At 53.0% G+C, this 133,158-nt stretch overlaps 13 protein-coding genes across 21 annotated transcripts in view; 8 read left to right on the top strand and 5 right to left on the bottom strand.

Annotated features, from left to right (window-relative positions):
- MYLK2 (myosin light chain kinase 2) overlaps positions 1 to 168 on the top strand; it is an 8,192-nt gene extending 8,024 nt beyond the window's left edge. For both annotated transcript variants that reach the window (XR_001331594.2, XM_014254249.2), the window contains one exon: positions 1 to 168. This exon is cut by the window's left edge. The gene's annotated coding sequence lies outside the window, so the exon portion shown is untranslated.
- A 3,169-nt stretch (positions 169 to 3,337) lies between these two features.
- On the bottom strand, positions 3,338 to 4,785 carry FOXS1 (forkhead box S1). Its single transcript, XM_005524736.3, has one exon. The coding sequence runs from the start codon at positions 4,733 to 4,735 to the stop codon at positions 3,389 to 3,391; it is 1,347 nt and encodes a 448-aa protein (XP_005524793.1). The 5' UTR covers positions 4,736 to 4,785; the 3' UTR covers positions 3,338 to 3,388.
- Positions 4,786 to 5,568: 783 nt separating this feature from the next.
- On the bottom strand, positions 5,569 to 11,377 carry LOC102104399 (interferon regulatory factor 4-like). 2 transcript variants are annotated; one of them, XM_088064602.1, is made up of 9 exons: positions 9,253 to 11,377; positions 8,433 to 8,680; positions 7,831 to 8,020; positions 7,554 to 7,630; positions 7,234 to 7,336; positions 6,847 to 6,948; positions 6,370 to 6,765; positions 6,140 to 6,258; positions 5,569 to 6,035 (listed from the first exon to the last, which is right to left on the bottom strand). In XM_088064602.1, the coding sequence occupies exons 2-9, from the start codon at positions 8,604 to 8,606 to the stop codon at positions 5,895 to 5,897; spliced, it is 1,302 nt and encodes a 433-aa protein (XP_087920728.1). In that variant the 5' UTR covers positions 8,607 to 8,680; positions 9,253 to 11,377; the 3' UTR covers positions 5,569 to 5,894. The 2 variants fall into 2 exon arrangements, with proteins under 2 accessions (XP_087920728.1, XP_014109574.1); XM_014254099.2 differs by having other exon boundaries at positions 7,590 to 7,630; positions 8,433 to 11,377.
- A 113-nt stretch (positions 11,378 to 11,490) lies between these two features.
- DUSP15 (dual specificity phosphatase 15) lies at positions 11,491 to 18,621 on the bottom strand. Of its 2 annotated transcripts, none has more exons than XM_014254088.2 (8): positions 18,544 to 18,621; positions 17,898 to 18,308; positions 16,328 to 16,361; positions 14,396 to 14,478; positions 13,903 to 13,952; positions 13,204 to 13,278; positions 12,571 to 12,742; positions 11,491 to 12,399 (listed from the first exon to the last, which is right to left on the bottom strand). In XM_014254088.2, the coding sequence occupies exons 2-8, from the start codon at positions 17,916 to 17,918 to the stop codon at positions 12,187 to 12,189; spliced, it is 648 nt and encodes a 215-aa protein (XP_014109563.1). In that variant the 5' UTR covers positions 17,919 to 18,308; positions 18,544 to 18,621; the 3' UTR covers positions 11,491 to 12,186. The 2 variants fall into 2 exon arrangements, with proteins under 2 accessions (XP_014109563.1, XP_087920729.1); XM_088064603.1 differs by lacking the exon at positions 18,544 to 18,621 and adding an exon at positions 18,434 to 18,449.
- A 10,390-nt stretch (positions 18,622 to 29,011) lies between these two features.
- PDRG1 (p53 and DNA damage regulated 1) lies at positions 29,012 to 31,493 on the bottom strand. The gene is made up of 5 exons (XM_005524734.2): positions 31,320 to 31,493; positions 31,147 to 31,222; positions 30,619 to 30,693; positions 30,239 to 30,319; positions 29,012 to 29,912 (listed from the first exon to the last, which is right to left on the bottom strand). Exons 1-5 carry the CDS (start codon positions 31,401 to 31,403, stop codon positions 29,830 to 29,832), a joined length of 399 nt encoding a protein of 132 aa, XP_005524791.1. The 5' UTR covers positions 31,404 to 31,493; the 3' UTR covers positions 29,012 to 29,829.
- Positions 31,494 to 35,911: 4,418 nt separating this feature from the next.
- XKR7 (XK related 7) lies at positions 35,912 to 43,043 on the top strand. The gene is made up of 3 exons (XM_014254118.2): positions 35,912 to 36,336; positions 41,575 to 41,774; positions 41,850 to 43,043. The coding sequence occupies exons 1-3, from the start codon at positions 35,912 to 35,914 to the stop codon at positions 42,800 to 42,802; spliced, it is 1,578 nt and encodes a 525-aa protein (XP_014109593.2). The 3' UTR covers positions 42,803 to 43,043.
- Positions 43,044 to 46,640: 3,597 nt separating this feature from the next.
- CCM2L (CCM2 like scaffold protein) lies at positions 46,641 to 50,425 on the top strand. 4 transcript variants are annotated; one of them, XM_005524733.3, is made up of 10 exons: positions 46,641 to 46,722; positions 46,974 to 47,141; positions 47,434 to 47,517; positions 47,609 to 47,792; positions 48,137 to 48,588; positions 48,670 to 48,805; positions 48,929 to 48,992; positions 49,213 to 49,360; positions 49,543 to 49,681; positions 49,911 to 50,425. In XM_005524733.3, the coding sequence occupies exons 1-10, from the start codon at positions 46,693 to 46,695 to the stop codon at positions 50,186 to 50,188; spliced, it is 1,683 nt and encodes a 560-aa protein (XP_005524790.2). In that variant the 5' UTR covers positions 46,641 to 46,692; the 3' UTR covers positions 50,189 to 50,425. The 4 variants fall into 4 exon arrangements, with proteins under 4 accessions (XP_005524790.2, XP_087920666.1, XP_014109584.2 ...); XM_088064540.1 differs by having other exon boundaries at positions 49,543 to 49,685; positions 49,864 to 50,425; XM_014254109.2 differs by having other exon boundaries at positions 49,882 to 50,027.
- A 1,318-nt stretch (positions 50,426 to 51,743) lies between these two features.
- On the top strand, positions 51,744 to 61,252 carry HCK (HCK proto-oncogene, Src family tyrosine kinase). 3 transcript variants are annotated; one of them, XM_088064771.1, is made up of 14 exons: positions 51,744 to 51,851; positions 52,289 to 52,345; positions 53,247 to 53,376; positions 53,757 to 53,799; positions 54,062 to 54,161; positions 54,307 to 54,405; positions 54,546 to 54,649; positions 55,039 to 55,188; positions 55,479 to 55,631; positions 55,950 to 56,132; positions 56,585 to 56,661; positions 59,042 to 59,195; positions 59,411 to 59,542; positions 60,126 to 61,252. In XM_088064771.1, exons 3-14 carry the CDS (start codon positions 53,248 to 53,250, stop codon positions 60,326 to 60,328), a joined length of 1,527 nt encoding a protein of 508 aa, XP_087920897.1. In that variant the 5' UTR covers positions 51,744 to 51,851; positions 52,289 to 52,345; position 53,247; the 3' UTR covers positions 60,329 to 61,252. The 3 variants fall into 3 exon arrangements, with proteins under 3 accessions (XP_087920897.1, XP_005524789.2, XP_087920898.1); XM_005524732.3 differs by lacking the exon at positions 52,289 to 52,345 and having other exon boundaries at positions 51,753 to 51,851; XM_088064772.1 differs by lacking the exons at positions 51,744 to 51,851; positions 52,289 to 52,345 and adding an exon at positions 52,563 to 52,644.
- Positions 61,253 to 61,784: 532 nt separating this feature from the next.
- On the top strand, positions 61,785 to 77,683 carry TM9SF4 (transmembrane 9 superfamily member 4). The gene is made up of 18 exons (XM_005524731.3): positions 61,785 to 61,874; positions 67,066 to 67,179; positions 68,638 to 68,737; positions 69,093 to 69,261; positions 69,341 to 69,470; positions 69,856 to 69,979; positions 70,788 to 70,906; positions 71,019 to 71,130; positions 71,525 to 71,595; positions 72,013 to 72,145; positions 72,635 to 72,716; positions 72,808 to 72,883; positions 73,210 to 73,293; positions 73,476 to 73,651; positions 73,983 to 74,046; positions 74,602 to 74,721; positions 75,231 to 75,320; positions 75,648 to 77,683. Exons 1-18 carry the CDS (start codon positions 61,785 to 61,787, stop codon positions 75,795 to 75,797), a joined length of 2,004 nt encoding a protein of 667 aa, XP_005524788.2. The 3' UTR covers positions 75,798 to 77,683.
- On the bottom strand, positions 77,512 to 89,751 carry PLAGL2 (PLAG1 like zinc finger 2). Its single transcript, XM_005524730.3, has 4 exons — positions 89,689 to 89,751; positions 89,125 to 89,234; positions 87,329 to 87,724; positions 77,512 to 86,527 (listed from the first exon to the last, which is right to left on the bottom strand). The coding sequence occupies exons 3-4, from the start codon at positions 87,589 to 87,591 to the stop codon at positions 85,306 to 85,308; spliced, it is 1,485 nt and encodes a 494-aa protein (XP_005524787.1). The 5' UTR covers positions 87,592 to 87,724; positions 89,125 to 89,234; positions 89,689 to 89,751; the 3' UTR covers positions 77,512 to 85,305.
- POFUT1 (protein O-fucosyltransferase 1) lies at positions 89,730 to 96,230 on the top strand. The gene is made up of 7 exons (XM_014254081.2): positions 89,730 to 89,979; positions 90,204 to 90,325; positions 90,449 to 90,631; positions 91,186 to 91,298; positions 91,961 to 92,153; positions 92,661 to 92,903; positions 93,336 to 96,230. The coding sequence occupies exons 1-7, from the start codon at positions 89,820 to 89,822 to the stop codon at positions 93,522 to 93,524; spliced, it is 1,203 nt and encodes a 400-aa protein (XP_014109556.2). The 5' UTR covers positions 89,730 to 89,819; the 3' UTR covers positions 93,525 to 96,230.
- A 412-nt stretch (positions 96,231 to 96,642) lies between these two features.
- On the top strand, positions 96,643 to 108,529 carry KIF3B (kinesin family member 3B). Its single transcript, XM_005524728.3, has 9 exons — positions 96,643 to 96,697; positions 99,946 to 101,384; positions 101,951 to 102,052; positions 102,684 to 102,806; positions 102,920 to 103,038; positions 103,267 to 103,380; positions 103,838 to 103,943; positions 104,152 to 104,330; positions 104,945 to 108,529. Exons 2-9 carry the CDS (start codon positions 99,963 to 99,965, stop codon positions 105,039 to 105,041), a joined length of 2,262 nt encoding a protein of 753 aa, XP_005524785.1. The 5' UTR covers positions 96,643 to 96,697; positions 99,946 to 99,962; the 3' UTR covers positions 105,042 to 108,529.
- Positions 108,530 to 109,932: 1,403 nt separating this feature from the next.
- ASXL1 (ASXL transcriptional regulator 1) lies at positions 109,933 to 127,776 on the top strand. Its single transcript, XM_005524727.3, has 12 exons — positions 109,933 to 109,992; positions 114,609 to 114,691; positions 117,734 to 117,842; positions 118,918 to 119,038; positions 119,113 to 119,207; positions 119,539 to 119,632; positions 119,908 to 120,060; positions 120,479 to 120,642; positions 120,740 to 120,836; positions 121,272 to 121,377; positions 121,789 to 122,404; positions 123,081 to 127,776. Exons 1-12 carry the CDS (start codon positions 109,933 to 109,935, stop codon positions 125,955 to 125,957), a joined length of 4,575 nt encoding a protein of 1,524 aa, XP_005524784.2. The 3' UTR covers positions 125,958 to 127,776.
- The last annotated feature ends 5,382 nt before the right edge of the window (positions 127,777 to 133,158 follow it).

Below are 133,158 nucleotides of genomic sequence, written 5' to 3'. Positions count from 1 at the left end.
GACACAGGGAAACATTACCCCTCACCCCTACACCGGCTGCAGCAGGGGAAGGGGCTTCAGGCTTGTCCCCTCTGGGCAGGAGCCACGGCCCCATAATGGAACCCTCCACAGCGCTCGCCTTCTTGTAAATAAATGTACAGGTCTGCCCACAGACCACACCTGCCAGTCCAGGGGCTGGGAAGGTCCTGCTCCCACCTGTGGGGCCTGACAGTCGCAGGATGAGTGAGATGAGGATGGGAAGCAGAATCTCATCTCTGTGTTAGAGGGAATGGGTCCAGGCTGTGCTGAGGACAGGGACCACCTGGTACGTCCTGGGCAGGGCTGTGCAAGCATAGTGCCAGGGGTTTCTGGTCTACACACCCAACAGCTCTGAGCACCCCAGGGGAGTGGGGGAAGGGAAAGTGACTGGATGGATCAGCTGCCAGTCAGACAGACGTGTCCTCACATCTTCAGCATATGCCCATATCGGGTGGGATGTCCAGGCAAGGGCTGGTGGGTACTGGTGCCTCTTTGCCCAGGGGAGCTGTGGCTGGCCCTGAAGTGGTTAAGGGTGCCAGAGCCCGGCCTCCGGCTCCTGCCGCAGGCGTCCCTCCCAGCCGCTTCCTGCCGGCAGCCTTTGACCGGTTCCTGTCGGTGACCACCCCGCAGGCCTGGACGCCAGCGCAGCCCCATCTGGTTTGAGTTACGCTCCACGGCGGTGACGTCTCCTTCCTGTCTGGCCCCAGGAGCCGCGCATCGCCCCGGTCCCGGCTCTGGCCTCGGACGGCCACGGGGGCTGCAGGGCCCTGCTGTGGGGTGGCTGCGGGGCTTCCAGGTGGACCATCAGCCCCGGACATTCCTGGCACTCTGAGCTGCTGTAGGGGATCAGTTCCTGAACACAGCCCTGTGTGTGCATGTCTGTGGCAGAGAGATACACAGGCACCAGCCATCCCAGGGTGGGGCACCCCTACCCCACAGCCCAGTTTGGTTTCTCCATCCCTCTCCTTCTTATCCTGGGACCCTACAGAGACAGACACTAGGGCTGGATGAGTGAGGCCACAGGGCTGACACCCATGGAAGCAGCCGTGATCCCATCCTATATTCCCACTGCCATGAGCCCCTGAAGCTGCTTGGAGTGGACTGGTCCCACTGGGGTCGAATGCTCCTGGTCCATCACAGGCCATGACAGCCAGGTCCATCCCTTATGTGTGGGGTCCTCATCTCCCCCACAGATGCAGGATGCAGTCTGGATGTGCACACGTATATCCTCAGCATCCATCCCGAGCCTGGAGCAGCACACATTCCCCATGCACCTTGTTCCTGTGGCACCCACCCTGCCTGCAGAAACAAGGATGCCCGCAGGCGGTGCAGGGAGGGAAGGGGAGCGGGCAGACCTCCGGCACCGGCACCTGGCAGCACCGCCCGCAGCGGCAGCAGGTTCGCCCCGGGACCGCGTGCAGCAAGTCCTGGCCACGGCACGGCCCAGGATGGGAGCGGGCGAGCGGGCGGGGATCAGGCCACCCACAGCGAGCGGGGAGCGAGCCAGGGAGGAGGCAGAGCTGGGAGAACAGCGGGTCCATGACCGGCAGTCGGGGTGAGGGTGGGAAAGGGGAGCGCTGGGAGAGCGCATGGCTCTGATTGGCACTCCCGGGCAGTGCGGGCTGTGCAGGACAGGAGTGCCCATCCCTAGCGGCTGCTGCAGTTTGAGGGACAAACTGTGTGGGATGCGCCACACTGCTCCCAGCACAGGGACCCCATCCCGGGCACAGCACGGGGCCGGGGCCGTGTGTTCCCAGCCGGGGCGGGCGATGGGCCCGGCCACGCTGCGTGGGAACCAGACGGCCCCTGGGCACGGCTGCGGCGCTCGCTTCCTCCCTCGCCCCCGGGGACCGTGCGAAGGAGGGGGCTGAGGTCAGCCGCGCTCGCCGCCGGCCGCTCCGGAGACGCCAGCATGATGTAGGCGCTCAAATATTGTTTTCCACTGGGTAGGGGGAAAAAAAGGGAGAAAAGAGAGGCCCAGGGCTGAGTGGCGATCCCCGATGATGAAGGGCGGCCCCCCCTGCCCTACGCGGGGCTGGGACGCAGCCATGGCCCAGCAGCAGCCGTCTGGGGGCTGATAACAGAGGTATGACGTGGCCGCGGTGCTCCCGGTCCCGCAGTGACGGCAGTATTCCTCCGTGCCAGCGCGGCCCCACAGAGACCCCCGAGACTGGCCAAACTGGAGTCGCACTGGCCTTGGGGAGCTGGGGAGACTTTGACACAAATTTGGTCCCCGCATCAGCACGGAGAGCCCCTGCCAGCCTTGTGTCTATCCTGGGGCTGGCTGTGCCATGGGGGATGGGTGTTGCCGGTCCTTGGGAGCTCCCTCTCCCAGCCTGGGGTTGGCAGGATGGGGGGCACAAGCACAGCCCCCCACTCTGCCAGCATCACTCTAGCCCCACTCCAGTGCTCAGAGGTGCTGACTTGGGTGTCCCAGTGCTGTGTGGGAAGGGGCTGGTGGCCAGGTCCCATCCTGGGGCTGTGTGCCCACTCCAGTGTCCTCCAGCCTGGCCAGTTGGGGCATATCCCTGTGCCCAGCCCAGTGTCAACAGCGGTGACTCAGCTGGTGCCTCTTCACTGGCAGCCACCCTGCATGATTCAGGTCAGAGGAATCCACTTTCCTGGCTGTTCCCATCAGAGCTGCAGCCCCTGGCACAGCCCATCTTTGGGGCTGCCCTGGTCTCAGAGTCTGCAGGGACAAGTTGGAATCCCAAGCCAGGCACTGACACAGCCACAAGCAAGGACAGAGAGGGGAGAGAGCCCTGTCTACCCCCATAGCAGAGCCTGCACACTGTGCCACAACCCCTGGTGCCTCCCTGCCGTCTGTCTGGGGCAACACGGGTCCATTTGCAGGGCCACACACTGAGGCTGGTGCCATTTGTGCCATGTGTGCCATCCTGTACAAAACCAGGAACTTGGAGGGGTCCCAGGCCCAGGGAGGTGATAGTGGGGCTCCAGTGGGGGATAACTTCTGCTGCAGCACATCCCCTGATCCCTAGGGACAAAGTTCCCTCTCACTACCATGGGATGGCGCTTCAGGGGCTCCTGGCCCTACATTGTGACAGGACCTTGTCCCCGGCATCTTCCTGGGACACAGGACCTGGGTGTAGGTGTGCTGACCCAGGCCATGCCCGTCCCCACATGGCCTCACCATCCAGTCAGTGATCACTGATGGAGGGACTGGTGGGGATGGAGACTGTGCTAGGCGGGCTTGGGCACGTGTGTCCCCCAGCCAGCACCTGAGCTGGGGCTGAGGGTCCCCAGCTTGGCCCTGCCCACTGCCCACCTCGAATGGGGCACAGAGACCACGGAGGCAGCGTTGGGGAATGTGCTTTATTAGGTGCTGGGTTGTCTCAGGGTGGGGAGTCCCTCACTCAAAGAAGAACATGCCGGGTGTCCGGTAGAGGCAGGGGGGCAGCCCCAGGGGGTAGCCATTAGCCCCCTGCAGTGGAATCGTGGTCCCCGGCCCCCATGGCTCCTTCTGCTCACCTGCCCGTGGCCCCATGGCCCCGAAGGATGGCTGGCGGGGGGCAGTGGAGGCCGGGGGAGCTGTGGCCAGGAGATGCTCCAGCGCTGTGCTGCAGGGCCGCTCCTTCATGCAGAAGCTCAGCGCCTGCACCCGGCACTGGTAGCTGCTGCCCAGCGCCTCGGGGCCCGGCCGGCTGAAGGAGCCGAACACGGGCAGGTGGGGCTGCGTGTAGCCCTCTCCCTCCAGGAAGCAGGATGGGGGGGGCTTGCCCGTGCCGAGGAGGTTGCCAGGGAATGCAGGTGGCACCTGCCCGAATGGCTGACACGGCCCCAACCCAGGGGCAGCCAGCTCCTTGCCCTCCAGCTGCTCTGGGGGGGTGTCTGGGGTGGCCGGCGAGTCCTGCGGGGGGTCCCTGTGCTGGGTGGGCAGCAGGGCAGGCAGCAGGGCAGGGTGCTGGTGCTGGGCCGGGCGCTCGCTGGGCAGTGGGTACTGACCTGGCCGGGGCAGCTGCAGCGCCGCCGGGAGCCCCCCGAAGACAGTCTCCTTGGGCGGGCGGCTCTCGGGGGACGTGAAGAACGGCCCCTTGGACTGTGGCATGTCCGGCACGTACAGGCAGGGCTGCCTGGCCTTGGGTGGCTGCCGCCGGGCACAGGGCTCAGTACACCCCGGCACCCCGGCACCCTCGGACAGAGCGGCGGGGCTCGGCAGGCGTCCTGTGCCCGACGGCGAGGGGTAGCCCCCCTCTGCCTTCCCCTCCTCCGGCAGCGGGGCGGCGGGCAGCCCTCGCGCCTGCTGTCTGGGGGTCTTCCCTCGCCCCTCGTCTCCCTCAGTGCCTGGCGCATCCCGGACGCCCCTCTTCCTAGTGAAGCGCCGGCGGCGCCGCAAGAAGCTGCCGTTCTCAAACATGTTGTAGCAGTCGGGGTCGAGGGTCCAGTAGTTGCCCTTTCCCGGTTTCTTGTCATCACGGGGCACCTTGACGAAGCACTCGTTGAGGGAGAGATTGTGGCGGATGCTGTTCTGCCAGCCCTGCTTGTTCTCACGGTAGAAGGTGAAGCGGCCCATGATGTAGCGGTAGATGCCGCTGAGGGTGATGCGCTGCTCGGGCGCGCTCTGGATGGCCATGGTGATGAGGGCGATGTAGCTGTAGGGTGGCTTGGTGGCCTCAGCGCTGGGGAAAGCGCCGCCGGCCGGCTCAGGGGCCGGTGGGCTGCGCAGCGCCGCGTCGCCGACGGGGAGGTCCGGCTGCATTTTCCCGGCCGGCCCGCGCAGTTCCAGCTCTGCCGCTGATCCCGCTGTGCCGCACGGCCCCAGCACGGCCCGTTAAAACCCGGCCGGCGAGGGGGCGGCGGGCCCCTCCTCTGAGGGGCCGCCCAGGGCGGAGCGGGACTCTGCCGTCCAGCACTGGTCCCTGCGGACAGACGGACGGATGCGCCGCCAAGGCCTGCCGCCAGCAGCCAGTGGCCTCGGGGTTGGCACGACCGCGGCTTCCCCAGGGCAGAGGCGGGCACAGCCCCCGGCTCCCCCAGCCCCTTTTCCCACGGAAAGTTCCCACGACCTGGTTCTCATCCTGCCCTGCTCACGGTGTGGAGCGGGGCTCCGGCTGGGCCTGCAGTGAGGCTGAGTGAGGGATGTTGGTAAGACTGAAGGTGTCCCCTGCCCACCCCAGTGCCTCAGACCCTGCCCCCCAGCCCGGGCTTGTGCTGGATCCTGTGCCAGGTCTCTCTGTTGTGCCAGATCCCTGCATTGATCCCATAGCTCGGAGCACAGCACAGACCCCTGGAACCTCATTGAGAGTAAACTGAGGGACAGGTAGTGATTGCCTTTGGGACAGCCTTGTGTTGCCAGGTCAGCACAGCAGCCACAGGCACCTTGCTGCTGCTTTCACCCCTGCCAAGGGGCTTGGACAAGGGGCAGGACAGGTCTGGAACCAGTGCTGGGGCAGGGTTTGTCTCACGCTGTTTCCCTGTGGCTGGTTCTGAGCTGGCTTTGCCCACATGAGCCTCTGTCGGGACTCAGCTTCCCCAGACACCTGTGCTCTGCTCAGACCAGCACCAGCCCCCCACACCAAAGCCAGCCCCCAACACTGATACAAAAACATAACCTTTATTTCTAAGGTTCGCAATGGTGAGTCCTGGCAGAGCAAGGTGCAAGAATGGAGCCAGGTCTGCCCTGGCTTGCTGAAAAGGCACGCAATAAATCCCTCCTGGGGGACTTCTAGGGAATAAATACAGCAATCACAGGGGCAGCAGTACCTGCACACCCCAGCTAACATCTGTCCTTGTCTGGTCCCACACACTGAGCATCCTGAGCACTCTGCCTTGGGACATGCAGCTGGAGCGGGGCCATGGGGCTCAGAGCCTCCCACTCTGAGACTTTATGGCAACTGGGCTCTCCTCTCCCACCCAGTTCAGGGCTGGCAGAGCTGTTTGAGGACATGGAAGATATGGCTGGAGGTGCCAGGGGCACAGGGCTGTGGGGAATTGCAGAGCAGCATCGGCCTCAAGCGCTGGGCATGATGGAAGAGCTCCCGTGCGAACACCGGCTCCACCTGTGGAGGCACAGAACAATGGAGGATGGGCACAGGTCCGTGTCCCTGCATTGCAATGGTCCCTGTGCCTGGCTCAGGGGTTGCCAGCCCCAGTGGGTACTCACGTGTGCCATGATGAGCTTCTGGAAGGGGTGCCCAGCTCTGGTGGGGTATTCCTCCCCGAAGCACAGGTAGATCTGGTATTGAGGCATGAGTTGTCCATTGCTCAGGTACTCCCTCACCTCTGCAAGACACCAAACCTATCAGGGGACAGAGTCCTGACAGCCCCCATCAGCCACACCAGGGCAGCACCAGCCCCTCTTTTCGAGGGGAGTGGGGTCTCTCAGGGACTTACGCTGTATGTACTGCTGTGTGTCCAGCAGCTTATAAGTCTTCTCCCTCTCCAGCTTGTTGGGCCAGTTCTTGTGTGGGGCCAGCGGCCCATTCCAGTACACCCTGCCCTGGCACTGCCGCTTCATGAAGACCCCCTCAGGTGCTACCCACAGCAGCACCCCACGCTCCAGATGGGGCAAGAGCTGCTCCAGCACATCTGTCATGCAGGCCACGTGGCCATGGCCACTGAGCACCTGTGGTGGGGGGAACTTTATCTGCTCCATGCAGGAGGGGCCGTAGAGGTGCTCGCTGTCGGCCGGCACGGCGCTGGTGGTGATGCGGCAGCCCTCGGCCATGCGGGTGGTCACCTCCTTCACCAGCACATCGCAGTAGTACAGGCGGATGTGGAGCCAGCAGTCTGGGACAAAGTGAGGGTCAGTTCCTGGGCAATCTGGGCTGGTGGGCCCACCCAGAGCATTGCCTGCAGCGTGGCTCCTACCTGAATTGTTGACATCCTCCACAGGGAGGTAGGACTGGGGTCCAGGAAGAAGCTGGCCATGGGTCGGGTTCCAGCCATAGAAGACTCCCCTCACAAGGAACCCTGGACCAGGGCAGAGGTGAGGTGGTAAAAGGACATGGACAGTTACCCCAAGGGCTTCCAGGCACTCTCCTGGCCCAAGCGCCTGGGCCCACACTTCCCACTGTGTTTGCTCATTATTAGATCTCATTATATCCCCTAAGGCTTTGCTGGGGTAGGGTGGGAGTTCTCAGCTCCTGCCTCGATCCTCACAGGTGTTGCCTGCACGAGCAACAGGAGAACAGGATCCTGGCAGAAGCATGTGCTCCCTACCCCCTGCCCCATCCTACAGAGAGGGACCCTCCTCACCTCGCTCAGTTGGGTGGCCAGAGAGCCGGGGCTGTGGAGGCACGTGGACACTGTGCAGCATGTCCTTCTGGCTTTCCTCCTTTGGACTGCCTGCAGTGCTGCCCTGGGGGTAGGAGCAGCTTTGGTGAGGGCTGAGCTGGCAGCAGGGGATCTGAGCCAGCTCCTGCCTCTACCATGGACCCCATAAGCCAGCAGATCCCCTGCCTGGGTCTGGCAGTGCATGGCACAGGGGACCCTCTCTGATTCCCCTTGGGACAAATGCAGGCAGTGTGCAAGTGGGGGAGCAGCTGATGGGTGAAGGGGGGATTTGAGGGTCCCACCTTCTCCCCTGCCTGGATGGCACAGGGCAGGCTCACCTGCTGGTCCTCAGTGCCTGGGGACTGTGTGTCACTGTCCTCTGCAGAGAGCAAGAAAGAACAGATGAACCCCTGCAAACGGCAGGAACAGCCCCAGAGAAGACAGCTGGCTCTCTGGGACACCCAGAGAGGAAGAGGAGCAGGGAGGAAGGGTAATGTCTGTGGGGCACGGGGCTTGTACAGGCATGGTTCAGGTATCAATCCCACATCTGGCACAGGAGGAGGGACGGCAGGGACGTACCTGCATCACAGGCTCTGTCAGTCACGATCTGGTACACCTTGTAAGGCTCGGAGATGTCCAGCTGGCTCCGCTCGGGCACCTCCTGGAAGTCGGTGCTCTTGTTGAGGGCGCAGCGCAGCCGCGTCTTCCAGGTGGAGGGGTCGGCCTTGTCCGTCCCTTCGTGGTATTTCCCCTTGTAGATGGCCCAAGCCTGAGGGACAGAGGGTGCCCTGTGCTGTGGGGGCTGCCACAACCTGACCCCCGGCTCGGCTGTCCAGGGACCCAGCAGGGTATGAGTCCGCCGGGGTTTGGGGGCAGTGGGGAAGCAGGGCTCTGTGTCCTGGGGGACTGCGGGGTCGCAGGGGAGCACACGGAGGTGGGCGGTGTGTGCCGGGGTGTGCATGGAGCCAAAAGCCCTGGCGCTGCGCACAGAGTCCGGCAGTGGAGAGCCCCGGAGGTGCACATGGCTGCACAGAGCTGGGTGAGCGATTCCGGGGTGCGCCCGGAGCTGGGCAGTGGAGACCCTCGGGCAATGGGGAGCCCCGGGAGTGCACACGGAGCCCGGCGACCAGTCCCGGGGACTCTCCCAGGGCCGAGTGGGGACCGCGGGGAGCCCGGGATACCTTGAAGAGCGCAGCATCCTCCTGCTGCCGGTAATCCTGCTTGGCCGCGTGCTTCCAGGGGATGCGGAAGAGCGTTCGGTGCCGGTTCTCCCAGCGCAGCCCCGGGTACCGGCCGCTGTCGATCTGCGCGATCAGCCACTCCTTCAGCCGCATGGGCGCCCCCGGCTCCGCCATCGCGGCCCGGCGGCGAAACCGAAAGCGGCTCCGGCTTTCACTTTCCCTTTCCTGGCCCACGCCGCAGGTTCTGGCTGACCCAAAGCGCGGGGAGGGGGGGAGGGACGGATCTTAAAATTTTTCCACTGCTTCACTTTTCCCCACGCAGCAGCGTCAGACATCCGTGTTCAGGAAAAAGTGATGTCGTAACTGAAGGTTACAGCAATGGGAAGAGCTGGTGCCTCTCGGAGGGACCCCCAAAAAAGGCATCCCCGAGGTTTCAGACCTTCACAATGTGTGCACCCGTGTACACCAGTGGTGATTTTAAGCTCTTCCCGTTGTTCATTGGCTCCTGCGGAGGCTCTGGGTCATTGACCCCCACCCCGGGAAGTGCCCTTTGTTAGGCAAAGGGTGAGCGCCCGTTCCCGGCTCTTGCCTGAGGCTCTAGCCTTTCCCTGCGGTGGAGAATACAATGTGCAGCTCGCACTGGTGATTTGCATACCGAGATACCTGAGCTAGGTGCATTTCTCAACACAGGCACCCTGCACTCGCGGGAGAGGGGCAGGCAGATTGCATCCACGGGACAAGGCACCAGATGGCACACGGAACTCTCCTCCACCCCTCCCAAATGCTTCCCCTAAAACTGTCAGGTCTCCCACATGCTCACCGAAGGGGCCAAGGGACTCTACTCCCTGCTTTGGGGACCCATCCAGACACGTCCCAGCCTCAGGGATTGCGTCCTCCCGTGGGACCAGCTGCTCACTCCATGGGTGTGGGGAGCTGCAGGGAACTGCGGAAAGAGCACGGGGTTTCCAGGGTGGTGTGAACAGTCACATGTCCCCATCTTTCAAATCTCTCCTCTGCTCTAATGCTCACGTCTGCCTCGTTGGGCTCTGGATGCTGAGTCGAACGGGAAACTGGTGAGAAGGGCGGATGAGCTGTGCCAACGGCTGCCGGGACTGGGGTGGGACACATCCTGCACCAGGGCATGGGCTGGGCCACTCGGGGGTGACACTGGTGTTGGTGATTCGTTCATCACTGCTGCAGAGTTCCATGTCGCTGTGCAGAGAAACCCTGCTCCTCTGCCCGGCTGCTGCCCCCAAAGTCTCTTTTTGCAGTCTTCCAGGTCTCCTTTCCTGCTCTGAGTCAGAAAAAGTCACCTCTGGCCAAGAGGAGAAGCGAAGTTCCTGAGAGCTACTGGGGCTGCAAAGTCTCCAAATGAACAATCAGTGGCAGAGAGCCCAGTCCTGGGCTTTCCCAGAGGCTGTGAGGACAGGGCATGGACACGTGGCACAGAGGGCACATGGGGCTACACGGGGTGTACAAGTGAGCCCCACTGGCAGAGGTTTTATCTCCTTATTGAGCCTGTCTGGGACCCCTTTGTTGCAAAGTGAAGCCCAGGCACCACCTGTGCCCCCCATCAGGGTGAGCTGTGGGGCCACGTTCTGGGAAGAGGGCCTGGGAATTGACTGACATAGAATCCCCATCTCCCCTTTCTGCCTTGGGAAGCAGAGCCATGGCAAGGAGTCACTGCACAGCCTCCCAGTGGCTTGCACCGATTACATCCAAGGCCGGGAGATAATCGCAGCCGCCGGCTCGTTTGTCAGCCCCAGCCCGCCGGGATAAGTTTTATTGGTCGGCTTTTTATCGGCCGGCCGGGGATTTCATGTGGTGTGGCAGCCGCCTGGTGACGCAGGACTCGGGGGATCTAATTACCCCTAATCAGCGAGGACGCTCAGGAGCCAGATTCCCTGCTGTATTCTTCACCATGCTTCTCCCCTCCCAGGGAAGGTGAAGCTGCTTAACCCTTAAACTTTTCATGCCAAAATGAGTCAAACATTAACTCGTAGCTAACGCTGCCCTTGCCTGGGTTTTTCCAGGCTGTGTAAATCAGATCTGCCAAAATAAATACATTTTGCTGAGCTGGAGGAGCTGAGCTGGAGGGGCCAGGGCCCTGTGTGGTTTACAGTGGGAACAGGGGAATCCCTGGGTGTAAACACCTTGGCATAAGGTGTCCCAGTGTGGGAAGGTGCAGCTGTGCATGGTGCACACATCCATCCCAGATGCGTGGTCCTGGGCTGCAGGACTTCCACCCTGCTGCGTGCTGAGGAGGCCAAAGGGTGCTGCAGAGCCTGGCCTGGGGCGAGGGAGTGGGTAGAGGCACCTGGAAGGAACTGGAATGAGAGTGGGATCCCATGGCAGATGTGCAGGAGCAGTGAAGGGTGATGAACCCCTGGTTATTCACTTCACTCAGTATCTACCCAGAGAGAGTGGAGCTCCCAGTCTGCCTGGGTCACCCCAAGGCAGCACCCAGCCCAGCAGGCAGAAACTGGCAGCAGAAAGGAGCCCTGGTCTTGAAGCTTTGTCTCCTGGGGGATCCCTTCCCCCTAGGAGAGGGGGCAGGAATGAGGGGGACCCCAGAAAAATGCTCTAAGTCCCAACAGGGACAATGCTGCTTACCCAGCTGGGCATCCTCGGAATTTTTCCCACCTGGGACTCTGCCCCAGGAAAAGGTGCAAATGGGACAGGTCTGGGGCTTGTGATACTCAGCTGGTGCCAGGTTCTCAGTACTCCCAGCAGCTGGAGTCAGCGGACTCCTGGAACTGGTGCTCCTGGATCCAGCGAGTGGAGAGGCTACAGTGAGACAGGCTCCAGGTAAGTTCCCACCTGCTGCTCCCAACCTCTCCTGGAGCAGAGCTTGTCCCCAGAGAGCCCTGCCATGGCACTCACATTTCTGGCCTTCCTTGTCAGCTTCCCACAGGGCAGCAGGGTGAGCCCTGTCAAGGCATGCCAGTGTCCCCAGCTCACTCTCCAGAGTGGCCAGCAGCAGCTGCGGACTGGTCCCATGCTGGTCCCATGCCCCTTGGCATCCCTGGCCAACCCGGCCATCACAGGAGAGTCAGACCACAGAGAAGGGTATTTATTACTGGGGGACATAGAAACTCTTTAAGCAAAATGGCTTAAGGCTCTGCTCTAGTGAGGTCTGGCCAGGTTAAATGCTTGGTTCCCACCTGTTACAGATTGTGCCCTGGGATAGGTGGGAATGGGGTGCAATGGATTCCTAAAGCTACAGTGCTTGCTCAGAGCTTGTGCTTGGCCAGTCTGGAGCTGGACCCTTGCCTGGGAGCCTGTGTGGTGGCATTACCTGCTGGCACACTGGTGTGTCCCTGCTCCGCAGCCAACCTGGATGGTGGGAGCTTGTGCTGCTGGTGGGAAAACCGCTCTGAGGGGAGCACCGGCTCTCCCATGCACCCTGAGGCCATGCAGTGGGTACCCAAGTGCCAAAGCTGCTGCTGGCAACACCTGGATACTGGCCTGTGGCAGAAGAGACCCCCTGTGTGTTCTGCCCCAAACAGGAGCCTGCAGTGACCCAGGGCAGAGACCTGTGTCCCCAGCAGGGTGGATGTAAAGAAGATGAACCCAGCATGTGCTGCAAAGCCCAACAGCGTCCATGAAACCTGCCCAGACAGAGGGTGGCACATTCCCACCCCAGAAGAGAAGAAGGAGCTGGGCTTTGTGCAGGTTCCTGTCCCACTGTGTTGCATCTCTTTCATCTCTCCCAGGCTGTTGGGTGATGCTCACTGCTCTCCCTTGGCTTGGGTCACTTCAGACAAGCCGGGATGCAGGAGAACGTCCTCTTCACCCGCAGCAGGAAGGGACTTGTGCTCCTCATGTCTCTGGCTCTTGGGACCAGTCCTTGCACAGCTCCCTCTGTCCTGGATGTTCCTTCTCTCCCTGCTGGCAGCAAGGCCTTTATTTCTTCCTCGTCATTGAAAGGAGACATCCCATACCTCTGCTTCAGGTGCCTGCGGACCTGGGGAAGAAGTGAGAAGTAAAATACAGTGCTGGTTTACAAGGGCAGGTCCAAGTCTGCCAGCAAGGGGAGTGGGGAAGAAACTAAGTCCCCTCAGGACTCGTCCTTGCTCTGAGACCCATGACAGACTCAGCCACGGAGCAGGGCATGGGTGGCAGAGGCTTGTCCCACCTTGCGGGCTGCACTGCCGCTGAACTCAGACAGCTGCTGCCTGAAGCCGGGGTTGGGGTTGGCGACGGGCCGGATGGTTCGGATGGCATCCAGCACCTCCTGGCAGCTCAGCTCCGTGACAACCATGACGTAGGCAACGACCACCGTGGTACTGCGGGAGATGCCAGCAAGGCTGGCAAGGGAAAGTGCAGAAGGGCTGGTGTTAGTGGCGCACCTTGACCCCATATTTGCCTCTTCCTCCACCCTTGTGCCTCAGATATTTCAGTTCTTCTCTAAGGACTTGCTCTCCCGGAGGCCTGAGACCTTCCAAGGTCCTGGCCATCAGTGCCTATAAATACCCATTCCTCTACAGGGAACGGGAGCAGCAGCCACTGCCTGGCTGCCTGCCCCAAAACCCGCTCATCCCGCGCACTCAGCTGCAGCAAAAAGCTGCCCCAGTTCCAGGACTGCCTGGATCCCGCTGGGTTTGAGTCACAAGCCACAGCTGAGGGTGGATCCTGGGTGGGTCCATTGGCACAGAGCCCTCTGGCACAGGCTGGCTTTGATCAGGGGTTGCAGCTAAAGTGAGGGGCAGGGGGCTGTATCTGCTGAGCTGTGGGGACACAGCAGTGGGCATAGGGGAAGAAGCATTACCAGTGGACAAGACAGTTCCCTCCATGCAGACGACACTGATGGATAAAGCTGATGCATTCCTTGAAGTGCCTCTTGCTAGCAGGAAAAACAAACCAGACAGAATAAGAACTTCAGGGGTGGAACAGCATTTTTAGCTGCAGGCAGAACAGCCCTGGACGTTTGAGTTGTTTTAGGGGATCTGCCAGCCACTGCTAAGACCTGAGCAGCTCCGTGCTGTTTATTCCCAAGGAAAGGTGGATTTGCCAGCTCATTCTGTGCTGGGGACACAGAAGGGGACACTGTGCTGGGGATGCACGGGGCTGCCCTGTGACTTGTGTGACTCATGCTGGGCCAGTGGGACGCTGGCTGCTTGAATCTCCAACCACGCCTGTGCCCTTGGCTGGCTCCACACACCCTTTATGTGCTTTCCCCTCTCCAGACACTTCCCAGGGGGATGCTTGCTGTTCCTTTCCATGGCTGCTGCAGAGTGGCTGCCCCTCATCTCATCCCAGGGCTCGTACCCTCACAGCACTCGCTGAACTGGGATGCTGTCAGGGTCCAAGGGTGGTCCCCTGCACTGTGGCATCACATCTCCAGCCTGTGCATCACTGTGCTTTAGGAGCTAGAGGCAGCACATGGAAGGCTTGAGAAGCTGTGAGCCCTCACCTTTGGTCACCCTCTCACCTCCCTGCATGACCCCAGCCTCCCCAGGGTACTCACATGTTGGCTTCAGGGGTGTCAGGCAGGGGGATGCGGAGGTAGGTAATGTCCTGGAAGACAGAATAGAAGAGGAGAAGCTCAGGTACTGCAGCCAGGGTGTCATACATGGTCAGAGCAGGGCTGGCAGTGCCTTTGCTCCTCACCCACAGCTGCCTACAGGGTTTTGATTCCTCCACACAGCATCCCCCCTGTATGGGGATGGGGCCACACTCTCCCTGGGGTGAAGGGCAGGGCAAGGGGACACCAGCAACTCGTGGGAGGGGATGGAAAACAAGAGGAGTCTGGAGAGCTGGAAATTGTTTCCCGTCAGTGTTCAAGGCCGGGTTATAGTCACAAGACAGCCAGTTTCCCATGCCGGGGGGCCGCCCAGCTCCTCTGGGATCAGTGACCAGGGAGAGGTGTACGTGCTATGGAATGCTCAGAGCAGGAAAGAAGATGCAGCATGGAAGGAGCTTCAGGAGTTTACAGGGTGACATCTAGTGCAGGACCCTACCTTCAGCAAGGGCTGGGGGGATTCATGGATCGAAACAATGTGGGTGATCTTGTTCCGGCTTAGCTGCTCCAGGTCTTTGGCATCTGAAGGATAAAACTAGACATCAACATGTATTCATTTCCTACACTTCTATTCTCACAGTGCTCCCACCCTGCTTCTACAGCCAGCCAGCACACAGAGCCCTGCTCCAGCAGATCAACTGCATCCCACCCCCACATGCAGCAGTGCAGACATGGGCAAACATGGGAACCTGGAATGTCAGTCCCATGATTCTGAACCAGAGGCCTCTCCCTGATCCTTTCTCCTTGCTGCTCATGCTGGTTAAACCATTCACACCTGCACAGAAACACTCTAGGTGAGCAGGCAGTGTCCCTCCTGCCTGTACTTGTCCCTACTTTGGGAGGAGACGTGCCCTGCCCATACCTCCTTGAGCAGACACACACGTAGCACTGGGACTTGCTGCAGCCTAAGAGAACTGCTTTATCTTGTACACTATGGATGTGGACCTGCAGCAATATATATCAACTCTGATTTTCTGTAGAAAACACCTGAGTAGTGACTTGCTTCTTTCTGGTCTGTTCTCTATGCAACTGCATGGACAGAAATGGGGTGTCCTTGGCTGTTTGGGGCAATGCTTCAGCATTCTGGATGTGATCCTGGCCTCTGGTCCAGCACAGCAGTTGTTCACAGGGAGGGGAGCGTGCTCGTCTTGCTGAGCAGCTTCCGAGTGTCTCCCTTTCATGCCACAACCAGCAGATGCAGCAAGCGTGGGGGGGAGGGGTAACATTTCCCCATCTCATTCTTTTGGGTTTCTAAACTTTCACGTGGTATAAAACCTTGGCTCAGGAATCCAGCCTGGGATGTGCTAACGACATGATGTGAATTTTAATAGGAGCGAGTCTCAAGGGAGATGCTCTGCAGGGAAGCTGTGGTCTGTGTGGGGAGGGAGATGGGGACCCTTGTGGGGACTCACACACCTTCCCATCTACCTCGGCAGGCAAATGGTGACACTGGAATCAAGGCTTACCAGGGCTGGAAAAGCTTCCAGTTGGAGGAAATGTCTCTGTGAGCTTAATATTGCAGGCCTAGAATCTTGTCACGCTGGATTGCCTGGCAGAGTGATGAGGAGTGTTTGGATGGCATCAGGCCTAGGCCCCACAGCAGAGGCTGTTCACAGGAATCCCCGTCATGAACCTGGCAGCTGGGTGCCCTTGTCCCCCTGCTCCCAGCAAGCCACAGCCCCCCCAGCCCAACCTGAAGTGCTCCATGGGGCACAGGGAGAACAAGGGATGCCACTCCAGTGACATTTCCTTAGCAATTCACACCAGTGGTTTTAAACTTCCACAGTGCTTACAGAAGGAATCAAGCTGGCAAAGGAACCATCAGGGAGGCAGGAGTACTCATAAATGCTGGTTTGTCATGGCCGATGCCAACCCTTGGTCATTAACTGTCCCCTGACAATGAAAACTCCTTAAAATAGTGACTTGGTGTGACAAGGTGTGACAAGACTCTGCCTTTGGGATATTCCCTCCTGAGGGTGGGCAGCCCCTCTGGCCTCTTCTATAGCTGCAAAACTGGGGAGCATTACCCTGTCCTGCTCCCTTGCACCCATGTGGCACCACCAGCTCCTCTGCTCCTGGCACAGAATCCACATTTCCTCCTTGGCTCCTTTCCCCAATGTATCCCAAGAGCTCAAGGCAGCTGTTAAATAAGGAAACCATGCAAAGGCAGGGGTCCCTGCCTTGCCTTTCTCACAGTGTCTTCACTCCCACTACTGCCAACCCCAATTGGGTGACAGAGCAGAGCAGGCACAGGCAGGGTAGTGGGTGCAGGCAGGGTGTCAGGCAGCATTTGCAGGCAGGGAGACACCAGCTCAAGCAAGCCCCACTCCCCAGCTGGAGAACATATCTGCAGCAGCTGAGTTCCACTTACCAACGAAGTTCCCAAGGTAGAGGCCAGGAAGGATCTGTGGGACACAAGGAGAAGTGGCAGTGTGAACAGTGACCTCATACTGTGGTACCCACTGTGCTGGGACCCACGCTGGGAAGCAGTGACCTTGGCTGGAAAGGCCAAAGCTCTGGCATTGACATGACCATTTCCAGCCCTGGGGCAGGAATGGTGCTGGGGCAGCTCGACCTGTGCATTTCCAGGGCTGCCACTGCCCTGGCATGCAGGATGTGGGGCTGGATATAGCCCTGGCACCTGCAACTATCTGGCACTGCACTTTCACAGGCATGTTTGGTTTTTTTTTTTGCTCCTCTTGTTTATCATCAATTAGTCCTCCGTTGGGGTTTATTACCTGAGCTCAACAAGTTGCATACACCTTTGTACAGCCTTGGACTCTACCTGTGACCTGTGGAAGCCCTGCTGCTTGAGGGATGGGAAAGCAACAGGCACAGAGAAGCTTGTAGGGGATGTGGCTGTCCCCCTCCCACCTTGAGCTCCACTCCCCTCACTCTGCACTGCAGGAAGCCCATTTCTCACAGCCCAGGCACAGATTGCTCTGGACACCATGCTTTCAGCTCATTTCCCCTGGGAAATTCCACTTCTCATGATGAAAAAATAATTACTTGACAAGGCCTCTGTTAACAGCACTGCAGATGCAGAAGCAGGACACCTTGTAAACCTTGTCAACCAGAGCTATTTTATATTCTCCCTCACTCACAGCCTGGGCAGTGAGTTAAATCCTGTATCCAGCCGGTTCTCTGCCAGCTTCTCCCTGCAGCAATATTTGGTGTCCAGGGCAGGCGGAGGTGATTTTCACTAGCACAGCTGGACTCACACTAGTCTCACTGCTCACATTTGGAAAGGTTTCTCTCGACTTAAAGCTTAAAGAAGGTTTTTTTTTTTAAGCGATTCCTGCGATTTCAGATCAATTTCCTATCGACGGGGTGCCTTTAATTCACAGCTGCAGCACTGAGAGGAGCGGGAGAGCGCCAGTTAGTAAGGGCAGCTCCCAAGGGCAGGACACTGAACCATGAATAAACAGCATATGCCTGTCCCCAGCACCCTGCTGACCCGCTCCTCAGAGGAGAAAACGGGGCAGCACCTAAGTAAAATAGTGCCCATCCCCTCTGCCCCATGATGCCGAGCCCCACGCACAGCCCAGCCACGCTGAGCAGGGGGTGCGGGACCACCAGGCTCGGGGTCATACAGGGCTCCCAGCATGCGCTTGGTGCTGGTTCCTTGGGATTAAAGGTGTTGGGAAAAGTTCCCCCCTTCCTTGAAGGAACTCGCTGTGACCGCTGCCCTCCACCCCCCCGGGCAGCTGTCAGCTGTCCCAGCGCAGCGTCCCTGCCTGTTTCACCTCCGGTGTTGCTCTGCCGGCAGATAAACAAACAAATAAAGAGCTGAGCCCTGTGCCGGACCCGGTGCCGGCAGGTGAAACACCACTTGGCACGGCAGAGGCAGCCGCCAAGTAAAGGTCTCCCATCTCCGGCACCGTACGAGCCGCCCGGGCATGGCCGAGCTGCAGAGCAGCCGCCCCAGCGCTCCCCGTTACCTGGCTCATGCCGTTCCCCATGGCCGACGGCGGGCGCCGGGGGTGGGGACGGGGCGCGAGTGTCCTTGTCCCCAATGCTGCCGTCCTCCCCGTCCCCGGGCGCAGCTGCCGTCCCCGCTGCCTGCTCGGGTTCCCGTCATGAAGAGCTCGGCTCCCCCAGGATCGCTGCTCGTTCCCAGCGCGGCAAGGCCGGGCCGGTGGCTGTGCCGGGGCAGAGGGGGCCGCGGCCGCCGTTCTCCGCGGCTCCTGCCGAGGCCCTTCCCCGGCTGCTCCGGCGCTGCCGCGCACCGGCTGCTGCCTGGCCGGGAGCAGACAAAGGAGGAGAAACTCCCCCCCTGCACCGTGGCGTGGGAGCACGGGGCCGCGCTGGCTGCTGCCTGTCGCCGCTGCCCGCGGCCGCACAAGGCTGCACTGTTGGGAGAAGAACAAAACCTTTGTCCTGCTCCATCAAGGAAGGTCTGTGCGGCCACGCGGCGAAGCGCCCGGCAGCACGCCCACCCCTGCCCACGCCATGCCCACCCCTGCATGCACCGTACCTATCCCTGCCCTGCCCGCAGCGTGTCCACCCCCGCTCGCACTGTGCCCACCCCTGCCTGCACCACACCTCCCCCTTGCCCGCTCCAAGCCCACTCCTGCCCGAGCCCACCTGCAGCCAGGTGCCGCAGGATCCCTGCCCTGCACGGGGGGCTGCAGGAGTGTCCTGCGGACTTCGCAGGGCCGCAGGATGGGCAGTGCCAGCGACGAACAGGGCTGAGGGGCTCCCCACCACTGCCTGTGGCCGCCAGCCCGCAGGGAGGGTCAGGCCGGGGGTCCCGGAGGGGCCGGGACAGGGCGGGGGGATCAGGCCGGGGGTCCCGGAGGGGCCGGGACAGGGCGGGGGGATCAGGCCGGGGGTCCCGGAGGGGCCGGGACGGGGGGGGGGGATCAGGCCGGGGGTCCCGGAGGGGCCGGGACAGGGCGGGGGGATCAGGCCCGGGCTGGGGGGGGCAGTGTGGGGGTGCGGGTGCCGAGAGCGCCCCCTAGCGCGCAGCCGCGCGGTTGCCATGGGGACGGGCGCGGGCTCCGGCGCCCTCACAGGCGGGCGGGGGTCGGGGGTCGCGGCCCGGCTCAGAGCGGGGCCCGGAGCGGTCCCGGTGGGCTCCCGGCGGGTTCCCGGCTCTGTATCCCAGATCCTGCACATCCCCGGGGCAGCTTGTTAAGCTCCATGCGATCCTTGTGCAGGTGACGGCAAGGATAGCGTCCCCCTCCCCAAGCCTTCCACCGTGTATGGGGAGTATGGATGGTATCTATGGGCATGTTTAGACGCTACAGATTTAGTAGAATTAATTAGGTTGGAAAAAACTTCTGAGATTATGGAGTCCAACCTATGACTGAGCACCACCTTGTCAACCAGACCAGGGCACTGGGTGCCACTCCAGTCTTTCCTTAAACACCTCCAGGGATGGTGATTCCACCACCTCCCTGGGCAGCCCATTCCACTGTATAAACACCTACAGCCCTGTCCTCTCCTGGGCAATGTCTTCTGCAGCACAGCACCTGAGCAGGATGTGATCCCACTGGGAGCAAGTGTGGCATTTGGGCAGCCTGGTCTAGTGGAAGGTGTCCCGGCCCATGGAAGGGGGTGGAATGGGATGAGCTTTTAAGGTCCCTGCCAACCCAAACCAGTCTGTGACTCTATGGAGGGAGGTTGAGGGTGGTTTGTGACACCGGGTTGATCAGCGGAGTTCAGGAGTGCTGTGGCTGAGCTGCTGCAGGGTCGTTGTGAGCATCTGCCTGCCCTGGAGAGAGGGGTGCTGGCTGCACAGGAAAGCTACAGCAGGAATGGTGGAACATGGATTGTAAGACTTGCTCTGTTCTAGTTCCCAGTGTTCATGCAGAGAGACAGAAAATTGAAATTGATCCTCTTTGTCCACAAAGAAAAAGCAGTTCTCAGTGGTATCCATATTTATTTATTTTTCCTCTCAGAATATGTGGTGCAGTTGATCCCCAGAAGCTTCTCAAGGGCAATTAAAGCAAGTCACACTGTGGGAGCATTTGTTGTGCTGAATCTCATAATTCTCTTTCTACCCAGCTGAGTCAGAACAGCAGCTTAGCAAAGGATCTGAAGAGGTTTCGGAAACAGTTAGAAAGGGAAGCGGGAAAGCCTGAGGCAAGAAAATGTGCCTTTATTCTGAAGACCCTCAAAATGCCTTCAGAGTGCTATTTGTTTGTGGAAGAATTTTACAAGAACCTTGGCATCACTTGGGTTATGAAACTGGTAAGTGTGTGGAAAGTGAGAGATGAACGGATGCCTTCGTTCTTCAGAGGGAAAGGAAAATATGCAGGAAACCCACAGGAAGAATTGGGCAGAGCAAGGTAACATGGAGAAGCCGTGCTCCTGGCCAGGTTCCTGATCAACGTGTACCACCAAAACACTGCTTCTTGTGTAAGAGTTTATTTCAGCAGCCAAAAGTCAGCTCAGTTTATTTGTAGAGCAAAAGTTAACTCAGTGGTGAAGGTATAAAGTGCAGAGTTCTGTATGGAGGAACAGACTGTGCTCCCAGGGGTTCTGGCTGTTTGGTTCTGGCTGAGTTGGTGCTCTGAAATCTTTCAGTTCAGCTGCAGGTGCACAAGAGGGTGGAGGTGTGTGCAGGACAGGTGGGTTATTTGGCTTCTGGTTAATGAGCATTAGGGCAGCCCCCAGAGATGGAGCTGTGAAAACATCTGTTTGGATTTAGAGAAATCCCATTGTGTTAGATGTCAGGTCTGGTGTAAACTTACTGGGTGGAATTCTATCCTAAGAATGTGAAATGATTATGGGAAACTCCATGACCACAGAAGCCCAGAATGGTTTGGGTTGGAGGGGATCTTAATGTTCATCTCATTCTATCCCCCTGCCATGGGCAGAGACAACTTCCACTAGACCAGGTTGCTCAAAGTCCAGTCCAGTCTGGCCTTGAACACTTTCAGGAGGGGATATCCATTACCAGTCTGGAGTACAAGCTGAGGTGGATTTGATTGGCATGAACTTCTCTCTGCCCTGTATGGAGAGAAGGGCAGCCTTATGCCCTGAGTCATGTTTTTCCCCCCCAAACCTGGAGCTGTGCTGAACACCGCCACTTCAACTTCAGCCAGTGATCTGGGGATTAAGAAAAAATTGTGTTTCCTTTAGAAATTTTGACAATACCATATGACACCGAGAAATGCCTTGCCTCTGCCAGAGGATTCAAGCCATTTAACATCCTAAGTGTTGTGCTGTGATGCATAATTAAAAACACACCCCTGCGAGTGAGCAGTCCCTCTGTTTTGTGCAGCAGGTCTGTTGAGGAGGCTGGGACAGGAGGATTTGTCTTACCCTTGTGAGAAGTGACTGGGAGGTAATTATGCAAACTAACTCGTGAATTACAACCAGGAGGATAGCAGCTAGTGATTATCTAACTCTACAAATGGGAAGTGTTAATTGGCAACAAAACCCTTATATTAAGCTGATTTTATGCCCCACAACCTCAATTAACATGGTAAATAACCAGAACACAGTAAATAAGGATATACAAAAAGCCTGTGATTATTGAAATTGTACCAACAACATAAATAGATTGTGGCTGACCTCAAAACTTGAAAGCAAGTGAAAATAAACTCCATGTTACTCCTTCTGTTGGTCTGTGTTTTGGAGCAGCCCCATGTTGTGACGTCCCAGGTTGCCCACTCGCACACTCAGAGGCAGGAGTAGGTCAGGATGTGCCCAGTGCCACATCCTGGGGCTGGAGGAAGCTGGACCTGGGGAGCAGTGTGGGAGCTGTGCTCCTTGGGTGCCTTATCTGGGCCACTCCTCACCCTCTTTTATGCAATGTGCAGCCTAGGCAGTCTTCAGGATTTTTCTGCACATTTGCCATAGCTCCCCAATATCTTTTTTGTCTTTCCTGTTTAATTAAGTTCTTCTGTAACATACACAAATTTAAAAGGGACTTAAAATTCCCAACAACATATGTTGCGTTACATATATTTCTGGAAGCGTGTGACAGAGTTTGTTTATTTGGTGCTATGGGAGTTCCCCATAGGCTGCCTGCTCTGCCTTTCCTCCAGGAATTCTCCAAACACAAATATGAGGGGGTTTTTGTTGAATCTCTCTGCCCCCATAACCTTAAATAAACATGCTTGCACACGAGCAGCTGATGAATCAGGTTATGCAGGTCTCCTGCACTGAAATTCTGGAAAAGTGCAGGAAATGCTAACGTTAAAGCCACTAAGTCTGCTCTTCCATCTGTAGTTGGCAAGTCACAAGGTGGGAGAATGTTCCTGAAAACTGAAATGTATAATTGATTGAAGAAGGTGAGAATGACAGTCTTTTCTTTGGGAATATCCAACAGGCATTTTGTTCTTTTGCTCTTTTTTCATCCTCTCCTTCTGCCAGTGCTTGGTCTGTTCTCCCGTGCTGCCCTCCTGCCATATCCTTCACCATTCTCCAGGGTAACAATAGAGGTTTTTACAATGGACTTTCCCAAATGCTTGGATACTTGCTTTGAGAACTGATTTTTTACACTTTGTGTGCATATTTATATATAAACTTCCAATCTCAGGTATATCTAACACTAGGCAGCAACTAGGTTATATTATCACATATATATAAAATATACACATGTTTTATAATATATTTATACTATACATTCTTTGGGTGGTCCTTCACAGGGCCAGGAGTTGAACTTATATCCTTGTAGGTCCCTTTCAACTCAAGATTTTCTAAGATTCCAGCAGGGTAGGAAAAGGACTGTGCAGTTCTACTGCTTGGAATTAGATGCATCAGATGAACCTTGTCACTTCCAACTCCTGCAAACACCTACAGGACTCGGCTGGCCCATCGCTGCTGCTGTCACCCTGTCTCTCTCCAGTCCTTTTTCATTGGAAAACTGGTGTCACCAGATCACTGGAAATGTCAGTGTGACAAATCAGCTCGGAACAAAGCTGAAATGTCACTCCTGGTTTTACTGTTAGTGGTTGAATTTTGGCAGCCTTTCTTCTTCCTTGGGTTCACAGGATGTAAGGACAGGGTGATTCACGGGAGAGAATTATTTGATTTTCAATGTGTCACACTTGCTGCTGCATTGAGTTTGATAGCTTTCATTTGATTAGCACATCTTCCCAAAAGGTATGCCACCTCAATTTGGTGGTTTAGGAGACAGAAAAATCCATCAGATCTCTCTGTGAAAGTTCAGCAGAGTTCACATTCACTCTAAATGATCAGAAGCCTTTCCAGAGTGCGGGTGCAGCAGGCTGCCTTGGGGGGGAGGGTGCACCAAGGTTTGGAGACATTGTGACGTGAAGATCTTGTACCAAACCTCCTGCCATGGGCAGGGACATCTTCCACTACAGCAGGTTGCTCCAAACCCCATCCAGCCCAGCTTTGAGCACTTCCACACATGGGTGTTACCACCTACCTTTGAGTGGTAACTGAGGTTCTTGTTAATAGATCCCTTGGGGTGAATGAGAGTGAAACGACACTGAATGACCAATGTACGTATATGAAGCAGGCTTCATATTTAAAAGAAAAGGAAGCATACAGCTGTTTTGATTATTTTCTATTAAAAATATAAAAATAAAACAAAGTGAAAACACAAGACAAAGAAAGAAAGAACAATGAAAGATAGGGGAGAGGAATAATATCACCACCCATGGATCCAGTGATGAGATCTGATCATTGCAGTTTCAGTGTCTGTGGTTGGCATGATGGTTACAGTCTGCATCCATTAGGACCCCTCACACAACAAAGACTTCAATGGGTTTTATGGGTTCAGTCTTAAGGGAAATGCCTTGATACCTCCCTTAGGGGGGTTTTACACTGTCACATGCAGCTGTGCTTTATCGGGAGTGACAAAATTGGCATGACAAAAAAACATTAGGCCATGTCTGCAGGATCTGCTTCTTATCGGCCTTTGCAGGGCGAAACCAATTTATCTAAGCAAACTTTGGTTTATCTCAATGGGGCATTCACAGCTTTTCTGGGCAACTTGTGCCAGTGTCTCACCTTAAGATACACCACTAGCTCAGGGAAGTTGTTCTTTCCTTTTTCATTACTTGTTGATTACTTCTGATTTTTACTATTTTTGGTCAGATAGCATCATACGATGTTGGATTTCAGCTCAAGTGGCTGAAAATTGGGAAAATAGGGACAGAGAGGGAAAATAATTAATTGTCACTGGGGCACAGAGGACTGTCAGAGTGAGAATTGCATATTTGCTTGTTCAGTCTCTGTTTGTCTTGGACTTTTATCTCTATTTCAGCCCAGATGTTTCTCTCACAAATGTGGCAGCACAAAGCCTGCAGCTGACTGATCCTGGCCAGGGAGGGGGACATGCTGCCTGCAGGCTATTCCTGGCTGCTTCTGTGGGATCTCTGGCAGATGCAGGTGATCTGACCTCACCCTGCCAGCTGCCATGTGTGCTGCAGCCACTTAACTGTGCTGCCTCTTCTCTTGACACACAGCCAGGTGATTTCCTTGGTGGCAGCTTTAGGTATGAGGATGGGTCAGCTTTCTGCTTTGTGCATCTATAGGGTGGATCTTTTTTACTTGAAACTCAATAATGTTCTGGTTAGAGCACTCCTGAGAGGTAGATGTAGCTTAGCCCTTCGCTTCTGAGATCTTAGAGGGACAGCAAGGCTGGCATTGCTGCACACAGCTGTCACTGTTAAGCTGCTTCTCTCAAGAGGTGGCAGCTGAGAGAGAGAGAGAGGGAGGAAGGAAGGAAGGGAGGAAAAAAAAATAGGTTGTCAGATTCCTCATGAATTTGAGAACGGTGCTTGAGCATAATGGAGCGTGGTGTTGAACATCTCATTTTATGGGCTGCTCCCTTCTATAAATCTTTCTTGTCAGAAGGGAAAGGAGCGTTTTTGCAGTACCCTGACAGCAGAGAGGAGGTCAATTGCTGGTGGGCAACTTCTGATGGAGACCTGGGGACTGTTTTCTCCTGTAGGTGTATAGCAGTTAAGCCTGGAGAGCTTAAGTGCTGAGTGTGGTTGGTGGCCCTTCTGGTCTCTGGCCTTTTACTCAGAATTCTTGCTAGGCTGTGGAGATGACTGAAAACAAATCACATGGACTAAATGTGTGGTCATCTGTTGGGAATGACTTTGTGTAATTGTTTGGATGTCTCAGGGCTGCAGGTTGGTGATCGAGAAACTTGGACCGTGCTTGACTCCCAAGTGTGGGGCAGGGCCAGTGGAGGTTCTCGTTGTGGATATGGACGAGCACTTTCATCCAGAAAGAGGTTCATTCAGAAGGGGATTAGCAGTGACAAATGCTACTTTGAGCTCCTGGACTGTGACATCCTAACCCATCAGGATCTGAAACCCTAAATGTGTTATTAAGCAGACAAGGGATTACAGTGTCAGGTTGGCTGCTGGCTCTGGGACACGGGGGTCTCGTGATGCTTCCACACTTTGCAGGGGTTTGCATGCTGAGTGAGCTGGCGTGGTGCTGTGAGTGAGTTGTACAGCTGTGAGAACTGGTTACATGAAGGAAGCTGCCACCTGGACAGATATAGCTGCTTTTAATCAATCAGACTTCATCTGGGTACAGCACCATATAACTGTCAGATCTCTAGCCCTGTGTTGTGAAACCCTGCCAACTTGGCTATTTCTGGAAGATGTTCCCCTCCAAGTACCAGCAAATCACAAGTATCAGAGCACTTGCCAGAGATGGAGGGTCATCTCTCCTGCTTGTGTCCCACAGCAGTGTCCCATCAGCACTGACAAACCTCCCCCCCAGAGTGGTTTGGCTGCCAGCAATGAACATCAGCAGGTCCATGGTGCACTGACTGAGATGTAGGCCGGGAACTGAGGGTACTTAACAACAAAAAGCCCCTTTAAAACAGAATTTGACTCCGTTGGTTCTGTTTCTTTTTTAACACAGGTTTTCTCTCTGGTTAAGTGAAAAATATTTACCATTAAATTCAGCTGAAATTCTCAGAAATTTATCTGCTACATTTGCAACCCAAGTATTGCAACAGCAAGAACCTGAGAACACAACTGATTTGTCATTACAAGAGTTGAGAGAAACAGAAACAGCAAATAGCACTACAAAAATGACAAGCAAAAATACAATTATTATTCCTTCAGGCTTAGTCATGTAAAGAGCAAGCAGAACCATAGGTAAGGCAATTTCCTTTAGATGTGACTTATGTTTATGGTGCTCTCCTATGAAATACCTCTAATTTAACTCTTCCTTCTAACAAGACATGGTCACTGGTATTACTTGTTACAGCACTGTGTCCTGTCAGCTTCAGCCCAATATTTCACATGGTGCCACTGGGGACAGTTTTATTTCAAATGAACAAAGAAATTCAGCTCAGTTCTGGTCTGGGATAGCTCTAATGTGCACAGTCTACTCTGTTCACAGCCTCAAACAAAATTACTGCTAAGGCAGCCTGCAGATAAAGGGCTGGAGTAACTTCAGTTAGTCAGGAAAGAAATGAATTGGAATGCAACTCCTCGATGTCATCACAATGCTGCTGGGCTCTCAGATATCTGAACACTCTGCTGGGAACCTGTTCTCTGCAGACACCCACATTTGCAATTAAAAAGGGTTAATGCTCATTCTGTGAATCTTCCTCAGCACTTACTGCTTCAGCATGACTTTATTTTTCATTTTTCTTTCTGGAAGCCAAAGGGATTTTTTTTTTCTTTAGTATCATCAAGAACAGGAATAGAAACTTTGCAATAAGCTCAGAATGTTCTTTGGCTCAGCACATGGGAAAGAGATTTAGGGTTGGATTTCCTATTGCTTCACACTCCTGCCTGCTACCAGGGTAATGATTTTGTGGGCAGGCATTTTTCTTAATGAGCCATTGGCAAAACTGCCTGTTTCTCCCAAATTTACTGTTATATCTCCTCAGCTGGGTCTGGAGGTAAATACTTCACCTTCCTGTACTGCCAGCTGCCAGGGAGATTCTGAACTCAAGTTCATCTTCTGAAAGACTCAGCATTGTGAACAGGGAGAGCAGGGGGGTGAAGATGTTTATCACTTTCTGAGGGGTTTTATTACAGTGTTTGGGATGGATGGTCTGGTTTCATGATTTTCCTGGCAACTGATCATAATCCTCTAAACTTTATAGTGATTAAATGATGAATATCCAGAAGCAGTGCAAAGTAAGGAAGCATGTTGCCCCTTTAGAGAGGGAAAACAAGGCAGCATGGGTCTGCCAAGGGATAGAAGCCCCTGTTGGAGCCAGGACTTGCACAAGAGCTCTCTGTCAGAGGTCCTTGTGCACTGTGCCTCCCACTTGTGCTGCTGCTGGAGCGCTCTGTTCCCAGCAGCTGGTCTTGCAGCATTTTGTCATTGACTACACAACTGTGTTAACCCCAGATATTAATAGCAAAGAGATGTCCCTTGCTTTCAGCTGTGTCCCTGGTTGTCTGGGAATTGATTCCTGCATGCAGCTGGGGAACTGTCATTGCTCAGGTACTTAAGCTCACGAGTTTGATGCCATAGGCTGACAGGGAAGGAGCAGCATGTTGGAGGCTTTGACCTGGTCTGGAATGACAGGCCTGTCAGCAGAGGGGGTGATCTGGGTGATCATGAGAATGTCATGGCAAACACCCATTTAGCTGCAGAATTCATCCAGTGCTGGGAGGTGTCCTACTTGGTCATGAAGCTGTTGGCACAGGAGGGGAACGCATATCTTCATTAGGGAACAAGAATGGGTATGTGAGCTCTTAATGAATTAGGAGACCAAAAGGACCAGAAGTTTTCAAAAACTGACTCTGTGGTGACTGTTTATTGGACACCTTCCTGAAGTTGTGTATTTTACTGATGGGAAGCAGTATTTGGATTCTCCATACGTGGAGAAGCTGACACACATTTGCCATGCACACCTCAGTTTGTCTACCATCATCTCTGGCTGTGGATTCTAACTAACAACACATGAGTAGAGCTTCATCTGAAAGTGAAATATCACCTCACCTCTACAGGCAGGAGGAAGGTGCTGTGTAACTGGCCTGGTAATGTTTTCATTGTGGCTGATGTGTCCTAGGAAGAAACAAGTGAAGCAGCTTCTCAGGAAGCACAGCAGAAAGTGTGGTGCTGATCCCAAGCTTGGGCTGGGAGACACCCTCATGGATGAAGTTTGCTCTCCCCTTGTGTTGGGCAGCAGCAGCAGCTCCCATTTCTCTCTGGACACCACTGGCTCAGCACAAGGCACTGGCTCCCTTGCTTCTGAGAGTTTCCCAGCTTGGAAGCTGCAGTGGGCTGGAATAAGGTATTTTAGCTGACACAGGGATGCCTGGCTGCTCAGCTGGCCCTCTGCACTGCAGAGCTTAGTTCTGTTCCATGTAAGAAAACAAAGGGGCTAAACACATTCTGCACAGCAAAACAAAGCTTTTAGGGCAGGCAGGCACCTGATCCTCCTCCTGCTACTACTATGGAAACATGTCAGAGCAAAAAACCTGTTGCCATGAGACTGTAAAAATAACCCTGCCATCACATTTCAGAGACACGGACTGGCTGCACCACATGGGTTATGTAAGAGCAGCTCCAACACTGGGATATGGCACTGTGAGCTGCCTCTTGCTCCCAGGAGACAGGCAAGCTTCTGAAAAAGCTGCAGGCAAGACAGTTCAGGTAGTAAGTTTGTTATTTTTAGTCTGTGTATCTGAAATGTTAAGCCTGAAGTGGACAGAGACACATTTAGGGTTTGTAGTATCAGCAGCAGAATTTTAAAAGTTAGACCAAGGGTAGTTGGGTTTTTTGGTTTAAAGAAATCACACCTTGTTTTTAGGGGGTCAGATACAGGGTATTTTTTGGAACTCTGTGTAATTTGAAGCATGCTTAGAACTGGCCAGGACAGGAGAAGGCCTTGCTAAGTTGCAAGGTGGGCAGGGAGCCAGGGAAATGGTGGTGCTGTCTTTAACATTGTCATGGCTGGGAAAAAGGAAAGAGAGCAAGGGACCAGGCCCAGCTCTGTTGCTCATGCAAGATTTGGCAGAACAGGTGAGCAACCTCAGGGCTGGAGAAAGGACAACAGCCATGTTTACAGTTCTGAAACTCTATCCAGAAATATCTCCACAGAAGTTCAAAAAAGTAAGGGCTTGGCTGGACCCAGACACTTCCCTGTAAGCAGAAAAAAATCAAACTCACTGTAGTCATGTACTAATTATCACTATTTTTAAAAAATCTTATGCTCTTGACCAAGTTAAGCCCTTAGGGGAGCACATTCAGAGGAGGGAGTGCAGAAAACAGCAAATTTTAAAACCTTTGCAGAAACTACTACTGGTTTCATCAATTGTCCTTTTACAAGACAAACTCAGTGAGTGTTCCTGCTCAGGCCTCCTCAGGCTGCTTTTTTTAAATATACCCAAGTTTTATCCCTTCATCCAGTCCTGAAAGCCTAATTTCTGCTGTCTTTTGCCTTCCAACAGTGGAACATGTTTTCCAAGCAAGACTGAAAGGATGCTGCCTCCTCCTGCTCCTCCCTACACATCCTTAGAGATTCCTGACATGCCTCAGATGTACAGCTTGGCTTTGTTTGAATGCCATGGGCGTGCACAACTCCTCTTCTGTGCTTCAGGCATGTGGAGGATTCCCAATCCCTCCTACTCCTGTTCCCAACGTGACAAAGGAGCAGCTCTGAAGCCAGAAGCGTTCACATAAGTCCCCAACAAGGAACATACACATGGAGTCAGGAAATGTCCCACTGCTCTGATTTTAATGATCCCACCTCCACCCCAGCCGTGGGCCTTTGCCCAGTGCTGCATCCAGCACGGCTCTGCCACCCGAGTTCCAGCAAGGAAAAGGGGTTTGTGATCCAAACAAACTGCAGTGTTGTAGCTGAGCAGCCAAATGATTCCCAGGGCCCTCACCTGGGTGGGCTCTGGACACAGCAGTGTCCTGCAAATTCCAAGGACTGTGGCTATAGAAACATGAACCCACAGTGACAGCCAAACATGCTGTGACAATGGCATGGACACCTCAGCCCTCCAGGATGCGGTTGATGAGTTTCATTTCCTCGGCAGACATAGGATTCAGGTTAAACCCCTTCAGCTCAGGTTTGCCTGAGAAAACACAGTGAAAAAAATCAGGGTTTTATCACAAAATAAGTGAAGCAGGTCACGGTAAACTCGAGAGGGGCTGTGGGGAGGGCAGGGACAGTCCTGGAAGCTGAAGTGGGGTCACCCTAGCACAGTGTCAGAGAGGGTTTAGGGTGCTGCTGGGTGACAGCTCCACACAGAGATGGACAATGCTGCTGGGACACGGAGGGAACTGTAAAACCAGTGGAAAAGAGGCTGCAGGAACACATGGAACTAAGGAGTTTCTGGACCCTCCTGATACATGAGTCTGCTCCCAGGCACTGAGCAGCTTCCAGAGTGGGAGCGTTTACCTTGAGCTTCATAGAGCTGGTTGACCTTCACCCGGAGCTCTTTCCGGAGGTTGTTTATCTCCTCATCCAGCTCTTCCTGGTCTGGGAAAAGAGGCGGGAGTGAGGAGGACTGCAGTGGGCTCTGGGATGAAGGCTCAGTTTCCCATGGGACACAGCACAGGCACAAGGAGGTCCCACCCCACCTCCACCACCCCCGGGGCTGAGCAGCTTCTGCATGTGCTTCCCAGGGCACAGCATGGGCCAGAATCAGCCTCTCGAGAGGTTTTGGGCACATCAAAGCCCATCCCTGGACAGAACTCCGTTAATTGAGCCAACACCTTATTAATGATGGTGCTTATTAAAACGCTTATAACTACACGGAGCCCTCGGGGTGACCTCACCCTGCCGCAGGATCTCCCGGGTCTTTGCCTTCGGCAGCTCGATGAACATGTTCCCGAAACAAACCATGGCCTTACCTGCTGGGAAGAAGGGAAGGGAAGGGAAGGGAAGGGAAGGGAAGGGAAGGGAAGGGAAGGGAAGGGAAGGGAAGGGAAGGGAAGGGAAGGGAAGGGAAGGGAAGGGAAGGGAAGGGAAGGGAAGGGAAGGGAAGGGAAGGGAAGGGAAGGGAAGGGAAGGGAAGGGAAGGGAAGGGAAGGGAAGGGAAGGGAAGGGAAGGGAAGGGAAGGGAAGGGAAGGGAAGGGAAGGGAAGGAAGGGAAGGGAAGGGAAGGGAAGGGAAGGGAAGGGAAGGGAAGGGAAGGAAGGGAAGGGAAGGGAAGGGAAGGGAAGGGAAGGGAAGGGAAGGGAAGGGAAGGGAAGGGAAGGGAAGGGAAGGGAAGGGAAGGGAAGGGAAGGGAAGGGGCTGTCAGCGGAGCCGCTCCCCGACCCGCGGCCACGAGCTCCCGGTGGGCACAGCCAGCCCGGCCTCACCGTCGGGCTCCGGGTCCTTATGCAGCGCCCGCAGGGCCTCGCGGTTGCGGTTCCGCTTCACGTCAAGGTCCACGATCTACAACGGGAGCGAGAGAGGCAGGAGCGGCCGGGGCTCGGGGCTACCGGCGGCGGGAAGAGCGGGGCGGGGGAGGCCCGGCGGAGCTGGGTCGTACCTGCTGCCGTGCCGCCAGCACGTCCTCAGCCAGCTCCTCCACTTCGGCCAGGTAGCGCAGCACGAAGGCCGGGTCCCGGGCCATGGCGGGGCCGAGCGGCGTCGGGACCGCGGCCTCCACCGGGGCCGGTCCGGGTCCGCCGCCGTCCGGCCCCGGGCCGCAGCCGCAGCCGCGCGGGCGGGTCCCGCGGCGGGAGGGCCCGGGGCCAGCGCGCCCTCTCGCGGCCACCGCCGGGAGCGCTGCCCGGTTTGGGACCGAGCGGGGCTGCGAACACGCGTGGGTCGCGACAGGGGCCGCGAGTGGCCGTGGGCCGGGAGGGAGGTGCCCGCCGGCCCGGCGCCAGCCAGGGATCTCGTCCGTGATGTGGACTAACGGTGCCGGGGTTGGCTCCGGGCTGCCTCTGTGCCCACGGAACTCGCCGCCCGGCAAAAGGATGGAGGGGTCATTGAGGCCATGTGGCGCTGAGCCCCAGAGTGCGGGTCCTGGCCCCGCAGTCGGTCCCAAACCCACCCGGAGGGACGGGGGGCCGAGAGCCCTGCCTTGCCTGGTCCCCTTGTGTGTGAATTATTTATAACTTTTCACAGCCCCCTCGCCCCCAGCACCACCGTCTGTCTCCTCTTCCTCGCTGCTTCCCAGCACGGTACCGCTGTTGGCAGCTGGGCCCTTGGAGCATCAGGTGGCCTCTCTGTCATCCCAGAACGCAGTAAAGGGCACTCAAAGCACGGGGCAATGAGCTCGGGTTTCCTTTCGTGCAGCTGGTGGCTCATCTGTAGCTCAGCGTCCAGGGCCTGCCATCCCCAGGGGCTGGAGCCAATTGTGGTCCGGGCATCTTGACTCACCCTCAGGCAGCCCTGGTGCCCCCCAGTCTGTGTCAGGCAGGGGCTGGTCCAGGGAATGCTGTGGCAGGGCACCATGTCCATCTGCTGCCCTGAATGACCTTGCCTGCAAAAAGGGAAATATGTTATCCCTCAAAATGCTTTTTACCCCTTTCTTTCTGCCCCGCCCAGTCATGAGCAAGAGGAGCTGGAAAAATGGGGTGTGGGAGATGCAGGGAGACCCAGCACTGATGATGAGGACTGGCAGATCCTCACCGTGTGCACTCTGCAATGGGAAAGGGGCCCCAGGAGCCCACCCAGGACTGGTGGGTAACAGGGGACACGAGTTCTCACGTCCCATGTCCCTACTCTGGACAGAGCCCTGAAACAGCATCTCAAGTTTCTGAATGCAGCTCTGTCCCCAGCTGTCCATCTCTGCCACCCTGGCTGTGCTGCTTACATGGTGATGGTGGGGGGAACTCTATCTGCTTTAGATCAGGGCTTTGAAGGGAGGGAGCCCAAATAAGCTGCCTGAAGCAGCAAACAGGGGCTGGGGAGAGGAGCAGCCCCAGCACTTGGGGGCCCTGGCACATGCACTTCATGAAACTCATTTGACAAAGAGCTCCCCAAAGGTGGTGACCCCAGTGCTGTGGCCCCTCTGGGCTGCCAGAGTAGAGGACCACAGGGGCCAGGGATGGAGGGAGCGAGGCAGCGGCTGGCTGGTGGTCACCACACTTCTGTGGGCAAATAATCCCTTAAGAGAGATTACCCAGATCGGAAGATTACTGGCCCTAATCCCATAAGGTCATTTGTTTCAGTTAACTGAGATCTCACTCTGTGGCAGCATGGAATGAAGTATGCCAGCTTCAGGGGAGCAGTGGGAGTGTGTGCTGGGGCACACACAGGTACTCCAGGCTGGGAATGATCCACACTCAGGTTAGATTCCTTCCTGACATCAACCAGAAAATGTACTGGGATTGAGGCTGGATGCCAATGCTGTGAAATGCTCATTTGTCGGTGGGAACAGCTGGCTGGAGATCTGAAAAAGCAGGAAGGAGGGAGGGCTTCCAGAGTCTGGGCAGGAGGGATGGGGATGGGGATGGGGATGGGGATGGGGATGGGGATGGGGATGAGGATGGGGATGGGGATGGGGATGGGGACGGGGATGGGGATGGGGATGGGGATGGGGATGGGGATGGGGATGGGGATGGAATGAAATGTGGCATGGGAACAGGGATGGGAGCAGGCTGACTGTGTCCTGGCAGCCGTGGAAGGAAGCAGTGACTCTGGGGTTGCCAATGACAGTGCAATGAAGGCAGGATTTTGCCAGGAATGTTGGGCTGCATGGAAGGGCGGGAGTTGCTCTCCCTGGGAGGGTGGGGCCCATATCAGCACAGGCGTGGGGGAAGCTGCAGCTGAGGGATCACAAAGCCATGGGCATCTGGAACACATTCTCAGGGCAGTGAGAAGTGGCTGGTGCTGCACTCTATGGCCTCTCCCCAGCCAAGCTCTGAGCCAGCCACAAATCATCATGGATTTCTCCTCCTGGAGCCAGTGCCAGGGGCAGACATTCTGCTTGGAAGCTGGACTCAGACTGGAACTAGAGGTCCATTTGGACCAGTTCCCTTGGGAACCGGGCAGTCAGAGGGAGCGGCCATCCGTCCGCTGCTGGGAGCTGCTTTGCTTTGCTGTGTGTTTTGTGGAAAGAGCAGGTTTGGTTTCATCATGTTCCTTTTTCTTCCTTGCAGCCCTTTTCTGCATGCAGCCAGAAACCCTCCCTGCCTGCTGGCAGCTGCACAGGAAGCTTTGGGGATGTTTATAAGGCTTTTTTCTCTCTTCTCCTTTCATGTGGCTGCTGGGGCCTGTTGTTAAGATAAATCAGACTTCAAACCACGGTCTCCATGTTCCCAGGCTGTGGATCTTTAACTGCTGCTTCAGTGGGGGTGTTTCAGGGTCAGGGGAGAAAGGTGAATCTATCTCTCCTGGATTTCCCAGTCCCCTCTCCCTGGCACTGTGCCCACCATCATGGCAACGTAGTCCCTGCTCCATCACCCAGCCAAGACAGAGTCCCCAGGGACCAAGCCCAAAGAGGTCTGGAGTGGCCAGGTGTTGACAGGGGCTCTGGCCAGCGGACTCCATCCTTGGAAGGGGCCCTGCCCTGCCTGGCTGTTGATGAAAGGCTGCTTTCTTCAGGCTTTGGGCTGGTGGGAGCATCCTCACCCCCAGGCAAGCATTTGTGGAGGGGATCTGTCAGGAGCATCTCAAGGTGAGGTGTTTCATTATCGATGCTAATAGATGCAGCACGGGGAGAGCCTCGCCGAGGGCCCGGCCACTCCCTTGTGCTGAGTAACCTCTGCATCCCCTGAACTGCGTCCCAGGAATCCAGGCTTACCCCACCCCGGTTTGTGCTGATCCCTCTGGCTACTCTGCAAGGCAGAATTTGGAAGTTAGCTGTGTTTCCCGGGATCAAACACGCTCCCCCTCTCTTTGTGCCAGAGTGTGCTGACCATGGGCCAGGCTCCAGGCAGGCTGAGCTCTGCACGCAGATGCACCAGGCTGAGCCTCGGGGGCTGAGCCGCAGAGCCAGAGCCCGGCCCCGTGGGCTGGGGGCTGGGGCTGCCTCCAGGAGACAGCTGCCTGTATGCAGTCACCCTCCCTGGAGACCCGCCACAAAGGAGAGAAAGCCCTTTCCTCGCAGCCCTTTCCCTCCCAGCAGTGCCAGGGATGCCGGCACAGTGCTGCTCCTCGTGTGAGCACGTCCCGGGGGTACAGCCCCTCGCTCTGCCAGACGCGTCGTGTCCAAACACCCACGGCAACAAGCGGAGGAGAGGTGGTGGGGCAGAGCCGAGGAGCAGGGCAGCTCCTGCGCACTCAGACTCCCGCGGCCTTGGTACTTCACTTTCAGGGACATTCCCAAGGCTGGGGAGTAACATATGTAACTCTTGCACGAGTTTCATTTCAGGAGTAACAAAAGCCTGCTACCGAACCCCATCTTTGGTCTTTTCAAAGAGAATACACCTTCTTTGAGCAGTCTGGTCTACTGGAAGATGTCCCAGCCCGTGGCAAGGGGTTGGCACAGATTGATCTTTGAGGTCCCTCCTGACCCAAACCATTCTATGATGATTCTATGACTCCCTCCAAAGGAGGGCTGGTCCAACCCAGCCAGTCCCTGCTGGGACCCTCTCTGGCTACGTCAGGCAGGATTTTGGTGGTCTGTGGTCCTGTCTCAGCCCAAGGGGAGAAGAGGCACCCACAGCTCCACGCACCCGGACCTGGGCCCAAGCCTGGACCCACAGGCACGGTCTTGCCTGGGCTGAGCCTCGGGGCTGGGGCGCCGCGGGTCTACCCAGGAGCTTCCCGGGAAGCTCCAGTACTCGTTGGGCTGGGAAGGAGTGGTCGGACAGCGCGGACAAGGCGGTTCCGCCGGGACGGGGTGGGGAGCACGGCACGGTGCTCGGCGGGTCCGGGCGGTCCTCGCCGGCGGGGACCCGGGGGGTGGGGGCCGGTCGGGGGAGGGGCCGGTTGCCCTTCCCAGAGCGGGGCGGTGCCCAGCGACACCGAGCGCTCCCCCGGGACCCCGCGGCGCCGGCGGGGGGGCGGCTGCCCCTTCGGGCGGGGGAGCGGCGGGACCCGCCGGGGGCTCCCGGCGCCGGGCGCGGCGGAGCCGGTGTCGGCGGGCGCGGGGAGAGGCCGGCAGGGGCGGGCGCTGCCGGGGCGGGCTCCATCCCTCCGGAAGTCTCTCCCGCTCCCTCCTTTCTCCTCCTTTCCCCCGACAACATGGCCGCGAAGTCGGACGGCGGCGGCGGCGGCCCGGCCGTGCTGCTGGAGAGCCCCGAGGGCGGCGGCGGGCGGCGGGAGGCGGGCGCGGAGCCCCCGGCGCGGCGGTACCGGCTGCGGGACGGCTGCTGGGTGTTCTGCGCGCTCCTCGTCTGCTTCGCGGACGGTGCCTCGGACCTGTGGCTGGCGGCCCATTACTACGTGCGGGGGCAGCGGTGGTGGTTCGGGCTGACGCTGCTGTTCGTGCTGCTGCCCTCGCTCGTGGTGCAGATGCTCAGCCTCAGGTGGTTCGTCTACGACTTCGCCGCCAGCACCAAGGACAGCGGCGGCGGCACCAAGGACAGCGGCCCCCGCGGCTGCTGCCGCCTCTGCGTCTGGCTGCTGCAGGGCCTGATCCACCTGCTGCAGCTGGGGCAGGTCTGGAGGTACGGGGGTACCTGGGGCGTGGGGGTGCCTTTGGGGTGCGGGTACAGCGGGGATGGGGCGGCTGCAGGGCCTGATTCACCTGCTGCAGCTGGTGCAGGTCTGGCTGTATGGGAAGGTCTGGGTGTACAGGGGCATGGGGATATCGGGGTGATAGGGGTGCTGGGGGGATGAGGATGCTTCTGGGCTTGACACACCTGCTGCAGCTGGGACAGGTCTGGTGGTACGAGGGTACCTGGGGGTGAGGGTACAGGGGGCTGGGATGGGGTTGCTGCAGGGCCTGATCAACCTGCTGCAGCTCAGGCAGGTCTGGGGTGCCGGGGGAGGGGGGGACATGGGGGTCATGGAGCCAGGCGGGGCCTGGAGGGAGCGGCACAGTGCAGCAGGGACATGGGTGGGGATAACGGCATGGAGACTTCAGGAGGGATTGGCAGGGCATGGGGGAAGTGGGTGGGGATGGAGAGGTGAAGCAGGGGCCCAGGCAGCTGGGGGAGGCACAAGACTCAATCTCTCTGCAGCCCCAGAAAGATGGGTGGTGAGAAGAGTCCCCAGCCGTGGGTACCGGGGGGTGCGGGTAGGAGCTGTGGGTGCAGGTAGGATCTGTGGGTGTGGGTGTGGGTGTGGGTGAGGAGCCACAGCCCAGCTCGGTGCCACAGCCCTACCATCCCTGCTGCCAGGTGGTGCTGGGCCTGTTTGGAACCTGTCTGGACATGGCAGTGTAGTCCTGGGGGTGTGAAGTGATTATGCTGGGCCCTGAACACCTCGAGGCTCCTGTCCTGATCTCGCTGTATTTGTGGGGTGGTGGGCAAGGAGGTGCTGGTGGTTCCCAGCCTGTCCAGGCTCTGCTGCTGCCCTCTCCCAGTCCTGGGGACAGGCTGGTGGTGTGGGCTGGGCAAGCAGCAGACAGACGGGCTGGGGCTGCTCAAGGCCCTTCACCCGCCTCTCTGCAGACCCCCCCAGAGGCACAAGGTGGTGTTTTCTTGGCACCTTCCTCTGCTGTGCCGCGGACCCAGCCCTGCACCCTCCCAGCTCCAACCCCACGTGTTGGGAAAGAGCCGGGCGCTGGCACCGAGCGGCTCTCGAGGAGCTGGTGCCGGGAGGGCAGACAAAGGCAAATTCCCGGAACAATGTGTGGAGCCGGCAGCACTCCCGGCTCGGGTTTCCATCCTGTTTCCCCTCCTGAGTGCTCTAGTAGAGGCTCTTTGCTCATTCCCTGTTGGTGTCTGCATGTTCATTCCTCTGCTGCTCCTTCTGGGATGCTCTGGGGTGTTTAACTTTGTTTGACAGTGCAGTGTGTGCCGTGCTCAGCACACCTGCCAGCACACCTGTCCTCCCCGATCTCCCTGACAACGGGACCACTCTCAGGGTACTCTGTCTGCAGGATGGGTGCAAAACCTGCTTCGGTGTGCGAGGGGAGCTGGTGGGGGAGAGGACTGGAGCTCTCTGGTTCTGCCTGCAGCTGGCATGAGCCCGACACACCTGATCCTGACCCAAGCTGGAGCTGAGCTGCAGCCGGGGGCTTTGCTCCTGGCGTGTCAGTCCTGCTCTTGGATCGGCTGCGCCATGGAGACTCCTAAGCCAATTAAAGCGGTAACTCTCAGCACTCATCCTCCAGGACATGTTGGTCTCAAGCAGCAGCTGAGGCTCTTTCTAATCTCTGGATTTGGGATTAGTTCGGGTGACCAGTTAAATGCAGTTTGTTAAACCCATTAGTGGGGTTGGATCCGGTGCAGGAGGATGTGGCAGTTAGAGAAATGTTGGATAAAAGCTGCAGGTGAAAGAAAGGATTTTCCCTGGTCAGAGCACTGTGTCCCTTGCCAAACATCTTCCCCTTCCTAATTTACCTGACTCCTCCCTCACCTCACCTCTACCAACCTCACTGCACAGCCCTGAGCCCCAGTCCCAAAAATGAAAGCTGCTTCCTACCTGCAAAAGCAGCTCTGAGCACTGGCTCTGTGGTTATCCCTAATTAAAGCTGTTAAAGTTAGTTGTTGTGGGTATGTTCATGGTGCACACGCACAGACTCCATCACAGATGGTCTCTGGAGATGCTGCCAGTGCCGTGACCATGTGCCCATGTAAGCAGCAGCAGCATGGGCCTGTCCCCAGCTGGTCCCACATGACCACTTGTGGTGTGCTTGTGGGCCCTGCTTGGATGGTTTTGCACCTCAGGATTGGTCATCCACTCAAAAAGTCCCCAACTTCTTCACCAAAGCAGCTCTGCAGGGCAGGGGTGCTGCTCATGGCAGTGTGCCTCCTGCCCAGAAGTGTGTCAGTGTCCCCTGCCACCTCCACGGGCTGGCAGCTGGCCAGGGTGTGCTTCAGGTCCCATTGGGCTGGGGACAACCCTATTCGTGTCTGTGTCTGTGTTAGACCAGGGTCACACATGGTTTGGCTGCCTGGTCCCTCTTTTCCTGAAAGCCCCAATCAGCCTGTGAACCCCCATCCTCTGCTGACCTGGGGAGCCAGTGCCACCCCTCAATCCAGGTGCCAGTCTGGTAGCAATCCAGGAGGGCAAGGACATCCTGGCTGGGCTCATGAGGTGTGGCAGAGCTGGGACCTCTGCTCCCTAGAGCTTTGCTCTCTCTGTGTGGGAGCAGGAGCCCTCCCAGCCCTGGGAGCACCCAGCTTTGGGGTATCAGCTTGTCCTGCTGCAGGAGCCAGTGCTGGCATTCCCCACCTGGCCCTGGTGCAAAGGACAAGGGGTTTTTAGGGCCAGACAAAGCCTTTCCCTGAGCACAGGTGCCCTCAGGTACTCCCATCTGCCCCAAAGATGCCCAGGGCATCTTGTGGTGTGGGGCTGGTGGTGCACAGTGAGTGCAGTGACATGGGCACATGTGCAGCTCTCCCTGATGACCTGGCTTGGTAGGATGTGTAAGAGATTAAAACGGCTGTAACAGAGAAGCAATTTTCTCCTTGTTTAAATACAGGATTAAGGGATGAGATCCCAAATTATCTTCTAGGAAAATCACACTTTCTACTGCTCACTCTGGGATCAAAGGGTCTCTCATCCTTTTCCATCTAAGGATGATGATTAGTGAATTTGTATGTAACCAGTGTTGGGCTTTTCTCCTTGTTCATTTTTTCCAGCACCTGAAAACTGGACTCAGTAGTTGAGAGCTGGGGGACAACAGTGACACTGGTGACAAATCCAGATGTAGTGGGGCTCTGACAAAACCAGTGCCCACCCAAGCCACCACCTTCCTACTGCAGGGTTTTTGTTGGATCACTCTTTGCAATACAAAGGAGGGAGCAATTAGCCCTGAGAGCTCTCACTGTCGGTTTCTGCCTCATCATCAGTTTTTTTGAAAATTAAATGATTTTTTTTCAAGTGATTGATTCTGTGTTTCCCGTGCAGCTGCCGCGGCGCAGGGCTGGGGAGCGCCCGCCGTGCTGGCAGTGCTGGGATCGCTCACTGGGCTGAAACACCACGGGATGATCAAATGCAGAACAAATAAGAATCAACATTTCATTCGGGAGAGTTGATGGGAGATGAATTCTCGTTTTAATGAGACCTATGGAGCTGGCGGACAGAGGGATAATTGTGCCCTTGCTGAAAGCTGGGGAAGCCACGCGTCACTTGTTGAGCAGTGCAGGACCCAGGGCTCTGTAGTGTGTGTGCAGCGGCTGCTCTGTGCCACGGACAATGGGATTGCTGATGAGCCCAATTATCAAGACTAATTAAAGGGACAGGATGAGGTCACCAGCTCCCAAGTCTGGTTCATGCATGGGCACCCTGGGGCAGCAGTGACACCCTACAGCAGCCAGGGCTCTACATTGTTTCCCTTGTTGTTTCCCCCTATGCTGTGCCTTCCAGCCCTGGGATGCCCACTGATTTGTTCCCCACCAGAGAGGAGGGTCCTTCACTGGATCCTTCTGAGGGGCAGTGGCTGTGGTGGTGCCACAATGGCAGCACTGGCCTGGCTGCTGTGAGCGGGTGGCACTGGGATGCAGATCTGCGCCAGGAGACAGGAGCCAGGTGGCCACAGCCTCTCCCCACCCCAAGCAGTGAGGCACAGGCTGCAGCAAAGGCTAAAATTAGGTGCTGCCCCGGAGGTGGAGGTTAAAACGTCACTTTGACACCAGCACAGAGAAGCCGGTGAGGCTGGGAGTGGGGCTGGCAGGGCAGAGCAGATGGCAGCAGGGTGTCCTGAGGGCTCGGTGGCCCCAGCTGATGGCCCGCACTTTGCTTTCCAGGCTGTGCAGCCCCGGGGGTGGGAGCACTCTGCTGTCCCTGCAGCGGGAGCAGGGCTGGCTCCTGCCTCCTCCTGCTGACGGATGAGCTGAAAGTGCTGTGATCAGGCTTTCTCCCATGCTCTGGGCTGATGGAGTTGTCTGGCAGCACATTCTGGAGCTGATGGAGAAGCCGTTGCTCTGCCAGAGGATTTTATTCACTGGGAGGAATCTGTGGCCTGACGTCCTCCTACTGCACCTGTTTTCCTCCTCATCCGGCTCCCTTCTCCTCCTTGCCAGCAGAGCCCTGGCCATGGTGCAGGCAGGGCTGCCCGGGGAAGCCCTGCCTGGCCAGCCCTGTGTCCCCTCCTGTGGTGCCAGATCTGGCCCGCTGCCGTGGGGAGGGTCCCTGGTGGCGGTGACTCAGCCAGGCGTGCGTCGGTGCCACGCACACCTCCACTGACCCCCAGCCGATGACCAGATGGCCGAGGCCAGCGTGTGGCTGCACCCACAGCCCTGCCAAGAGCCCAGGCAACACCGGCATGAGCACCGGGAGCTTCCTGCGGGCAGCACGGCACAACCAGCTGGTTCCTCCGTGCTGGCCGGGGCAGGAGGAAGCAGGTTGGGCTCTGCGCCAGCTGGGACCAAAATATCCCTTTTGAGAAGCAGCCGGATGTGGTGCTGGGTTGGGGCAGCCTGAATCCATGGGTGGCTGGAAAGCGGAGCTGTGGATAGGATCCCCAGTTTGGGAAGTCATTAATCCTGGATTAATCCTGGTTAAGGATTGGGGTGATGTGATGTATGGCTGGGTGGGCAGTGGGGTGATGGCCTGGGGCTCTGGGGTGCTGAGCTGGTTTTGCACAATCCACCCCTTCCCAAATTGCAGCCCTGGCCTGGGACAGGGATACATTTGTTGTTGCTGCTGCCCTGCAGCTCCTGGCACCCCTGGCCTAAGGGGCTTTCCATGGTCCCAAATCAGCAGGAACGGGTTGGCAGTGGTCACAGGGCATTCCTGGTGTAGGCAGAGTGGGGTGAGCTCACCTGGCACCCTTCCCCTGCCTCTCACAGGTACCTCCGCACGCTGTACCTGGGGCTGCAGAGCCGGTGGCAGGCCGAGCACCGCCGCCGCCACTTCTACTGGCGGATGATGTTCGAGAGCGCGGACATCAGCATGCTGCGGCTGCTGGAGGCCTTCCTCAAGAGCGCGCCCCAGCTCGTGCTGCAGCTCAGCATCATGGTGCAACAGAACAGCATCGAGCCATTGCAGGGTAAGGGACAGCGCTTGCAGGGTGGGGGGAGGGAGGTCCCTGACTTCTGCTGACTCTCATGGCTGCTCCCCGCAGGACTCTCAGCCTCGGCCTCGCTGGTCTCGCTGGCCTGGATGATTGCGTCCTACCAGAAGGTGCTGCGGGACTCGCGGGAGGACAAGATGCCCATGTCCTACAAGGGCGCCGTGGTGCAGATCCTCTGGCACCTCTTCACCATCGCTGCTCGTGCCATTGCCTTTGCCCTCTTCGCCTCCGTGTTCCAGCTCTACTTCGGCATCTTCATTGTCACCCACTGGTGCATCATGACCTTCTGGATCATCCAGGGCGAGACGGATTTCTGCATGTCCAAGTGGGAGGAGATCATCTACAACATGGTGGTGGGCATCATCTACATCTTCTGCTGGTTTAACGTCAAGGAGGGACGGAGCCGCTACCGCATGTGCATCTACTACATCATCACGCTGTCAGAGAACGCCGCCCTCACCATCCTCTGGTTCCTGTACTACGACCGCAAGATCACCTCCGACTTCAACGCCTTAATCCTCGTCTGCGTGGTTAGCTCCAGCTTCGCCCTCGGCATCTTCTTCATGTTCATCTACTACTGCCTCTTGCACCCCAACGGCCCCATCTTCAGCCACCGCTCCGTGGGCTGCATCTTCCGGCAGGAGCCACCCCCAGTGCCGGGGTCCCCCGTGGAAGCCGTCACCAGCCCCCCGCGCTCGCTGCCGCGGACTACAGGGGGGGAGCGGGACGGGGCGCCCGGGGAGCGGGACAGCTGCGTGCCCGTCTTCCAGGTGAGACCCTGTGCCCCGCCGGCGCCGGCAGCCCGCGCCCCGCGGACAGAGGGGCCCGTCATCCGCATTGACCTGCCCAGGAAGAAGTACCCGGCCTGGGATGCCCACTTCATTGACCGGCGCCTGCGGAAGACCATCCTGGCGCTGGAGTACGCGTCGCCCACCACCCCCCGCCTGCAGTACCGCACCCCCGGCGCCCCGCAGGAGGTGCTGGAATACGAGACCACCGTGTAGGTTGCGGGGCGTGAGGCTGCGGCGGGAGCCCCGGTGCCACCCAGGCCACCCTGTGTCTCCGCAGCTGTTTGCCTTCCTTTGGGTTTGCCGGCGCTGCCGTGTCGCCATGCCAGGCATCCCGTGGGCGGTGGCCGGGGAGGTCTCTTGGTGCTATCCCCTCCCCGCGCTGCATTCCCGCAGCCCAGACCCGTCTCACCCGACGGCGGCCGCCCCCACGCCCTCCAGGGCTCGTCCTTGCCAAAATACCTCACCTGTGCCTGAGCCCAGGCGGTGGGTGCTGTGGTCCATATCAGTGGTGCAGGATGGGGACCGGGGACGCCCTGGGATGGGGATTGGCAGCTGCCAGAGGCACGGTGGGGCACGCTGGGGCACAGTGGGCAGCACACGGGAACACAGGTGCCTGTGCCACGGCAGAGCCGTGGGGATGGAACACGGCTGCACTGGGGTGTGCATGGGGCCTGTGACCCCCAGGGAGCTGGGGCAGGGACAGCCGGGGTCCATCCAGTCCCCCCCTATGTCTCCCACTTTCCCCACCCTCTGCCACACCAACCCTAAGTGAGCCCCTTCATATCCATCCTCAGCCCCCCCTGCCTCAGGGTTGAGCCATGTCCCCAACCCTATGGGGTCTCCAATATCCTGTGGGGTGCAGACCCCAGCCTGGGGGGGCCCCTCGTGGTTGGGCACGAACCTTGCACCCCTGGTTCTGGGCTGGGTCCCCAGCTGCGGCCAGGAGGGCTGCACCCCATCCTTCCCCCCATCCCCACAGGAACTGCTTCATCTCATTGGGTTTGTTTTCACCTGAATGGTGACATTTTGTGTGACATTTTCTACCTCCGCTGGGGCTGGGGGTGGCAGGGCCTGGCTGGCACCACTGAGGGGTGTGTGCGGGGCCGCCGGCGTTCCCCGGATTCCCCAAAGTGGGATTCACCCCCGGCCATTCTCCTCTCCTGGGCTGGCATCCCTTCCCACCCGGGAGCATTTCCATTCACTCCTTCATCAGCATCACCCTCCTCCAGCTCCCCAGTATAAACCTGAGCTGGGACCCTGCCTCCCCTGTGTTCCTCCTCCCCTCCCCTGCCTGCCCACAGTCCCTGCCCCTGTCTGCTCCTGCCTCCCCAGAGGAGTGGGGCTGCCTGGGCTCTGGGTTTGAATGTGTCCCTGGTCCTGCCCAGACTCAGCCCCCACCGAGGGGCTGTGCTGAATGTACCCTGTGCCCCCCAGGCCGGGACTGTTCTGGGGGGGTTGTGTGCATGTTTGTGTGTGTGTGTGTGTGTGTGTGTGTGTGAGTGTGCAGGGGCTGGCAGGGGTTTGCAGGGCAGGGGAGCTGCTGGACCCCCCAGCCTTGTGCTGCCCCAGCCCCTTGCCCCCCGCACCCACGGCCCCTGTGCCTTCCCTGCATCCCCTGTGCCCTCGCCATGGCTCCACCGGGTTCCGGCTTCTGGCTGCCGTGAGCCACAGTGCCAATCCCTGTCCGGGCAGCACTGAGAGCCCCTCTGTGCCATGGGGTGCCCTATGAGGCTCTAGAGGATGGGAGGAGTGGGATGGGAAAGCTGCACCTGGGAACGATTGGATATGGGGTCCCTGCGTGTGTGTGCCCGGCCCTGTGACACGGCTGGGGTGGGTGGGTGTGCGGTGGCATCACGTTGCTTTTGTTTCCCATTTCTCGGTAGCTGGGGTGACAGCAGGTTGGGCTGGCCATCGCTGGGTTCACTGGTGCTAGCTGGTGCTAACTGGAAGCCTTGGAAACCCTTTAGGAGGAGGGTGCAGAGCATGGCCGGGGCTGGGCAGTGGGCTGGGCCCCTGCCACCTGCACCCCTCCTTCACTGCCGTCAGGGCAGCCCCCGGTGGTGTGTGCTGGTCGTGCTGGGGCAGCCCCCGGTGGTGTGTGCTGGTCGTGCTGGGGCAGCCCCCGGTGGTGTGTGCTGGTCGTGCTGGGGCAGCCCCGGCATGGGGCGGCTCTGGGGCGGGGTCTCTTTTCCTCAGGGAAGGTGGGGGGCAGCAGCCAGGGGTGGCAGGCTGGCCCGGGGGCTCACCGCTGCAGGCATCAAGCAGTGTCACCGCAGCCCCCGAACGGTGCCCAGGTGGTGGCAGCTCCTCCCTGGGTCGGGCTCACAGAGAATCTGGGGATAGGACACATGGGGACTGTGTGCCAGCACGGGGCGGCTCCTCTGGGCTCCCCCTGCCCCTGCCCCTGTCCACCCCAGGGCAGAGATGCCATCTGGGCATGCCTTTCATGCCGGGGTTCGTGCGGGGACCCCAGGGCCACGCTGGTGGGTCAGAGGGACACTTTTCTATGCACTCAAGCCACGGTACCCTCAGCCCTGGGCTGCTCTGGGCAGAGGAGTCTGGCCACGTGTGGGGTTCAGGGGGAGCCCTCAGTCTCCTGCCCCAGGCCACCCCCCTGCCCTCCACCCAGCCTGCGCCACAGCAGCAGCCAAACCCAGCACCCTGTCCCCCCATAGCGGGGTGACAGCGCCTGCCCACTGGGATGACAAAGGGGCACGACCGGGGGTCAGGATGGGCACAGCTCCAGGGGTGCTCGCGCTCCCACTGGGGATGGCGGGGTTCTGGTCCCTGGGGGTGTCACCCAGGGGTGGCAGCAGGGCTGCTCCAGCTTCAGGGAGTGAGGGAAGTTTGTTCTGGCAGGGGCTGCCGCGGGGTCTCAGCCACATCCCTGAACCCCCCAGCGCTGGGACCCGGCGGCTGCTGTCACGTACTGTAAATACTCTGTGTGCCACCTTCTTCTCTGGGACCCTCGGCGCGGGCGGGGGCGAGCGGGAGGCCGGGGTCCGTCCCGAGACTTTTTTGTATACCACAAACTTTTTGTATATTTTTAATTTTGCTGCAACATGAGATATTAAATTCATTTCAATAAGCCCTGCCTGTGGGATCCTGTCCTTGTCGGCAACTCCAGCTCACAGCCGAGGCTCCAAAGCAGGGCAGGACGATGCCTCTCTGTCCCGGACTACTCGGGGACATCATTAACAGAGCAGGATGGCTGTAGCAGCGCTGCCTGCCGGGTGTCGGTGGCCCTGGCCGGTGCCAGTGGCCCTGGCGTGGTGGCCGGCAGGGAACGGGTGCACAGGCAGGATGCAGCATCTCGGGGAGGAAGCTGCCGGACATGGCCACTGCCGGCCCAACCTCCTCCGTGCCGGAGGCCCCGATCCCCGGCCAACTTCCAGACCCACGATGGGTTTGGATCCCATAGGCAGCTGTGGGGTGCTGGATGCAGCTGTGTGGGCTCCTGCCCGTGCTGTTCCCGGTGCCTGGGCTCCGTGTAAGTAGGACAGGATGTGGGCAGAGAGGGCTGGGAGCCCCCAGGGCTGCCCCATGAAGATGGGGCTGATGTGGGGTCATAGGGAAGCAGAACCAGCCCCAGGTCCAGGAAAGAGTCCTGCAGTGAGGGGCAGGGTCTGCTGCATAGCAAAGTCCCACAGAAACTGCGCCTGCTCTGCTCCCAGCACCTGCTCCAGTTCCATCTCTGCCCAATTCGATTCCAGTCTGCCCTAGTCCCAGACCCAGTCTCGATATGTGTCAACCCCAGCCCCAGTCCCAGCACCAGCACCAGTCCAGATCCCTGCTCTAGTCCCATCTCAGCCCACTTCAGCCTCTGCTTCTGCCCAAGTAACAGCTCAGCCCCTATCCCAGTCCCAGTCCTGTCCCAGTCCTGTCCCAGTCGTAGTCGCAGTCGCAGTCGCAGTCGCAGTCCCAGTCCCAGTCCCAGTCCCAGTCTCAGTGCCAGCCCAGCTGAGCCCGGCCCAGCCTAGTCCCAGCACCCCGCAGGAGAGGCAGGAACTCACATCCCAGCTATCCTGGTGGAGTTTCCGACACAGGAAAGCGCCGCGGCGCCGAGCGGGGCAGTGGGGGCGGCCGCAGCACCGCGTCCTGCCATGGACAGCGAGGCCAAGAAGGGGAAGAAGGTGCGTGGGGCTGGGGCTGGTGTCCGGGGGACTGGCGGGAGAGTGGGAGCGGGCGACATGCACAGGTTTGAGAGGCTCCGCACCCCTCCCACGGCACAGTGGGGAGAAGTGGAGCCACCCAAATAGTGCGAACAGCCGGCAGAGAGGTGCTCAGCTGTTGCCCCCCACCCCCAGGTGCTGGGTGCCACGGACCCCGTGTGTGGGGCCAGGGTTGGGTGCCCGGTGCTGACCCGTGCCCGTTCCCCTGCCAGGGTTTCGTGTCGCCCATCAAGCGGCTGGTTTTCCCGAAGGCTGCGCGGAGGGCAGCGCTCCGCAGCAGCGTCTATCGGCGCCCGCTGCACTCCGTGCCCCTCTATCCCCCCGACTACCTGATCGACCCCCAGATCCTGCTGCACGACTACGTGGAGAAGGAGGTGAAGGTAAAGGGATCCCCAAAAGTGCCTGGGGTCGCTGCTTGCTTAGGATGGGGATATGAGGCCACCACACCATGCTGAGAGCCACACACAGAGTGGCCAGAAGTGTTCTGGTCCCCTCCCTACCCAGGCAAACACCCAGGGAGGAGAAGGGTGCGCTGGCCGTGCAGAGAGGACCCCCCTAATTGCAGGGTCTCCCTGAACCCTAGGGAGATGTGTCCTGACCTTGGGGGCATGGGTGGGGGGGAGGGTGCATGCCCCAACATCCCCAAGCTGCCCTGGGTTTTTTCCTATCCAGTTTTTAGGTCATCTGACATGGGTGACATCCTCCCTGAACCCCTCCAGCCGGGATGAGGTGCTGCAGCTGCTGGACACGGCCAGGGTAAGAGAGGTCCCCACTTCCCGGAGGGTGGGCACTGGGTATCCCACACTGCCGGGTGGCCCACGCAACTCCCTGCACTCTGTCCATGCAGCAGCTGAAGGAGTTGCCGCTGCAGACGACGCCAGAGCAGGACAGCATCCTCAGCCTCTCGGCGCGCTGCCTCCTGCTCACCTGGCGCGACAACGAGGAGTTGATCCTGCGAATCCCCACACACGAGATCGCGGCGGCCTCATACTTGCGCGACGATGCCCTGCACCTCCTCATCCTCAAAACCGGTGCGGGGGTTCGGCCGGGGGCCACCAGCCGAGGCACAGCCGGCCCCGAGTGGCCGCGGTCCCCTCGGCACGGGGGGCTGGAGCTCGGCGGGTGATGGGTGTCAGAGTCTATCAGGGCAAAATCCCGCCTTGTCTGTGTCTTGCTGTGTCCCATCCTCTCCCACACACACACCCCGGAGAGCTGTCCCCAACCCACTGGGGCTCCCACATCCTCACCCCACACCACATCTCTCTGCATCCCACTGGGCTGGTGGGACAGGGAGGCCTGGGCAGGGGCTGGGGACCAGGCAGGGTGGGCAGCGCAGCCCCCCGCCCTGATGCCCTGTCTGTCCCCGCCTCCCCAGGCCTGGGAGTGGACCCGGTCCCCGCCGGGGCGCACCCCGAGGCGGCCCCGGCCGGCTTGCCGGAGGCGTTTCCCGCAGAGAAGCGTGCGGGGGGCTCGTGGCCGGAGGGCCGGCTCGGGGGCCCGATGGAGCGGCGGCACACGATCTGCAGCCTGGACTGGCGGGCGGCCCGGGGCGGGCAGGAGGGCCGGCAGGGCGGCAGCCTGGAGCGGCGGCGGGGCGGCAGCTGGGAACGGAGGCAGCGCGGGCGACCCTCGGGCAGCTGGGAGCGGCGGCAGCCGTGCGGCGGCAGCAGGGAGCGGCGGCGGGCCGGCACCGCCGGCGGCAGCTGGGAGCGCGGCACCGGCTTCGGTAGCTGGGAGCGGCGGCACGCCGGCAGCAACCCCCTGGACCCTCAGGAGCCCTGCCCTGACGCTTATTCCAACCTCATTATCCTCGCCGTGCCAAACAGGGTGAGCCGTCCCGGCGTGTGCCACCCGCCGCCCGCTCGCCCCCCCACTGGCACTCACTGCCCTCCTCCCTTCCCGCTGCAGGATGCCGGTGAGGAATCCTGTGCCCTCATCTGCCAGGTGTTCCAGATCATCTACGGCGACCAGAGCATCGAGTGCGTGGACCGTGCCGGGTACCACTACACCTCCACACCCACACGGCCCTGGCTCTCCAGCAGGAGTGAGTGGCTGGGGACAGGAGTGGGAACAGCAAGTCGGGTGTCATGGGCCTGACGGATGGGGGTGCGTGGACACATCGTGGGGGGTTTGTCTCTGCTAAGAGGTCTCAGCTCTCCCTCCCCAGGCGAGAGCTGCCGCACAGATGGGACATATGGCTACGATGCTGATTACAGCTGCTGCAGCTCCTTGTGAGTCTGGCTCCCCCAGGGTGCCCTTGGACTGGGGTGGGTCCCACTGGACTGGTGTGGGATTCCCCTGCCCCTGGGTGGGTGTCCCTGCCCTTGGGTGGGTGCCAGTTCCCACTGCAGTGATGGCCTAGCCCTACCTGATGGTGGGTGCTGTGCAGTGGGTGGGGGGCAGCTGGGCACAGGAGGGGTATGGGACCCTCTGACCTGAGTCCTCCCACAGCAATGGCTCCCACGAGACCTTTGAGGCTTATTACAGTGGCACCTCCTCACCGTCCTTCCACCGCTCCCACCACAGCCTGGCCACCGCTTGCAGTGGCAGTGACCAGAGCGGCGCAGGGCTGGAGCAGCTGCAGGACTACATGGTGACGGTGAGGGCACAGGGTTGGGCACGGGGACAAGCAGCAGGCCAGCAGTTCCAGCAGCTGAGGCAGGGACAGCAGGCAGGTCTGGGCTCCCTGTGCCAGAGAGCAGCAGTGGAACACAGGGTGGGGGGCTGGGGGCTGCGTGCTGTTGGTGTCCCCAAGCTCAACCTGTCCCCGTGTCACCACAGCTGCGCAACAAGCTGTCACCGCAGGAGATCCAGCAGTTTGCCATCCTGCTCCGCGAGTACCGGCTGGGCACACCGGTGCAGGAATACTGCACCGAGCTCCTGCGCCTCTACGGGGACCGCAGGAAGTTCCTCCTCCTGGGTGAGTGTCTGCAGCCACCCTGTGTCACCATGTCACCCTGGGGATGTCTATGTATCCCTTGGGGACATGGTGCTGGTGCTGGGTGTGCTTCAGGAGATGTCAGGGGATGCCCCCATTGCTTACTGGGGCCAGGATGGGACAAACCTCTTGCCAGCAGCCAGTGGGGCTGGCGTTACATCCAGTGCTGCCTGCCTGGGCAGCCTTCCCAGGCTTACAGTGCCTATGACAGGAATGAGGCCCTTCATCCCTGACCAAGACATCGGGTACTTTGAGACCTTCCTGGAGAGCATCGGGATCCGGGAGGGCGGGATCCTCACTGACAGCTTTGGCCGCATCAAGCGCAGCATGAGCAACACGTCGGCCTCGGCCGTGCGCAGCTACGACAGCTGGTCCCTGCGCTCCGAGTCCGAGTCCTTCAACCGCATGATCACAGACATCACCCACGACATTGAGGCGCTGGCACGGGATGAGGAAGAGGAGGAGGAGGAAGAGGACAACTACCTGTGAGCCAGTGCTAAAACCCAGCTGTCTCCTCCCTTCTTGCTGATGTGGTGCTGCACCTCCAGGACCAGACTCAGTAGGTGCCCAGCTCTGCCTCAGAACCAGAGAGAGTGAATTTGTCACCATGGGAGGGGACAGGCCTCTGCACTACCCTGTCAGCTCTTTGTCAAGGCTGTTGGAATCACAGGCAGGGAGACACATGTGCTGTAATTTCTGCAGATTTCAATTAAATGCTGAAGCTGAGAGCAGAGAAGGTTCTTCCATGGAAAAGGGCCCTGTCAGAGTGCAGGGGTTGCTGTGGTGTGGGGGTGAGCCGGGGCAGGGGGATGCTGGGCTGGGCACATGCCCACTCCAGTGTCACTTGGAGGTCACCACCAGTGGCAGGTCTGCTCCTCCCAGTGGAGGGGGTCAGGAAGAGTGTGCTGGGAGAGGAAACGGCTGGTGGCCGCAGCTCGCCCGCTGCTGCCTTCGGTGCCTGTGCGAAACTGCTCCGGCCGCGGGCTGCGGGTGTTTCACAAAAGGAAGTTCCTGCCCCGGGACCCGGCTTCCTGCAGTCCCGCCCTGCACCCCTCCAGCGCCGAGGGACAGGGACAGGTCCCTGCCGCCCCATGGACCTCAGCTGGTGTTCCCTGATGTTCCCTGGCCTCTGTATCCCATAGACACTCGTCCTTGGCTGATGGGCAACATTCCCTGGCCTAATGTCCCTTAGTGGGGGCTACGGGACGGCACTGCAGCCCCAGAGTGGTGTGTGGGCAGCAGACTCTGGGGCTAGCAGAGCAACAAAAATAATTTACATATGGTGAGACACTCTCGCACCCAGGCTGCTTCGTCTGAACCCGAGCAACCCATGGTCAGGGTAGCACAGAGCCGCGGGTCCCTTGCTGATGCTGCCTCCTTCCGAATTCAGAGGTTGTCCGGGCAATCCAGAAGAAAGCCTGGAACACTGCAGGGCCGGGTAGGGCGCTGAGAGGAGCACGGGAGTACCTGGGCCAGCAAGGACACCACAAAGCCCAGGGATACCTGGACCTCTCTGAGCTGTGCTTCACAAAGCCAGTCCCATGCACCCCACTGTTTCCTGGACCCTCTCATGTCCCGCACCCCACCACAGATGCTCAGGACTTTCTTTTCTCCTTCCTGGGGAGAGAGACCCAGGCTGACACTGTGTCCTGTGCTCCCCCCGTGCCTGCCCCCGCCTTCCATGGCCCTGCACCAGGCGAGGAAACATTCTGGGGGCTGCTCTGGGGTGCGGGACCCCAACCCGTCCGGTGTCCCGGGGGCAGCACATGGACAGACGGGCTCTGGCACCTGTCGGGGGTCCCTAAGGGCAGTGGGGTCACGCAGGGCTGGCATGTCCTTGCGCATGTGGCTCGTGGGGTGGTGGTCTCCACTCCCAGCCAGGCACAGGAGGCACCGGCTGCACCCACCCCGTCGGATCGGGGGCGTGGCCGTACCGGGAGGGGCGTGGCCGTACCGGGAGGGGCGTGGCCGTACCGGGAGGGGCGTGGCCGTACCGGGAGGGGCGTGGCCGTACCGGGAGGGGCGTCGCCGTACCGGGCAGGCGGCGGGAGAGCAGCCGGGCAGAGCGGAGTGGCCGGAGGCAGCTTGGGCTCCGCGACGGGGACTGGGAGCGGGACCGGCAGCGGGGACGTGCCCCTGGGCGGCAGCGAGGGTGAGAGCTCCGGGATCGGAACCGTGCGCCGAGCCCCGAGGGCGGCCAGGACGCCCCACAGGCAGTCCCGGGCAGCCCGGTGGGTCCGACCCCGCGCCGGACCGGCCGCGCTCAGAGCGGCGGACCCTGGGTGGCCGGGATTAGGAGATGGCCGGAGGTCTCGAGGGTCCAGGTTGGGCACAGTGTAGCCCCAGCGAGGGGGTCCCTGCCGGTGGCTTTGCAGGGGCTGTCGGGGAGCGAAGCAAGGGCAGGGGGCTGCGGACAGCCTTGCTCCGGGAACGAAGGGCACCCTCATCCAAACTGGTCCTCATGACTGGGGACACCGCAAGAGCCCTGGGACCTGGCTCTCCAGGGTGGGACGCATCAGGAATGCCAGCTATGCCACAGGGGCCAGTGGGAATGACCCTTGGACCGCCCGGGATGTTTGTGCTTTGTAGGGCTGGATGCGCTGAGCCGGTTTGGGACGGGACCAGCAAATACCTGCAGTGCTGATGGTGTGAGCCACGTCTGGCTGGGCACCGCGTGGGTTTGCCGGGATGGATCTGGCACAGTCCCCAACCTGTGCCCAGGGTGTCCCCAGTGGGGGTGATGAGCTGTTGTGGCTGCCACTGCTGCTCCTGCTCTGCCCTCGGGAGCAAGGCTGATCCAGGCTTTGACAAGCAGGGAAAGACAAGGAGTGACCACGGGGTGTTGTGGAGGTGACAGCTCAAGAGCTGTGCTGTGCACATCGAGGGCTCAGCCCTGAGCTTCCTCATTCACTGTCACCACCAGCATCTTCTTTCTCTGCACCCAGGTCTCGGACAAGGGAAGTACATTTGCAAGGGGTTTACCACTCTTGCTGCTTCTTGCAGCTTTTTTCCTGCTGGGGCTTCTTGGGGTGCTGGCGAAAGTTGAGCATTTGTCTTTGCCCTGGACTGGGTGTTTGGGGCAGCTCCCAGCCAGCAGAGAGCAGGGGAGCACAGTGTGGAGTGGTGACCTGTGGTGATGGGGGAGCCATGGGCACCAGGGGTGCTGCATGGGGACCCCCAAGCTGCAGCAAAGCTCACCATGATCAGGGCCCCTCTGCAGAAAATGCCAAGTGTGACTCTGCTGCCATGGTGCCCAGTGCCTGCACCCTGTCCTGCATCCCAGAAGGGCTGGGAAGCTGCTGCTGTTGTCTCCCCAAACTTCACCTCCTATGACATCTCCAGCTCCCTTTTCCTCTGGTGTGTCACTGGGCACCCCAGCACCCTGAAGCTGTGGGAGGAGCAAAGCTTTCTGTGTCACGGCAGAGTACCTGGGTGGGCACTGGGGCCCCAGGCTGGGTGGGAGCTGATGGGAACAAGGCTGGACTGGGGTTGGAGTGGGGCTTTCACCTCTGTCGCAATGGCCTCACTTCCCCTTCCTTGGCTGCAGCATGGGTTGTGTGAGGTCAAAGGAAGCTGGTGTCCAAGAAAAGATAACAAAAACTGATCCTGACCCTGATCCTGGCCCCACCATCCAGCAGGGCCACTATGTGAGGGACCCTACAGCCACCAACAAGAGGGTGAGTGATGAGGGATTTCAGGGCTGAGCTGTCACAGGGGGCTCAGCCCCTCTCCCCAGCAGTGCTACTAGCACTGAGTGGAGCCAGCTGAGGGCACTGGCAGTGTCCATGCACTGGGGTGGGAGCCCAGGCCACACTGATAAAAAGCACAGAGTGGACCTGCTGGGAATCCAGGAATTATGGAGAAAGAGAAAGAGAAAGGAAGATGTTGGGAGGGGGTGGAGATGCTGGTGCTAGGTGGGTTGTTGTGTCAGGTGGTGCTGGTCCTGCCCCTTGGGTGCCCTCCTGCTCCTGTCATTGCTGTTGGGGCCAAGACCCTCCATGGGAAGCGGGTCTCTGCCAGCTGTGACGTCACTCTGTGGTTTTGTTGCACTTTCCAGAACAACAATGTCCCCAGCATGGCTGTGCCCCTGCCCGAGGATGGTGAGTACAAGGGGTTTGTAAGTGACTGCAGGGGGTTGGAGTGTGGGGGCAGTGTGGCTGGTTCCTCTCTGACCTAGGGGCGAACACTGCCAGTGCTGGCAGGATGGGAGCTCTGGGCTCCCCTGAAGGGTCAGACATGAAACAATGAAGGAGGAGGTGCTGGGGGGTCCTGGCCAATGTCCTGGCCAGTGCTCGTGGCAGGAGTGGCTGGGCACCCCATCCCAGCATGGAGAGGGGTGCTCAGGGAGCTCCCTCACTGCAGGTTTGGGGGACAGCGTGGTGCTGGCGCTCTACGACTACGAGGCGATGAATGCTGGGGACCTCAGCTTCCAGAAGGGGGAGAGGATGAAGGTCCTGGAGAAGTAAGTGCTGCTGGCAGACCCCTGCCAGGGTCTCCTGATGGCTTCTGTGGCCCCGTTGTGAGTTTTTTCTCAAATTTGCCCTGGAGGAGCTGCTGGTGCCCAGGTCCAGGTGCCAGGAGCCAACCAATTGCCACTTGTGTGACAGGTCAGGGGAATGGTGGCAAGCACAATCACTGGTGACAGGATGTGAAGGCTTCATCCCCAGCAACTATGTTGCCCAAGTCAACTCGCTGGAGACAGAGGAGTGAGTCCATCCCTGTGTGCCAGATCCTGGCTCCATGCTGTCCCACACTTCCCCACTGCCACTGTCCCGCTCCTGCTTCATGTCCTGTCCCCAGCCCTGCCCCACACCATCATTCCTTGGTTCCTTTGGTTCTGCTGCAGGTGGTTTTTCAAAGACATCAGCCGCAAAGATGCGGAGCGGCAGCTCCTTGGCCCTGGGAACATGATTGGGTCCTTCATGATAAGGGACAGCGAGACAACAAAAGGTGTGGAGGGGTGTCCATAGCACAGTGGTGGGGAACAGCTGCCCAAAGGGCTTCCCTCATCCACCTTTGCCTGGAAGAGGAGCTCCCTCCCCAGCCCTGGGGATCTGTTGTGCTGCAGGGAGGGACTGATGGGCCAATGCTCTTGCTGGAAGTGCCCCTACGATAGCTTGTGGTGCCACATGTCTGAACCCCATGGCAGGGATAGGGGGATGTGTCCCTTTGAGGCTGCTTTGGGTGTTTGGCATGCAGGTGCAGCTGGCCTGGGGCTGAAGGGGTGGTGGCAGCACAGTGGGATGGGTGCTGGCTGAGCATGCCAGCAGCCCCAGGATGGCCAGGTGCAGCAGGAATGTGCTCCTGGGGCAGGTGCCAGCTCACCCCTCCCTGCCCAGGCTCTTACTCGCTCTCGGTGCGGGACGGGGACGAGCTGCAGGGTGGGGCAGTGAAGCATTACAAGATCCGGACTCTAGACAGCGGTGGCTTCTACATCTCCCCGCGAAACAACTTCAACACGCTGCAGGAGCTGGTCCAGCACTACAAGGGTGAGCCCTGGGGTGCTCGGTCCTCCTTCCCAAATGGGACTTTGTCCCTACGCCAAGCAGCTGGGGGTGTGCAGAGGCTGGGGAACTCCTGCCCATCACCCCTGGGCTCCTGCTGTGGCTCTGCCTGCAATGTGCAGTGACTTCCAGACCTTCCCCTATTGCCATGGCCTGCTGGCTGTCACAGCTGTGGTGCTGGTGTCCCTGAACTCCCACAGTGGCCAGAACTCCCTCTTGAAGCACAGTGTGGCCGGTGAGACAGGCTGGCTGATGGCCCTGGGTGCTCCCCGCAGGTCAGAGCGACGGGCTGTGCCAGAAACTCACCCACCCCTGCCGTGTACCCAAACCACAGAAGCCCTGGGAGAAGGATGCCTGGGAGATCCCTCGGGAGTCACTGAGTCTGGAGAGGAAGCTGGGAGCCGGGCAGTTTGGAGAAGTGTGGATGGGTAAGAGTGAGGGGCAGCTGGCTGGGAGGATGATGAAGGTGATGGTGAAGGAGGAAGGGTGAGGGATATGAGAGAAGATAAAGGGATGGTGGTGTGGAAAAGACAGGGAGGGAGTGACCTGAGGGAGAGAAGCAGGGGGTCATGGAGGTGACTCTGCCTTAATGCAGGGGGTGGTTGAGGCTGGGCATGTGGGGACAGCCCTGGGCTGTGTGTGGTCTCCAGCCTTCCCACAGCAGCTCTGTCTGCAGGACTGGGACTTTGGCTCTAAAGCCCAGTGCTCCCAGGGCAGTGTGGGAATGATTTGTTGTGCCACCCCAGCTACCTACAACAAGCACACCAAGGTGGCAGTGAAGACGATGAAGCCGGGCAGCATGTCCGTGGAAGCCTTCCTGGAGGAGGCAAACCTGATGAAGATGCTGCAGCATGACAAGCTGGTGAAGCTGTATGCAGTGGTCACCAGGGAGGAGCCCATCTTCATCATCACCGAATTCATGGAGAAAGGTGCAGTCCGCATCCCTGAGTGATGTCTGTGGGCCAGGCTGGGTAGCAGCCCTCAGGTTCCCTGGGATGGTGCAGGATCAATCCCTTCCACATCCCCAGGCTCAGCTGTGGGCTCTGCACCAGCTCCCAGGACTTGGGGAGCAGTTCTGGCTCCTGCCAGAGCATGTCAGTTCTCTGGGGGAGGGTGCTGGGAGGGGAGATGTGGTGACAGCACTGGGAGAGGGAGGATGCCTAAGAGGAGACAGATGAGTACAAGCACTCTACAAGGCAGGAGGGAGCCTGCAGAGGTGCTCCCACCTTGGCCCGATCCATGGGAGCAGGATGGAGGATCAAGTGTGTTTCCAGAGTTCCCTTGTCCTGATTGGCTCCTTGGAACCCTGTGCCACCTTAAGGGGTGGGTGCAGGCTCCAGCTAAACCATCAGCCCTAGAAACCACCTTTCCCTGCCTGCAGGGAGCTTGCTGGATTTCCTGAAGAGCAATGAGGGGAACAAGCTGCCGCTCCCAAAGCTGATTGACTTCTCTGCCCAGGTGAGGAAGGAGCAGACCTTCTCTAGCTCCAAGTTCCCCTTGTGCCCCTGAAAAGGGTGAGTGAGGAGCCTGGGAACTTACCTGGGGCTTGTGCAGGGCCACCCAGAAGCTTGGTCTGAACAGTGCTGGGGGTGCAGTGAGGTTTTCCTGCGGGCAGCTACTGCCTGTCCACCATCCCCATCCCGCTGACCTCACAGGACCAGAGAGCGTGTGAAAGGAGAAGCGGCAGCTTCCCCTTCACCACACTGATATCTGCAGCACTCAGCCAGCCCACCTGCACCTGAGCAGCGCACAGCAGAGCTGCACAGATCCTGGAGAGGACTGGCTATTGACTTCTATGTCTGCCATGGCTCCTGTAACCCTTGGAGCCCATGAGGCCACTGTGCTTTGTAGAGATAGGGGGGATGAGGCTGGGGCTAGTTTCCACAGCTCACATTTGCACAGTCCCTTCTCTGGGACTTGCTGTTGCTGGCTGGTGTGGCCCAACCAAGCCCAGGGCAATGTTACAATTTCTATAATTGATAATTATTGATACTGGTAACTATAATTTCTAATTTGCTGCTGCTGTGACAGTTACCTGCAAACCTTACCTGCAAACTTGGCCAAAGCCCCACAAACCCAGCATGGCCACACACCCATCCCACCCCATCCCCAGCACTGCTTCAGGACAGTGCCATGGTGATGTGAAGCCCTGTGGGTTTAACAGGAATCCTGCAGCATGATCCTGTGTGCTCCCAATGCCTGAGAGGCTGAGCCAGGCATGGTTCCCAGTCTCCTGGAGGGGAGTATAGTGGGCTGTGCTGCCCCAGGGGAATGCCTACAGGAGGGCTGTGGTTCAATAAAGTCACCAGAGGGCTATCATGGGCAGGGGAAGGCAGCTGGAGACACAGGAGGACTCTGTGATAATTATTTCAGGGATATTTTCAGGAGCTGATTTTGAGTACAGCAGAATGGGCTGTTAAACACCTCACTCCATGTGCAACCATTTGCACAACCACTGAGTCCCTGCTGCTTCTTCAGTGCCCCTGGGTGAGGACTGAACCCAGGGACCCTTTGTGCTCAGCTCAAATATTTCATAGAGGCACCTGAGCAGTAGGAAAGCCAGGATGAGAACCCAGACCCTGTGGGCTTAGACCAGGTCGCTGGCTGCTGGAGCTGGCTGTGCTGGGGTCTGTGGATCAGCTGTGCACTCCTGCACACCATCTGTTATCAGCAAGCTGGCTTGTGCCAACCCCAGCTTGGCCCACAGCTCCAAGGGGCTGCTCGGAGAAGCTCTGGGGAGCAAAGGCTGAAGGGCTGTCACGGGCAGGCAGCAGCCTGGCACTTGTGCTGGGGCTGACTCACTGCAGGCAGAAATGCATCTCTGTCATGGAAATGATCCTTCCGCCTCTTGCGCTGCCTGATTACTTCTGTATTTAGTGGGGAGAGCTCTGTGAGAGCTGAACTTCACCTGGGCCAGCTTGTTGTGGGTGTGATAAGGATGGGAGGATCTCCCCTCTGGCTGCTCCAGCCCTTTCTTGTTCTGGATTCTGGTCACATCCAGGCATGGGGTAACAGTTTGGTTACTGTTTGGTGGGTTTGGTTGTGCACACACCAGGTCACGTCCACCTGACCAGGGCTGAGACCTGCACACACAGAACTGAGTGCAGAGAATTCAGAAGATAGAGTGATGAGGAGGGATTGTCAGGGGCCATCACAGCCATCCTGTCTGCAGGCAGAGGTGACTCTTCAGAAACTAGTCTGGAACAACTCAGGCATCTTCCCCTATGCTTTTCTGCCCTGGCTAAGGAAGCTCTGGAATGCTGACCTTCACTGTGGCAATTAGAGTCATTGTGGGTGTATTTGGAGACTGGTCTCACACCTTCCCTGAGGAGAGAATTATTTGCTCCTCCTCCACATCCTCATGGCTGTGGATGAAGCAGTTACACCTTGTCCTGCAAACACTCACAGACACTCTCTGGTGATCACATGAGCTCCTCAGCTGTCAGTTCTCACAGCTTTTCTCACACAGCAGTTTAAAGGTGTCGTGTTGAGCTGGTCTCCCAAACCCCAACCTCTTCTGGAAGGGATTCCCTGCTCAGAGAGCAGTTTCCATGCAGGAAAGTCACAGAATGATTTGGGTTGGAAGAAACCTTAAAGCATATCTCATTCCAAGTCCCTGCCACAGACAGGGACACTTTCCACTAGACCAGGTTGCTCCAAGCCCTATTCAGCCTGTCCTTGAACACTTCCAGGGATGGGACATCGATCTCCTGCTGTGGCTCAGGCTCCTTTCACCCTTTTCTTTGTGCTGGCCAGAAGCAGTTTACTTCTTTGGTGCTAAGGGGGTGTGTGTTATTTCAAGCAGCCTGTTTGCATTTGCCTTGTTCCCCTGTGGCAGATTGCAGAAGGAATGGCTTTTATTGAGAAGAGGAACTACATCCACAGAGACCTGAGAGCTGCCAACATCCTGGTGTCTGCAGTGCTGGTGTGCAAGATTGCAGACTTTGGGCTGGCCAGGGTCATCGAGGACACTGAGTACACAGCCCGGGAAGGTGCTGAGGGTGAAAGGCTGGGGGGTTCCTTTAGATCCACTTGCCACCATGGTGGTCCTGACCCCGGGAGGGATGTGCTGGGTGCACAGGCAGAAGGAAGCTCCTCTCATTTGCATCACTTCCTCTTCTGTTTGTTCCTCTTTCCCCATATTTCACCACCCCTTTCTCAGCAGTTGGGGTTGAACTCATGTTTCCCATTGGATCTCATTGTCCAGGTGCCAAGTTTCCCATTAAATGGACTGCACCAGAAGCCATCAACTATGGATCTTTCACTATAAAATCTGATGTCTGGTCCTTTGGGATCCTCCTGACTGAGATCATTACCTATGGACGCATCCCCTACCCAGGTAAGGAGGTGAAATGCCTCCTCTGATCTGGTTCCAAATAACACATTCCACCTTCTGGGCCCCATGCATGTGACCTGAGCTTCTCCAGCTCCATGGGAAAACCCTGTAAATCCTTATCATTAAGGGCCTTCCTGTATTTTATACTAATAATTATTTTGGTACCTTTTTTCAGTGGGAAATTGCCCTGTAAATGCTACCACAAATGGACCATGAAGGATCTGGGGTGGCACAAAGGGCTGTTCTGAGGAGCAGCTCTGCCCCCACACTGACCTCTTTTAATTGGAAGCAATGGCTCATCACAGACTTAGCACATGGAGATTTTTAATTTATATAAAGTGATTATAAACCCTGTGTGTGACCTGCGGCACAAAACTCCATCCTACAATAACCCAGCATCTCCTTTGTCCACATGTTTCCCTGACCAGGAACAGCAGTTCCCCCTTCCCAGCCCCTCTAACCACTTTTTCCTTCCTGGACACATTGGCCAAAAAGGAGGGAAGTTTGGGGTTTGGGGATTTTGTGACTTTTAAAGAAACCCATGATAAACCAGGTGATGTTCACCTGTCCCACCCTGTTTTCCCAGGGATGTCGAGCTTGGAGGTGATCAGGGCACTGGAGCGTGGATACCGGATGCCCCGCACGGATAACTGCCCTGAGGAGCTCTACGACATCATGATGAGGTGCTGGAAGATCAGACCTGAGGATCGTCCCACTTTTGAGTACATACAAAGTGTTTTGGAGGATTTCTTTACTGCGACAGAGAGCCAGTACCAGCAGCAGCCGTAGTGCGGGATGCTTGGGACAGACACTGCCAGCTGTTCCCTGTCTCACCTGTGCCCTGCTTCCAGCCTGGTTCAGGAACCACAGCTTTCCTGGAGTGGCTGGGCTGGAGGAAGTGCAGGAGGAAGCACATGATGGAGGGAGAAGAGACATGGCCATACCTTGTGCCTTTCCCAGGGGCCTGATTGTCCGTGGGGCAGTGGCTCCAGGAAGTGCTGGTTGGACAATGGATGCCCAGACCCCAGGAGGATAGACAGGGATGGGGCCAGGCCTGCTTTTGCTGCGAGGAAAAACCCAGATCAGTATTTTTTTAACCCTTCTGAGATCTTATCATATTGTTCTGCAGAAGGAGGTGCTTTAGCGTGGTGGCCTTGGTGAAATGCAGTGTGCTTCCTTTGTGATTGATCCCAGGGGATTCCCAGGGGGCACACTGCAATGCAGCCCATGGGCTCCTCACCAGCACAGGATCCTTGGGGTTAGGATGTCAAGTGTCACAGACATGTGTCCTCCTCTTTCCCTGCTGGGTTTCCTTCCCCAGTATTTTCATGGCACAGAGTGCAGGTTTCGAGAGGCTGTGCCACAGAGGCAGATGGACATAGACAGCGCTTTTCCAGACCATTCCTGCATGGATCCCCCTCCACTTGCTTTGGGAGGAACCTCTGGAGCCCAAAGCCACGGCAAAAGGAGCCCTCTCCCCCATGGCAAAGATCACAGGCAGGATTTGTTGACTGCTGGAGCATTCGGAGTGTCAGCAAGAGCCAGGTGCTCCCTGCACACTCAATGTTATTGTTTATTTTAGTATTTCATGAGGTTATTTGGGGAAAAGAAGTAAACAGTATTTTTTTAAGACTGTTGTGTACCTCTTACAGCACGGAGATTGGGGCCTGTGATAATATTTTTGATACCAAGAGGCAAACGCCGTCGCTTCTGCTTTGGGATCTTTTTTTGTAATCAATAAAGTATTTATCAACCTTTCGTCTCCTGGCCATTTCTGCTGCTCCACAGCCCGGGCAGGGGAGACGAAGATGGGGCAAAGTTGGGTCCCGCAGCGCCCCTCTGAGGGGGACTCCAGAGCCGGGCAGACCCGCAGCGCCCTCTGAGCAGGTCCCGGGCCGCGGGTGGGACCGCAGGGACCGAGAAGAACCGGGAGGAACCGGGAGGTTCGGAACGCTCCGGGTACCTCCCGGCCCTCCTGCCTCGGCGCCCTCACCAAACATGGCGGCCGCAGCGTCGTGCCCGCTCTCCATGCAAAGGCCGCTGCCCTCAGCAAAAATGGCGGTACGGGCCGCCCCTTCGCCGGCCGGCTTCGCGGGGCCGGAAACCCGCTGGGGACCGGAGCGGAGACCCCCGCCCTACCCCTCCCGGCAGAAGGGCTGGGCTGATCCGGGGCTAAGCTGGGCCCGGCCCCGGCAGCGCGGAGCGCGGCCGCCCGGCGCGGTCCCGCCCGGCCGGCGCGGTCGCCATGGCGATCGGCCCCGCAGCCAACCGCGCGCCGCTTCCGGTGACGTCAGCGCCGACACGTGGATCCAAGATGGCGGCGTCGGGGGCGATGGTGGGTGGGGCGGGGCCCGGCCCGGCCCCGCGTCCCGCCCGCTGTCCCGCGGCTCGGCCCGGCCGCGGCCCCTGCGCGGGGCTCGGTGCGGGGGCTCCACTCGGGCCTGCACCGCTCTGGGAGGGATGCCGGCCTGGCCCCTGGCGGAGGAGGCTCCCCCGTCCCGCCCGGGGCCTTGCAGCTGCCCCGCGTCTCCCGGCGGTGTCACCTATGGCGGGCAGAGCTCGGGCCGCCGCTCGGTGCCCAGGGGTCCAGCGGAGCCCAGCGCGTTCCTGTCCCGCCTGCCTCGCGCTCCCTCGGCAGCAAAGTTGGCTCCCTTTCTGCGGTTCACGGCGTTGTCTGGGCAGGAGGCGCCGGGCGGGGGGTTCGGAGAGGTGTGGGTTGTAGGAAGCACCGACATTTCCTTTTGCCTTCCGAGGTGTCAGCCTGGGCCCGGTGCTGGTGCTGAGCACGGAGGCTGTTGGTCTGTGTGTGGTTTTCACAAATGTTTGGTGGTGGTTGTCGCGTCCGGGTTGGAGCAGCTGCTTCACCTTCCCGCATCCCAGGATCCTGTTATTCCCATTGAATTGTTCCTTGAATCCTCGGAGAACTGAAGGTGTTCCTGGTGAGCATCAGTGCTACCTCGCAGAGGAGAAAATAGGCAGCTGAGACATTTGTTATCTGCCTTGAGGTCTTGTAGGAGTAAAACGGATTTCCTCCTTGCTTTCATAGCAGGGTATTTTTATGGCAATGCATTGCAGGAATAGCGGTATGGGTAAAGGATGTGTGCTGATACAAAGGTCGCTGCTGACTGGGCTATGAGGTGACTCACAGAGAGACTGGGAAGGGATTGGGAGAGCCGAGGTTTTCCTTTAATTTGCTTTAAGCGTCTTCATGTTCTGCTGGCTTTCCCCCAGGCAGGGAGGAAGGAGTGCTCAGCTGACTTTGAGAGCTGGGGATGGTCCTACTGGGAATTTCCTCGTGGCTCTGTTGTGCGAAGGGCAGAGAGCCGGCAGCTCTCCTGGTGTCAGAGGAGCTCTGAAGTCAATGTGAATGCAGCACTTGTCTCCTGAAGAGCTCTCGGTGGCTCCTCCAGTGCAGGGTGAGCAGGGCAGGGGTGTAATAAAGATGAGCTTATCCAGACAGTTGTCAGGATCATCCAAGGAGGCAGCCCTTGGAAAAGGGGATGAATGTAAGGGTGCCATTAGCACTGTACTGCCAATGTGCCTGAGGGCAGAATGAAGGCTACATGTGTCAGAGAGCTTGTTGGTTTTTTCCCCTCCCACAGAGTAGTGGGTTAGGGCTTTCCTCCCTTTCTGTCACCATATTAAAAAGGTTTCAGTAAGGAAATGGAATAGGAGAGCTCTGTGAATCCATTTGGACAAATGACTCTTTACAGGTTGTTTTCCCTGTTTTTCTTCAAAGCTGTCTTTGAAAATTAACAGCTCTTGATTATGGCTCTTTGATGTCCCTGTTGCCCTTCTCTGCCAAAAAGAGATGAGACAGTTAATGATATCCATCACTGTCACTTCCTGCTTCCTTTTTGTCTCTTTGAACAAATACTGTGTTCTGTTCTTCAGTTCCTGTGTGGACTGAGAAACTTTTAAGACCGAAACCAGCCCTGCTACAGCACCAGCTCAGTTTAGATGCTTGAAATTGCTGCTGCTTGAGGATTTCTTCAAGTTGTTTGCAGTAACCTGGACAGAGATGTCCTGGGTGCACATGGCCAGGCCATGGACCCTCTGGAACACGTTTGAGCTGTTGCAGAATGCCCCAGGGAGCAGCTGCTGTTTCCCCTTTCCCTTAAATAAATGCTGGAGGTCAGACTCTGGCAGTGGTAGCTGGAGGGACCACGAGCCCTAGGGAGGGAGAAGTGTGGTAATAACTGGATGTTTCAGGGTCTCTTCATGCTGGGCCAGACTGGGATTTGGAGAACAAGTCCTCTGTTTTGGTTGCATGGTTTGTGAACCTTCTGTGAATTCACAGAAAACGGCGACGTTGTTATAAGTGGGATAACCCTGGGGTTGTCTGCAGACCCCAAAACTAGTGATAATTATCCAAAAGGCCCTTCTTAGAGAAGGTTTATGTGTGAACTTTTGAACTTAGGGACAGGAACGGATGATTGTGCTCCTGCAGTTACTTCTTTTATTTAGATCATATTCTCCTAAGAAAGGGTGTCTCTGCATGTCTGCATATAGGAAAATAATCAGGCTTAGGCAATCTGAACTATTTTTGCCTACTTGCAGCTGGGTTTTTCTCAGTCTAGAGTTGTGCATATTTGTTGTGCTACTTGTTGCACCATTACATGATTTCCTGACACCTCAGATGCAAGATTGTAATTTGAGGGGGTTTTGTGCATGTTTTTGAAACGTAAATATTTGGAAAAGGCTGTGAAGCTGTGTGTCCTGTTTGCTGGAAGCCTGGGCCTTGCCAGGGCTCTGTGACTGAACCAGAACAGAGCTCCCTCCTGGAAGTTCTAACCTGGCGTGGGAGGGAACTCAGCTTGCAGGCATCCCCCGTGTGAGATGATCACCTGGCCAGGCTATGAGTTACAGAGATGTTTTGGGTGGTGTCCATGTTGCAGTTTCTAAGCTGCTGCCTTCATCTGGAGATGAAGCACGTTTGTCAGTATAAGAGCAAAGGTCCTGATGAGAAAAGCCCCTGGCCTCAGCTTCCCTGTGCTCTGCCAGCTCAAGAACCTGGGCTGGGCATTTCCTTTATGTTTTGCTTCCAAACTTTCCTCCACCTGTTGCATAGCAGCTTCCCCATCTCTTGCTACCAACTGTTCTTTCCTGGCAAGGCTTTACAGAGTCACCCTCTTGTCTTTCCTGTTGCCTGGTGCTGCCTGAGTCATCTTCATCTGTATGCAAAGACAGCCTGGTTTCTGCCAAAACTGTAATCAAAAATTTCATCTTCTGCATGCTCGTGTGTCTCCTGAGTGTCTGCCAAAGTTCTGTCCTGGTCTTGTCACCTCCCAGCCTGCTGGGGCAAGGGTGGCAGTGGTGTGGTTTTGGGTTTTCAGTGGCATTGTGTAGGTCTGTCACTTCAGTGACAAATGTTGCTGGCTGCTCTGAAGTGCAGTGTGGGACAAGAATCCAGATTCTTTCCAGTGCTTCCCCTGTCCAGGAGACCTTTTCCTACTCTGCAGAGAGCCACTGAGCACTCCCTTTAAAGACTGGAAAGGCAAAATTTGGTGTAGCACAGAAAATAAGCCCCATGTTGCCTCAAGGCAGATCACTATTGAATGTCAGGCAGTTTTAAAAGGAGCATTTCCAAGCTGGGGCTTTATGCCTGCTCCAAGTGTATTTGGCTGTGCTTAGAATAGATCTGAAAATCCCCTTTGTAAGCAAAAAAATCACACAATCACAGAGTGGTTTGGGTTGGCAGGGTCCTTAAAGCTCATCTCGTTCCACCCCACTGCTATGGGCAGGGACACCTTCCACTATCCCAGGCTGCTCCAAACTCCATCCAGCCTGGTCTTGAGCAATTCCAGGGATGGGGCAACTGCATCTTCTCTCAACAGCCTGTGCCAATGCCTCACCATCCTCACAGGGAAGAATTTCTTCCAAATATACAATCTAACCCTACTCTGTCATTTTAAAGCTGATCCCCCTTGTCCTGTACTCCATGGTCTTGCAAATAGTCTCTCTCAATTTTTCTTGTAGGCTCCCTTCAGGTACTGGAAGGCCACGTGTATCTGATGATTCAGTATTGCTATTTTCTGTAGGTGCCTAGCATTTGCATCTTAAATACATTTTAGATTTTCAACCCCTTGAGAGCTCTACCCTTTTTTTTTTTCATCCTGCTCAATTCCACTAATCTTGGATGCTCTGGTTTGCCCTCACAGGTGTCTGGGCCAAACACAGATTTTATTTTTATTTTATTTTTATTTTATTTTTATTTTATTTTATTTTATTTTATTTTATTTTAATTTATTTTAATTTAATTTATTTTATTTTATTTTATTTTATTTTATTTTAATTTATTTTATTTTATTTTTTTTTATTTTAATTTAATTTAATTTATTTTAATTTAATTTATTTTATTTTATTTTATTTTATTTTATTTTAATTTATTTTATTTTAATTTATTTTATTTTAATTTATTTTATTTTAATTTAATTTATTATTTTTTCTCCCCCAACCTGAGGAGGGATCCCCATGATAGAGCTGCTGTGTTCCCTGTGGTGCTGTCAGTCAGACTGACTGATGCTGCTGAGGACACACAGGAACAGTGGGGATTTGGTTTCTTACTTCGGCAGCATTAGCTCAAGAGTTGTCCCAAACCATGTTTTGTGTGGTTTTCCAGTAGGGCCATACACACAGGGAGTTCAGGAGAAGGGGCTGAAGCTAGTAGTGCTGTGAGATTATATCAGATCTGATGTCCTAATCCAGGCAAGCTGCTGCTGGCTAATACTCTAAAGCTTGATTTTCATTGCACAGCCTTCCTGCTTGTGCTTGAGCTGGGTTACCTGAGGTAACAGGAGGGGCTGAGGAGCAGCAAGGTGTGTTAAATAAAGGGTTTGCTGTGTCTGTGTTAGGGTCTGGGTTCTCCTGGAGAGATTCTCCTGGAGTTGATTGAACCTTGCAGCCTGACTTTTCACCCTGCTCCCTATAAAAGGGGTGAAGAAGTTTTTGCCATGTTACTGAGCTGTGTTGTGGCCTGGAGGGGTGAGGAAAGCAGAGTGGAGCAGGAGAGAGTGGTGATGGGACCATCCCTGTGGGTGCAGTTACTGGTGTCACACCTGACTCCACAGTAACTACTCTTCTGCAGGTAGTGGCTGTGAGCATCCATCTGTATTCAGCTCAGGGTAAGTGCTGCTGTGCAGAGCTGACACACATCCACTGCCAGGGCTACAGCCCTCTTCTCTGCTAATCCATGGAATTTTCTAACACAGGGAGCTCAGTGGGGGCAAGCAGAAAAGCTTGCTTAATGCCCCATGGTGCAGATAAAAATGGCATTTTTCTTGTGGTTGAGCAAAGCCAAAGTTTTCCTAATTGCAGATGGAGAGGCAGAGACACACTGAGTGGAAAGTGACTTGGTGAGGGTCACAAGCAGAACAGCTTTTGTGAATTTAATTGAATTTAATTTCTGTTTAATCACCTGGCTGCACAGCCTTTCTAATGTCTGGGATGAACATTTCTAGTGTTGTTGCCCATCTCTAATGTTCCATTGTTTCTGTTGTATTTTACGTTCCTTCTCCTTTTTGCAGGAAAGGCTGAGATATGTGCTGGGCCTGCTGTTGTTGCTACACAGCACAGACTCATTCTATGTACCTGGGGTGGCTCCCATCAACTTCCACCGCAATGATCCTGTAGAAATAAAGGTAGGATAAACTCAGTGCTGTTAGTCTGTTTGGTTTGGGTTTTTTTTGTCTTTTGGGTTTTTTCTTTTTTACACCATAGCAGCTAAGAGGGGCTGGAAACTTAAATTTGGGGATCCTGTTGTTGCTAAAATTTTGCATTCAGATATTTCCTGTTTCACAAGATTTGGGTCCCAACATGATTCCTGTTCTTGCTTCTGATCTCTTCTACCAAATTCCTTCAGCAGTTGCACCAAAGTCCTCAAGATGTTACTCTGTTTGGGAAAAAGGTCCCTTTCTCACTGTGGCTTTGAAGTGAATTTAATTTCTCCAGTATTATGCTGACTCTGAGTGTTTACACAGAGTGTTCCTTTGGGTGGAAGGTGAATAAGGTCTGAATCAGATCTCAATACCCAGTTTGCTCATGTTGTGCCTTCAGGGAAATCCATGAAAAGCTCTTCCCAAGTGGAGGTGTTTGTCTTTGAACCTTGCAGATCTTTGAGACCAGCCTTGCTGAGAGCTGTTCCTGTGCAGTGTTGCTGGTACTCAGTGACAGAGCTGCTGCACCTATCCACAAGGAAGCCAGGCTTTATCTTCAGACATCAGTGATTTATAGCCCATTTAATTTATTTTTCTAAAGCTGTGGCCTCTGTCTCAGCAAATCCAGCACCCTTGGGGCTGCTGAGGTTAGCTGCTCCCATGTGAAGCAGGGCAGAATTTTCTCTTTGGCCACAGACTGCCAGACTTAAGCTATTTTTAAGCAAATGAGACTTGTCTGTGGCTACAGTAAGCTTCCCAGAAGAAGAAGGTTTTGGAATGGCTGTTCTCAAAGGGATTTCAGGAGCCAAATGCTTCCTCAAGTGCTTAGGCAAGTCAGTGTGTTTGCCAGCACTCTTCCAATAAACAAGCTTGGCTGTGTTACAAAACACTTCATTTTTCCAGAGCAACTGTGGTCTTGGCTGTTGTGGTATGTGTCTGCACTTCCCTTGTACCCTGTGATTTGTGGAAACTCTCCAGGAATGTTTGTAATTGGTCACCTTGTCTTCCCAGACTGATGGCTCTCTGGCTTTTCTTGCAGAGATTAAAATTGCTGAACTCTTCATAGCACTGGAGGCCAGACCTCTAGGTCCAGTGGGATATGAATTTTTGTTTGAGGAAATCTTGTATGAAATGTGACTCTTGAATCTCTTTTGAGCTCTTTGTTGTTTCTTAGGACTCCATTGAGACATAAATTTGTGAAACCATCATGTTTTGTTCTTTGAGTGTTTCTCTGTGAATGAATTGCTACTGGAAGTCTCTCAGGAACATCTGCCTCTGTTACTATTTTTAATAGTAGTAGTAATAGTAGTAGTACCACCTCCTGGAAGTGAGTTTTATGGAAGGTGTCTTGAAGTAAGCATCAGCTGCAGGATGATGATGCTGAGAGGACAAGAAATTATCTGGAGTTATTTCCTGGGGATAATCCTTCCATTCTTCCTGCAGGCTGTGAAGCTGACGAGCTCTCGGACCCAGCTGCCATATGAGTACTACTCACTGCCCTTCTGCCAGCCCAGCAAGATCACGTACAAGGCTGAGAACCTTGGTGTGTACCTGTGTGTGGGGTGTTTACAGGGGTAAAAGCAATTGCAAGTGTCACTTCTGTTGAGCTGAGAGAATCTGCTTCTCCTGATTCACAGTGTGCTGGCTGTCTGCAAAGGGCAGTGTCCATGTGTTGGACAGAGGAAGTGCTTGTCCTGAAGGAGAGCATGTAACCTGCTTCATAAGCAGGGCTGGATACTTCCAACACATTGGCTACACTGACTTGCAATCTTATCCTTGCACCTGGGGTAGCAAAGGAGATCTGCTGTGGTCCCTCCAGCTGCACAGTGCCTGGCAGCAGGATCAGCAGCAGGAAGCCTGGCAGTCTCCAACCCTGCCTGTGTTTTCCTGTTTTCCAGGTGAGGTTCTTCGAGGGGACCGAATTGTAAATACACCTTTCCAGGTTTCCATGAATGTGGAGAAGAAATGTGAAGTTCTGTGCAACTTTCCCAACAAGCCAGTCACTCTGACAGTGGAGCAGAGCAAGCTCATCGCTGAGCGCATCAGGGAGGATTACTACGTCCACCTGTGAGTCACCTCGAGCACGGGTTTGTGTTGGGGGAATTTGGTGCTGTGCACAAATTTGATCTGAAATCTGTGTTTTCAGCATTGCTGATAACCTCCCTGTGGCAACGCGGCTGGAGTTTTATTCCAATCGTGAGGAAGAGGAGAAGAAGAAGGAGAAGGATGTGCAGTTTGAGCATGGATATAGGCTTGGCTTTATGGACGGTAACAAGGTAGAGAACTGAGGTGCTGTGTGAGGGTGCCTGGAGGAGATCTGGGTGTCTGTTAGAGGTCTGCCAGAGGGTGCCAGAATTGGGAATGCAACCAAAGGGTTTAGTAATGGAAATATGAGAGAGGTCTCTTTTGGGCAGAAGAGGGTGGTGCTGGAAAGGTGGGAAAGCCAGGAGTCCTTGCTTTTATTCACTGTGTAACTTTGGTCAGGCTGATGCAGTGGTTTCCCCTCAGCAGAGCAAAAGCACTGCCCCCAAGACAGGCTGATCTCTGGTGTTGGAGCCTTTCATTTTCCCTCACTGAAGCTGTTTTCTGCAGTTGTTGCTTTTCAGCTTTGCCTCTTCCTCCCATGGAGTGCTGACGTTTTATTTTATGTCACTCTTTCAGTTCTACCTGCACAACCACCTCTCCTTCATCCTTTACTACCACAGAGAGGATGTGGAAGAGAGCCAGGAGCACACCTACAGGGTGGTGCGCTTTGAGGTGATTCCCCAAAGCATTAAACTAGAAGGTAAGAGACTCTTGAGGAGGGGAGCAGGGGGGAAGAATCTCCTGTATGGACAAAAGTCAGATGCCACTGATGTATCATGGTGCCAATTGTTGCTTCACAGGGCACAGAAATTAGTCTAAAAGAATAAGAAACTGTTTTGTTTTTAAAGAAGTACCAAATATACAGACATATCCATGAATTGCAATCCATGGAAAATCAATTTCTGTAAAAAGATCTGAGTTTGAGGTTTTGGGGTTGAATTTTTTTGCACTGTGTCATCTGGTATGAGGCATGTCTGGCATTCTAGCTCTTGCTGTGGCACAGATCTCCCTGACTGGGACACTCTGTGCTGGTTCACAGACACACAGGATGTTTGGAACTGTTCTGGGGGATTGAAATTTAACAATAATAGTTAGGGGAAAACACTCCTACCTCAGTGGGAAAGGGTGTCTAGAGGGGCAGTTGTTCATGGTGTGGATCACCCCATGCAGCTCCCCTCTGGCAGAGCAGGCAGGGCTGCAGAGGTCTTGTTTCTCACCATATCATGTGGAGTAGAGGATTTGTTCATGCTCCAGATCCTTGGCTTCAGAACCTCTGGCTTTTATCCTTCCAGTTAAGGAGAGCCCTGTGCATAGCTTTTCCTGAAAGTTTGTTAATGGTGCTCCACTGCTGGTCAGGAGAATAGTTTTGCAAACTGCAGAGCAGGTGAGCAAGGAAAGAGTGCTTCCCCACCTGGAATTACTGCAGCCCAATGCCCTCAGGGTGATGCTCCATGGGAAAGGTGGTGTCTGAGGGAAGGGCTCACTGTGTGCCATGCTTTCCCTTACAGACTTGAAGGCTGATGAGAAGAGCATGTGCACCCTGCCTGAAGCCACAGGCTCTGCCCCTCAGGAAATAGATCCTACCAAAGAGAACCAGTTGCTCTTCACCTACTCTGTGCACTGGGAGGTGAGGAAGTACTGGGGAGCTGGTTGGCAGTGATGCTCCAAGTGTCTGTCAGTGGAGTTGTGGAAGACATTGGGAATGTGCTGGTGTGAGAAAAACTCTCCTGTTCTTTCAGGAAAGTGACATTAAGTGGGCTTCCCGCTGGGACACCTACCTGACCATGAGTGACGTGCAGATCCACTGGTTTTCTATCATTAACTCGGTTGTGGTTGTCTTTTTCCTTTCAGGTGAGTGCATGTGTGGGGAGAGGAAGGCTTTACCATTATCTGCAAGGAATTTTCTTTAAGCCTTAGCTGCAGGTGGCTTGAGTAGGATGTGGCCACATCTGAACCTGGTCAGAAGGAGCAGGAAACCAATTTAAAGCCTCCCAGTTCAAGCAGTGTCTTGTGGGGTCAGGCAGTTACCAGTGGGTATAAAAACCCACAAGAAAGCCACAATTCCCCACTTCTGCTGGAATACTGCCTTCCCTGCTCCTTGGGGTTTTGTTTCTGTCTTTGCTGATGACTCAATAACTCCTCTCCCAGCCAGAACAGTGTGTTGGTGGGAGCCATGTAGTTGCACAGCATGAGAGCAGCACAGCCATGTGGGAGCCTCTGAGCTGAACTCTGTGCTTGTTTTCAGGGATTCTCAGCATGATCATCATCCGGACTCTGCGGAAGGACATTGCCAACTACAACAAAGAAGATGACATTGTGTGTGTTTGTTCCTTGGGGTGGGATTAGAGGGAGGGAATCACAGGCCAGGAGGGATCCAGTGTGCAGATTTGGGTGTATTGTCTCTTCCCTTGCCCCTGATTTCATTTGAACCCTTGCCATTGTAGGGGGGCCAGTTGTGTTGTGCTGTCACACACCTTCTTCTGCCTGAACAATCACATGCCAGTTCAGGTATCTTCAGACTTAAGCAATGACTGCAGACACCCCTGTAAATGTATGCCCTGGCACCAGCAATTCAGGTCTCAGCCCAACAGGAAAGAAGTTTCCTGGCTAGAGTGGAGAAATTCAGTAGAAAAACTGGATCCAGGGAAGTTAACCTCTTAGGCTGGCTGTGGTAGGACCTTATTTCCACTGGGACATCACATCTAAATAGCCTTTTTTCTGTTGTTGCTATAGGAAGATACCATGGAGGAATCTGGTTGGAAACTTGTGCATGGAGATGTCTTCAGGCCTCCACAGTACCCTATGATCCTCAGCTCTCTCCTGGGTTCTGGAATTCAGCTCTTCTGTATGATCCTGATTGTCATCTGTAAGTGGCACATGTTGCTGTAATATGAATGATGCTTGAGGATGTTTGACTTCACCCTGTGCTCACCTTATCTGGAGTGAGGCCCCGTGAAGCTGCTTCCTGTTGCCATCAGCCTGGGCTCAGCACTGCAGAGTTGCTGGATGACATTGTCCAGCTGAAGGCAGCTTTGTGTGATTGTATTTCCTTTGCCAAGCTGTGAGCCCTGGCTGATAGTGGGCTGGAAGAGTTGCACAGGTGTGCCTTGCCTGCTGAGCTGCACCTGCTCCCACCCCTGGGGAAGCTGAGGCTGAAGCATGGTCTGTAGCTGAGATCAAAGCTGTGCTTTCCTCTCTGCCCGGTGTTGGAGGCTGTGGATGTGTGATGCTGTGAAGGAAATCAGGCCTGTGCAGAGATTGCAGGCAGCTGTGGGCTGCAGATGGGACAGGCCCCTGTCCTCCAGCTGCTGCAGCACATGTCCCTCAGAGCTGCTGTTCCTGTTTCCCTCTGCAGTTGTTGCTATGCTGGGGATGCTGTCGCCTTCGAGCCGGGGCGCGCTGATGACAACTGCCTGCTTCCTCTTCATGTTCATGGGGTAGGTGCCTCCATGGCTTCCCCCCTGTGCTGTCCTGCCTCTCCCCAGCAACAACAGCTCATTTTTGTTGTCTTGGCTTGTTTCTGTCCAGGGTTTTTGGTGGATTCTTTGCTGGCCGCTTATACCGGACTCTGAAAGGCCATCGATGGAAGAAGGGAGCTTTTTGTGTGAGTCTTGAATGTTCTGTGCTGTTTATCCAGGTTTGCTGATGGCAAGATCTGTGGATAAGCTTCACACATTTGTGGTAGCTGGACAGAGTCTGGCTGTGCTGCACTTTTGCAGTGGATTCAGTCCAGAATAGGCACCACCAGAGCACGTACTAGAGCAAAGAGGATTGTTCAAGATCCTCCCCACAGCTCAGCTCTGTGTCCTTGTCTTTTAGCAAAAGAGACACTTCTTCCACGTGTGCCTTGTAGCAGGAATGGACTCATTCCATAGGAACATCTGGCTGATGAGTCAGGTGCTCTCTCTTACACTGTGGCTCCTCTTGCAGACAGCAACGTTGTACCCAGGCGTCGTCTTCGGCATCTGCTTTGTCCTCAACTGCTTCATCTGGGGGAAACACTCCTCTGGTGCGGTAGGTGCCACCCTCAGCCTGGGGCCTGCTGGGTGGGAGAGGGTCACTGGGTTGATAGGGACTCACTTGGCTTCCCAGACCTTTCCAAGTGGGTGACTGGAGGGTTGGCTTGGCCGATGACATCAGTCCCTAGGGTAGGAGAGCTGTCAGCCTCACTTCTGTGGCTCTTGGTGTGATTCCAGGTGCCTTTCCCTACCATGGTGGCCTTGCTCTGCATGTGGTTTGGGATCTCCTTGCCCTTGGTCTACCTGGGTTACTACTTTGGATTTCGCAAGCAGCCCTATGACAATCCTGTACGGACAAATCAGATTCCCAGGCAGATCCCGGAGCAGAGGTGGTATATGAACAAATTTGTGGGGTGAGTGATGAGTGTCTGGGAAATACGGTGAGTTAAGCCCCCTCCCCTCGGTCCCCTTGGGTTGCTGAGTGTCACCTGCTGCTGCTCTCTGGACATGGACAGATGGCAGATCGGGTTTCTTGAGACAACATCAATAGTTTGGATGTTATATGAGGGGTACTTGTAGCCATGGTACATGCTCAACAGTGGGAGCAGCTGTGACATTGCCTCTGAAATTTAGTAACCTGGAAATGTAGAGCCTTTGCTTGGAGTGTTCTGTGTGGTTACAAGGAATGTTTAATGTCCAGACAGTTTTATTGTGCTGCTTATGGTTTTTGTTTCTGCTCTCTAGGATCCTCATGGCTGGTATTCTGCCTTTTGGAGCCATGTTCATCGAACTGTTCTTCATTTTTAGTGTAAGCATTTAACCCACTTTCCTCCTCAGTAGGATTCCTTTCATGCCAAAGCTTTTGAAAGGGAGGGCACTTCCACTGGAGCAGTCTCCTGTTCCTGTATTCTCTGAAAGGGGTAATTGGTTTCTTCCAGGCCATTCAGTAGTTTCCAGAGCGAGCTATGGGGCTCTCCTGGTGGTTTGAACAATTGTGGTAAAGAAAAAATTTACTGTAACATTACATCAAGGAAGGGTCTTGGTCTTGAGACAGTCACTGTTGTGCTGCTGCCCATTTTTCGCCTTGTATGGATGGGGAAAAATTTGCTTCCCCAGAACTAGCAATTCCATTGCTTGGGAGATGCAGGTGAATGAACAAGCTACCTCAGAGCTGTCCATGTGCACCTTTTTGCAACCTGAATCTTTTGAAGTGACATTGTGAAACGCATTAAATCTGTGGTTTCATCTAGGTGAGGCTGAGGGGCTCCTCATTTTCCCCTGGCTGGCTGCCAGAAGTTAGTCCCACGTTCAGTGATTGATCAGAGTAACATGGAAACAAATTCCTGCTGTGTGTTTATTTCAGGCAATCTGGGAGAACCAGTTCTATTACCTTTTTGGCTTCCTCTTCCTGGTGTTTATAATTCTGGTGGTATCCTGCTCCCAGATCAGCATTGTCATGGTGTATTTCCAGCTCTGTGCTGAGGTGAGATTTCCATGTTTGTAATTTGGGTAGCTGAGGGTACTTGCTCCTGGAAAAACACAGATCGCATTATTGCTGCTCAGCAAAGATTAGTGTGGCCCAGCTTCACAGCTGTGATTGTTCCAAATGTCTCTTCACTTTAAAGGGAATTAAAGCTCCTTGATTATTTGTTAGGCTGGGAACTGTGGTTTCATACCAGGAATTTTGCTGGACACAGGGTGTTTTGAGCTGTTCCCAAACTGTTCCATTCCATCCACATACAAAACAAAATGCAGGGCCAAAGGTGAGCCATGTCCTTGGGCAGCAGGTGCTTTGAGCCTGACTGTCAGCATCACATCTCTTGATTTGGAAACACTTTTGTGACAAAAAAAGCCCCCCAGTCCCAAATTGTGGATTTCCTTTGAAGGAAGATGGGTGGTGTTCTCCTTGCCCTGGAATGGTCACAGCTTCCCTGAGGCAGTGCCTGGAGAAAAGAAGGTCCAGGGGGATAATGAGGCTCTTTATCCTGTCAGGATTACCGCTGGTGGTGGAGGACCTTCCTGGTGTCCGGAGGATCTGCCTTCTACGTACTGATCTATGCTGTCTTCTACTTTGTGAACAAGGTATTCCTCCTGGGTGAAAGTGCCATGTTTTTGGGGGTGACTGTGGGATTTGGGAAAGGAAATGGTGGGCCTGCTGAGTCCTAGTCTGCCCATGACAGCCCAAGGCAGTGCTGACAGCCCTTCCAAACAGGAGAGAGGGGTGTGCCCCAGGACTTGTGCAGAACAACATTCCCTGACCTCACCCGCACCTCAAAGGGAATCTCCCTTCAGCTGGACAAAAATGAAAGTTTTCCTCCTTTTGCCAGAGCTCCCCTCGCAGAGGGCAGTGGTTGGTTTGTTGCCTCTGTGCTTTATTTTGCTGATTTTTTTCATCCTCTTCTGTTTCAGCTGGATATTGTTGAGTTCATTCCCTCCTTACTGTACTTTGGCTACACTGCCCTCATGGTCCTGTCCTTCTGGCTCCTGACGGGCACCATTGGTTTCTACGCAGCCTACATGTTTGTGCGGAAGATCTACGCTGCCGTGAAAATAGACTGAAGCTGGAATCCCCCCAGCAGGAATCAGACACCTCTGAACATGTGTCCTCCCGGGAGGGACAGGGACGTCTTCTCCCAGCTCTTTTTAAGGAAACAAAAATCCAGTGGGAGAGTCACAAGAGAAATAATTAACTCCTCGATTTGGAATGTAACTTTGGCACAGTGTACATGGATTCTGGGCTACTTCTGTGGGGAAAAGGGGTCTGTAGATACCTTACATTTTAACTTTATTATCCTGTTCCATAACTGAGGGAGTTTTTTAGCAGAGAAATATCCCTCTGTATAAGTAAACCCCCTTTTTGCTAATCCATCCTTTTTTTTATGTTGATGATGAACGGATTTGAGACAGCAGTGGAAACACTTGTGAAAACGTTTTCTTCCAGCCCCTGGGGTGCTCTAGGATTCAGGGAGACTCTTCAGACAAGTATCAGACTGGGTTTTTCTCCTGCCTTCGTGTCTGCATGGAAGAGGGAGCTTGACTATGGCAGAATAACCAGAGCCTAAAGGCTCACCCAGCGGGAGTCCGGCGCACTCCGATCACCGAAGTCCCGGCTTCGGCTTGTTTACAATTTGCTGGAGGTGCCATTCAGAGCCTGGGAAGTGCAATTTCACCTGAGAGAGCTTGAGCAACCTTTGGCATCGCTCCTCCCTCCCTCCAGCCTCGGACAGCACAGGCCACTGTGGGAGGGTGGGATTGCCTCTCCAGAAGGCAGGAAAAAACGTCCTGGTGGAAGTGATGTGGTTGTGCTGGAATACAGGACTGGAAGGATGCGTGAGGTAACTACAAGAGTTTGCTCTGTCAATAGCTCTGCTCTGGATGAGTGAGGAATCAGGGCAGGCTCCTTCCTGGGAATGCCACTGGGATCCTGCAGAGATGGCTGTGGTGCCGTGGTGTTAGTGCCAAGTGATGTGAGGCAGTGTTGGGCCTGAGCTGCCCGAGGGCTGTGCAGACCATGCTGAAGGGGCTGGCACAGGCAGGTGGCCCCGTGAGCTGTCCCATGGCTGGGAGCGGGGCTCTCTTGCTGGCCCTGTGCTCTGGCTGCCCTTGCTGCTCTCTGCTCCTCCTCTGAAATTCTCTACCTCCAGGGAACAGGAAAAGTGTACACCCCATAGCTGTATTTTGTTCTTCTCCACAAAAAACAGTCCAAGCTCTCCTGGATAGCTGACATGGGCTCTTCTTTCCCCATGGCTTGATGCCTGAATCAGCCTGTGGGAAGCTCTTTTCAAAAGAGGTTAAAGTTGGGTTGTGGGTTGGTTGTTTGTTTTTTTTTTTTTTATTTTGGTCACTTCAGTGATGTTTATCAGTGAAAAGGTTCCATGTTGCAGTGAAGGCTCCCTTCATCCCCAGATTCACTAGATTCAGCCAGGACTACAGAGGAGAGGTTTTTTTAGTGAGTTCTGTGAATTTTTTTCTTCTTGGAGTAAGGTCTTCCAATGATCAGCTGCCACAGGTCACATCATTCCAACCCAAAAGTGTCCAAAGCCCTCTTTGCTCCCAGAGAGGGCTTTGGGGCCTTTTTAAACCCCAACTGCCATAAGTTTCCACCAGGTCCATGCAAGAGCCTGTGTCCCTTCCTATTGGCCCTGCCTGTCATGCCAGAATCTAATCAGCCAGGAATCATGGATGGAAAAAGGGAGGAGGGGATGTGTGAGCCAGCTGTGCTGTGGAGTCCTGTGTCAGTTCTGATTTGAGGTCCCTCTGAGATTTTCGTTGATTATTTTTTTTCTTTTTTTTTTTTTCCTTCTGCCCCTGCCCCAGTGGAGAGGCTCAGCCAGCATTGATTCCTCTCCCTTCCCTGAAGTGTTTTCTCTGTATTCTTTGTAATTTTTAATTAATGTATGTATTCTTTGTGTCCTATTGTAAATAAATCTGCCATTGTCCTGTCATCCTGCTCTCTTGGGTTCTCCTAAACTACTTCTGGAGAATTTCTTTTTGTAGCACTTGGCCTGTTCGACACCCATGTGGTCTGTGATGTATGGCTTCAGCCAGAAGCAGAGCTTGGAATACTCTGGTTTTCTTTGTTACATTTTCCTCCTGGCAAACTAAGTTTCTCCCACTGTGGCATGCCCCAAATGCTGACATATATTGTATGAGGCATTCGGATCGGCTGATGCTGTGCTGCTGGGTAAGATCACTTGAGCAACTTGTGTCTTGTGTGAGACATGTTTGATGTTTGGCAGTGATGGGCAGAGCAGCAGAACTGTTGGATGGCAGTGCTGGGCAGTGCTTTCGAGCAGCGGAGTGGGAGAGGACAGCTTGGAAGGAAGCTGTCATTCCTTCCTTTGAGTGAGAGTTTGAGGAGTGCTGCTGCTGCAGAAGCTGAACCCCCAGCTTTGGCTTCCAGTTCCATTTGCTTCCCAGAGCTTGTGTGTTTCTGCTGGGGGGTGTGTGGCAGGAGATCAATGAGCCTCTGCTGGAATGCTGGGTGAGGGAGGCAGAGTAAATTCCCTTTTCCTGAGATGGTCTGCCCAGCAGAGCAATGGATGTGATTCCCCCGGTTACAGAGCCCAGTGTTGGGGGCTGCTGAGTGCCTGTGAGCAAGACCAGAGCTGGCAAATACTTGAATCAAAACTCAGAAATCATCATAATAATCCCTTCTCCCTTTAAAAAGGCAAAGGAAGCTTCAGCTCCACCACCAGGACAATCTATGCTGAACTTACTTCTCATTTGTGGCTGAACTTATTTCTCATTTTTGGCAGATGAATGCATTCATGTTCTGTCACAGTCCTCAGCACCAGGGGAAAGCTGCTGAGGAAAGGGCACATTTTAATAGTGGCTGAATTAGAAATGAAAACTAGAACTGAAAACTAGATCATTCTCAGACAAGCACCTATTACTGATCATGGCTGTCAGCTTTTAATCCCTGTTCTGAAGGAGAATCCCAAGAGGGCCCTGTGTGCTTTGCCCTGTTTCATCTTCAAATGCTGCTGGTGCCTGCAGCCAGTTGTAGCTTAAGCTGAGGTTTGGTCCTGGTTTTCCTGCCTGTGGGAAGCAGAGCATGTCAGAGTTATTTGTGAGGGGGAGTGGGCTGGACTTGTCTGAAGTGCTGCTACATGGGCTGGAAATTTTAGTGAAACCAAGCGACCAGAACTTTCTGTCTAATAAACATCATTCTCCTTGACAGGGGATAATGGTGTCTGCTGTGGCTGCCTCCCCAGTGGGGTGCTGGGTTTTTTCTTGTGGGTTTAATTCTTTGCTTGGAAGAAATTTAAAAACCTCTGTGGCTTAATGTAGGGAACTGTGTCTTTGACCTGCCTTATGAGTCTGTCTTGTCTTAATCCAACCAAAACCCAAACTCCCCTCTATGAAGACACCTGGGATAGATCATCCAAATGCTTTTAATAAACAACTTCATTATAAAAGATGCTTTCAATTTGAACTTCGTTTTGCAAAAGCTAATTTTAGTGATGAACCATACATTTCCTAATGGCACTTAATTACAATTTAAAAACCTTGTTTACAGCCCCCAAAATACTCCATTAAAAGAGGTTATTCACTCTATGTAAAAGTGCTAGAAAGTTTGTTTTTAGAAAACCAGTAGAGCTTTAACAATGGGAAGTTGCTGGCTTTGGCAGCTGTAGCTGCAGGGAGGGAGGTTGGGCACGAGGCCTGTCCAGAACCAGCACAAGAAGGGACAGTGTGAATGGCAGCCCTGGGGAGGGGCACTGTGGCTTTCCCATCCCCTCCCACGGCTAATCCCAAACCCTTCACTTTCCAAAGGGATGTTTACAGGCTCCTGTGGGCGATGGCAGAGCTTGTGCTGGGAGAGGGTTCTTGGCATGACTTGCGGCTGCAAAGGCCACTCAGTAGCTTTTCTTCCAGCAGCAGTTTTGGAGCTTGGCTGCTCCTAGGGGTTCTACAGGTTCTTTTTTGTCCTTCTTGTAGCCACCCCGGGTCTCAAGAGTACATCAGCAGACAGCTCTGTGTTCTACAATATCCTCTTTTAAGGAAAACACTCATTCAAATGTTACAAAACAGTCTTTCTAAAAGTTGCCCTAGATATCAGGACTCATTAGAATGGGAAAGCTCTACAAAGCATCAAGGCTGAGGCACTCAGTAGGTGAGAAGAACTCAAACTCCAGAGAGGCTTCTAGCAGGATTTCTGGGATGTGTTGCAGCGTGCAGGCTTCTGCACCCTCGTGTTGCACCCTGAAGTGGGTTGTGCTGCTGAGGGCTGTGAGCAAAGCTCGTGTGTTAGCTTCAAGCATAAGACACTGACTACAGAGGGAGAAGGGCTGCAGGCAGGTCCCTGGCCTGTTCACCTGGACACTCAGCCAGCCTGGCCTGTCCCAGGTGTTGGAGGCTGTCCCTGTCCACTCAGCACATTCCATGCTAGAGCTGGTTATCCCCTTGCACAGTAGTTCAAAACAAAGACACAAAAGTGAGGGATGGTTGGTTTGTAACAAGACATTTCAATGTTGAGGATTCTTCCCCCAGCTGAAAAGCTGACCTATTTATAGTAATAAAAAAAATAATTCCAAATTCCCTGGTTATCTTTTGCAATGCTTTTAACTTTCCTTGTCACTATGATCTGATACAGAGAAGCTCCCTGTGTCCTGTATGCTCTATTTTCATGCTGGTATTTAGACACTGGGGGAAAGGACCTCACAAACTTGGCTTCAGCCACAAGCACAGACTGAGGAAGGTGCTTCAGGCTCCTGCAGCCCACCTGTGCACATGGAAATAAAATATATTTTGAACAAGAAAGCCAAGCTCATCTCCTGGTGTGGATTTGTGAGAAGCAGAATGTGATCTGTTTTCTGGTCTCATTTCTGAACACCAGTTCCGTTTTTGCTCAACCTGTTTGCATGCCAGTCTGAAGTGTTAAGTGATGTTTGGCCTGTGGGAAGATGTAGAACTGGCTCCAGGTAGAGATTGCAAACTGTACCCCGGGAGAAAACTCCTCACCTGCAGCCACAAGAGTAGCTGAAACGTGTAGGATTCCCAGGGGATCCCAATTATCCACTAGAAGGAAGCAAGTCCATCACTGGGAATAGCCAGAGGTGAGCCTGATGTGAGTGTGCATGGATCGTGCAGCAGGGACAACAGAACCTGAGAGGTGGTGGGGAATAGGAATAGTGGTCCTGTAAGGCAGCTGGATCAGTGGTAATAGCATCTTCCTGGCAGCTTCCAGCTGCTTTCCAAGAGAGGCTCAGTACGGCTGTGGCATGTTATGGTACACAGGCATGGAAAGGGTGAGAGGTGCCAGAACTGGGGATTGGGGTGAAAACAATCTGGGCTTCCCAGATCCAGCAGACCAGACTAACCAAAACCACCTTCTCCCTACCACACAGGATGGGATTCAGAGCTTCAGGTGGCAGCTCCCATCTCTAGGAACTGGGAAAAAGACAAGAAATAAGTTATGGAAAAGACAAAAATTTTGGATGAGGATGGAAACCTGAAGTGGTTCTGTTCGAGCCATTCATCTACTTGACTGTTCAGAGGCAGAATAGCTCTAGGGCTTGGGCAGGCAATTAACTAAAAATAGTCACCAGAGGGAGAATTCGGTCAGCCTGACTAACTGGGATTAGAGGATAAGCAAGAAGGTAGTGTGATGGGAAGCACCTCTTTGAAGATTTATTTCTGGAAATTTTAATTGCAGACAGCAGAAAATGCACTGTGGGGTTGTTCTATTCAGAGTGCAAAAGTTGTGCAATGGTAGAGAAAGGAAAAGGGGATTTTTTCAGTGAACTGCAGGAAATCTTCCCAGCAGCTGCTGTTCACTTGTCAGCAAGGAAGGAATTAAAGAACAAAGAGCTGAGCTCAACAAAAGTACTGAAATCATCAATCTACCTGAGGTGAATAAAGGATTCCAGTTGAAGTGACACCATTTTTCAACACAGGCTAAAGTGCAGCAATGTTGTGAGACAGAGAACGGGGCCTGTCACAACACAGTGTGTGGGTATTCTGTCATGTGAAATTCAGTGGAAGCAAATGCAAGATAACGTTGTTCCTTCCTACAAATGGATTTTGAGAGAGCTGTAATCCCAAGGGGAAAAAGATCTTCAGCCTTTCACAGGGTTCTGGCAATCTGAGTTTGGAAGGATGGGCAAGGGTTAACCCTCTGCTGCCAGGGAGTGGCTTGGCTGTTTATTAGTTCTTATTTCTAGAGGGACATTAAGTCCTTGGCTTTCTGAGAATCCAGGGTCTGATTTATAAGGCAAGTTCATGTCCTGTCCTTTTGCTGACTGGAGGTCTATGGGTTCATATCTTAGTTGACTGCACTGTTCCTATTGCTTTGGACATCCCCCAAGACAGCCAATTTAAAACATTCCTTTATTTAACTAAACCCTTGTGAACGTGTGTGCTGTAGTTGCTGCCCTTGGGCTCAATCTGGTGCAATCTTCCTGGTACAGGTGTGCCAGAACAGAGGGATCACAGTGGAATGGTTTGCTGGGCTCTGCCTGCCTGACTCACAGCCATGTCCTGGACCTGCAGACCCAAACTCACGATCCAAAACAAAAATCAAACCCAAACTCTTTCTGGGATGTTTTTTTTTTTTCATACCACACATCCAGCACAACCCTGCACATACAGCACAGAACAGATTGTAGCCTGTGCTGCAGCAATCCCCCTCACAGCATGCCAAGGTTACCCCTGTCCCTTACCTCCAGCTGCATCAGCAGGAGCTGGGCTAAGCTGACTTCCATTGACTTGCCTAAGAGCTTGGTACATATGTCCTAGTGGACTGGGATTCCCAAATGCTGTAAGCTTGGATGCTTGAAGTATTTTCTTATAAAGAGGTAAAAATTGTTCACTATAATTTGTTCTGTGAATTGCACACTTGCTATTTCAAATGGAATTAGTCTCGTTAGTTTTAGACTGACTGGTAAAATATTTTCAGATTACACGCTGTGCTAGAGGAACTTTGAGTCCATTTTCCTGTGCAAACACCTGGAATCAGCTCCAACACTGCCTCTGACCACACTGCCCTTGCTGGGTTAGATTTTCCTTCCATTGACAAAGGTTACTGCAGTTCTCCTTTTTAAAGTAGCTGTGGAAAGCAAATCACACATGCAAATCATAGCAAAATGAATTCCATTTATTCTTTGACAGACTACTGGTAGGAAAAAGATGCCTGGCTCTAAGTTTAGCTACCACTGCTAAAGGAATTCCAGTGATGACATCTGTTCAGAGTACAATGCAGGCAGGAAGCAAGAAAGCTGAATGTTCTGTGGTGGGAGAAGGTGTGTGATGGCATTGCATAAATCTGATAATCCTCACTGGCAGTCAGTGATCAGTTCTGACCATTTATTTCTCAAAAAATAATAATCCTCTCAACTGAAGACAGGGATAAGGCTTGCATATAATTGATAAGTGTGAAACTCTTTAATTTGCAAAGAGCAAAGCAATAGAAGACAGGCCTGAGGTATTCAATGCTGGTAAACAGACTGGCTGCAATGCCCTGTTTACCTTTGCTAGGTTAGAGAACAAGAAGGCACTCGTTGGACTTGGAAAGGCAACATTTTCCAGTGGAGAAAAGGAAAAAGTACTGCATTCAACTCGGGGAGATCATTGCCACAGGATATTGCTGAGGTAAATAAATCTTATATTACATTTTGATACAAACGTCTTATTTGCAGCATTGCTGGCTAACCTAAAACAACCGATCTATGTTCTGGAGAATCAATGGATTGCTAAAGAGTCATTCTGGGAAGAATTACTAAGCTAAATTAAAAATAAAATTCTGGAGTAAAATGGAAGGGGGACAAGCCTGTAACCAAAAGAGGCACAGCTGATGTCATGCAGTGGGATCATGGCTCAGCAGGAAGGAATCTGCATCAACTGAAGTGGTTGTGCTCTGGGGAGACAAGGGAGGACAGCATCTGGCTTCACCCAAGGAGCTGAGATAACAGAGCAGAGGTAGATTTTGCATTTCCTAAATTTATGGAGAATATTGACAGATTTCCTGGTTTATATTGGCGTATAATGGTTCCTCCATGCTGAGGTATGAAGATCTGCCTGTCCATAGTCATAAACATGCACCAGTGCAGGGTGACCTCTGTATGTCCCCATCTGCGGTGTAAGTGCCCAGGAAAACAGGAGCAGGAGACAATACAGGTGCTAAATGACACCAGCAGCTGGCTGCCACTTCCCAGTATAACCCTTCTGCCCTGGCAGGTAGACAGCCCATGGAAGAGTTTAAGAGGTAGGGCAGGGAGCAAGGGAAGCAGGACTCTAATTTCAGGAGGCCAGTGGAACCAAAACCAAAGTGAAAAGTTGACTGCAGGCCCCAAACCTCAGCATTTGTTAGAACTATTGGTGTTGGGAGAAATGCTTCAAATACACTGACAGTGTGTACAAGAAGCTGGGACCAATTCTTCCTTGATTCTCGGGTGTTACCACCATTGAGGTTAAAATATACCTTTGAAACTGCTTCTTGGACAAGCCAAAAAGGGTGCTGACCTCAATGAATGGCCATGGTTAAAAAACCCCAAACCCAAGAAACTCATACTCTGTTCCTCATCCCAAAGGAACCCATGGAGCAGGGCCTGCAGCCTGTTCTCACGCCTGGTATGCCAGTGCTCGATGTCCCGAGCTCCTCACCCAGCTCTCTCACGTGCTTTGGTTTCCAGATCTGTTTGCCTGGGGGACATATTTAAAAGGGCTCTGTCCATACACTGCACACCAAGCTAAGCTGTGAGAGCTGCTCCATCCCCTTCACTCGGGATAGCTAGCAAGAAAAGGCAGGAAGCTGCTGCCTACAGGGGCAGAGGCTGAAGTGGTCCAAAAGCAGTGTATTTCCCCATGGGGGAAGAACATGACAAGTGAAGAGAAATCAGTGCAACCTGACTTCGTTGTGTAAACAGTGTTCTAGCTACACCAGAGATGAACCCAGTGTATTCTGGTGCCTCCTATTTTTGCAATGGCAGAAACAGATTTGTGTTGTGTAAACAATGTTCACCATAATGAGTTTATCCTAATGGCTACAAAGAGGTGACGCTGAATTCACTATGTAAACGGGCTTGTTGCTTAACACTGATGTGGAGCAAGCTGTGTTGGGTGATGGGATGAGAGGTAGCAGGGAAGGACAGCCTCTTCCCCATTGGCTTCACACAAAGCGGTATCATGACTTCTTCATGTGGAGGTGTGGCTGGTTTGCCAGAATTGCAGTGTGGCAACACGAAATGGAATCTGGACTCTTCAAAAGTTTAGCCCAGGATGAAAGGGTCTCAACTCCTTCTGAGGGACAGTCCCTTCCCAGAGAGGAACATAGCTCCAGCATTCTCAGGGAAGGTCAGTGCTAAGCGCGGCTCCTGATTCACAGATTAAAAATTAGATAAAAAATATCCAGTCTATCAGCTGAAATCTTCCGCTGTACAGGACTGGGACTCACACAGCATATCGGCTGTTCCAGTCTACAAGTGCTCCCTCCAAGATCAGAAACCTCCTGTCTGACCCAGCTCTGCCAGAGCTTTCACACCCCCAAGGAAGGAAGAGTTGTGCGTTTTTAAGGCTCTCCACAAAAGGGTGACTGAAAGATCTGTTCTCCAGTGCTATTTCCAGCTTATTGGAATGCCTGGTGGAACCGTGGCAGCGTAGTTGTGCTCAAGCTGGAGGTGAAGACGGGGGGCAGTGAATGAAGGGGCCCAAAGTTCAGTGAGGCCCCAGCTCCGGGAGACTCTTGAGGTTGATGTTGCAAAGTGGTGAGCAGTGGCTGCGCCTCCCCCTGCGAGTAGCCCATGACCAATCCCCCCGATGAGACAGGTGGATTGCAAGGAGGAAGATTTAGGGGGAGGAAGCCAAGAAGATGAGAAAAGTCCATGTTAGCAGCACAGAGAGCCTCTGAGAGGTTAGCAGGGCTCTTGGAAAGCAAAGCCTCATCCAGGGCAGGTGGCTGAGGCGAAGAGGACTGAGGATCACCAGATGAGAGAGACAGGCTGCCAGGGAAGTCTGACAAAAAGCTGTCCACCTCTACTTTGGGTAGCTTCTCAGGCAAATATGAGGTAGATCCAAGCTGATACTTTGGAGGAGGTTGCGATGGGGAGGAGATGGGAGAAGAAGACTCCAGAGGATAGCTCATTCCCATTGGAAGAGAATTAGGAACCAAAGAATGGGGCATCCCTGAGCTTGGCATGGTTTGGAGATGTGTGCTGTACATGCCCACGGGCAGCATGCCAGGGAAACTCTTACCACCCATCATGTCTCTGGATGCCATACACAGGACAGGACTCAGCTCTTCCTTCACTGCCACAGAGGAGCTGCAGCTGAGCAGACCCAACATGTCCACTGGCTCCGTCTTAATCTTCAGCAGTTCCTGGGAGTGGCTTTTCTTCATGTGCCTGGTCAGGTGGTCTTTCCTCCCAAACCTCTGAGCACAGTACTGGCACAAGAAGTCCTTCCGCCCCGTGTGCACTACCAGGTGTCTCCGCACGTCTTTCCGGGTGTAGAAGCGCCGATCGCAGTGGTCACACGGATGCTTCTTTTCCTTCGCCCCGCCTGAAGCCCGCCTGGAATGAGCTTTGAGGTGCTCCAGCAGGACCTGGGTGCTCTCAAAGGTCTGGAGGCACACCTTGCAGCTGAGGTCACCGCTGGCAGCCGCATGCATGGCCAGGTGTCGCCTGAAGCCCAGTTTGGTGTTGTAGTTCTTGCCGCACTCGGGACAGTGCAGGGCCTCCTTGTTGGGATCGTGGGTCTGCAGGTGGTTCCGAAGGTGATCCTTCCGGTGAAACATCTTCTCGCAGTACATGCACTGGTGAGGCTTCTGAGCAGAGTGCGTGGCCATATGCCTTAGGTGAGAAAAGCAGGAAAGGTCAGACAAACATCCAGCCCCTGAGGGAACACATGCTAGTTTTCCAAAATGTTCCTTGTGTCCTACACTTTATGCTACAAAAATCCCAGATGGCATTTTATCTCCACTAAACAAGGAGCACAGGAGCACAATGCTTCAGGCAAAACCTACAGTCTGTCCCAGCAGCTGTCTCTCCTCAGCTCCTGCTCTTTGCTGAGGCTGCCAAAGAAAACCTCCCTAGTTTGTGACATTAGCAGAAAATTTCAGTTCATCAGGAGGGTCAGGCTGTGCCCAAGTCTGCTTACAGCCACTGTGGTCTGATTTCACCTTGGTATCTCATACTCTCCCACACTGTGGTTCATCTGATTTCAAGTTCTCAGCCGTCACTGTTTAATTATTTTGTGTTGTACTTTACTACATAAATGGGAACTCTACTTCTCCATACTGGAGCAAAAGCTGTCATGGAATTATCCCTGTGATTAGAGGCAAGACTTATGAATGCAAACACTATTCTTGCTTTTCATTTTGTTTTTCAATCTATGAACTTCACTTTCTGTTCCTATTTCCTCCTCAGTGAAACAGAAAACACCTCGAGCTCAGGACACAGCATTAGCTGAAGTTCTCTGGAAGGTGCCTAAAGAGATGCCAAGTATGGTAATGTCTGGGACTCAACAGCTTTGCAAGGTAAAAGGGCATTTCCCCTCCTCCAACTTCTCAGAAATTCAAGCAAAGACACACGAGGGAGGGGGTTTCCCCTCTCTCCTGGCACTGCTGGGCAGAGGCACTTGCAGATACCTACCTATAGAGCTTGTACTTGGAGGCAAAGGCCTTGCCACAGTGCAGCTGGGGGCAGTTGTAGGGCCTCTGCTCCGAATGGGGAAGTGTGTGAGTTCTCAGCTTGTCCACGTGAGGGAAGGAGGGCTCTGATAGTTCACACTGGCATTTTCCCTGACTTTCGGTCTCTTCACCTCTTGGTCTGGGGACTAATTTCCAGCCTGTCTCTTCCTCCTCCTGCTTTGCATCTTGAATCCAGTTGGGAACACTGGGAAAAAATGCCGTCATGGCAGGTCTAGTAGAACATGGCCATGTCAAGCAGAACTCGAGCCCGTGGGCGTCTCGCTGTGATGTTGTCCCGGTGCCGTTTTCTGTTGGAGACCCCTGTGACCAAACTGCTTTAACAGCAAAACTTCTTCATCTGCAATCACAGAAGGCTGGTGTTAAGACACTGCATCCTTCACCCATGTACACAATGAATATGTGAAGATGCGTGTTCCCAGACACGGGGAACTCCAATCAACAATATTTTTCTCTTCCCTGAATAAAATTATGTTAAACTTTTTCTGAACTGCATTTTTTTGCAACTATTAAGAGCTAGTGTTACCTGTTGGATGTATTTTCTCATGAAATATCATAAAAGGTGTCCATTTGTAGCTCTAAATACCTTTCCTTGCGTGTTTTGCAGATCACTTCTCATCCAGTTTTTCATATTCTCAATTGCTCTTGGTCTCTGCTTAAAAGGAATTCCCTCAGAAATTCTCAGAGAAACCAAGGTCCTCTTGTATTTCTTTTTCTCATCCTTTCTGCTACCAACCTAGTGCACTGGGCAAGACCATCTCCAGAGCGAATCAATCTGAACCCCCACATGTGGCTGAACAGGGCTGAGGAATTATCGTCAACACCACACCTTTTTCTGGAAGGCAACGGATGCTGCTCCTCTTCAGGGTGGGATTACTCACTGTATTTTCATTTTTCGATTGTGAGGCAGATTCTGCCTCTCTGGATCAGCAAGTTTTCTACTGTAATGAGCAATTTTTAACCTTTTTTTTTACTTTGACACTCTCATCCATTAATAATGGAAGCTCAGACTGTTTCCTGTTCAACAGAATACATCTCCTGTAAGCTCTTCTGGCTTTCATGTTGACGAGGTTCTACATTAATCTCCCTTAGCAGGCTTTTCTTGAGTTGTGTGTTGGTGAAGTAAAATGTTTTTATAGGTTTCTACCGCCAGCTCGACTGGTAAACGGTCAGCTGAAATAAAACCGATATCTTTCACTCAATTTGGCTGCCTGAGAAACTCCTCTTAAAATAGCATCAAACTCTCACTCCATGATTGCTTCAGAGGAGGAACTTCCTGCTGCACATTAACATGAGTGTGAGTTGTGGGCAGGATGTGCAACTGCGAGGGAACAAACCAACCCCCAAGAAAGTGCTCAAGGAACGTTATGAAGAGCTGAATTAACAATTGCTGTGACTGCACTATCACCCCAAATAACCATGGATGGTTCCCTCAAGGTGGAAAACACTAAGAAACAGGATCACTCCAAGAAAACATGTCACTGTGAGCTTTGGGAATGCCTGTTAAGAACACAACTTGGTTTTATGCAGGCTAAATTTACGTGGTCAGAGAAGAACAATAAAGGACCAGAACTGCTGAGGTGCCACTTTGGGACAAACCAGCGTGATGTGACAGCTGCTCTGACCCCTCAGGGTGCAGGAAGCCAGTGGTTTAGAGCAGTCTGTCTTTCTGGGTGCTAAAAGCATGAATATTTCACCTCTCTATGAAATATGTCCCAGAAAAGATTAAGTGTTCTCTACCTCTTGCTCCAGAGCTGTGCAGGTGTCCCAGGAGTCTCCACCACTTTCACCAGGGAGCTGCTCCTTTCCCTCCGAAAAAGCCCGGCCATCTGGGCCAGTTTCAAAGCTACCTGGAAGAAGACAAGAGTTTGAATTTTGACGTTTTTAATAGTAAGGCGCATAAACGATCACACTGGAATTTTAGGGAATTCAGAGGTGCTGTTGCAACCGCTGGCAAACGGCAACGGAGGTGCCGGGGGGTGGCCGCGAGGGGCAACTCGCTCCTCCCTCCGGCACCTCCGCCGTGTGCCTCGGAAGCCAGCCGGGAGACCCCCACCCCCGGGAGCGCTCCGTGGATCATGCAGCCCCGGTGGAGCGGGATCACACATCCCGCCCCCCGCTCCGCAGCCCTGAGGGGAGGGAGGCGGGCCCGGCCTACGCCCCCCCCTCCGCCCCGCATCCTCCTCCTCCTCCTCACACGCCTCCCCTGTCCCCTGAGGGGACCCCGCCACCGAGGGGAGGGCACGGCCGTGCCACCGCCCCTCGCTGCGGTGCCGCCCCCCTCCCTCGCCCCCCCGCGCTCACCCCGTTCCCCCGGGTCCCGCCAAGCGCGGCTCCGGTCCCGGCCCCGGCGGCGCCATTGCGCGGGGCCTTGTGGGAGTGACGTCACGCCTCGGTGGTGGCCGCCAGAGCGGCGCGCCGCGGGGCATGACGGGATGGTGGCGCCGGGCTCTGGCCGCCGACGAGCCGCCATGGCCGTGCCGCCGGTCCCGGTGCTCCTCGTCCTCCTCCTGCTCCTCCCGGTGATGGCGGCGGGAGGCGGCGCGGCACCCGCCTGGGACGAGGCCGGGTACCTGCTCTACTGTCCCTGCATGGGTGAGGCTCTCCCGGTGCGGGCCCCCTGTGCATCTCCCGGTTGCATCCCCCGGTGCGGTTCCTGGTGCAGACCCCGTTCCATCCCCGGCGGTCCGCGGTCCGTCCCCCGCTGTATTCCCCGGTCCGTGCCCCGGCGCCGCCTCCGGTGCGGCTCCCGCTGCATGCCCCGGTCCGTGCCCGGTCCGTCCCCGGCGCGGTCCCCGCCTGAGCCCCGTCTCTCGCAGGCCGCTTCGGTAACCAAGCCGAGCATTTCCTGGGAGCCCTGGCCTTCGCCCGCGCCCTCAACCGGACCCTGGCCGTGCCGCCCTGGATCGAGTACCGGCACCACCGCCCGCCCTACACCAACGTGAGCCCCGGCGGGCGCGGGGAGGGAGCGGGGGCGCGGCGGGCAGGGCTGGGAGCTCTCCGGGGATGAGCTGCGGGCCCCGGGTAAGGGGACCCCCGGTTGACGGGTTCTGTCCCCCCACAGCTGCACGTCCCCTACTCGGAGCACTTCAGGCTGGAGCCGCTGCGGCGGTACCACCGCGTGATCAGCCTGGAGCAATTCATGGAGCATCTGGCGCCCCGGCACTGGCCGCCCGGCAGGAGAGTGGCTTATTGCTTCGAGGCTGCTGCCCAGAGAAGCGCGGACAAAAGCACGTGTCCCATGAAGGTGAGTTCACTCCTCAGCCCCGCGGGCACGGCTTAATTCCAAAGGCTGTGACTGACTCATTCATGTCGCCGTTGATTTGCAAATTTAGAGTTACTCACCAAAAATCGGTCTGTGTGGCGTTGCTTTCACCACTTGTGGAGTGGCATGCTGTGCCTTCATTAGTTTTCATTGTCTACAAGTGCTTGGGGATGGGGATACAGTCTGTGCAAGTAGATTTTGTCACCTCAGATTTAATTGTGACTGTAGCTTATCTCCTGCTCTCTGTTTCCTAGCTGTGGTAGTTTTCCAACTGGTGTTAAAGCAACCTCTCTTAACTACAAGTTTGGAAGCTGTGGTGCCCTTGTTCTTTAAGACAACCTTTGCAACTTTCTCGGTGAACTTCCCTTCATGTATTTTGCTGTCTCCTTCCTGTGGAGCTGGTGTGTCAAACAGGCTGTTGTATTCCAGCTGCTTCCATCCTGGAACAGGCTCCTGCTTTGCACCTCAGGATCTTGCTAGATCCATCTTTCAGGCTTTGTGTGTGCACTGAATGGATGCTTGTCTTTTCTTTGCAGGATGGAAATCCATTTGGTCCCTTCTGGGATCAGTTCCAAGTGGATTTTGATAAGTCTGAGCTCTTCAAGGGAATTTCCTTCAGTCCTGCATACAAGGACCATTGGATCCAAAGGTAGCACGAAGATGGAAAAGTGCTGGCAGGTCACTGAGCATTTAGAGTCACTCAGGAAAGCAGCTGTGACTGTGTATTGTGACTTCACATTTTGGGGGAGAGATTGAAGTGGTTAGTTAGTAATATAGTTAAAAATATTAATGCTTTTTCCGTTAAATATTTGCTGAGCACTTCCTGTGGGCGTTATTTTAGGTATGAACTCTGTTAGACTGATTGGCTTCTGAGCCAGGAATATTTGATTTATTAAGTATTTATTTATTAAATATGTAATTAATCAGAAATAATTTGGTTCTCATTTGGTGATTATGAACTGTATTTTGTTGCTTACCTCTTGTTTTCAGAGCTATGAATGACTTGAGTGGTTATCAGTAAGTTTGGGTGACAGAATTGCTCTAGTCTGGGGTGACAATGTAACATCCCATTGCTTGGTAGCTCCCCACTGCATGTTTGAGATTCTTCTCTTACTGGCTGTCAGATAAAAGGTCTGAGGTAAAATACAGTCCCTGAGATTTCTTCAGTTCAGATGGCAAAACAGCTAAAACTATCTAAATTTGGAGCAATAAATGCTGCATATTTTGGGGTGTTCCTGGTCTCTAACCTTCACAGCAGTCTTCGTGCAGGTTAGGTCACGTTTTAGACTGCTGGGGTTTGGTTTTCCATAGGTTTCCATCCTCTGAGCACCCTGTTCTCGCCTTACCTGGAGCTCCAGCCCAGTTTCCTGTCCTGGAGGAGCACCGGCCCCTGCAGAAGTACATGGAGTGGTCGGATACGATGGTGAAGAAGGGAGAAGCCTATATCCAGTCTCTGCTGGTCCGGCCCTACGTCGGCATTCACCTGAGGATCGGCTCGGACTGGGTACGGCAGCGGCTGGAGGCCGGTGACAAGTGGGATGTGGGCAAAGCTGCACAAAAAGGAGCTGTGCTGGGAGACCCACCTGATCCCTGCTGACATCCAGGAGCTCCCTGTGTGTTAACAGTGCCTCTGGGATTCTTTCAGACAGGCAGAGCTTGGGGGTGTGGTTGTGTTTTCTCACTCAAATGTGGTACTTTGAAAACGAAAAAAAGTTGTGGCGAGGTCTCTCCTCCCAGCAACAGGATAAAGGGAAATGGCCTCAGCTTTGCGCCAGGGGAGCTTCAGGTTGGATATTATGGAAAAATTCTTCACTGAAAGGCTGAGCACTGGCCCAGCCTGCCCAGGGCTGTGGTGGAATTGCCATTCCTGGAAGTGTCCAGAACACAAGTAGATGTGACACTTTCTCATAAGGTTTAGTGGGCACAGGATATCTGTTTAAAGTTTGGACTTGATAATTGCAGAGGTCTTCAGCTTTGATGATTCTGTGATTCTCTTTTCCTCTTCCAATAGAAAAATGCCTGCAACATGTTAAAGGATGGGACAGCCGGGCCCCACTTCATGGCTTCACCACAGTGTGTGGGCTATGACCGGAGTGCTGCGGTGCCTCTCACCATGGACATGTGCCTGCCAGACCTCAGAGAGATCAAACGGGCTCTCAAGCTCTGGGTGGCAAAGATTGAAGCTAAATCTGTTTATATTGCTACGGATTCCGAGCCCTACACAACGGAAATACGGCAGTTCTTCCAGGAAAAGGTGTGTCTTCCAGAAACCTCTTCTGGCAGGAGTGCTTGGATAAAAACCTCCCTTGGACTCTGGCCCAATCCTATCGTGGACAGTAGACAGGCAGTTGTGGAATAGGTTATTCGCTGCCAAATATTATCATCTCAAAGTGAATTTGGCTCATAGCAATAAAAATTATCCTGTAAAACTTTTTTTTTTCCCAGGAGATTGAAGAGCATTGTCTGGCATGGTAGTAAATATTTCCATGAAAAGGGTTTAAATTAAATAAACCTAAGTGATTTTCAGAAATGTTCTGACATTGATCTGATCATAAATGAGTTATATGGCAGAGAAAGACAAAACTCAATCTCTTTCTCTTGTATATTCCATTTCTAATACTATGCCAAGACATTGGACTGTGATAATAGCTGACTGGATTCATCTGCTCTCCTCATTTTTCTGCAGCTCAAGGTTGTCAGCTTGCAGCCAGAAGTGCCTCAGATTGATCTGTACATCCTTGGCCAGTCCGACCACTTCATCGGGAACTGTGTCTCTTCCTTCACTGCCTTTGTGAAAAGAGAGCGCGACATCCATGGGAAACCCTCCTCATTTTTTGGCATGGATCACCCACCGAGGCTGCGGGATGAGTTCTGACCAAAGGAGGAAGAGGCTCTGTGGTTCCAGGGCTCTGAGCTGGGTCCTTGGTGCTGCAGCATTCCCTGTGAGCAGTCATTGCTGGGCTGTGGGAGACCTCCTGCCCTCCAGCGCTCCTCACAGTCTCTTCCAGACTGTTCTGTCTGATCTCTCCTGTGTTTCCAGTGTGAGCTCTGATGGAAATTTAAATCATGTAGTTGATGGGAAACTATAAACTGTATATAGTTTTTTAAAATGTAGCTTTTATAGCTCTCCATTCTCACTAGTTGGGATTCACCAGCAATTGTGATGAAGCAGCTGCTCAGATTTCCTCCTCTTTTCTTTCTCCGTTAATTTTTAACTCTCACCTGGAGATGTTTTGAAGCTTCATGTCTAAAACTGACTATAGTTGGTTCTTTTTGAATGTAAAACTTTCGTTGGGCATATCAGGTGAAGCTCAGGACTGAAAAAGCTCTGGGTTTATCAAGGACCACAGTTGTCTTACCAGACCTGTGTCACCACAGTGCCTCAGTGTCCCTTCTCCTGTCCAAAGAGATTCCATCCCCAGTGCTGTGGGGCCCTGGATCTCTTTGGTGGTGCTGGAGGAGTGCAGTGGGACATGGTGTGACATGGCAGTTGCCTGTTCAGCCTCTCTGCATCAGCCTGGGGCAAGGTGTGTGCAGGGACACGGGAGGGGAGATCTGTCACAGCCAGTCTGGAACTGGAGATAGAGGGCTTGTAGCTTTGTAGGTGTTGATGTCAGTGAGGTCTGTGGTAGAAGAGAAACTTGGAGCCAAGGTTTTTAAAATAGCTGTAGTGGGGTTGGGTATGTCATACCTGGGTCTATGGTATTGTTTTGTTTTTGTACTTTATAAGATAACCTCTCTGAGAGCATTACACTTGTCTGGAGCAGTTCCCAGTGAAGGTAACTCTGGAAAATTATTCATTGATGGGGAAGCAACAGCTCAAACCCCTCTGATTGGCCTGGTGTGGTTAGATGCTGGTAACACTGATAATCCCAACATGGTGAGACTCGACCAATGCCTTTTGGTACTTCTGTGACTTTGTTTTCTGGTCCAAAGACTGAGTATGGATCACCCACCGAGGCTGCGGGATGAGTTCTGACCAAAGGAGGAAGAGGCTCTGTGGTTCCAGGGCTCTGAGCTGGGTCCTTGGTGCTGCAGCATTCCCTGTGAGCAGTCATTGCTGGGCTGTGGGAGACCTCCTGCCCTCCAGCGCTCCTCACAGTCTCTTCCAGACTGTTCTGTCTGATCTCTCCTGTGTTTCCAGTGTGAGCTCTGATGGAAATTTAAATCATGTAGTTGATGGGAAACTATAAACTGTATATAGTTTTTTAAAATGTAGCTTTTATAGCTCTCCATTCTCACTAGTTGGGATTCACCAGCAATTGTGATGAAGCAGCTGCTCAGATTTCCTCCTCTTTTCTTTCTCCGTTAATTTTTAACTCTCACCTGGAGATGTTTTGAAGCTTCATGTCTAAAACTGACTATAGTTGGTTCTTTTTGAATGTAAAACTTTCGTTGGGCATATCAGGTGAAGCTCAGGACTGAAAAAGCTCTGGGTTTATCAAGGACCACAGTTGTCTTACCAGACCTGTGTCACCACAGTGCCTCAGTGTCCCTTCTCCTGTCCAAAGAGATTCCATCCCCAGTGCTGTGGGGCCCTGGATCTCTTTGGTGGTGCTGGAGGAGTGCAGTGGGACATGGTGTGACATGGCAGTTGCCTGTTCAGCCTCTCTGCATCAGCCTGGGGCAAGGTGTGTGCAGGGACACGGGAGGGGAGATCTGTCACAGCCAGTCTGGAACTGGAGATAGAGGGCTTGTAGCTTTGTAGGTGTTGATGTCAGTGAGGTCTGTGGTAGAAGAGAAACTTGGAGCCAAGGTTTTTAAAATAGCTGTAGTGGGGTTGGGTATGTCATACCTGGGTCTATGGTATTGTTTTGTTTTTGTACTTTATAAGATAACCTCTCTGAGAGCATTACACTTGTCTGGAGCAGTTCCCAGTGAAGGTAACTCTGGAAAATTATTCATTGATGGGGAAGCAACAGCTCAAACCCCTCTGATTGGCCTGGTGTGGTTAGATGCTGGTAACACTGATAATCCCAACATGGTGAGACTCGACCAATGCCTTTTGGTACTTCTGTGACTTTGTTTTCTGGTCCAAAGACTGAGTACAGAACAGTTCATTTTTCAAAAATTCCACTTGGGTGAGTCTGTGGTACCAGAGCAGCTGCCTCCAGTGCACTGCTGCAGTCCAGGCAAGGCTGTTATGAGCGGTTAACTCCATATGTCTCTTTTAAAGGTGGTCTTTTCCTCCTTGAAATGTTTCTGAGCTTTGAAAGAATTTGAAGGCTCAGGGGAGTGAGCAGAAGAGGTCAAAATGAGAAGGTCCCTCAGACCTCAGGGTGGCAAAAACTCATCTCTTGTTTCCTCAGGGCTGGCTTCAAAAATTATGGGATTTGAGGGAAAATTATCAGGTTTTGGGGCCTTTGGGAGCTGGGCTTTTGAAGAAAACCTCATTGTGTCATACAGTTTACTGATCCTGGGTGATGCCCTTGGGGGCTGCCTTGCCTTGCTGTGAAGCACGGCAAGCTTTTCCCCACACTGTTGGGAAGGCAAAAGTATTAAAATGTTGGGGTGGGGTGCTTTTTTTTTTAAAAAAAAAAAAGGTATTTTTTGTACTAATAAAAACTTGACTTTGTATTGACTTGTAGTGCACCAGCATTCCTTCCTCCATAGCAGAAATCTCAGGTACCAGAGCTGCAGCCTCCACTGCGCTGCTGTGGTCCAGACAACTCTGATTGATGTGGTTTAACTCTTGCATATCTTTATGGTGGTCATTTTCTTCTTGGAAATATTCCCACGCTTTGGAGGATTTTAAAGACCCCAGCTGGGGTGCGGCAGAGCGGCGGGACCCACCGGGCTGGGGCAAACCCGGGTACTTTGGGGTTTGGCGGCGCATCCCGCCGGCCTGGGGCAAAACGCGGTACTTTGGGGTTTGGCGGCGCGCGGGATGCGCACGGCGGGGCCCCTTTGTCCCGGCTCCATCCGGGAGCGGCGGCGCGGGGCGGGCGCGCCCGTTGCCAGGGAAGCGCGTCACGGGCGGGCGGAGCGGGCGCGCCGCTTCCGGGGCCGCGGGAGGAGCGGCCGAGCGGCTCCATGGTGACGGCGCAGGTGAGTCCGGCCCGGCCCCGCACCGCGCCCGCACCCCGCCCCGAGCATCCCCAACACCCCCCTCCCCCGGGCTGGCACACCGCGGGCCGCTGGCAGCCCCCGCTGCCCCCCGGCTGCCCCCCCGGTGCCAGGCGTGGGCACGGCCGGGACAGCGAGCGCGGGAGGCGGCGGGACCCGCCCGCGGCCGGGCTGCGGGGGCGATGGCGCGGGCGGGTGGCCCCGTTCGGGTCGGTGTCCCCCGCTCGCGGCGCTTTTCCCCCACGGTCCTTCCCCCTCTCCGCTGTCCCTGCAGTGCCCGGTGTCGCAGCCGCGAGGGCGGTGGGTGATGCTCGGGTGAATCCGCGAACGAGCCCGCCGTCTCGGCTGCCCGGGGAGGGAACACCCCTGGGGGGCCGTGCTGAAGCGACGGCGGTGACAGACGTGACCACAGGTGACCCCGGACAACGAGTGAAATCGCGGCTCACCGTGGCACAGGTGGCACCGGCGGCCCAGCTCCAGCGGCAGCACCGGGATTCCTGCCCGGCCTGCGGAGCCTTTGGCAGGGAGGCGAGAGGAAAACAGCAGCACAAAGGGTGGTTTGGCTTGGGACGGAGGGAGAGACACAACTCAACATTATGACATTATGAAACCACAAATATTTGAAAGATTTGAATGGCGAGAAGCAATGGAATGTTTTGAGTGGTACCTCGGGATGTGCAGAGATGCAAGGGAAGGTTTTGGGCAGTTCCAAGAAAATCTTTCAGAGATGTTTAAGACAAGGAGCAGAGCAGCCTCAGGACATCACCTGTCAGGGCAGGTGGCTGGGGTGAGCACAATGCCTGGGGCACAGCTATGCAGGACAGCACCTCCCAACCCTGGAAGTTTCTGAGGAAAAGTGGTTACCCCAGCTTGTATTCAGGTTGTGGCATTGCTCATTTTTACAGGCATAACCTTGTGTTGACTAAAATAAATAAAAATGTTTCAATTTCTGCCCATCTTCCCCTCTTGGTCACCAGGAGCACATTTGCAAGTGCATCCATCTCAACCTTGACCTTGACTTGCAGGGACTTGGCCCAGGTCACTTTAAGCTGTACTAATTTCGTTAAAAAATTCCCATCTTTGATGGAGAAGTGCACTGCAGCATTCCCAGCTTTCTGGCCATTCATGTCCAGCCACTCTGGCAGCTCAAATATTGCCCTGGAGTTTCTGGGGAATACAAACACTGCCAGCTAATTGGTTTCATTTTCCAGTTACACACTTGGATAAATCTGAGAAGAACCATAATTTGTTATGCTTCCAGTAAACTTCACTGCAGTAGCTAAAATAATTGGAGATGATTCGTGATGGGCTGTTATGAATATAGCCCAAATCAGGGGTAAAATCAGTTGTTTGTGACTATAAAAAGAGACTTGCAAGTGAAGTGGGGAAAGGTGTCGAAAGCTGATGGTGAGGAGGTACACCCAAAAGAGCAGCAAATGTGCAACATAATTTTTGTTCGAAGTGTACCTCTGGCAAGACCGATCATTTAATATTTGTCATAATTGCTTACAAAAGCAGCACTTCTCATCAGAATAGTATTTTAGATATTCAATATATAAAATAAATCTGTGTTCTCCATGTCAGAACTTGTGCCTAATTCGAGTATTTGCCAGTGTGAACATGCAGATACGTGACACAGTGGTTGTCATGTGACCTTGTCAGAAAATTGTCTCTTGTGAACTTGAATTACTGGAATGTCTCTCAGAGCTGTGGAAGGGGAAGCGTGTGTTAATGTATACAATTCCTCAGGATGAAAAGAGGGAGAGTTGTTCTTTGTGATTCTGCCAAGATTTGTCCTCGTTTCACTTATTCTTTCTGTGTTTGTGCTCCAGAATTCGATGTTGCTGTGGGTCAGACAGGAAGGTCACCTTTATCTGGAGCTGTCAATTAGGAGGGAAATGGTTTTATTCAGTAGCTACCCAAAATTCCTGTAACAGTTTGAACTCACTGTGCAGGGTGTAGAGTGAATTCTGAATGGGTGTCTAGTTCAGTGCTTTTATGGAAAGAATGAGAGAGCAAAGAGTTTTCCCCCACAGACCCAAGGAAATTCCCAAGGCCATATTGAGGTTTCTGTACAATTCTTAACCATACTTATCTCTTAATTCTGTTTTACTTCTTGCCAGTCTGACTGTCTGTATATTGGTATTGTGCTTCCTTTCCCATCCACTAGCTCTGGCCCTGAAGTTCTCTGCCACCATGTTGGAGAGGCTCTCCTGAGACATGCAATTATCAAGTGAAAAACAATTAGACAAAAATCCCTGTTTCCTGCTGATCCGGCTGGAAAGGGAACAGTGAGCACATCCCAAGGAGGCCATACCTGAACCTGTGCCAGCCCTACCTGGGGTTCCCTGTGTGTATTAGTTTTACACTTAGTTCTAGTTGGCGGAAGGACCTCAGGGCTCTTCTTGGAAGATATTTTAGAAATAAAAGAGGTTATTAGAAATTGTATGGCGTTCCTCAAATTGTGCCATTGAGATCTGCTGTGTGAGGCTTTAGCAGGGACTGCTTTAGCAGTTTAGGGACACAGGCTTTTTGCTCCATTTTAATGGCAGCTCATCTTGCTGATGACTGGAGGAGGCACCAGTGTGTCCTCCCTCTCTACCCAGAGCCATGAACAAGTTGGATCTGTGATCTGGATTTATGCAACATGGCTTTAGGTTGATGGTGAGTCCTGTAAACCTGATGCAGTTGGAACACCAGAGCAGGAGTGATGTCAGTAGGTCAGTGTAGCTGAGCAGGGCTGGCTTTTGTGGGGAATCCTGATAAAAGTATATTGCCAAAAGAAAATATAAAAGCAGACTTGTGCTCCAGAGAGAGCAAGGCTGTACTAGATTCTCAGAATGGGAGATTTAATGCAAAAGGCCTGACTGCAAAGAAAATCAATGGCAAAGTATTATTTTTATAAATAGTTTAACAAGGGTTATTATTATTTTTAAGGGTCAAAAAAAGGATCTTTACCAACTGCAAAGATGTGATCTGATGATGAGTTTTTATAGCAGAGCTTGTAAAAATGATACCATTTGATGCACAGCCTTTGGTAAAATAATTCTATCTCAGGTCAGGCCTTTAGAGGGTTTTCATGTTGTATGTTATTTTAGTTCTTCAAAATCCCTTGCAACTTAATGAATGAAAAATGCTGCTCAAATTGATGAGGCAAGTCTTTGGCTTTGTGAAAAGCTGTCCCCTGCAGAAAACTGTCTTCAGACATTCCTGCTTTGTTTTGGTTTCAGGTTTGTAGCACGGGATCATGCACCAACAGGATCACACCAGCCGCAGCCCCGCCGTCATGTCTAAGTCAAAGAGCTCCGAGTCCGTGAGGGTGGTCGTGCGCTGCCGGCCCATGAACAGCAAAGAGAAAACTGCTTCCTACGAGAAAGTTGTCAATGTGGATGTCAAGTTAGGGCAGGTCTCAGTGAAGAATCCACGGGGATCATCTCATGAACTGCCTAAAACGTTCACCTTTGATGCTGTGTATGACTGGAATTCCAAACAGGTCGAGCTCTACGATGAGACCTTCAGACCTCTCGTGGACTCTGTTCTTCAAGGGTTTAATGGGACAATCTTTGCCTATGGGCAGACTGGGACAGGGAAAACATATACGATGGAAGGGGTGCGTGGTGATCCTGAAAAGAGAGGGGTCATCCCCAATTCATTTGACCACATCTTCACCCACATCTCTAGATCTCAAAATCAGCAATACTTAGTTAGAGCGTCATATTTGGAAATATACCAAGAAGAAATCAGAGACTTGTTATCAAAGGATCAGTCCAAGCGGCTAGAGTTGAAAGAGAGACCAGACACAGGGGTTTTTGTTAAAGATTTGACCACCATTGTTACAAAAAGTGTCAAAGAGATAGAGCACATCATGAATTTGGGAAACCAGAACCGCTCCGTTGGTGCCACCAACATGAACGAGCACAGCTCTCGATCTCACGCCATTTTCCAGATCACAATCGAGTGCAGCGAGTTGGGACTGGATGGAGAGAACCACATCCGTGTTGGGAAGCTCAACCTGGTCGACCTGGCAGGCAGCGAGCGGCAAGCAAAGACTGGAGCACAGGGAGAAAGGCTGAAGGAAGCCACTAAAATCAATCTCTCCCTCTCAGCTTTGGGCAACGTTATCTCTGCCCTGGTAGATGGCAAAAGCACGCACATTCCGTACCGGGACTCCAAGCTGACCAGGCTACTGCAGGACTCGTTAGGTGGCAATGCCAAAACTGTGATGGTGGCCAATATAGGCCCTGCCTCTTACAATGTAGAGGAGACCCTGACCACACTGAGATACGCCAACCGTGCCAAAAACATCAAGAACAAGCCACAAGTGAACGAGGATCCTAAGGAGGCTCTGCTGCGGGAATTCCAGGAAGAGATTGCTCGACTCAAGGCACAGTTGGAAAAACGGTCTATTGGCAAAAGAAAGAGGAGGGAAAGGAGACGGGAGGGTGGGGAAGAGGAGGAAGACACTGAAGAGGGTGAGGATGAAGGAGATGACAAAGATGACTATTGGAGGGAGCAACAAGAAAAGCTGGAGATTGAGAAGAAAGCTATAGTGGAGGATCACAGCTTGGTAGCAGAAGAAAAGATGAGGCTGCTGAAAGAGAAGGAGAAGAAAATGGAGGACCTGAAGCGAGAGAAAGAAGCAACAGAGATGCTGAGTGCTAAAATCAAGGTAGAATTCTTCCTCGTCTTACTCTGAAAGCAATTTCCTTAGGCTGTGGGGAAAAGAAAGGGTTTCCCAGTTTGGAAAGATATGTCACAGGAAGTTTCCAGGATAGTGATTTTTGTTTAGGTGAGAAGATTTTAAAATAAACTACTTCTAGCTAGAAGTTGAAATTTCCACCATTAATTACGTATTTCATTATTCATGAGTTGCTTCATTGTTCTTATGTGCTGATCTTAAGCAATTGGCACAATAAAAGACAATGCATCTTTTCACAAGCTGTGGCACTAAAAATGTTCCCTTCTGTCACAGTTCATTAACAGGTTATTTACAGGGGGGCATGCATTTTGGTTCTCCAGCTTTGCCACACATTGCAGTGGTATGTTCTAAACAAGTTGCTGTAGCATTAATCCCACAGTTTTATAGGAATTTTAAGAAATAGTGATTCCTGTAGCAGCTGCCTTGAAAGAGAAGGTTAAATAAGGGAGCTGCCCTGAAGAAGTTGTGTCCATAGAAGAGAAAGTTACCCTCTGTGGTCACTGAGAGAAACTTCTGAACCTGTTTTTTCATTTCAGACAATGGAAAGCAAGCTGCTGGTGGGAGGGAAAAATATTGTGGATCACACGAATGAACAGCAGAAAATCCTGGAACAGAAACGACAGGAAATTGCAGAACAGGTACAAGGAAGGAGATCTGTTATTTTGTATAATATTGTATCAGGGAAGTTACCAGAAAGTTTTCCCAGGGTTAACCCTAAAACTGGTTTAATAGCAATCATTTGTTGAAAAGAACGGGGGAGGGCTTGCGTCATATTAGTAGTTATTTGAAATACATAAAGAAGGTTAATAATAGTTTTCTTCTACCTCTTCATGTTAAAGATTTACCTCCTATCTTGATTGGAGCTGTTTGTAAGTGAAGTAATATTTGTAAGACCTCTGAGAGTACCAGTTCAGCCTTTAGCTCAAGGAAGGGGTCTTTACCCTGCTAAAAGTTTATTTTCTGTTATGCACATTCTGTTGGTGATTCTTAAATACAATAACCAGTACAAACTGATAATAAGGAAAGAAAAAATAATCTAAAAATAACAGTTGATTCCTTTAGTTGCAGCTTGAGCCTTGTTCAAACTATCTGATCTTAATAGCAAAATTAGGACAAATAAGAGTTAACATTTTTGGTATTTCTATGGCAAGAGATAGGAAGAACTGGAAGGCAGGGAAGGAAGCCCATCCTGAGCATTGGTATCATGTGTGTCAGCTGGAGGTGACAGGGTAATTGTGGTTTTTGATGCCATATTGTCACATTCTTCAGAAACGTCGGGAGCGAGAAATCCAGCAACAGATGGAAAGTCGGGATGAGGAAACGCTAGAGCTGAAGGAGACCTATAGTTCTCTTCAGCAAGAGGTGGACATAAAGACAAAAAAACTCAAAAAGGTAAAAAGAAAATTATTCCCTGCCTACCAGGCTGGGAAAAAAAATCAACTTGTGTGTGAAAGTAAGAGGAGCTTTGGCAAGTGACGGGTTTTGGCTCTTGTTGTATGCTCCAGTTATTTTCCAAGCTGCAAGCTGTGAAGGCAGAGATCCATGATCTCCAAGAAGAGCATATCAAAGGGCGCCAGGAAATGGAACAGACCCAGAATGAACTCACCAGGGAACTAAAGCTAAAGTAAGTCCCATCACACCATTGCCTGCTATTAACTGTAACAGAGGGTTTCTCGGGGCAGGGAGTGGAGGGACTGCCTTGCACATAATTGTGGAATAAGATTTAACCATGAGAAAACTAAACCATTCCTCCTTTTCCAGGGTTTTATTACGTCAGTGGGAGAGGAGCAGTGAGGAAAGTCGTTGCTAATTAAGTTTCTTGTATATTTCTCATTTTGGTGGTTGCATGTAGGCACCTGATTATTGAAAACTTTATTCCCTTGGAAGAAAAGAATAAGATCATGAACAGATCATTCTTTGATGAAGAGGAGGACAACTGGAAACTACATCCCATAACCCGTCTGGAGTGAGTGTACTTGTGCTCTTGGGATGGAATTACAGGTCACAGGAAACCCTCTAGCTCTCAAGAACAAAAGAGGGATTGAACTGGGGATTTAAACTGGCCCTCTAGAGTTCACAGCTTCTTGATGCATAATAAAATAAAATAAAACGAAACAATTTATTCCTCTTAATAGGTGCTATAAAATAGGAATGTACAGTTAGGAGAATTCTTGAGAGGTTATGACTTTTCTGATAGGCAAACCCAATAAATATATGTAAAATACATGTAGTAGTGCATTCACCCTTAAAATAGCAGTGCATTCCTATCATATTTCTTTTCTGCTCCTACAAATGCAGCCTGGGTGGTTTCTGCTGTGTTGAAACAGATTTCTGCATGGAATTTGCAGATGTTGTAGCTCATAAACTCCAAGAGGAGCCTTTGGTTTTAAGGTATAACAGCCTGAGACTCTGTTTTTCTCTAGTAACCAGCAGATGATGAAAAGACCAGTATCTGCTGTGGGGTACAAAAGGCCCCTGAGCCAACATGCCAAGACGTCCATGCTGAATCATACAGAGGCTCGGTACAGGGTAAGCCCAGATGTGGTTGAACCTTTGTCTCTTCACCCTCCTGATCAGGGGAATGTGAATTCCAGAGGGGATTGTGTGTTCTTCTTTGAGATGTAAATTTGTAGTGTCCTGCATGCATATATGAAGTACTTCAGATTAAGTTTCTGGAGGGCAGAATAACAGTTTGTGTGAAAACATGGAGACTTTGATTCTGCTTTTCCTGTCTCAGGCAGAGAACATTGTGTTACTGGAACTGGACGGGCCCAGCCGGACGACGAGGAACTATGAAGGTCCAGCCATCGCTCCCAAAGTTCAGGCAGCTCTGGAAGCAGCTCTGCAGGAAGAAGATGAGATTCAAGTGGATGCCTCAACCTTTGAGAGCACTTCAAATAAAAAATCAAAACCCAGGTGAGTTACACTTTCCCTGAGCAGAGTGGCCTACAGGAGAGGTGCAAGTACAGTTGCTGCTGGTCAGCACTTCTCATCAGTGAAGTGAAGCTGAGCTTCATAGTAAATAACAATAAAACACATAGCAATAGTAAAGCAGAGAGAGAAAGGAATATAAAATCATTAAGGTTGGAAAAGACCTTTAAGATCTGAGTCCAACCTCCAACAGAATCCCACCATGCTACTAAACCTTATCTTGAAGTGCCGTGTCTACTCATTTTTTGAACGCTTCAGGAGAGGGAGATTCTGTCCCTGCCCTGAGCAGCCTGTGCCAGGGCTCAACCACTCTTGCAGTGAAGGTATTTTTCCTAATACCCAGCCTCAACCTCACCTTGTAGAACTTAAGGCTGTTCCACCTTGGCCTGTCACTTGCTACTTGGGAGAAGAGGCCAGCCCCTGCCTCGCCACAACCTTCTTTCAGGGTGTAGGACATAGGATAGAAGAAGTTGAAACTGTTTATTAGAGAATAATTCTGGTAAAAAAAAAAAATCAGCTTTTTGCAGATTAATTTTGGAAAGTAAGAGGTGACATTGTTAGAGCTTTTCTTGATTATATTTTAATCTTTGCTCCTTTAGACCGAAAACTGGAAGGAAATCGGTGGGATCCGCGTCAGGATCAGGCACCCCCAGTTCTCAGCTCTACCCACAGTCACGAGGGCTGGTTCCAAAATAAAACCAGCCACTCCTCTCCAGGGAGGGAACAGCCTTTACCTTCTGGGAGCAGAGACAAGGACAAACCTGCAGAGAGAGCTCCTGGCCAGCCTCCAGCCCCTTTCCCTGGAGATGGCCTTGTTGCTGTTTAACTGACTCGGGCCAGTCCAGGGGCACTGAGCCGTGGCAAGATCTGTGCTTGCAATTCAGCATTTGGCCTCTGTGGGAAATGGATTTTAGTTAGGAAATCAAAAATGCATGAGGTACGTTACAGTGTGTTAGGAGCAGTGGGAAGCATGGGGATCACCTCACAGCATCACTGTCCTCCTCCTGCACCAGCCCTCTGCTGCACGGGGCTTTTTGGCTGTTGGGCACTAAGAAGACAGAGCTGAAAGTCATCTCAACAGAACCACCACCCTGCAGATCCACACTGAGAACCAAAAGAGGCTAAAAAGCAGAGGATCTGTTCAAACTCAGCAAGGTGCATGGTTCTTCCTCTTCCTGCTGGAGGGACTGGTATCATCACCCAGGGTTCAGGCAGGATGGCAGTGGCCAGCGTGTCCTCACCACTGCACAGTTGTGGCTCCCCATAGGGCTGTAGGACAGAAAAGGGTTTTGAAAACAACTCTGTGATCTCTAGAAAGGATGCAGTAGAATCTGAAGTCCTTTGTTTACAGGCGTAAGTGAGAGCTCCTCTAAGTTGACCTACAGACCTCACCCCTACCAACAGGAACCACCTTGTCAAAGAACACCTCTGTATTCCACTGTCAGCTCCACAGCTTTCCTCCTCTCTCTTGCCTCCATCTTTACCCCTGGCATTTAAAACCAGTGTCCATATGACATCTTTAATGAAATTATGGCCATTTTCTCATGCCTCCCACTGTTGATGGAAAATGTAGCACTAGTTCAGAGCTCTCCCTGCCAGGCTCAGACTCTCAGCTGGGCAGAGCACAGGAACTTGGAGCTGCCTTTGAGAGCACTCCTGGGAGTTTGGTCCCTTCCCTTGGTGTCTAAGGAGGTTCAGCATTCAGTGCCTCTTGTGCCTCAGCTGTTCCATGTTAAGCAGCTTTCTCTCTGCACCTCCCAGCCCAGTCAGAGCCTGCTGGGAGTGAACCCAACCTAACCCAGGCTGGTGATGGAAGCTGGTGTTAATTCCAGGGGTTTTACTTTGAAAACAAGGGAGGAAGAACTGCTTTTGACAGTCTCATTACAAAGCTGTCATGCCTAAAGCAGGCTCGTGTAGCAGGGTAGAGGGAGGTGGAACTCCACGCTAAGGACAGAGTAAGGTGTCCCTGTCTAGTGTCCCACAGCTCATTCGTAAGTTTTAGTTCACTGTATATTGAGACTTGGGATGTTACTTTTTCGGGTTGCTCTTGTCTGTCATCCTGTGAATGTTTTTACCTGTTTCCCTCACTGATGACTCCCTCCAGACTGACACGTGTGAGTGTGTGAGGAATTGCCTGGTTGTAGACATGCTCTGATGTGTGGACTCTGCCTTGTGTTCGTTAAGTGTCCACGGAGTGACTTCATCCAGGCTGGAGAGCTCCTTTCTACTGACCCCCCTGAGCAGGAGGAACTGAGTGCTCAGCACAGCTCACCTGTGCATCCTGCAGGCACGGTGCCCAGGTGAGCCAGGTGGGCCCCTTAAACACCAACTTGGCTGCTGCATTCCATGGACTGCTTTCCCGGGCCACAAGGTTAATATATGTATACACATATATGCACACACATATATATATATATATATAATAGTTTTGGTGGAGGAAGGAGGGATTTGCTTATAATTGAGAGAGCAGGCACATGACCAATTTCTTTCAACCTGAACGTGGAAACCCAGCATAATCTTCGTTTTTACAAAGCACTGTTTATTTCCAGAGAGCCTTTTAACTGGCTTTGTTGCATAGTATAACATCATCTTCTCTTCCCTCTTCTCCTTCTTTCTCTCCAGCACATAATCTTCTGTACTAGGAGATTTTAAAAGATGATTGTATGGTTTAAGTGCTCAGAGAATTTAAATTAACTGGGGTGGGGGGGAGGTTTAAAACCCTGAAATAGCAGCACAATATATAACCACATGTATGTACATACCTATGTACACATGTTTTATGTGAATAATGCATACACAGACACATCTGTGTCTGCACATGTGCACACTTTTCCTCAGTTGCTACTATTCCATAGGGAATTATATTCTATATTAAACTCATATGCTGGAAACTGCCCTTGTGGCAGGGCTGGTACCATGGAACTCTGCAGTGGAAAACTGTTTTCATGCTGATGAGCCAGTGTCAGAAAGGCTCTGATTTTAACTCTGTAGAAATTCGTTAGCAAGGTGAAAGAAACTCAGTAGAGTGGAAAAGAATAAATCTGCATATTTAGTCATTGTATGTAAATTGGGGCTTTGGGTGGAGATTTGGTCAGTGTATTCATGGGCAATCTCGGCCTGTTACAGAAGCTTTTGGATTCTCATTCCAAAGGACCTAACCCTCACCAGATGCTCAGTGGCACTGATATTAAGATACATTGTCTTAAGCTGTACAAAATATACTGAGCTCTGGGTTGAAGCTTTTAAGAAACATTCCTGCCGAGTTTGCCCTTTTTTGGTGTTATCTGAACCATCTGGGCTTCCTGCTGGTTAACCAAAGGCAGGAAATCCAGCTGGACTCCTGGAAGAGGCCCTGGGACAGCCTTGCCCCGTCACCTTTTCTTCATAGGAATGTTTAGCATTCAACATAATTGTCTTTGCTCTGATCTGTATAATGGGATCTTTTTTTTTTAAAAAAAAAAAGTGGCATGCAGCAGGAGTCGGCCTGTGGGAACAAGTGCCACGAGACACTGAAGCATAGGAATTAAAGCACTTTCTTAAATCCTTAACTTAGGTCTAGCGCCTTTTTAAAAATATTTGCATGCTGCTTGAATCTTCTAAAACACATACCTCTGCCAGAGCACCTGGGGCTGCGCCGGTGCCTTATACAGATCAGAGCAGGCAGTGTTCAGTCAGTTTGAGGTGTGTAAGTCTGTCCTCGCTGAACACAGCGCTGGAGTTTCAGTGAGGCACTTGTGTACCTGGACCTGTCCTCTCTCCTGTCTGTGCTGGGCAACGTGCACCAGGCTTTAAACAGTTCAGTGGAATTCCTGGGGGTCTGTTCCTGCTGTGTTCAAACACAGACTGGGAAAGAGAACCTGCAAAAGCCATAATTAGCTAGAGAGATGGAACTGAAATGAGAACACTGGTGCTGCCTGCTGCACTGTGCAGTGGGGGGTTGACTCTCTGGGGTCCAGGTGCTTACTGCCTTCTCCAGCCCCCTTTCTTTTTGAAGAGGTGACCCAGGATCCTTCTATGGGCACAGCTGTCGATGACAACTCTCAGCTCCTTTGAGATATGCCCACCTCCGCCTTCTCATAGGTGATCTGTAGAAAAAGAACCTGTCCATAGTTCTGTCCATAGTTTTACAGCTTATATTTATTTGTATCATCTCTTTTGTCTAGGAATGTAAAGTGATCCTAAAATACAATGTGTAATAAAGTCAATAAGATTTATTGCATCTATCAAAATGTGTGTTTTTCATTGTTAAACTGGGGCAGGGCTCAGTGACTTCATGTTTTACAAAGCCTTGTGTTATTTTTCTTTCATAAAAAAAAAAGGTCTCTGCAGAAACTAAGTGGAAAAATGGAAATATGAGTAGAACTGCAGTGAGTATTGTAATGTATATATGTGTATATATATGTATATATGAGTAGAAGGTGCTGATGCCTGCATGTGGCACCTTAGGAACCAGAAGTGCTGGTGAAACCCTGCTGGAATCCCAGTCCATGGTGGGTCTCCAGCCTCCGTAATTCTTTGCTTTCAATGGCAAAGGGTGGTGGTTTGAAGGCGTGCTGATTTAAACCAGTCTTCTGACCATGGGGAGAAGGAGCCTCAGGCCATAACCACGAAGTATGTCCAGAGAAGGGAAATTAAGGTGGGGAAGAGTCTGTAGCACATGTCCTATGAGGAGCGGCTGAAGGAGCGGGGAGTGTTTACCGTGGAGAAGAGGAGGCTCCAGGGTGACCTTACCGCTCTCTACACCTCCGTGAAAGGTGTAGCCAGATGGGGGTCGGGCTCTTCTGCCAACCAGCGACAAGAGGACACAGCATTAAAGTGTGACAGGGGAGGTTTAGTCTGGACATCGGGAAGAATTTCTTAACAGAAAGGGCCATTAGGTATTGGAATGGGCTGCCCAGGGAGGTGATGGAGCCATCATCCCTGGAGGTGTTTAAGGAATGACTGGACGTGGCGCTCGGTGCCCTGGTCTGGTGGGCATTGTGGTGTTGGGTCATAGCTTGGAGTAGTTAATCTCAGAGGTCTTTTCTAGCCTAACTGATAACCGGGATGCTGGAATACCAATAGCCACAGCCCTTAGCTGCAGCTCGGTCCCGCAGCCGCCCCCGGCCCGGGCGGTGCCGCTTCCCATCCGCGGCCATGCGGCGGCAGCGGCCGCTCCCGCCATGCGGCGCAGTGGCCGCCGGGACCTGTAGTCCGCGGGCAAGAGCGGCGCTGCGCCGGGGCCACGCTAGGACTACACCTCCCGGTGGTCCTTGCGGTTTGTTTTCCTTCAAACCAGCCCCGGGCCCGCCCCTCCGGTCCCTCCCCTCCGGTCCCTCCGTGTCCCGCCGCGGCCACCGTCGCCGGGCCCCGCCGCCCCGCCCCGCTCCCGGCCCTTTGACCCCGTTGTTATGCCGGGCCCGAGCCGCCGCCGCCGCCTCCCGTAGCGCCCGGAGTCGCCCCCACCTCGCGCCCCGTCCGCCGCGCCCGCCGCGCCCATCCCGCCCCGGTCGCCGCCGCCCGCCTGCCGCCCGCGCGCCCAACGGTCCGCGCCCGCCGCGCCCGCCCGCGCGGGAGGAGGAGGAGGAGGAGGAGGAGGAGGAGGAGGATGAAGGAGATGAAGCAGAGGAGGAAGAAGGAGCGCACGTGGGCCGAGGCCGCCCGCCTGGTGAGGCCGGGGGGGCGTCCAGGGAGGGGGCGCGGGGCCTCCGCCGTGCCCCAGGGCCTCCCCGCCACGTCCGGCCCCTCCCCGAGTAACGGGGCCGGCGGCGCCGCCATCGCTTTTGAGGGGGTAAAAGCGGGGGCCGGGTCCGCCTGGAGGGCGCGGGCGGTGTTGCCGGTTCCCCGCCCTGTCCCGCGGCTTCCCGCGGTTCCCTCACCGGCCGTGTGGCCGGGGTCTCCTGCACGGTTGTTTTTCTTCCTCAGCCCGGTAGGAAGGAGATGCGCCCCGGGGCGGTGCGAGCGCGGCCCCCGGCCCTCAGTGGCGAGCTGCCCGCCCGCCGGGGGTCCCAGCGGCCTCCGCCGCCTCCCGCCGGGCGGGGCTGCGGCGGCTCCCGGGATGGGACGCGGGAGGTGCCGTCCCGCAGCGGTTCAGTGCGTGCCTGCAGGGCTGCGGGAGCCCTCCCGCTCCTTCTCTTCCTTTGAAATGGTTTTAAAGTTCCGTGGAAAGAACCGGAGCCTCCGGAGAGGGCACGGCCTCTGTCAAAAGTTTCTGATTTAATTACCGAGGGCGCGGGTTCCTTCTGTGCACCGGCAGCGCCCGAGGGCCGGTGGCGTGTGCCGGGCTACCGGAGCAGCAGCTGGACTGAACATCCCCGAATCAGCCCCTATTTTGTCGCTTTTGGCTTTAGGAGACATGGTCGTGGAGATGTCTCAGTCCTTTTGTCTTAAAGAGTCTCCTTGTTGAAGGATTCAACTTCCAAGCCCAGCTCTGCTCTGGTGATGTCTGTGGGAATGCCGCTGTCATTGGACCCTTGTGGCAGGAGGAAGGTGACTTCCCTCTGCGAAACCTTTGAGCTGGATTTGTCCTGAACCTCAGTTATGAAGTAGGAAATCTAAAGAAAAATAACATCAGTGTCTTTCAGTGAGCTAGTCAGAGGTTTGACTTAAGGGCTGCATGCCAAGGTGTTGGGGCTGCTGTCTGGCATTTGGGTGGAAGGAGCTGGCTTTCTCCTGGTGACCCAGCGGCACAGGTGCAGCAGTGCCAGGGATAGAGTAAGGAATGATCCAGCTACCTGGATGTGAATGGGTCCCATGGTTCCTCCCCATAGCCCTGTCAGTGGTGTACAACTCGTGAGGATACATGTGTTTTGTGTAGCCCCTGGACTTCTGCAGAAATGGATTTACAGAGCTTGAGGGTGGTTTGTTTCCTTGTTTTTTCTATTGCGTATGTTTGTTTTGGTTTTGCCAGCCCAGGTTATGCATTGAAGCATGTAAACATTTAGAAGGAACAGTGTGGGTGAGTCCAATGAGGCTCATGTCTTGTACTAAGGATGTTCAGGATAACTCTTGGTGCTTCTGAGTAGGATTTTTTTTGGCTATTAGAGTGTTTTCTTACTGCTTGCCAGGAGAAAACCTAATCAGACAAGCATCTGACTTCCATCAACTTGCATCATCTTTTGTGTGTAAATGATAATATTTTGGACCCACGTGGCTTTGCTTGAAAAACTGGAGAAGGGCATAAGGCAGCTACTGTGAAACTTCACTGCAGGAGCCTGGTGGTCTCATTCTCCATCTTGCATTTCTCCTTGGTATCCAAGTTCTTTGAACCAGGTGTGTCACTGCAGATGACAGGGATGCTTTCCTGTTAGGTGACCCTGGGGGCAGAGGCTGTGCTATGTGACCTTGCGCAAAATCAGCTCATTCAAACATCCTGTGATTTGACAGGTGAAAAAAAAAAATCAGTATTTCTAGGCTGCCCGAAGCATCACATGGGACTGTGACTCTAAAGCAGTCACCTAATAACCCCTCATCACCCTTGTGTGATAGGAAAGGAATTTCTTCACACAGTTCCTCTCACCTGTCTTTTGGCCAGGACCTCGAGCACGGTGGGTGCATGAGATGTCTAAGCCTCAACAACATCTTAGAGCCATTGATGAACCAGAAATAGAACGATCTCATACTAGATTATCCACTTAAAGAGACCTACAGTTGCGTAGCTGCACTTCCAGCTTGCAGGACTGATTGTAAATCCACTAAAAATAGATCTTTATTTCACACTAGTCTTACACATGCTCCCTGTCAAAATGCTTTTAATTTCCCTCTCTGACGTGTGCTGGTGTATTTTGTATTCTGCTCGACGTTTCTGAGAATCACAGGCAAAAGTGTTCTTCAGTGTTGCTTTTCCTACAGAGCCAAAACTCTGCACGTTCTATAAAATAAACCTTTAAAGGTTCATCTGGATGCCCAAAGCTATGGCAGGATCCCACAAGTGCTGTCAGAGCTAGATGACCAGTAAATTGAGGAAGTGATGTAAACTTCCATAATTAGGGGCACAGGAACACTTAGCTATTAGTGCTATAAAAAGTAGAGGGGGGGAAATTCTGTTTTGGGGGTAAGGAATAAACAGTGTGGAAATTGTAGCTCTGGGTGGAAGGCTGGAGTGTCAGGTTAGGAGAGGGATAGAAGGGGCAGTGCTGGAGATTGGGATTTGGTGTCTACAGCTTGCAGGATCCTCTCTCCCCCAGTTCTTCCATTAAGTGCTCTGTACACTTAATACAGCTCTTGATTGGAAATTGTTCCCCTGAGCATAGATTCTTTTATCCATATGTAAATGCTCCTTTGTGCTCAGTTTTAGGCCACATACTTCTCTTGCTGTGTCTGTCACTGGAGAGAGGTTTGAATAATTCCCTGATTTTTTGGAACAGACGTGTTGTATTTTGCAGATCGCACTGGGTTTGGGAGCAATGAGTTTCCCCGTGTCAGCTGTCTGCAGCCTTTGAGTGATGGGGTGACAGCTCAGGAGGGAGGCATGGAGACCTTGTAACCTATGGAGGGAGGAAAAATTGTGATGGAGCTGTATGGAATTTAATTAGTTTACTCTCTCTGAATATGGCTCATCACTTGCTTTGATTTTTCTTTACACTCTTTGTGTTTTCATTGGGCTTTAACTCAATTTAGTTCTCTAATTCTCTTCCCCATGAGATTCTTACCTTAATCTCAGAAGCTTGTGACCTTCAAGCATCTGTGAAATACTTGTTGGTTGGATATGATTTGAGAAATTCCATTTGTAGAATCAAGGTTTAGATGGGAAGGACCTTAAAGATCACCTTGTTCCACTCCCCTGCCATGGGCAGGGACAGCTTCCACTAGTCCAGGCTGCTCTAAGCCCCATCCAACCTGGTCTTATCCCAACATATAGTTGAAGTGCAAAACTGCAGTTGGGTTTTTCGTTACTTGTGGAGGGTGGAGATGGTCTGAGGTGCAAACGTTGGCCTGAACAGCTTTGGGGTGGTTTTGCTCATGTCCCATTGGTGTGGCTGCTGCAGTGACTCACTTCTAGATGTTGCTGATGGAAATGGGGCATCTTGGTCCTTCCTTTGGCTTCCCACACAAGTCAGACTGAGAGACAGCATGGTGTTGCTGACTCCTAAAACATGGGGACAGATGACACCAGGGCTGTGCATTGTGGGGCCATGATGCTGGGGGAATTTAGACCATGGTTATGATCAGAAAGTTCTTGAGTGAGTCCCTGTTGCTGCTTTCCATGCCTGTTCCAGGCCACAGCTTGTGCCTGTCTCACCCTCTCTTTGCCCGTGGCCCCAGGTCTGTGGAGCTGGGAGCCTTTGCATTCCAAGAGCAGCACTGTCTGCTGCCAGGGAAGGCGCAGGAGCCGGCGCGTGGTCGGCAGCTGTGGGGTAATCTGCTCCCAAAGAAACTGCATGGTTTACATCTACTGCAGCTTATTTTTGCTCATTGTTTCCTGTTTATGTGGATAATCTTCTTATCCACAGAAATGTTCGGTCCTCTCTTTGAATCCTTGAGTTCTTCCTTCTAGACATTTTGGAGCAGTAAGTTCCACAGGCTTAAAAAAAATAAACTAATAACCTCTTTACTGCTTTGTATATAAGTGACAATTCTATTCTTGATATAATATATTAAAGTATGAGTTGTTATTTATTGTGTTGGCTTCTAATATCGGATTTTCTTCATTTTATGTCAAAGGCAAGCACTCTTAAATCTTTTTAGTGTCTCTATCCAGATTTTTTTTCCCCAGATCCTTTACTGATTTTTTTGTCCTTTTCTGAATTCTGTCCTTCTCTGACACAAATTCTGACTCTTAACTTGTGGTTCCCTCCCTGGGTTGGAGTGAAGATGAAATGAATGCAGTAATCTGAGGAAGGTAGAGTATTGGATTGTATAGCTGCACAGTAATACTTTTAGTGACAAAAAATACTGGATGCTTTGTGGAGAGGTAGGAGAAGGTTTTACATCATTATAGGTCACTGACCACTGTTCAGTTTGGAAGGTTTATGTGGCAGCAGCTCCATCTAATGTATAGTGAAGTCTGGTAAAGCTTCCACTGGGGTCAAGGCCAAATTCTGCTGCTTTTTCTCCTCCATGTTTGTATTTCAGTTAATTAGGAAAGAGGTGAAAGTAAAACCTTTTGTGGCTTTGATCCATATTCACCGGGATCTTGAGGTAGCCTGAAATTTTACTGTGTGTCTTTGCAGGTGAATCAACTTTGAAGAGGCACATTATCGGGTCTGAACTACAGCTGATGGAGTAGTTCTAGGAATGCAAAAGCTAATTCCATAATGACACTTGGTCTTTCTGTCTTTTCAGGTGCTGGAAAATTACTCAGATGCTCCTATGACCCCAAAACAGATTCTGCAGGTCATAGAGGCTGAAGGTCTGAAGGAAATGAGGTTAGTATTGATGATTTTATCTAAACCAGTGTGGAGCATGGGGGAGGCAGTGTATGAAGGCTGGTGTTGCTTCATACAGTTCTGCCTCATCCCCAGCCCACTTTTCTTCCCTTTTTCTCTTTTCAGCCTGGTAATTTCAGATGACAGTACAGACATTTATATACAGGTTGTGAGGGTTTTTTTCACTGATAATAACTGGAAGATGTTCTTGGATTTTTTTTGGTAATATGCAGAGTCCCTTCATCTTTCTATTGTGAAAGAAATGCCTCTTGCAGATCAGGTCCCTGCATTGTGTTGTACTTACCACTCACTTGCATGGTTCTCACATAAGTAGCTCCCAGCAGTTTCTGCTATTGTGACTTGAGCTTGAGAACAGTAAGTTGTATCTCCTCTCATGCTTCATTTCTAGAGCAGACATTATGTTTCAGAAGAGACAGTCATCTCTATGTCACTGACTTATGCTCAGATTCTCGAGCACCAGGAGAGCGCAGCTCACATCACACTCTTGTGGCTCTTGACACTGTAGGGTGGAGATGCCCATCTCAGAGTGGGTTTCATGTGGAAAAGAACTTGATACAAAGCCTTGGAAAAGACACAAACGGGTGACTGCTTTCCTTGGTTAAGTTCCTGTGAGCTTCCATCTGTTTCCATGACAGTAGTAGAAATACAGAGTGTCTTGCAGCTCAAAGGAAGTGGGTAACTGTGATAGTCCAAATGCCTCAGTTACTCCTGCCTGGCACAAAAAACAAAAAAAAGAAAGTTTGACTACCAGAGACATGAGAAGCTGCTGTCTGGGGATGGACTTCTGGGAAATGCAGATGCAAGGATTGCTTCTAGTCTTGCTTCTCCCTCCCTATGTTTCTGTGGACTGTTCTTCTCTGTGGTGTTTGCTTTTCCTGAACCTGTACTTCACCCAGCTACAGCAGGTAAACTGATTTTTTATGGGACCTAAATGTTAGCTTGTTTCTGTTCCTTGTTTGTGTGAAATCAGGAAACAGCTGGGTTTTTTTGAATAGTGAAAATCAGTGACATGTACAGAGGTGCTGGGTGTGGGACCCACTATTGTTTGGAGAGGCATGAGGCTAGTGTGTGCTGCTGCATTTGGAACTGTTGGAACACCCACCTTCCATGGGTTTACAAGAAGGCTGAGGAGGGACTTTTCACAGGGGCATGTAGTGATTGGACAAGGGGCAATGGTCTTAAGGTGAAGTAGGATAGATTTAGATTGGATGTTAGAAAGAAATTCCCTGTGAGGGTGGTGAGATCATGGCACAAGTTGCCCAGAGAAGCTGTGGCTGCTCCATCCTTGGAAGTTTCCAAGGCCAGGCTGGACAGGGCTTGGAGCAACCTTGTCTGGTGGAAGATGTCCCTGCCCATGGCAGGGGATTTGGAACAAGATGGTCTTTAAGGTCCCTTGGAACCCAAACTTTTATAATTCTGTGATGCTTGCTGATATCTTCTCTGGTTTGGATATGGGCAGTGGTTTCAGTAGAATTCAGACAGATTTCAGTGAGGACCTTCATAAGAGAAGCTTTGCTTTAATTAATCTTCTACAACTCTCTCACAGAAGTCCTGTTACCTAAGCAGGCAGTTGAAGATCTCTGTGCACAGGCTGTTCCCTGCCAAAGATAACAGCAGGGCTCTTCACACACATAAATGATTATGTGCTTTCCCTGTTTTTACAAGTGCCCCATCACAGTGTGTAAGTAAAGACCAGACTTTGGAACATGTGTCATGTTAAATCTCACAAAGCTAACTCATTCCTTTAAAGCTCGGTGGTTTCCCTTGGGATATCTGCTTTTCCTTCCCTGGTCATTAATTCTCTGCTTTAAGAAAAGATTGTTTTCTTCAGAGCATGATTGTTTGCAGAATAAAGGCAGTGAGCCTGCCTGGCTGAACATGCAGCAGGCTTTGCTGGTGCTTGTATAGAAGCTCTTCCTGAAACTCCATTTCCTGAAGGAAATAGCTCAGTGCCTTGAGATGTTTTTCCTTCTGAATCTATTCTGAGGTGAGGCTCCCTGGTTTGGGGGTCATGCTGCTCTGCTGGGAGGGCCATGTTCCACACGGGGCACTGACATTCCCATGAGCCAGCACCATGTTGAGTTTAGCTCCTGGCAGAGTTTTAACTGCTTGGGTTTTTTTCTTGTTTTGGGGAAAACTACTTACTTTGCTGTTTTAAGAGAGCTGTGTGTCTGGTGAGTGTGCTTGGAGTGTCTGGTAAACACAGAGGGGAAAGCACTGTCTTAACAGGACAGAAGGCTGGAAATTTTGTTCACATTATCTAAAAATGATACAGTGTAACTTTGTCTGTTGCCACGGCATATGGAGAAGCGTCCGAAACCCAAACACATACAAGGTGGAAACAAAAATTGCTCTATGTTTTCATTTTGAGAATGATTTTCTTTGAAATTTTATCTCAGTCCAGTTTTCAGTTTCACTTTTGCTAGGAATGCAGTCGATAGTGCTGTAATGTGTCTGCCAGACAGTTTGCTGCCTGTACATGTGGGACTTACTGGAAAACACCATATTACGTGGCAGTTCCATCAGTGTGAGTGTAGGATGGGGCTTTAACCAGGGAGTTATATAGGAATTAACAAATGAGAGCATCAGAGCCTATGTGTTGAGCTCTGCTCAAGTAGTTTGGTCTGTGACATATTGGGGAGACATTCCAGTAACACGTGTCTACAGTTTGTTACATCTTTCTACTGCTGAATAAATCTGGGGGTTTTATAAAATCAATCCAACACTGGAGAAATCCAGGAGAGAAGAGGAGGAAACAGGTAATAAAAGTTAGAAATGCCTAAAATCAGACGAGGATAAAAACTTGTGTTACATTTCCTGTTCGCTGTGATGTGCAAGGCTTGATGTACAGGTCAGAATGAAACCAGTGACTGTTCTGACTGAAGTGCCTGTCCCATAAAGTTATTGGCATCACCTCTGTTCTCTTCGTCAGCTAAAGGATGCCCATTTAACCAGATCTTTCAGGCTGTTTTCTTGATAATCTATTTCTTAAGCTGTCTCCTTTCTCTGTCTCTGTTGCAGTGGCACGTCTCCCCTGGCCTGCCTCAACGCCATGCTCCACTCCAATTCCCGGGGAGGGGATGGGCTCTTTTACAAACTGCCTGGACGCATCAGCCTTTTCACACTCAAGGTAAATGCTGAGCTCTGCTCCCAGCTGAGGGCCCAGGGATGAGTTCTGCTCCTTGTGCAGGGCTGAGCATCAAAAGCAGTGAGATCATCATGTGAGAGAGGGTCTGGAATTCATTATTTCCTTGGAGCTTGTACCTTTCAGTTATATTCAGCCATCTATGATAAATTCCTTTAAAAAACCCCAGCTATTATTTCTTGAATTGCACAGGCAAGATGAATCCTCTTACTGCAATACCTGGTGTCCAGCTCAAGTGGCTGCTCATCAGAACAGACCTGTGCACTCCCTTGCTACCAGCCATAAGGGAAAATGATCAGCCAAAGAATTGGTGCAAGAGCTTGTAGCAACAAGTAAAATCTTGATAGGAAAACATATATCCATTCTTCTGGCTGCTTGTTCTGTGTTCTACTACATTTTGTGTTCTTTAGCATCAGTATTTTCCTCAGGTCTTGAAATCTCTCTGGAATACTTTCTTTAGTTTATTGTTCCGGTAATATTAAATACTGAAAATATTTCTGGTCTTGAGCTTTTCTTTTGCATTGTTTTTTTTACTATTGGATTCCCTGATAAATATCAACTTGATAGATCTCAGCTATTTAATTTCCATCTTTTTTTGCTGAGAGAAAATCTTGTTGATTCGACACATTTTGCTGAAAGTAGATGGCATTGAAATGGCTTTTATTGTACAAGTAGGAAATATGTTTCCTAAGCCTGCTGTCTTAGTGTTTGCCCACTCTGATTCTACTTGTTCTTTCATAGTAAGATGCTTCTCTTTGATAGGAACTCAGTGCTTACAGAAAATTGTGACATATTATGAACCTTTCTAATAAATTAATTATTGTTAACCTGGTATTTTGGATAGTATTACTTGTCTAGGAGAGGGCTATGAAGTGCTCTTAGTTTAGGTGACTTCTGTTCTGCTATGAGCCCAAATACATTTTAAAAAACCTTCCTGCATCAAGGATTAAAATAGGGAAAAAAAATGGAAGGTTAAAATATATCCAGCTGACTTTCTGCTCCCATTGATGTAGATTTGGGAGGGAGGGCTGTAGCCACCCTAGTTCTGTTTCCCCTCTAGAAAGATGCCTTGCAGTGGTCCCGGAACCTGTCAGTGCCAGAAGGGGAGGAGCTGGAGGACACAGCAGATGCAGAAAGCTGTGGGTCTAATGAAGCCAGCACTGTTAGTGGTGACAATGATGGTAAGTGTCTGGTGACATTAACCTTAAACTCCAGGACTTACTTCTGTGTCTGACTGAGGGCTCATCTCTTTCAGTGTCTCTTGATGAAACTTCTTCTAACGCCTCGTGTTCCACTGAATCTCAGAGCAAGGGACCTGCTACCAGGGAGAGCTACAGAACTGCTTCCCAGGTAGAAAAAAGTGGGACTAATGGGAAGGATGAAGCCTCTCAAGGGGAGTTTTCATTCCTGTTGGGGTGGTATGACAGGGGCTATTTATGCACAGCTACCTCAGGGAGAGTTACAAGTCTGTCTCCTTGGGCAAGAAGTGGCAGGATGGGGAGGGATCATGTATGGGAAGACAATTTTGAATTCTCTGCTAGTCCTAAATGTAGTGTTGCTTGAAGATTCAGCTAGGAGGAGCCAGGCTGCTCTTTAACTGAGGAACATGCTGCTTAGAAGATTACCCTTCTATAATGCCTTCATTCCTTTGTTTTGTTTTTGGTGTCTCTCTGGTCTGCAGACAACCAAACAGAAGAAAAAGACGGGTGTGATGCTGCCACGGGTGGTGTTAACCCCACTGAAAGTAAACGGGGCACACATGGAGTCTGCCTCAGGTGAGCATGGCTTTGGGGGCTCCTAATGACCTCACACATCTGTCAGTCAGTCCCCAGTCATCTGTGTTTGCCTGAGGATTTCTGTAACACCTGCTGAGAATGAGTGAGACTGCAGAGTTTTGTGTATATTTAACTCTCTCAACATAGTTGGTACCTGGGCAATACCCTGTAATAGCAGATTTGTTAGTAACAAAGAATTTCTGTTTGTTAAACCACTCTCCCTGTTGGGCTCTGACTGTTCTTTGCATGTTTTTATGATGATGTTTTGCTTTTAGGCTTCACAGGAAGACACGCTGATGGGGAGAGCAGCAGCACATCCAGCAGCAGCAGCAGCTCCGTGGCCCTGTGCAAAACCAGCCTGCGCAGTAGGACAGAGATAAACAGGGATCCTCCACAGCTGCTGAGGGGCATCCGAAAGCCCACGGCTGGTACGTGCTCCTGGTTAAAGGCAGAAGAGTAATTGACGATGGTGAAGCCCATGTGTATCTGAGAAAAGGGCACCAGGAGGCATTTGATGACCTGAGGTCACAAGCCAGGCTTTCCACCTTGGGTATTAGTGACACATTTGTTTAAAAGCTTGCCTGGTCTGAAGAGCAGCATTGAGAATTGTACCTAAATGTGGCAGAACTGTGACTTCATGTCAGAATTCCAGATGTGTGTTTGTTAATTACTGTGCTGGAGAGTCATTCTTCACACTTGAATGACAATCTTGAATGATAAACACCGCAGTCTTTACCATCCCTCTTGCTCCTTTTGCTGTTGTAGTTTGATACAAATTTCAGCCCATAATGATGTAATACTTTTGTACAACAATGTTAATTTTATTTGCCTGTCCTTAAACTCCAGGGCAAATGAAACGGAACAGGGGTGAGGATATTGACTTTGAAACCCCAGGCTCCATCCTTGTCAACACAAATCTGCGAGCGCTGATCAACTCCAGGACCTTTAACGCACTTCCATCACACTTCCAGCAGCAGCTGCTTTACCTCCTGCCTGAAGTCGATAGACAGGTATGAGCACTCAGGTGTTTTCCCTTCCCTGATTACCTCTTCATTGTGGAACAGCTGGAGCAGATGTGTTCTGTTTGTCCTGGGTCTGTCCTGCTAGGTGGGGGCTGATGGGCTGATGCGCCTCAGTGGCAGCGCTCTGAACAACGAGTTCTTCACCCACGCTGCACAGAGCTGGAGGGAGCGGCTCGCTGATGGTGAGTGGCTTTGCTTTCCTGACTGCCTGGGGAATAGCTGCTCATTTTGTAGGCTTTTTAGTTTTCTTTTGCAGTTAATGAGTGGGAAGTTAGTCCAGCTTTGCAAGTCTAGCTATGTTGCCCCCAAGTTTTTCTTCTTTTTTTGTTTAAAATCAAAGATATTATTTCTTTTGGTGCCATGGGATCTTCAGCATTAAGTGGTGAAACTGTAAAGTAGTGCTAAACTTTTTTTTTCCTTAAATGATGGCCTGTTAAAACATGATTTTTTTCTGGAGCTACAGACAGCACGTGGATCCAGAGTGGGATGGGGAGCAGGGTATTAACAGCAGGTCTGTCTTTCATGTATTTAGCTGCTGTACTGTTCAAACACAAGAGGTTGAATTTAGAGAATGAGTTTTGTTTGGAACTGAATTCCAATCTCTTGCATCCATGTAGGTGAATTCACCCATGAGATGCAAGTTCGAATCCGGCAGGAGATGGAAAAGGAAAAGAGAGTGGAGCAATGGAAAGAGAAATTCTTCGAGGACTACTATGGGCAAAAGTGAGGAATTTTACCATGTCTATCCTGTTTTATCCATGTTTATGCAGGTGGCAGAGTGTGTTTCTGTTTGTGGATACCTGAGGAGATGCAGTGTAAACTTGAAAAACACAGGTTATGGGGTGAATTGTTCCAGCTGTTGCTCTGGGAAAATCCTTGGTGGAATTGTCTGGGTTCAGCAGAATTTTGTAGCTCATCTCTTTTGTTTCCAAGAAAAGTTGATGGTATTTTCCATCACATATTTTTGAGTTTTTTTCCTCATTCCATGTGATAGCGATGTGGGATGTGTGGGTTCTCCCCTTGTAGGGTGAGTTAATGAGGTTTTGATGACTCTCTGCCTGTGTTGGTGCTATTCAGTCACACTGAAATTGGGGTGAGCTTTAGATTTTAGCTGGCTTTGTGTTTGCTTTATAGGTTGGGCTTGACCCAGGAAGAATCCCAGGCGCAGAATTCAGTGCAGGAGGACGCTGAGAACAGGACAGAGCTGTCTGTTAAAGGAGAAGCGAGGCTGCCGCGCGGGCCCACCACGCGCCAGAGGGACGGGCGCTTCCGGAAACGCTCCCGGGCTGACCTGCGGTGCCGGGCCAGGAGGAGCCTGTACAGACTGCGGGAACCTGAGCACACGGAGGCTCCCAAAGAGCCTGCTCCCGTGGGGCCAGATCCCTCACTTCATAAAGAGCCAAAGCCTGAGACAGAGCTGAAGAAAGATGATCTGAGCAGCTCCTCGGCTGCAGGATTGAAGGCAGAGAGTACTGAACTGAACCTCTCTCCAGAGACTTCCAAATCAAACAGCAAATCAGACGATCCATCATTGGCAGCTGCCAGCAGAATTCCCAGTTTGCCCCAGGAGAACTCTGCTCAGGAGTCCAAGGAGCAGAAAAGGAAAAGCTTTGAGGAGGCTGCCTCTGCGTCCTTCCCCGAAAAGAAGCCCCGGCTTGAAGATCGTCAGTCCTTTCGTAACACAATTGAAAGTGTTCACCCAGAAAAGCCACAGCCTACTAAAGAGGAGCCCAAAGTCCCACCCATCCGGGTAAGACAGAGCTTTAGAGCTTCTGTGTCTCAGGGCTGCCGTGCTCAGTAGTATCAAAACATTATTAAAATGTCAGGTGTTGCCATCTTGAGAAGGAGTCGAAGGGTTTCATTGGTAGAGCTGGTGAAGTGCCTCTGACAGCCACAGTTTGCTGTTGTATTCAGACAGGAAAAGAATGGAAAATCATCCCAAGGTCTTTGTAAGAGCACAGGGTAACCTTGACTTACTCCCTCCATTTGCATTTCTGTGGATACAGAAAGACTGCCTGAAATGAGCTGACTTACTTGCAAAAGACCTTGAAATCGTGTTCTTTATCCTGTATAGTTTCTGAGTTCTTTTCCTTTGCTTTTGGACAGAATCCCAGTGTACCTCCTGACTTTTCCCATTTTGACCAGGATACCCATTTTGGTAGCTTCAGGGCAGTCTTCCTGGTGTAGGGAAGTCCAGTTTGATCTCTGAAGACGTGAATATAAAGAACTTAATTCATATTTGCCTGGCTCTGGTAAAACAATATTAGTGTGAGCTGAGCTTTACAGATGGCAGAGCAAAAATTAGTTTCTAAGTTGAAATTTTTGTTGAATATTTGTGCTAAGAATTGTGATGAACAGCTGCCAGTATAACGCATTTCACTGAAGATGGTCGGTGTTAGAACTCACCGCATTTCCCTTTCTTTCAGATTCAACTTTCACGTATTAAACCACCCTGGGTGGTTAAAGGTCAGCCCACTTACCAGATCTGCCCCCGGATCATCCCCAGCACGGAGCCCTCCGGCCGGGGCCGCGCCGGGGCCCGGACCCTCGCAGACATTAAGGCCCGTGCTCTGCAAGCCCGAGCCCAGCGCGAAGCTGCCACCGCCGCCATCGGAGGAGGGGGTGGCCCCGGCGGGGGGAGAAGCACCGATGAAGGAGGTGGTGGAGGAGAATCCAGCAGCCGTTCCCAGCACAGGAGATCCAAGAGAGCTCATGGAAAACGTGCGTCAGATCTACAGCGAGCACAACTACAGTCGTCTGTTCATCTGAGCGGAGGGAAGGCTGACTCCAAAGGGACTGCTCAGGAAGCCAGTGTGAATTCCTGCATCTCTTCCAGACAAGATCGCTCTTCCTCAAAAAGCGAAAGGAGCGACGTTCTGGGCTGTGCCACAGGGTCAGGGGACACTCAGCCTGGCGATGGGTCACCCAGGAGGCCATTCTGTGGTGCTCTGACCGCGTCATCCTTGGACAATGCAACTCCCAAGAGGCAGGAGGAGAGTCCTGAGCAGCTTCTCTGTGACCCAAGGACCGAACTCCCATCTTGTACTGCATCACAGGAGAGCACAAAGCTGGGATGTGTGGTTCCTGTGGTGACCAGTCTGTCATATTCTGGGGGGCAGGGAGCTGGGGTCAGTCCCACGGGAGACAGGGCTGTGGTGGAACTTGCAGATGTTGGTGCTCCCACTGTACAGCTGGATTATGCTTCTGATGTAAAGCAAAATTCCTCCAGTTGTCCTGTTCCGCCAGAATTGTCATCGGGTGTCACAGAATGCCATGATCCAGAGAAGGTGTCTGGTTTTAGATATAACAGCTCCAAAACATTTCTGGAAAAATGTGTTGCTGATAATACCTCCAAAACGGTGACTGTTGGAGTGAAGAAAGTGACCCCTGTGGTGTGTGACGCTGCACAGCTGCAGGCAGGGAAAGGCAGTGATGGCAAACTGAGTAATGAGGAACTAAATGCAGAGGCTCTAATGCAGCCCTCTGTGCATGGTGACTTTATTTCTCAGAATAGGATAGATACTTCTGATAAACTCCTGCAGCCTAGAGAAAGGTGCCCCAGGACCGAACCAGAAAACACACATCAGCCCTTGGGTGAGACGCAGGAGTTGAAGAGAAGTGGCGATGAAGAAATGCAGAGTACACACAGTGAAACAACAGACACTGCTTCTGATTGGGAAGGGGACATGGCTGATGAGAATGTGGAGGTGGAGATGCGTTTCAGAAGTGTCAGCTGTAGGGAGGTGGCTGGGAAAGGCTCTTCCTGTCACAGCAACAGTGAGAAGCACAATGGGATTAGGTCAAAATTGTCTGTGGAGACAGAGAGTCCGGCCTGTCCTGGGGACTTGGTTGCACCCCCACCTCAGAGGTGGGGACCCCAGAAAGCTGAGCGTCCTGCCAGCACTGCTCAGCCCATGTCCTCCATCGAGACCAACAACCCTTTGGTGATGCAGTTGCTGAAGGGGAAGCTTCCTCTGGAAGAAGTTCTCCCGGTGTCTCACGTCAACATCAAGCTGGAAATTGCACAGCCAGTGCTGCAGAAGCAGTCAGAAAGCCTCTCCCTGCAACTGGACAGAGGCAACGGTCGCTATTTTGGCAAAGAATCTTCTCCAGATGTAGGAATAAAGACGAGTGCCCAGAGCAGGAGCGATGATGTTCACTCAGTGAGATCTTCCATAGATGCCCAAGAAAAAACCTGTGGATCAGGGGCAGCATTGCCTAGAGCAGAGAGTGCAGAGGATCAGGCTGTCCCAGAAAAACATTCCAAAGTTGGCTCGACTTTAAGCTGCCAAGACCAACTGGCAAATGTGGCAAGTGCCTCTCCGAAGCGTGAAGATGTGGAGCCTCGGGAAAGAACGTTTTCTTCCTGTAGCTTTGAGGAGCAGAAGGAGTTGCCCAAGGTCCACCGGATGCCACAGCACAACCCATTAACAAGTGTCACAGCAAGTAAAAGCCCAGAGAAGCTGAATGCCTCTACAGAGCCTCTGTTTTTATCTCCAGGTGTAACTTCTCTTGGACCAAACCAGACAGGAGGTGCGTTGGTCAATAAAAATTACAGTGGAGTTCAAGGCAAAAAGCTCTTTGGTTCTGGTTTTCCTTCCAACCCCAGTGTGAGGCTGCATCATTCCAGGGCTTTGGATCACGGTTCAGCCATGGGAACCTTGTCCCCCGGCAAACAGATTCCCTTGGACAAGGGCTGTGCATTGGGAGAAGGAATCCCAGCTGCCAGGGAGGAATGGACTTCAAAGCAGCGCAGCAGCACCCCGGGAGGGATCAGAAATGAGAAGGTGCTGATGTGTGGCAGCCCAGCCAAGAGTAATGCGGAGAACCGGAGGGATGTGGCCCAGCAGCCCACGGAACTGGCTGGGCACACACAGAGAGAGCCACTGGTCATGGACTGGCCCTTCTTTAAGTTTTCAAGGGATCCAGGAAAAGGACAGAGTCACCCTTTGGAGCCTTCATCCATCCCCTCTCAGCTCAATATCAAGCAAGCATTTTATGGGAAGCTTTCAAAGCTGCAGCTTAATTCCACCAGCTTTAATTATTCATCCAACACTCCGGCTTTCCCCCGAGGCCTTGCTGGGAGTGTGGTGCAGCTCACCCACAAAGCGAACTTTGCTGCGAGCCGGAACACAGCCCTGGCTGTGCAGATGTTTGCTGACAGCAGCAGCGTCGAGGAGATCTCGTTCCAGTGCTCGTGCAGCCTCAAAGCCATGATCATGTGCAAAGGCTGCGGCGCCTTCTGCCACGACGACTGTATAGGACCCTCAAAGCTCTGTGTATTGTGCCTTGTGGTGAGATAATAAATTATGGCCATGGGACAGGTTGTATATTCAGTGTGTGTATTTTGATAACGACTGATCCTAACGCCTGTACACAAAGTACACAAAGTACTCTCTGTTCATAGTAGAAATGCTGTTACACTTTGTTTTGGTGAGGAACGTTGAGCTGCCTTCCCACGGAGATCGACAGTGCAGAGCCCGTTCCTGCTCACGGGGACACCCTGCTCTGGGTGGGCTGTGCCCCACGGGAGTGATCCTGCTGCTTCCTGCTACCATGGAAATTCCAGCTGTGCTCTGGTTTCGCGCTGAGGCTGATGCCGGGGGGAGAGGCCATTCGCTGTGGCAGTCCCTGGACCCTCTGTGGAGGAAATCCTTACATCCAAAAGAACTGGAAGATGGTGTTTGATATTTCGGGGCTGCACAAGGTGACGCCCTACAGTCTTCCACTCTCCCCTTCTGCCATCTCCATTCCTGGTTTGTGTGGGAAGTGCTGCTGTGCGGTGAGTGTAAGCAGAGAGCTGCCCTGCAGGGATGGTCCCGTGCAGTCTTTGGATGCTACAGCAGGATGTGGTGCCCAGGATGTGTTCTACAGGTGGTTGTGGAGCCGTGTACAGCCCTTGTGGAGGATGCAAGAAGAAAAAAAATTCGGGGCAAGTGCCAAGCAAATGCCTTCTGCTGGCCTGCAGGAAGCTGTGTGGCCAGGGAACTGTTCCTGGCTGAACTGGCCCAGTGGCTGTGCCTGCCTCCTTTGGCCAACTTCCACAAACTGCTGTGGAATACTGGAGGTTCCCTGGAGCTCAGTGATGGGGACAGTGAGCTCTGCACTACAGCTTTGTGGTGAGGACCTGAAACCCCACAGCAGCTGAGCATCAAGCATCAAGCTGTGCATCTGTGTGACTATCACCTAACATTTAAAGCAGTGTTCTTTCCTTTTTTTAATTTTCCTTTTTTTTTATATTTTCATTCTTGGATGTATAAAGTGAATTATTTGGCTCCTGTAAGTATCCTCTCTGCATCTGTTTGATCATATATTTATATGTTGTACACAGTACTGGCCAACTCTGTAAATGGATGTAATGTACATAGAGCATAAAGGGGTCTTTTTTTTTTCCTTGGATTTCCAGGCTCTACAGCAGTATTGCATTAAAGTGGTGTTAGTTATTGTCAGAGCCACTGTATTCTGTCTTGCCTGACGTGAGGCTCACCACACTGGGGTCTGGGTTCCAACGGCCTCCCCGTGGTGCCCGGGTGGACTGTGCTGTGCAGGTTCAAGGATGACCAGGTGGGATTTGCTGAGCCGAGCTCACTCCCCAGTTGCTCATTTAAGCTCTTGCCAGTTGTTGCTGCACCTGAGCTCCCAGGGCATGGCTGTACCTGCACTGCAGGGAGGTGAATGAACATCCATGTGCATCCAGAGAGGGAGAGCAAAACTGCAATTCTCTTCCTCTTTGGAGCAATTCTTAGTCAAGAGTTAATTGCTTCAGTGAGGGGGAGAAGCCGCTGGCTTATTCAAGCAGGCAGTAGCAAGAATTTTAGGGAGTTTATTTTCATTTTTTTCTTCTCGTCCCTTTTCCAGCTCCATCCTACCTCCCTTCACCATGCACTTTCTTTCAGCCGTGCAAGTTCCTCTTTCAGCCACAATCATGAGGGGTGGAACAAGTTCAGTCCCTGAGATGTTTTTATCCTCAATGCATCCACCAGCCTCATCCCATGACAGTGAGAGCCCGGTGCAGCGGCACCCCGGCCTGGGCTGGGCTGCGGTGCCGGTGGGGCCAGCGGAGGTGTGGAACCTGCTTACCAAAGATGGGGAGCGGAGCAGGGGGCTGGCTCTGCCTCCTGGGGCGCCACTGCAGTGTTCAGCTCGGACTGGTCTGGGGGGCAGAGCCCTCGGGGGGGGGCCTGCTCGTGTCTGTCCCTTGTGCTATTGGAGAAATAAACACTGTAAAATCTGCTTGTGTGGTTTCAGTCCTTTTTTTGAAATCCTCCTCCGTTCTAAGGTAATGTGGCTTTTCCTTTCCTCTCTTTTAACTGCAGCTGTTCCAGAGCTCTGCTCAAGTCACTAAGGGGAGGGGCTGTATTGCTGCTTGGCTTTGTTAAATCTGGTTTTATGCACTTAGAGAGCACTGAAGATGGTGCAGCTCCTGCAGAGCTGCCGTGAGGCTCTTGGGAATGGGCACGCTGAAGGCTCTGAGGGCCACAGGGGGGTTGTGGGACTCTGTGGGGCCCCCCCACAGTCACAGGGGATCCCTGCCCTGCTGGGGTGATGCCTGTGGACAGCAGCACTGAGTATTTTCCCAGTGTCAGGGCAGGTCCTGCTGTTACTGCCCTCATTGTTGGATAAATGGATCTAAAAATGTTTCTCAGGAGCATAAATGTGATACCAATTACAATTTATTGAAACTACTTGAAAACTCGCTTTATGGCCGGGTCCTTTCTCTTTTCTGGGCAGTAAGGAAATAACGTGAGGTTACACGTCTGTAGGGCAAGCAGGGATCTCCTGCCTGGGGCTGTGGGAGTGCCGAGATCCCTGTGGTGACACAATTCCTGACTTCCTGGCATTCCACAGCGCTGCCATTGCAGAACGGCAGCGGTGGCCTCGCACAGGAGCTGGGGCTGGGGCAGCAGATGGTCTGGCACCAGCATTTGGGGTGAAAAAAGGCTTTTATCGTTTTTGGTAGTTCAGTGATGTTTTGACTCTGGCAGGCTGTCTGCACACCGAATACTTGAGTAATCTAAATATGGGGAATGCAAAAAATGAGTAGAGTTGTTACTTAGCCAAGCTTTAAAACTCAGTATTTAATCCTTCCCTGTTTTACTGGGGTGGGGGGTGATGGCATCAGGATTAGCTACCTCTGGAATAGGGGAGCTTGGGTGTTTCAAGAGTAAAACCCATTAAACATCAGAATTTCACAAAGAGCAATGCGCTTTTTCCCTTTTTTTTTTTCCTTTTTATGGTATCTGTATGCCAAATAACAGATTTTCTCTGTGCCAGCCCGGCTGCTGTTTGGCTCCGGCTGTGCCGTGCTCGGCGGGGCCACCTGCAGGCATGGGGACATCCTGAGCCAGTCCGGCCAGGGGCTGTGGAAGCCTCAGCAGGTGATGCCAGCTGGTGTGGCCCGGCACTGCCCACCCAGCCCTTGCAGCCCTCTCCCGCGCTCCCTCGAAAATCTGGAAGCAAAGCTCAGCCAGAGGCTCAGTCATAGACCCGACGGTGTCAGGGCCACAGGAATGGATCCTGTGCGTGCTCCATTCGGGATGTGCAGTCCCAGGTTTACAAACACAAACATTCGGGCGGGTCCTCCCGGCCTCGCTCCCCGCGGCAAATCCCGGGAAGGAGCAGCCCAGCTGCCGGCCCCGCCAGCATCCCCACACCCCCGGGCAGCTGCATTTCCATGGAAGCTGCAAACCCCTTGGACCCTCTGGGTCTCCTGACGATCAAACAGGAGATGGTATCATACAGCGCTTGAAGAGGAACGTTTATGGATGCAAAGGTTTATTATACTTAGTGAATAAAGCTGATAACGAAAAATCAGTATTTTCCATGAGGGAGAACTTTGCACAAACTTCAATGAAAACTTTTTTTTTCTTTTTTTCTTTTTTTTTTTTTCTCACAAAAACCAGACACTTCACAAAATTAATTTTGTCAAAATATAAGTTAAGCATAAAACTGGTGCCTTGCCCCCTTTTTGATTGCTGCCACTGCTCTCTCCACGCTGTCTGTTACGGAATGGAAAGCACAGCTTATGTCAACAGGACTGAGAGATGGTTTGGTTTGTTTTTGTTTGTTTGTTTTTTTCTTCCTTTTAACACCTAAATTTAGATCCCGCTCTGGTGACTGATGGCACCGACCTCTCGCACACGGTCTGGGGCGAGGGGCAGCACTGGGGCCAGCAGCACCCAGCGGGGCTCGACAGTGGAGGAGAAAGCCCTTTTTGTTATACAGTGTTTATTAAGTAGATTCAGTCTTATATATGATATACAGATTCAAAAGAAAAAAAAAAGGATTCCACATACTTATGAAATCAGTGCATTTAGCAAGTAATACCATGGAGATAACAGCTCGATTAACAGCTCATTGGTCTTTGTTAAGTGAGGGGACAGGGAGTTGGCCTGTGCTAATCATTCCACAAACAGAACAGAATTAAGTTGCATCACATATATAATAGACACACATTCTAAGAATTAAAATATTAAGCCACATTTACTGGAAAAATCCACAGTATATAACACAAATAACTCTTATCAAGCTCGTTGAGGAGGAAGTGCTCATCTGCTTAAGAGCCACATGAAGTTGCATAGGTGCCTATCTGCAAAAATATCATTTCCAAAGGAATCAATTGATTAAGCAATAAAGTGTCACCTTAGAAGCTGGATTAAGTGCCATACGCTTTCTATCTGAGCCCTCGGGAAAGCACCAGCTTCCCAAAGAGCCTCTTCTGCCTCGTTGGGAGCCTCCCGTGGGACTGAGCTCCCACCCTCCACCCCAAGCCAGCGGCTGGCTTGGGCGAGCTCACCCCCTTCCCTAAAGTATTCCCAATTCTGCTCAGGAGTGTTTTCCCCCTGCTCCCTCCACTGCTCCCCGACATCAGCTGGACCCTACGGGCAGCGCCGCCCTCCCGCCTGTGTGGGAGGAGGAGGAGGAGGAGGAGGATGGGGAGGCAGCAGCACTGCCCAGATCTGGTGCTTCAGAGCTCCGGATCAGCTCCCGATTGGAACTGCAGCCGATCCGTACAACTAGGAAGGAAAAAAAAAAATACAACAGCTTGTGCAAAACCCAAAATTGCTTTAAAGGGTGTCTGGGTTGGGTGGGGTGTCCCTCGGGGCGGGCGCGTGGCGGTGGGTGGGTGAGGCTGTGGCTGGGTTAAGCAGACGAACTGGGTGAGGGGCAGCTTCCTCTTCAACAGCAGGTCTGGCAGAACACACGGGGTCGGGAGTTCTGTACATGTAAACAGTACACTTTCACTGAGTCCAAAATTAGGAGCAAAAATACAAAGGTTCACATTGGTCTTAGGTAGATACAGGCGAAGAACTGAGCTCTGCAGCTCCGAAACAACCGAACAAAAGTTTCTAAAGCACCACTAAATTATATAAAAATCAGACCATGGACGGATTGTAGTTGGTGTCTGGAGAAATACTATGCTACCTTGTAAAAAGTTTTACAAAAAATTACAAATCAAAAGTATATTAACCCTCTGAGTTCAAAGCAGCATTTTTTTTTTTTTTTTTCCATGAACTGGTACTAAATCCGATGGCCGCTCCGGGAGGGAAGTGGCCCTTGGGATCGGGGAGGTACAAGTTTTATCTGCTCACAACCCCGGGGACGTTCTCCCATAGAGAAACAGTGTCATGGGAACTGCACATCCAGGGCAGGATGGGTGTGTTGAAATAAAATTAAATTTAAAAAAAAAATTAAAAAAAAAATCTCTTTTTTCGATCAGTGATCAGCTTTTCTTAACCAAACCCAAGACCATCCAGACCATTCGCTAACCCAGCATTCTCCTTCCACCTCTCAGATATCTGGGAAGCCGGTGTATTCTGCTCCTGCTTGTTCCTTCTTGTTGAGAACCTGGACTAGCAATTCCTGACCCCGTCCTGCCCAGTGAGAGCACAGGAATGTGGCTGTGAACAGTCCTGGAGCACAGGGAGCCACGGTGGAGCACGGAGCAGCTGCAGAGCACGGAGATGTCTGTGGAGCTCATGCCAAAGGAACCAGAACGCTGTGGCTCACAAAAAAAAAAAAAAAAAAAAGAAAAAAAAGAAAGAAAGGAAAAAAAAAAGATCCCTGACAGAAATTCGGAGTCAATCCTGTTTGTTTCACAACTTGTCCCAGATGTGGCTGTCAGCAGGGCTTTGGGAATCTGAGTCTGTACCATTCAGCTGCAGGTTATGAACATCAGGTGCTGGGACAGGGCACCCTCCTTCGCAACGCGGCCTCGGTGTCCTCTACAGCAGTTTGACCACGTGTGAGAGCTCCTGAACTTCCACATGTGCCGAGACAGGTTCAGAGGTGATCAGGAATGACTCGGATAAATAAAACTTAACCCAACTGTGGCTGTTGGTGGTCTGTCCGTGTGCCCCCGGGCTACCTCTGTTTCGGTACAAACTGATGGCAAACTTATGGCTAAAGGTTCTGCTGCCTCTGCCGAGGCAGGAGGCACCGGCGTGGGTGGGAGACCACGGACAGGGAGAATCCCGGGACAGCGATTGTCTCTGCCTCTCCTGCCTGAACGGTAAGACTTTCACAAATGGCTGCGGTTACAGATTTTGTCAAAGGTTTGTTACTTCATGGTATTCACACAAAAATAAATATTTACATAAATTCCAAGTATGGGAGGATGCAGTGGACAAACCAAGCAGGCTTGTGAAGTGCTGGGGAAAGCGTTAAGTCTGAGCCCTGGCTGGGGGCTGGTGTCTCCGGGGCCCCTTCCCCACACTCCGCTGCTGCGGGCAGGAGGGGATGGGTGTGGCCACGATGCTCCCGGTTCCAGCATCGGCTCAGGTCTGAGAGCCACCATCACCTCGTCTCTGCACTGACCCCTCAGCTGCACCCTGCGGCGAGGGGCTGGGTCCCTTTTCTCCAAATGCTACGGAAAGTTTAAGGTTTGGGGAAAACAGTCAATGCAGTGGTTGATCCCTTCTGCTGTGGGGCCAGGCACACCTGGCCTCAGGAGCCAGCAGCTTTTTCTGTTCTGAGACTAAGAGAGGGGTAGTTTTGCTTCTCTTCCAGTGTGTGGAGCATCATGGGGTACAGAGGGTACAGGGGAACTGCCCGGGCCTGCTCCTGGCCGGACCAGCAGCTGCTCAAGCCTGTGCCACCAGCGTTGGCCCCTGGAGCAGCAGCCCCTGGCCGCTGGCTCCGAGTGGCCAAAAAATAAGATAAAAACTGGCTCCAAAGCAGGAAAGTTCCTACCTACAAAATAGCTTTACACTTCTCAAATTTCTCTCTCATGGTGTGTGGGCTTCAGCCAAGAGGGGGGGCTGCGGGGGACAGGGAGCAGCGGGACCCTCGCTGGTCTCTGCACAGCTCCAGAGCACGTTGCATTGCTGGGCTGGGCTCAGCACCCCTGGCTGGAGCGAGGTCCCTGGGTTAGCAGCACTGGCAGTAGGTATTGCACTGAGCAAAACGAAGTGCATCGTTGTGGGGGGGTGGAAACAGGGCAGAATGGTCATCGGACTACGGTTCTTCCACACTTTGGGAACTGTGGGCTTGTTCCAGGACTGT

This window comes from Pseudopodoces humilis, chromosome 19, assembly GCF_049639895.1.
Source record: "Pseudopodoces humilis isolate 2021_Gansu_Grassland_sample_001 chromosome 19, ASM4963989v1, whole genome shotgun sequence".
NCBI classification, from domain to species: domain Eukaryota; kingdom Metazoa; phylum Chordata; class Aves; order Passeriformes; family Paridae; genus Pseudopodoces; species Pseudopodoces humilis.
Note: the sequence above shows the minus strand (reverse complement) of the source record. Positions and strands in the feature narration are given on the sequence as shown.

Excerpts from the sequence above, each read along its gene's own strand:
- FOXS1 (XM_005524736.3), bottom strand. The coding sequence starts at position 4,735 with ATGCAGCCGGACCTCCCCGTCGGCGACGCGGCGCTGCGCAGCCCACCG.
- LOC102104399 (XM_088064602.1), bottom strand. The coding sequence starts at position 8,606 with ATGGCGGAGCCGGGGGCGCCCATGCGGCTGAAGGAGTGGCTGATCGCG. Across the intron at positions 6,949-7,233 it reads TGGCCACCCAACTGAGCGAG|GGTTCCTTGTGAGGGGAGTC; the intron begins GTGAGGAGGGTC and ends GCCCTGGTCCAG. Across the intron at positions 6,766-6,846 it reads GGAGGATGTCAACAATTCAG|ACTGCTGGCTCCACATCCGC; the intron begins GTAGGAGCCACG and ends ACTTTGTCCCAG.
- DUSP15 (XM_014254088.2), bottom strand. The coding sequence starts at position 17,918 with ATGGGGAACGGCATGAGCCAG. Across the intron at positions 16,362-17,897 it reads TGGGGAACGGCATGAGCCAG|ATCCTTCCTGGCCTCTACCT; the intron begins GTAACGGGGAGC and ends TGTGTCCCACAG. Across the intron at positions 12,400-12,570 it reads GCGGCAGTGCAGCCCGCAAG|GTCCGCAGGCACCTGAAGCA; the intron begins GTGGGACAAGCC and ends CTTCTTCCCCAG.
- PDRG1 (XM_005524734.2), bottom strand. The coding sequence starts at position 31,403 with ATGGCCCGGGACCCGGCCTTCGTGCTGCGCTACCTGGCCGAAGTGGAG. Across the intron at positions 31,223-31,319 it reads TGCTGGCGGCACGGCAGCAG|ATCGTGGACCTTGACGTGAA; the intron begins GTACGACCCAGC and ends CTCCCGTTGTAG. Across the intron at positions 30,320-30,618 it reads CCGGGAGATCCTGCGGCAGG|ACCAGGAAGAGCTGGATGAG; the intron begins GTGAGGTCACCC and ends CTCTTTTCCCAG.
- XKR7 (XM_014254118.2), top strand. The coding sequence starts at position 35,912 with ATGGCCGCGAAGTCGGACGGCGGCGGCGGCGGCCCGGCCGTGCTGCTG. Across the intron at positions 36,337-41,574 it reads CAGCTGGGGCAGGTCTGGAG|GTACCTCCGCACGCTGTACC; the intron begins GTACGGGGGTAC and ends TGCCTCTCACAG. Across the intron at positions 41,775-41,849 it reads CAGCATCGAGCCATTGCAGG|GACTCTCAGCCTCGGCCTCG; the intron begins GTAAGGGACAGC and ends TGCTCCCCGCAG.
- CCM2L (XM_088064540.1), top strand. The coding sequence starts at position 46,693 with ATGGACAGCGAGGCCAAGAAGGGGAAGAAG. Across the intron at positions 47,142-47,433 it reads ACGTGGAGAAGGAGGTGAAG|TTTTTAGGTCATCTGACATG; the intron begins GTAAAGGGATCC and ends TTTCCTATCCAG. Across the intron at positions 49,361-49,542 it reads TGCAGGACTACATGGTGACG|CTGCGCAACAAGCTGTCACC; the intron begins GTGAGGGCACAG and ends GTGTCACCACAG.
- HCK (XM_088064771.1), top strand. The coding sequence starts at position 53,248 with ATGGGTTGTGTGAGGTCAAAGGAAGCTGGTGTCCAAGAAAAGATAACA. Across the intron at positions 53,800-54,061 it reads TGTGCCCCTGCCCGAGGATG|GTTTGGGGGACAGCGTGGTG; the intron begins GTGAGTACAAGG and ends CCCTCACTGCAG. Across the intron at positions 59,196-59,410 it reads TGAGTACACAGCCCGGGAAG|GTGCCAAGTTTCCCATTAAA; the intron begins GTGCTGAGGGTG and ends CTCATTGTCCAG.
- TM9SF4 (XM_005524731.3), top strand. The coding sequence starts at position 61,785 with ATGGCGATCGGCCCCGCAGCCAACCGCGCGCCGCTTCCGGTGACGTCA. Across the intron at positions 70,907-71,018 it reads CCTACTCTGTGCACTGGGAG|GAAAGTGACATTAAGTGGGC; the intron begins GTGAGGAAGTAC and ends CTGTTCTTTCAG. Across the intron at positions 72,717-72,807 it reads TTCCTCTTCATGTTCATGGG|GGTTTTTGGTGGATTCTTTG; the intron begins GTAGGTGCCTCC and ends GTTTCTGTCCAG.
- PLAGL2 (XM_005524730.3), bottom strand. The coding sequence starts at position 87,591 with ATGACGGCATTTTTTCCCAGTGTTCCCAACTGGATTCAAGATGCAAAG. Across the intron at positions 86,528-87,328 it reads TCCAAGTACAAGCTCTATAG|GCATATGGCCACGCACTCTG; the intron begins GTAGGTATCTGC and ends TTCTCACCTAAG.
- POFUT1 (XM_014254081.2), top strand. The coding sequence starts at position 89,820 with ATGGTGGCGCCGGGCTCTGGCCGCCGACGAGCCGCCATGGCCGTGCCG. Across the intron at positions 90,632-91,185 it reads AAAGCACGTGTCCCATGAAG|GATGGAAATCCATTTGGTCC; the intron begins GTGAGTTCACTC and ends TTTTCTTTGCAG. Across the intron at positions 91,299-91,960 it reads AAGGACCATTGGATCCAAAG|GTTTCCATCCTCTGAGCACC; the intron begins GTAGCACGAAGA and ends GGTTTTCCATAG.
- KIF3B (XM_005524728.3), top strand. The coding sequence starts at position 99,963 with ATGCACCAACAGGATCACACCAGCCGCAGCCCCGCCGTCATGTCTAAG. Across the intron at positions 101,385-101,950 it reads TGCTGAGTGCTAAAATCAAG|ACAATGGAAAGCAAGCTGCT; the intron begins GTAGAATTCTTC and ends TTTTCATTTCAG. Across the intron at positions 102,053-102,683 it reads GACAGGAAATTGCAGAACAG|AAACGTCGGGAGCGAGAAAT; the intron begins GTACAAGGAAGG and ends CACATTCTTCAG.
- ASXL1 (XM_005524727.3), top strand. The coding sequence starts at position 109,933 with ATGAAGGAGATGAAGCAGAGGAGGAAGAAGGAGCGCACGTGGGCCGAG. Across the intron at positions 119,208-119,538 it reads GCTACAGAACTGCTTCCCAG|ACAACCAAACAGAAGAAAAA; the intron begins GTAGAAAAAAGT and ends TCTGGTCTGCAG. Across the intron at positions 120,061-120,478 it reads CATCCGAAAGCCCACGGCTG|GGCAAATGAAACGGAACAGG; the intron begins GTACGTGCTCCT and ends CTTAAACTCCAG.